This window comes from Theobroma cacao, chromosome 5 (assembly GCF_000208745.1).
Source record: "Theobroma cacao cultivar B97-61/B2 chromosome 5, Criollo_cocoa_genome_V2, whole genome shotgun sequence".
NCBI classification, from domain to species: Eukaryota; Viridiplantae; Streptophyta; class Magnoliopsida; order Malvales; family Malvaceae; genus Theobroma; species Theobroma cacao.
In genome coordinates, this window is record NC_030854.1 from 37647414 (window position 1) to 37780552 (window position 133139).

The window sequence follows — 133139 nt, forward strand, 5'->3', positions numbered from 1 at the left end:
TTCCCCCTACCCTTTCCAAAAAAAAAGAACCAAAAAAAAACGAATGATTAAACAAGAAAGATCACCACAATATTCTTTCAGACGAGATTCATTCAGACTGCTATAATACGACTCTTGAAGAACCTCACTTCCAATTATCTATCCATTTTTTCATCAAACCCTTATTCTACTAGATAACTACTTCTAGGACTTTTTAGATCAGTAAAAAAAGAAAAAAAAATGAGAACAGTCAAAACCAGAAAAGGCACAATGTAAAAGAACACAGAAATTACCTGTCATTCCATTCAGATTGAACCCTCTGAAAATGCTCAAAAACAGGCAATAAATCCCTCTGTCTAATTTCCACCTCATGAGCAGGGATCTTTTCTATTTCAATTTCTCCACCATTACACTCATCTAACCCCAAAGGACTCATTGTATAGAAAGATACCTAAGAAAATGCATATGAGATGTAAGTGAAACTGGTTATGAGCAAGTGTATCTCATGAAAATAAGATAAAAAAATACCCTAGGATTCTGCCAGATTGGTATCCTTCCAGAGCTTATCTGCACTTCTGCATTGGCAAGATACAAGTGAGACTGATCTTGGGGCTTTGACAGGTCCTTGTGCCCAGCTTCATTATCTTCAGAATCAGAAACATCTGCAATCATCTCTAATGCTTCTTTTCTTCCATGAGTCATTCCAGAAAGGCATTCCTCTCTTTCTGGCCAATCTGTTCTTCGGCATACATCCCAGGCTTGCATAGCTTCAACTTTCACCCGTAACTCCTCTTCTTGTACCTGAACAGCAGAACCTGGCCCAATTCTTGAAGCACTTTCACCTGCCTCTCCCCCAAATGAAGGCAGTAGCTTATGTTGAACAACATGACCAGAAGGAGTGTAAACTAATAGGTTCTCCAAAACATTTGCTTTTACTTGAGCTCGTTGTAAAACATTAGGTAAAGAGTTATGGAAAACAGCAGAAAAAGCACCAGATGGAAAGGAGGCCTTTCCAGTAGCAGAAGATGCAGCATTGGTAACAGTATTAAGCCATCCAGAGTTACCATTTTTTATTCTGCTAACAACAGAGAGGGTGACAGTTGGTGGTGCTGGTGAAGAAAAGGTTTGATAGTTTGTCATGAAAGATAGAGTGGACCACCAAGGGAGAGATACAGCTGGTGATAAGGTAGCCCCATCCACATGAGAATTATGAATCTGAAGAACATTCTCACCACCAAATGGGGAAAGAACAAAAATATGGCAAGTACCCCGAGATGAAACAATGGCAATCCACTGACTGTAAGCACTAAAACAGATATCTTGTATCACCTGCAAAAACAAAACAAAAATAGAAGAGAAATTATAGATAGATAAAGCATTACAATTTTTTGAAAAAAATAGGAGGTGTAGGATCATACAGCTGATGTCATGCCACGATGGAGCTTGTAAAGGTGCACATGTGAAGAGCTCCAATCATAATTTTGAGTGCCAGATCCATTCTTTACTGAGGATGGCATAATCCGAAAAATATTTATATTGTTCCCATGTATTGAGGCCGTAACCAGAAGAGTCCCACTGGGATCAAAACATAGGGCAGAAATTGGACTTGCATGAGCCCTGAACTGTGATACAACAGCTCTGGAAACAAAATCTTTGACAACAACCTGCAATGAATCGTATAAATAAGAAAATCTTAAAATTTCATGGTTAATAATTAATAGGTCAAAATTTTCATGCCTCTGATATTTAGTATTTGTAAGAACTAATCTCATCTGGTACCTCTCTGAGAAAGTTGAACTCAAACATGTGTTTGACATAAAAATTCAAGCATATACGCAAAGATAAGGACAATAGCCTTCTACATCAAGGTAGAATTAATGTGCAAAGATCATGTGTGTTACAATCAGGCATTTTAAAATAAGATTAAAGTTTGCTTCTCAGATACATCAAGAACTAACCGTCCCAGCAATATCAGTCTCTGGGGAATGTGATGCACCCCGACCAACTTTCCAGCCTGAATTTGAAGATACAGGAGAACCAGTACCATCAGGAATAAGATCTTGATAGTATTTCGACAAAGTTTTGTAGCCCATGTCACCCAGATTGATCAACCCAGCAGCTAACTGCTTACTAGATTCCATCGCATATCGAGCCACAAGACTCCCACTGCTGGGTGAAGTAGATGGGCTAACACCAGGAGAAGGAGTAAGGTTCTGTGGACTCAAGCGACCTGTATTTAACTGCAAAGGATTGTTGGAAGCATAAGCTAACCACCTGGGACCCACTGCCATGGGACCATATCCAATATTAATCCCACGCATTCCTTGGCCTCCTGCCTGAGGGACAGGATAGGTGAGGACACTAAATTTATTTTCAAGAGTGAGAGCATCGAGGCAGTATATCTGCAAACCAATAAAAGAAATGAGCACAGTTTCAGTTGTTTCACCCCATCTAAATAATTGGTCAAATAAAAGAAAAGAAAAATGTATCCAAACTAAACCATCCTTCAATCAACATCTTGATTAAACACAAGCAGTTCAGGGACAATCAAATCTGATTATATGAGTTTTACATTGAACTGGAGATTCCAAACATAATAAAAAGGAGGATAACAAATCCCTTAATTTGTCTGATCCTGCTTATGACCAGTGCAAAATACTAGTTGCAACTAAAACTAAGTTTGAGTAAAAAGAAAAAGAATTAGCTAAGTCTTACTTGTGTTGCAAGCCCCACAGCAACTATTCGAGGACTGCATCTAACCATATATACAGTTGACCGGAATCTCAGAACATGAACATAATTATGAGACCTTAGCGAATAGAATCGAACAGCAGTAGGAGAGATAAGAACATTTCCACTTTGAGGCTCATCAAAACCATCTCTAGCCAATCCATCTCTTCCACCAAGCATCAAACCTGAGCCCTTTGACTCATCACACGCAACAACCAGAAGTAAAGGATGTGATGCTCTAAATCCTTCACGGCCCTCAGACTTTATAGGGAGCGGCTGCATTTGCAAAAATGTAACTGGATCATCACGCCTTGAAACGAGTTCACTGACATTAGAGGCATCTTCGACATCAAGAACTTGAAAGCCATTGGAGTATCCAAGTAAGAGAACATGTTTAAAAGATGACGGACTGAGCTCGAGTCTGTCAAAGGAAGCCCAGAGGACCTGTTTTACAAAAGATTACAATATGATAGCAGATAGAGTGAGCAACAAGTTTCATTGCAAATGCATATACAAGTTACGCAAGCCACGAAAGAGGAGTGTAACAAAAAAACCATTGCCAGCAATGAGACCCAAATAAATTTATATATCTACATCTCACATTCACCCCCACCTTCTTATGATAAGAGGTAAACTAGTTCCCTCATCCTTATAAGGAGCTACTGCCATTAAAAGGTGAACAACTGATTAAAAACAAGCATGCAATACAACGGCATTCAGCAGTTGAGTTTCCAGTTTGGCAATTTTGACCTTAAAGGAACTCAAATCACAGCATTAAACTAGAATTAATAGAACAGAATGGCCTGTAATAGAAAAAGCGAACAAGAATCAAATGATTGGCACGAGGAAAATCTTATAATCAACAGTCTCTGTTACTCTGTCCAGAACTCGATATGGTTCACATACAAATAACTAAACTCTCAGAAGTCATCATTCCAAATTTATAACCTAATCTTTTTCACAAAGCTACAATTGTAAATAGGCCAAGAAAATGATCAATTATTTTTGTGCAAAATAATGGCATCAATGTCCTGAGCTTCTATTGTCATTTTGACCTTAAAAACATAACTCGCACATTATACAGACTAAGTATCTCGCTCCTTAACTCCCTAAGACATCATTTCCAACAAATATCATCTAAACATTGGTTTGGTTATTACAAAAAATACTCAAAATTTAAAAACTAAATCAGCCGGTTATATGATCAACTATCTTTCATTTGCCTTCCTTAAATAAAATATTTACGACTTCAATCATTTGAATAAAAACTCCAAAAATTAACATCATTTTCAACAAAAACAATGCATTGTCCATTCCGTAGCCACTAAAAGACAACAGATATACAAAAATTTAAGGAATAAAAAAAAACAGAGGTTCCTATGCACCTTTTAATTTTCTTTTTTTTTTAAATAAAATAAAACATCATTTTCAACAAAAGAACTTAAATTTCAGCAAATATTAACCAAAAAATTAAGTTAAAAAATAAAGTTCGTAAACAAGTTAACTTTTTTGCTCTACATTACAACATTCAGTTAACTAAGCCCTAATTCACTAGAAGAACTAATTTTTAGTTTAATCTAAATTAAAAAGGAAAAACCTATAAGATCACCACATTTGAATTTCTCTTGCTTCTTTCTGAGCAACCAAACAGAAGATAAAACCAAAAAAGTGCTTACTTTTTCAAAACAAAAAGAACCCTACAATCAACAATATTTTTTTTTAAAAAAATCAAAATTAATCAAGGCTGTAATTAAATAATCAACAACTAATAATCAACAATTAAAAATATTAAAAACAGAAAACCTGGTCTTTGTTGTGTTCGACGGAGTCTCCAGAAATAGAAGCGGCGACGGAGGCACTAGCTGACCGGACACCGGAAGAGGCTGTCTTTATGCAAGAAGATATGAATTTCAGAGAATTCGGCAAAAAATGACTGTTACTTTTGTTATTATTATTGATATTGGAGCCTTTGCTGTTTCCGTTGTTGCCGTTGCTCTTCATAGTCAAGATATAATCCCAGATTTAATTTCTTCTACCGGCCACCGGGGCGTTACCGGGAAAGGAAAAACGATCGGCAATAGCATAAGAGGAAACTAACAATACAGCGGCGTTCTACGGGTTCGGCGGTCACCGGCCACGAAAACTTCTGTTTTTTTTTTTTTTTGCTTTTGCGGTGGTTGGGTTTGACCTTTAACAGAGAGAAAACAATAGAGGAAGAGAAAAGACGGTTCTTTGCTTTGTAGTGTAAGCAAGAAATGGAGGAATTGCAGATGAGCCCTTTGTAGTTTTCAGATAGTTCAATTGGGTCCTTTCTGGTCAAATGGATTTGGTCGACAGGTTATCCGCTAATTTGAGTTGTTTTCATGGACTTTGAAGAGTTGAGATTGAGAAATTACACAATTCTCCTCTTATGGGATTATGGGAAACTTCTTTAGATTCCTAACCCAAAATTGGGTAAATGATTAACTGATTTTTGTAGTAACAAATCTTTTGTATTACTTATATCTTTAATTAATATGAATTTAATTATATCATCGAATAGTTACTTATTTTTACATACTGATCTAAATTCATCTTATAAAATATTTTAAATAAATAAAAATTAATTAATTATTAAATTTTCTCGACTAATTATGTGATTTTTTTTTTAATAATTTCAAGATATATATATTAAAGTTAATTTCATTTTTGAAAAAATATACAATCCAAAATCTCTTACCATCTATCAGGTAATTAAACCCAAATTTAAAATTAAATTCTCTATTTGATAAAGAATTCTTTTGTTTTGTTTTACTTTATAAATAATATACTGTTAATATATAATATTTACATATTATTATTTAATCACTATTATCTTATAATTGTATAAAACTTAACGAAGATAAAATTTAATTTACTGATAACGTAGATATGCACAAATTAAATGTTTATTTTAAAAGAAAGAATTTACCATCAAAGTTATCAACCAATTAACGGTGGATGCTTACTGACACACGTAAGTGAAGCCCCATTTTGTTGACATCGCAATAATGAGCACACCATGTCGAAATTATGAAACTCGTGGGGGGTAATCAATTTTAAAAAATTGCAGGAAACAGAAAGGACGAAAATGGAGAAAAGAAAAAAATTTGGGGGCGGAGAGGGGAAATAAAGAGAAGTAGAAGGGGGAGATCGGTTACGTTACGACAAGGGACGGGAATATCTTGAAGGGAGATGCCGAACCACAAAACCCGGGGGCAGATTTGCACCGTTGTCAACCGTAAACTCTCGTTTACATATTTGGAGAGAGAAAAATAAAAAAACAAAATTTAAAAAAAAAAAAAAAAAAAACTGGCAAACCGAACAGGACTCCGGCCTTGCAGCTCGAAGACATTAGGCTAACTTGACGTGTCAGCTTCGTTTCCTCCACGCCACCACGTTCATCTTACGTGTCATTTTGAACTTGTATTACAATTTTTGTTTTTTTTTTTGTATTTTTTCTTATTTTTATCATATATTTTTTTTAGGATTTTTGTTGTGTGGTTAGAATTTTGATTTTGAAGATGGTATATGCCTTTATACTTTGTATTTTTTTTAAATTAAAGTTTTTATGAAAAAGTTTAATTATTATTATTATTATTTTTAAAATAAAAAGTAATGAAATTTCAAGAATTTATGGTTTATACTTGTATTATGTAAAATTCATTCTATCTTTTTTCATTAAGAACTCAGTGACATTCTCTTCGTTCAATTGTATAAGATCTTCATTACATTAAATTTTTTACTTATAAAAAAAAGAGACTTATTTTAATTAAATCTACTTTAATATTTTGATGAGAAAGTCACCCGTTAATTAAGAGTTGAGTAAATTTTAATATTATTTATCACGAACTCATATTTTCGATCCCAAACATACGTATATTAAGTAAAAAAAATGTTTGAATTCATGATATATTAAATATTAAATAGTATACTGTTTTAGTAATAATATGTTAATTTCCATTATTTGGTGAAATGAAAAAAGGAGAATAAAAGGAAATAGAAAATAAAGATTGCTTAATCCAACATTTAATTTTATCTTCAATTCTTTTTTTTTTTTTGCTGTTTCTTTCCATTTTTTAACCAAAGTGTCTTTATGGACAATCCTTAATTTACTTAATATCAGCAACCGAAGCAATCCATTTTATAAATTTGGTCAAAGAAGACCCTTGATATGGTATACCATGTTTCTTATGGGGGATGTCTTCATGGTGTTTCTTTCTTTTCCACAACCTCAAATCATCTAAAAACTTAAACTGGTCCAAATTGAACATTCTATTTTGTTGCATTTAGCTTTAAGGTTCCTTCAACTTTCACTCCAAACCTGTTATATACATTACAAGCCAAGAGAAGGGATTGGGACATACCAGAAATCATTTGATTTTGGTACTGTTTCACATGAAATTTGGAAGAACTTCCATAGGAACCAATGCTTCCAAATGCCATGGAAAACAGTAGTATCAAATGCTTTTCACTTCGGTTAAGACTTCCGGCAAACCCTCAAACTCAAAGACCTATGGAACTATATGATTAACTTTCATCTCTGTTTTAAGAACCCAAAGCAATCTCCCTTAGTCGATTGATATTGTTTAGATGTTTCGTTGAGTTGTATTCTTGCGCATCCAAGAGTTCGTTCGAGTATGTTCTTTGGATGGACCGCCTGTGGGGTTCTTTAGCACAGTCTGCTGCTACATATTCATCACCCCTCAGCAGTATCACAACCTGCATCAAAAAAGACCTTGGTTAACTTGATGACATTTCATTTTGGATTTGGTCTTCCCCCCCAATCCAGATATAATGCCCATTCACCATTTCTACACACAAAGGTCCAAAAGGAGAAGTGGGGGATATTAGAAAGAATAAGAACGAAAAAGCAAAGGAAAAGTTCAAAGATATGGTTGGCCATTAATGAGTTAAGAACAGATAGAAAGCATGAGTCAAAGACCAATTCATTGCTTTGATGCTTTTTCTTGCTTCTGGGAGCAGAAAGTGATTTTAGCTTTTATGCACAAAAGTAGTAGTCATAAATGTTTGTAGGCCTAGTTGCTTGTGATTCAGATCTTCGTGATTCTATATTTGTTGAGCTTCAGAAGGGATGTCCTAAAGAAGAAAAAAGTTACTCCATTTCCGTTGAAGACGATTCAGAGGAATTAGAAGCAACCATAAAAGAACAGATGCTACAAGCAAGTGGAGGTGGATGAGTTTCCTCGGTGGTGTAAAGTGTAACAGGCACGTCCTACTCAGGGTTCCATGTACACAAATAGAAGACAAGGCCTGCTCATCTTCAAAAGGAACTTCAAGATTCAGTTAAGCAATTTAAATAGATGCTAACCCATCAATCAAATAGACCACTTTACCACCAGTTATAACCTCTTAATTCTCTCTGGTCCCACACCAACTTCGAGAATAATCCTAAATCAAGAGCACCTAAAGAAGAGGTTATTGTCCCTTACTTCTACAACAAGGTTTCATTCTTTTTAGCTGCTACTTAATGGTTCATTTTACTGCCGAGCAAGATATTGTTGAGAGAATGCTACCCTTGAACTTGGACAAACATGCAATTCATAAATGTCATTCAGCATTTTGTGATATCAATGATTCACCAGCATGAACAAGAATTAAAATCACAAAGTACCCAATGCTTTTCTAATGAAATGAGATGATGCACCTCTCAAAAGAGCAAAGTCAATATCAGATCAGAATTCACATTTTCATTTCCTAATCTCACTTTGTTTTCTCTAACTTCTGTTCAGTGTCCATTAACCAATAATGTGTCACTTGTCATATTTCTACAAGCGTATGCCATATTTATTACTCCAATTAATTAATTTCTTAACAGAGTGAACAGATATTTAACAACTTCTAAATCTAATACTAACCTGACTCATTTGAGGACGAAGAATAGGAGATTGCTCAATGCACAAAGAGGCAGTCAAAACCATGCGATCCACCTCCTCTGCATCATAATCATCACCTAGGGAAGGATCTACAAGCTCTTTAATATCATTCTCATCAAGTAGAGGCTTTGCCTACAGGAATTTGAAGGGTAAGTACAGATTGTTTTACTAGTATGATATAGTTGGAGTGATCAAATTCTTCACAAGGAAATGGTACCCATAGTACGACGCTTTGCTGTTGATCATCTAAAGCTCTTCGTCCTGTTATGAGCTCCAAAAGTAGAACTCCAAATGCATAGACATCAGTTTTCTCATCAACTATTCCGTGCATGAAGTATTCTGGAGCAAAGTAACTGCATCTCAAGAAACAAATGAGTCAGTATTATGACAAAAGTATTTATTAACACGATGACAGATACTTTAGGCTTACAAACCCGAAAGTTCCTTCAAATTTTGATACATTGTGGTGAGTCCATTGTTTTGGTAGCCACTTGGCAAGGCCAAAATCGCAAATCTGGATGACAAATCAGCTGACGCAATCAATAACTAGGACAAACAAAGAAAATGATAATACAAATGCAAAATGCCAGTTGACATTCATGACGATGGATGATTAGGAGCTTTACAAAATACCCGTCATAAAATTTCAAAAAACGGGACAGAAAGATCACTACCGTTGTTGGTAGATCCTGCTCATATATGTTGACAAAAATAAGATTGCACCATGTGAGGCACCAATCAGAAACAAAATAATGGAAATGATTTTCAGACAGAAAATGCAATGAAACTAATTCTCATACATGAATTGCTTTATCATTAGAAAGGAAAGCACAAAACTACAACAATGCATCCTTCTTGGCCGGAATTGAGTCAGAACACTTTATTTTCATAACTAAACAGGATGCGTAACATTCTAAATCTTTCACCATAATGCAGGCACCTGCTGAGCTCATAACTTATAAGGCTCACCTCGTGCTTAAGGCAGGTGTTTGGAATTATGACCCCTAGGCCAAAAAAAGGGCTAGTACTAGGTGATTAAATTGTCTTCTTTATGGCTTTGAAAAATTACAGAGTTCAGTACATAGAAATATTTATACTGACATTTTTTTTTCTGTATTGCAGTTGAAAGACTCTACACCTAACTGTAGCTTCTTGAAAATTAACATAGTGATTGTGTAAGTCTCTGCATGCAATGAAATTCATTCCTAAATGTCTTGGTTAAAGTTTGCATTTTTCTCATTTTGAGATGTTATCGATAATTACAGATTTTGTTGACATACTGATAAGTGAAGACTAAGACTCGGTAGAACTATGCATGGGGAGCATTATGTACATTTAAAGATCAGAGCTACTCTTTTTGATTTCTCCAAACTATCCATTCTTTCAAAATGGTAAGTTAATGGCAAGGTGAAGTCCAATCATGTTCTACCAAAATAAATTGAGCAAAGGTAAGAATAGTCATATAGATGGAGACCTTGGAATATGCATAGATCGTCCCATAAATTTATAGCACGTGGTTCACATCGCAAACCAATAGTTAAGTAGCCAGCTTACAGAATATTAGTTCTAGCACTCTACAAGGAAGGGCATTCGCTGCTTGTCTCCCCATGTCAGTTTCATGATTTCTTTCTATAATGAAATATACAGATGCGTGCTTGTGGTTCTGTACACTGGATTCTTGCAAATCTTACACAACCCATGGTTTTTAAACATCTCATTTGGTGTATCCTTTGAATTTTAAAACTTGAGAAGTACCTGAGGCTCAAAGTTCTCTGTAAGCAGAATATTATCAGCCTTGATATCTCTATGAATAATTCGCCTTTCACACGTCTCATGAAGATATGTGAGGCCATCTGCTGTACCCAAAGCAATCTTATATCTTTTATTCCAATCTAGCACACCTTTTGAACCTGGATAATGCAAGAGCATCACAAAGTTCTCATAAAGCTAAATTAATAAGGACTTGAGAAAAACAATGTAGATTAGTAACAAACCATGCAGAACTGATCCCAAACTTCCCAATGGAGATAACTGAAAAACAAGGTGCATTCCGCCATCAATGCCACACCCAATCAACGTAGCAGTGTTTGGATGGTTTACATGGGCTATAATGCCAAGCTCAGATAGGAAACCAGCTGTCCTCTCATCTGGTGTCCCTTTTATAAGCCGCTTTATTGCCACAAGCTTTCCATCTTTCAAACGACCCTTGTAGACTTCAGCATAACCACCTTTGCCAATTAAGTTCTCTACAAGAAATAGAACCACAGGTCTACATCACTAAATGAATGAGATTATATTTGAATGTAACAAAAGTTTCATTAAGCACCCTTATATGTAACTTCCTATTTCTTGTGGTTAATAATGGAAATATGGAATAATAGTTCTGCCAAATTCCAGAATATAAGTGGACCAAATATACAAACAGTTTCTGCAAGTATTCTAAGTCTTGAAATTAATTGCATACCTTGGCTAAAGTTGTCTGTTGCAGCTCGGAGCTCAGGTAGGCTGAAGTCCTCCAAAGAAGACTTAAAATTGTACAAATCTCTCAGCACAGGATTCTCTTTTGTGCTTCTGCTGTTCTTTCTTGATAGCTTTGGCACAGCAAGAGGAGTGAAGGCAGCTAAGTGCTTCCGTGATCTTCTTTTCCATAATTTGAAGAACTTTCTCCAGTTAGCAAGTGCTCCTCCATTTGTACAACGAATTTCTGCCTTGGGGCTGTCAACATAAGAAATTATGTTGGATTCCAAGCCTTCTAAGCAGGCTTCTAAAACCCCTTTAGGAGATGATCCATCTTTTTTCTCGTTTTCCTTGTTTAGGACCCTCAATTCTTCAATAAAATAAGAACCAAAGAGTGGTAAGAGCATGGACTACAGAAACACATGCATCAGACATGAAAGAGAGATGCCACAGAACAAATAGAGTTGGAGATAACTACCACAGGCTGATGCATAAGAAGAAATTATAGCCCCTTGTCTTCTATGTCTTGCTTGAACAACCTCATTTTCCGAGTTCTTCTCTGGCCTATCACCAGAATCCTTAGAGTTCTCGCTGGAACAAACCAATGGCCATAACAGATCAACAATCATTCAAAGCCAAATAAAAGCAGAAATCAGAATCCGTTCTTGTTTCAGCGTGAGTATTAGTAAGTTTGTTCTGGGGGAGACAATTATAAACTTAGAAGTGCTGAAAGATTTGATGACAGAAAACAAAATACAACCAAAATGAAAATCATCCATCAGACCTATGAAAGCAGACCAATGAAAACTTGAAAAGCTGAACATAGCTCTAAACAAGATTAATCCCAAACAAAAGAGAGGAGAGTAAAAAACATACCAAGATATAAAAACATTAACTCATAAAAGAAATGCATAAAAACCATTAAACGGAACATGAAAAGTAGGAAACATCATAAAGAAGCACAACAACCAAAAATTCTAGTCTATCATATATGGTATGTGTAGAAAATCCCCAAAGTTGATAAGCTGAAACTCAAAACTGCCAAAAATGGTTATGTGGAAACTAGAAATCACAACATTAAGTACCACCAGAACCAACAAATCCTACACAGTAGAACAGCACAAAGGCAAACAAAAAAAAGGAAGGAATGAAAGTAAAAAACTCTACAATTTTCATATCCTCTTTACTACTAATGCAAAATGGAACAAACCATTGGCTACCACTCAACAAACATTTGATGAAGAAAGAAGAAAAGCTTTCAATAAAACAAAGACATACCCAAATGAGGTAACATGAAGTAGAACAAAAACAACCAATTTGCTAACTTTCAATAAGATAACATGAAGGAGAACACAAAAAGACATACCCAAATAAAAATAACATAAAGGAGAACACCAAAAAACTCATTTGCTTGCAATCAATCATCACAAAAGTAAAACATCTTTACAAAAAAAATAAGACATAGCCAAATGGGATAAGATGAAGAAAGAACACATACATACCTCGAAGTAGCACCTTGATGGTCAATAACATCAGCCATGAACACTCTCAAAACAAGCAAATAAACCAAACCCAACAACAATGTGATAGATTGAAAGCAAAGCAAAGCAAGCAAGAGAAAGATAGAGACACCAAACAAAAGGAAAAAAGTTAGTAGAGGTTACTATGACATTAAAGCCCTGTTCTTTGGTGCATAAATTTTGACCCCCCAAAAAGATAAGACCATTTGTTTTTTGTGTTCTTTCCAAGACCCTGAAAAAGGCCATCTGAAACTTAAAATTTAGCTACATATGGAAAACTTTTCATTACGTCTTTGTCCAGAGGGAGTAAGATTTTTCACAAGAGAAACTTTTACATTAACTTTTTGTTTGTTTGTTTCTCTCTCTTTTATTATACGAGTCCGCAAGAATCGCTGGTCTGCTTTGTTGGGTCGGTGACATGTGTTTAAAGCTCTGCAGCGACTTCTGCTCCCAACCTTAAACGCTCAAATCTGCGTAAATAGACAGCTAGAAGGACAGAAAGTGAACCCTGTTTTTTTTTTTTCTTTGTTTCAAAAATCAAACCTTGGGTTCTTCACTTCTTTAATCAAATCTTCATGTTTTGGAATCAGGACTAGAAGTTTTTAGATGTCTTCGCGTTGCACCCCCATAATACAGAGACAGACAAACTTCTCAATCTTACGTTTTTGCATACATGATTATTTTGTACACAGCACGGTATCAAAAAACCAAAGAAATTAAACGGATTTAAATTTAATTTTATCTTATTTCATGCCTTAATCAAATCATAAATACCTATGGAAAAAAATTTGAACTCAATTTTCTAAATAATATTAGTTAGATGTTGCTATCATCATCCTCTGATGCTGACCACACTTCCTTAGCAGCATTGATGCCAAGTGAATGAGGCTTAAAAGATTAATGTACTTTTTACTATTTGATAATTAATCAATGTATATGTGACATATGCATTTACTTCTCTTTAGCAGGTGTGGGCATTTACTAATATGTTCATGTGCCATAAATTTAGCATTTGGAACACTCTGAATTGTACAATTAAAACCCAACGTTTCCCCTTTAATAATTGAGCTACCATTGTTGAAACATTTTGACATCTTTGATTTCCAAATTGCCCATCAATTTTTAAGTGAGGGAAATGTGAATTCATACATGCAAAAGATGATGATTCTTCTTTGCTCTTTCCCTTAAGAACAAGACAAAAGCAAGTAAAGATGACATTAATGAACATTTATGGTACTAACCTTTTCTCCTTTCCTTGTAGACTATGGAAAAGTTTGGAAAATATATACTCTTTTAATACCAAAACAAAATTATTTGCATGTGTAAGTTTTAATTGTTAATAAAAAATAAAACGGATAAAAATAAGATGAGATTTGGATGAAAATTTCGTTTCCGTCATATGTGGGTTAAATGAGTTTAACTCATTTAAGATATGAAATTATCGTATCTTTAATATATCTAACACAATTAAATTACGAAACTTAAACTTGTTTAATTTTATACTGTTATTGTGTTATATTAAAGAATCATGTTCAAAATTATTATATCTAACTATTAACTATTAGCTTTTTAGATTTACTATTTTACGAAAATGACATGCACGATATTTCAATGCTTTGAATTTGAGAAAATAATGGAATTTATGGCAAAATTATGTGTGTACTAGTTTAAGGCTAAGTTTAATGTATATCAATTATGAAGAAATAAGAACAATAAAGACACTTTAAATGCGAGCATGTGGCTAACATGGCTCTATGTACAAATGATGTGAACTATCATATCATAAACTGTATATTCATAAGCAAAATTTATAAGCAATAAAGATCAATAAAGTGTTAGTATTTGAATGATCATCTCTGCAATTACAAGGAAAATGGAAACCATGGTAACTATTCGGAGGCAGAGGACCCAAGCATTTTTGGGCCATTAAGAGCAATGCCTTTTTCCCATCAAGAGACCTAAATTTGAACCTCAAATAGGCTTGTGGCTTAAAGATTCTTGAAAGGAAAATTGAGCTGAATTAGACAAGGCCCAATTCACTCTTAAATTGGGCTGATATTCAGCCCAAGTTAGTCGAATTATCATTAATAATTTTTTAATGCAAATAAAATTATAATTATGTAATTAAAACCCAAATTTATTGTAATATTTATTTTTCAGGTTTCAAAAGAAATTATAAATTTTAGTTGTCCCTTGCTTCTTTGGTAAACTCATGGTATAAGCAATGACTAATGACTATATTATACCCAAAAATAAAATGATAGAAAAATGACTGTATATGATGTAACTGAAAGGTATAACTGGTTGACATTGGGATTTATTGGGTGGGAAGCATAAGAAGCAATTGGAACAAGTCAGTTATTTGACTTTAATAGTTAATTTGTTTGTTGGGGGGGAAAACTTGATTAACAATCAAAGGATATTTACATGATCTTCCAGTCTAATATAACAATTCATTAGTTCATATTCAGATTCCCATTTTTTTATCCAGGTTATAATGTCAAGTTCATATCTTGCTTGGATGTGGCCTCTTGGATTTAATCTCCATGCCATATTCTTTTATTTATTCTGACAACTTGGGAATTTGTATTAAAATAAAGATCATCAACCCATTTTTTCTTGAAGGTTGAGGGATTTGAATGTCTGAAACATCATTTTCAGTTATCCCTCATGTGACTTCATAATATGTCATACTCAAAGTTCCCATGATTTAAAAATCAGTTAATGAAAGCTCCAGTTTCTTTCCCTCCAATGATATTCACATATGATAAACCACATTCTAGGCTGGAGATCCTAGATGGTTTACAGCTTCTGCATTAAAGTCAAAATCCTGATCATTTCCACTCAGAACAAGCTCTAATGGGAAGCAATGCAACCCTTCTGCCAGAGTTTCAGGTCTCAAATGTCTTCCTTTTACTTCATTCTCCTTGGACTGAGTTTCTGCTTTCGTAATCCTAGCTCTTCAGTTGCTAGTTATCATGAAATCCCACACAGAAACTTGGCTGACTCCTTTTGTCCATTGAGTTTCAGAGTTCTCAGGAAAGTTTTCGATAGCTCTAAACTTGCATTTCTAGATGTTCCAACAAAGTGTGTAACCATCCTTCAAGGTATTCGTTTGGTTCGATCGAACTATCTTCGAATCACTGGAAACTTTTCTCCTCATCCGAATTCCTCAGAGGACTGTTGGGATGGGTATCAGAAGTTAGTTGATGAATCCATACCCGGTTTTAATATTCGTTCAACTTGTGGATATAATACCGGGTTGATATCAGAAAGTTGCAAGAACATCACTACTGGATATCAGTTTGAGGGCCTTATATCTGATTCCAAGTTGCAGGATATTAGGCTTCTTTGCAATCGTTCTTTGGATGATGATTCTTCATGCATACCATGTCAAGCTAGTTTATCAAGCATTTATCAGTCTTACTTTCATGGCACTGATATAGACAATGCTTCAGATTGTTCCGGGTACCCTTTCATATACGCTGGGGCTTTGGCTAATCAATACGGACCAACTGCTTCAGGTACTGCAAAGTGTTTGTTCTCACTTGATTTAACTTCAAGTAATGCAACCAGTCGGAATCAGAGAACTATTCTTTGTGCGGTTACTGTAGGTGCTGGTTTTGGCTTGTTCATGACAGCTGTGGTGGTTTGGTTTATTTGGAGAAGGAGAAAGAAATGGAAGAGAAGACAGAATAATGTTGCCCCAATCGAGACAGGTTCAGGTTTTGGAATAGAAACGATTAGTGGAGATAGCACTTTGGTTAAGTTCACATTCGAAGAAATCAAAAGGGCTACAAAGAATTTCTCGAGGGAGAATATTGTAGGGAAGGGAGGATACGGGAATGTTTATAAGGGTATACTAGAAGATGGATCGGAAGTTGCACTGAAAAGGTTCAAAAACTGCTCTGCTGCTGGAGATGCAACTTTTGCACATGAAGTGGAGGTTATTGCTAGTATTAGTCATGTCAATCTTGTTGCTTTCAGAGGCTATTGCACTGCAACGGTTCCTATGGAAGGTCACCAGAGAATAATTGTGTGCGATTTGGTGCATAATGGAAGCCTATATGACCATCTTTTTGGATCAGGGGTGAAGAAGCTTAGTTGGCCTATTCGTCAGAAAATCGCCATTGGAGTGGCACGCGGATTGGCCTACCTCCACTATGGAGCACAGCCTGTAATCATACATAGAGACGTTAAGGCTAGCAACATACTTTTGGATGATACATTTGAGCCACAACTGGCAGATTTTGGCCTTGCAAAGTTCATTCCCGACGGATTGTCTCATATGAGCACCAGGGCAGCAGGAACGCTAGGCTATGTTGCCCCAGAGTATGCTTTATATGGGCAACTAACTGAGAGAAGTGATGTTTATGGCTTTGGCGTTGTCCTGCTTGAGCTTTTAAGTGGGAAGAAAGCACTTATTTCCATTGATGATCATCACACTTTGCTTTTGACTGACTGGGCTTGGTCATTGGTAGAGGAAGGTAGAGTATTCGATGTTATTGATGAAAACATGCCTGAGTTAGGCCCTCCTGAAGTTATGGAGAGATATGTTCTGGTAGCAGTTCTTTCTTCTCATTCACAGTTATATGCTAGGCCAACAATGGACCAGATTGTGAGGATATTGGAATCTGATTTTCCACTCCACTCCATTCCAAAACTTCCCTTTTCTCTTCCAACAGATACAGATGATGGAGAAAAATCAGCCAACTTTAGTCAATTGGACAGCATGTCCAGCACCAGTGCTGAACAGCCATGTGACTGTAAGAGTGATCAGCCCATTCTAGATCATTGGGAAATTGAGAGAAGTTTCACATTTAAGACATGTAATGTAGATAATTTAACATTCTGAGGTTGCTTCTGCTTCTGGTATGTATGGTTTTGTTAGGCCATGCTTTCTGTTCAGTTCTTTACAAGATAAAACTATAGGTTCATTCTTTAATAAATTATAGATAGCCAAAGCTAGTGCTATAGGTATTGAATTCTTTAGGAGGCATAACAGTATTCATACTTTATTAAGAGCAACCATACCTGACCTGATCTTTTATCATATATCTTCAGACTTTTATGCACATTTTTATACTCCATTTAGTCATTTGCTTCTGTTATCTTCCCTCTAATATAATCATGATAAGGCAAATTCCATGTCTTCCATGTTGATTGTTGATCTTTTCTGCCTTGTCATTTTGTTTTGTATTTTTTCTTATTTGACCTTCTGCCAACAATATTATATGTTTTCCTAATTCAAAGCATAGAAATGGTCAGCTGGTCATGCCAAAATATATATCAGAAAACAAAAATGAATGGAAGTTACCTAAGGCCTTGAAGATGTCTTCTTTATCCTGAGGATTCATTCCTTTCATACTTGTCCTAGAAGTTGCTCCTGTACAGGTAGGTTGACCATGAACATATGCCAGGAAGCCTCTAACTTAACAAATCCGAGAGGACCAGATATGAAGGGACAACAACGGAAGGAACAATGTCCGTTCTGATATTATGTTGAATTTTTAAGACGGACAAGCGACTTAAACCAATTGTTGATCCTTACTACATTTATGTGCCCAAGAAACCCCAACTTAATAGATGTGAGATTTTTTCATCACCATATGAACAATATCAACTCAATTTTCTTTGTTATTTAACTGAGAACATTTCCTATCTATGATTTAGTCTGCTTCCGGATAAGGCCAAAGTTACCTCTTAAATATAGTAATCTAATTTTGTCATATTGTGGGATTTTTCCAAATCTCAACCTAAAAATTCACATGCACGGCATAGATATAAGTAGTATATTTTCTTAAACCAGGGAATCATTCCTATGTATAACTCAGCAAACAGTACATATTCAACTGCATAGTAACAAGAACTGGCCCCTCTTGAGAAACCATTAGATGATTCTGAGCCATCTGATTCTAATCAGATGGTTAAGAATATCTAAGTATTTTATTAGTTTGAGTAGAAATGATTACAGATAAAGGATTATTAATAGTCACATACTCACATGTTAAAGATTCTCTGCCGTTTAAAATTCAGTTAAGAATGATTCCAGCTCTCGGTTGCCGCCTGTTACTAACTGCCAAAACGGGCCACTGAAGCTAAGGCTGGATAAGGCTGAGCTGCTAAAGTTATTATATCTGAACAATTCCTGTGAAAAGCTAAGATTTAGGTTATGCTGTTCAATGTCTATAACTCCTTAGATTTACAATGTGCCTATCTCTATCCACTTTCTTCACGTTAGGAGCAGTCTTAACTTTTTTTGAGATCAGCATTTCAACTGCATATTGCCAAAGGATCTCAAATGAAACCCTTGTGAAAGCCTCTTGTCCATTGAACTTTGACATCCTCCGGAATTTGGTCAATGAAGACCCTGCAAGGACTGAATTTGGTAGCATTGCCACAAAGTGTCAAAACATTCTTGGAGGAATCCATTTGGTTCAATCTAAGTATCTCCAGACGAATGGGTATTTTGTTCCCCCTCCCATCACTTCTGAGGCATGCTGGGAGTCCTACCAGAAGTTAATAGGTGAGTTTGTGAATGATTTTGATATTGAAACTTCTTGTGGATACCATGCCGAATGGATTTCAAAAACCTGCATGAATGTAACATCTAGAGCACAGTTCGAGAGCCTAATTCCTGATACCAAATTGAACAAATTAAGATATTACTGTACTCAGTCTCTGGATAAAAGTTTTGCTTGTGGAATGTGTACTAGTAAGTTGTTCAGACTTAGGAAAGTATACCTTGATGACATTGATGACACAGCCGGGAATATCTCAGCTTGTTCATGGTATCCTAATATGTACACAGCTGCATTTGTCAATCAGTTTGGTCCAACTGATAGAGCCACTGCTAAGTGTTTGTTTTCCATGGAATTTAAACCAAAGAAATCCAGCAGCAGGCAACACCGAAGTATAATTGCAGGGGTTACAGTTGGTTCTCTTGTTGGTTTACTTGGGACCCTTGCTGTAATTTTATTCCTCCTGATGAGACGACGGAAGAAAAATAAAAAGGACAAGATCAATCCAGTTATGGAGAAGAATGACTCTGTCAAAGATGAGACTAGTTTGGTTTTTGGATTTGGACTATATAGCAAAAGCACTAGTTTAATAAAGTTCAAAATTGACGAAATAAAGAATGCGACAACGAATTTCTCCAGGAAAAATATTATTGGAATGGGAGGATATGGGAATGTTTATAAAGGGATATTACCAGATGGTTCTGAAGTTGCAATAAAAAGATTCAAGAATTGTTCTGTTGCTGGAGATGCAAACTTTGTACATGAAGTAGAAGTCATTGCAAGTGTAAAACATGTCAATCTCGTGGCTTTGAGAGGCTTCTGTACCGCGACAGTTCCTTTGGGAGGTCATCAGAGACTCATTGTTTGCGATTTGATGCAAAACGGAAGCCTCCATGATCATCTTTTCGGATCAGAAAAGAAGAAACTTAGTTGGCCTGTTCGTCAGAAGATTGCCCTCGGAACTGCAAGAGGTTTAGCGTACTTGCATCATGGTCTGCATCCTGCTATTATTCATAGGGACATCAAGGCTAGTAATATACTTCTAGATGAGACATTTGAGCCAAAAGTTGCAGATTTCGGCCTGGCGAAGATCAATTCAGAGGGAACGACACATTTAAGCACAAGGGTAGCTGGAACTCTAGGCTATGTTGCTCCGGAGTATGCCTTGTATGGCCAGTTAACCCAGAAAAGTGACGTTTACAGCTTTGGGGTGGTGCTTCTGGAGCTTTTGAGTGGCAAAAAGGCAAATTCAAGCAATGAGGGAAAGATTCTCCGGCTGACAGATTGGGCTTGGGAGCTTGTCCAAGAGGGGAAGGCATTAGATGTTATTGAACAAGGCATGCCAGAGATCAAATCGCCAGAAGCGATGGACCAGTATGTGTTCATTGCTGTCCTTTGCTGTCATCCGGTGTTACATGCTAGGCCAACAATGGATCAGATTGTGAAAATTTTTTAGACTGGTTTTGCGGCTCTCTCGGTTCCTGGGGCTTGCCTTGTTCCTTGTAAACATTGAGGTTTTCAGTGACTAACTAGCCCTTTGGTATGGAGAAAAATTTGGTGAATTAAATTGTACTAATAATTTCTTATTTCTTGTAGACAAAAGAATAGGTAAATTAGAGTTTTTTTTTTTTTGAAAAAGGAATAAAGAAGTTCTCTGTACAAAGAATCCCTTTTTTTTTTGTAATACCCCTTAAAAAAATTCTGCTAATTAATTTTGTTGTAAAAAAAATTAGTAATCACTAAGTTATAGTCTATATTAAATAAATATAAGTTTATTTTTTTTTATATTTACATATGTAACCTTGGGGTTTATTAATAAAGAGAGAATAGGAGAAAGATTGTACTTATAATTCTAAATGAAATTACTCAAAATTCTGCTTTGATATTTATATGAGTATTGGTAATTTTGGCCTAAATGTTTTGAATATTGCTTAATTCGACTGAAAAGATGTCAGTTACTTGTTAAGTGATTGTACTTACTTCTTTAATTCTTATTATTTTTGCATACTTCAACATGTATGCATGATTGAGAGTTAAACTTGTTTAGCTCGAGTTTTGGTTAGCAAGATTAACATCTACTCTTGGATAATTATAAGTTTTGAGGTAATTATCCAGTTTCAAGTTATTGTAAAGAAATGTTAGTTAGATGAAAATTTTGTAACTTTTAGAGAACTGTATATTATTATTATATTTGGAGATTTGATGTTTTGTAAAGTGTGAATTTCGAAAAGACTTCAAAGATATTATATTTAGTTTAATATGATATTGTTATCTTACATGCTTATGAGATTTGTCTCATTAGTATGTAACGTCTGTTATGTTTTAAATCTTTGATTTTGTTTTTGGTATATAATTGGTCAATCATATTTCCTTGTTTCTGTTATGTCACCATAGTTGGAACGGTTGTAATTGGCAGCTTCACTAATGTAGTAGTCCCTGATTTTTGGATGCCAAGGCTGCGTTTCCAGCTGCTCTGCATACATTATGATGATAATCACAAATTAAGACATTAGGATTTTAAATTTTAGATACCCTTTTTAGATGAGAGGAGTGATTATCAATCTGATAATAATGTCTTATGTTCATCAAAATACATCTCATGAGGTTGCTCAAATGCATGGAATTTAGATGCTTTGATTTGATTTTGAGAAGAGATAAGATTGGTGAAGGTGGCATATAATCTGTGGGCAATGGCCAAAAGTTGGGAAAAGAACCAAATCATCACCATTGTCAAAACTAGGTTCACCTGGACTCTTCTAGTGGGTCCAGATCCTCCAAAGCAAAATCTGTTGCAATTATTGCTTGCTGCTAATTGAGGACAAATCAACCTGTTTCATACAACAACTTACCATCTATGAACCTTTAACAATTATCTAATGAACCAAGTTAATAGCACTTTGACTCATATCTACGTCAGTAAACCTATCTCCCATTGATATTTATGGAAACTGGACAAATTGCTGCGTCTGACTCGGGCTAGAGATATTTTAGCTGGATTTTATCAGCATACCAAGTACAGTTTTCTAATTTGATCAGTTTATTGCTTTGCTATTGCTTTAGTTTTGCCAGACTGCTTTACTCTTTTAAAGTGCATGACACGGATGGTGAAGCATGCACAGCTGAAGCAAATGGACTTACCATGTTAAACTTCTCACTTTCTGGTATATGCAAATGCTATAATAAATGCATTCCAAAAACAGGAGTATAACCCCTTGATTTCCTGAAGGTTAAGTGCTCAGACATTTGATCTGGGGGGGCCATGAGGTGGCAGGAAAGAAGAGAAGAAAAGGTGCAGAAAATTGCAGGTAAGGGGGGGTTTAATGTGTTCCTTTGGTTTCATTCAGCTTCTTGCTTAATTCATTTCTTTGTTTGCATTTTTGGGCTTGTTGCAGGGTGAATATATCAACAGAAGAAAGGTATGGCCACCTCACAGGACATTGAGAATGGAAGTGCCAGCTTGTTGCAGCCATTTACCCAAAAAGAGGAAAATCAACAGAATTCGCACGGCAATGGAAGTCTGTTTATGGTTCTTCTCAGCACATTTGTTGCAGTTATGGGCTCTTTTGAGTTTGGCTCAAGTGTAAGTTTCTCTATTATCTTAGTGTTGGTCTGATTTTCTGTATGTGCAAGCAACAGGATTTCCGGTTATTGTTGTGACTGAAGAAACTTTTTGGTTTTGCAGATTGGATTCTCTTCGCCTACACAGCAAGCTATAATGGAGGAACTTGAAATGTCCTCTTCAGAGGTACCTGAACAGCTAATTAATGCATCACTTTGTATTTCTGTTGTTATCTGGCTGTGCAGAGGAACATATTGAAGTATAAGTTAATGCATGTTTTTTAATTGCAGTTTTCAGTCTTTGGATCCATCCTGACTATTGGTGCAATGGTTGGTGCAATCACTAGTGGGCGTGCCGCTGATCTGATTGGCTGAATAGAGGTATGAACAGATGGAGATAACCTGTTATATATCATCATGTGCATGAAGCAGCTTTCTATTCAAATATTTACCTTAAATTCTCTGCCTAAACTTGCTCTCTTCCCGTCAGACTATGAGGATGTCATCAATCATCTGCATCACTGGATGGCTCATAATCTACTTGGCTCTGGTTTGTGCTGTGTTCATTTCTCAAACAATTTTTGATATAATCTTACCTCATTAAAATGCTGATGAACTCCTTCCTTTTGCAGGGAACTCTATCTCTGAATTTTGGAAGATTTTTAGCAGGATTTGGCATTGGTGTTAACTCCTATGTGGTATGCTTTCAATTTTATTTCAAAAGTTTTGCTTATGAACATATAACTAATGATATTTTTTTGATATGCTGATAGAGATTTTGTAATTGCATCCTCTTGAACTCCCTGATTTTATAGGTGCCAATATTCATTGCTGAGATTACCCCAACACACCTAAGGGGGGCTCTATTAACATTACATCAGGTAACAAAATTGATTCAAACTCATTGGACTAGAATTATGCTCATCTGCACTTTCAGAAGCTATTCTTTCTTGACTTGATGATTTAATAACTTATAAAGCTATAACTTAGCTTATTGGTCCTCTGCTTACCTTCAATCTACTTTACAGGTTTCCCTTGCCACTGGTCTTTTGGTGGCATATGCAGTAGGTGCATTAGTTACATGGAGAACACTGGCTCTAACTGGTAAGTCAGTGTATCGACATTGTGTTCAGTGTATCAGTCTTGAAACTTATTTCATGAAGCTTACTTGAAGTTGGTTCTTGGTTGCAGGAATGATCCCATGTGCGGTTATGATTATCGGGCTTTTTTTCATCCCAGAATCCCCTAGATGGCTGGTAAGATCAATTTCTTAATAAATGATAGAACTTCAGAAATTTGTACATTCTTTTCTATTCAGAAGTTCATTGTTTCAAAATCATCATAAGTATTCTCCTCATACTACAAGTTTCAGAAGTAACTGATGAGAGAAGCTTTTGTAATTACTTAAAGCATGATAAATTCCGAAACTAGAGGTTTCAACCTATGGTTAATATTCAGTACAAAGATCATCAATTGGAGTTCCACATGAAGCTATGAAGATCAAAAGTATTAGGTAAAGTAACTATGTTCTGTGCAACAGGCAATGGTTGGCTACCAGAATGAGTTCCATGCTGCACTTCAGAAGCTTCATGGACATAATGCTGATGTTTCAGGAGAAGAGGCAGAAATTCAAGTACTTACTTCATTGCATTTTCCTTCTTACATCCTTTTTTTGCACAGCTTTACCCTTTTTTTGGGGATTAATTTTAAGGTAAATTTTGTTTTCACTTCATAGGATTCTTTGGCAATTCTTCAACATCTTCCAAAAGCCACTGCAAAGGATTTGTTTCGCAAAAGAAACTTACGTTTGGTCATTGTAAGTATCATTCTCTCCTTGAGATAATTTCCCACTATGAATCATTGTTTCACTTCTGTTAATCTATTTGCCTTCTTACTTGTATCCTCAACGAACGATAAGCAGATTGGTGTTGGACTGATGGTTTTCCAACAATTTTCTGGGTACAATGGAATTGTTTTCTATGCTGACCAAATTTTTACCTCTGCAGGTAAACCCCAAATTTATCATACATTTTGAGTCTTTTATTAGTTTTTTCTTCTGCCAGTGTGGCATGTTAATTTTTTATTTCAGGAGTTCCTCCAAATGTTGGAAGCATACTCTATGCTTGTCTGCAGGTTTTCATCTTTCACTCTCTTTCTCTCTGGTTTTTCTTCTTTTGATCAATTATCAACAAACATTGATGTTTCCCTTCAGATAATTATTCTTGCACTTGGTGCTGTCATAATTGATAAAGCTGGGAGAAGGCCTCTTCTAATGGTAGGCACTAGATTAGATCATCCATTATCAAAATTTCTTCATAAGATAAATAAAAAGATAGTTTAAGAATTCTCATACCATATCAAAATGTTTATTTCTCTCTTAGATTTCTGCAAGTGGAATGCTCCTTGGCAGTCTACTTACTGGTGCTTCCTTCTATTTGAAGGTAATTATCAAACTTATGAGCTTTTATGCAATACTATTTGTTTGATCAGCTTGTTATCACTAAACACATTGTATTTTCTTCAACAGGAACATCACATGGCTTCTGATCTCGCTCCAGTCTTCACAATAACTGGCATCATGGTAACCTAACAACATTCCTGAACCAGTTCAATTATTTTTGGCACAGTTTATCCTAGGCTGCAACAGAGTTCTGGAACCTGAAGCAAAGAAAAGAGTTCATACCCTTTAAACAAACACCAGAATTCAGAGCTATCACTAAATTCCATTAGAAACCATCTCTAGATTATCTGCACTATCTGGAAGAAACACTGCATACTGTCAAAAAGTTTGAAGGTTTACTTTGCTTACCTTTTCTTTGGCAAATTTTCAGGTTGACATGGGCTCATATTGTCTTGGATTGGGTGGAATTCCTTGGATTGTAATGTCTGAGGTAAAATTTGGATTTTTGATTAGCTTTCACTTACTGTAAAAACAGAAACAAACTGAGAAAATATAGATTTGATTGGGGCCTGATGGAAATTTTTGGTTCTGGCCCAGATATTCCCCATCCACATCAAAGGCATTGCAGGAAGCCTTGTAACATTGGTGAGCTGGGGCGGTTCATGGGTTGTATCCTACAGTTTTAACTTTCTCATGAGCTGGAGTCCACATGGTAAGTCCTCCATTGCTGCTACCTGGTTAAAACTTGAACCTGGATTGTGTTCTTTAACAGTTTACAATGTCTCCAAACAACTTTCTTGGGTTCTTCCATTTTTTCATATCTTTCCAAGATTAGGCCACATTATGAACCTCTGAAGATCAAATTCAACTGAATCTTGTTTCTTTTCCCGTTCCAGGTGCATTTTTTGTGTTCGCCACATTCTGTGCAGTAGCTATTGTGTTCATCTTCAAGTTGGTCCCAGAGACAAAGGGCCGTACCTTGGAAGAGATTCAGGCTTCCGTAGATTAGAGGACAGGAAAAATCCTGATGATAGCTACAGACTACAGGATAATAGTCTGTATAATGTCAAGAATTTTGATTAGAAAGTAGAACTTAGTTACAGATGTCTTTTCCTGGGGATCAATATGAAGTTCCAGCAAGATGAACATTTGATCAATTTTGCATGTTTTATATTCTGTATAAACATATGCCTATATAATTAATACTTAAAAGCTTGTTATTAATACTTTAATTAATATTATATCACAATGCATACTCATGATATTTTTACTAATTAAAAACTAATGACACATTATCACTTTCTTAATTAGAAATTATAGGTCCAAAGTCTATAATCCCCTCACTCCACTGTACCAAACAAAGATAAAGCAATGGATGCTATAAAGAATTTATAAATAATTATAGACATAGTTAGATAGGATATAGCAATTAAGAGAATTCATTAATGTCTTTATTACCAATTTCCCACCCCTCTCTCTCTCTCTCTCTCTCTTCTTTTCTTCTCCATGTTACAATGTTGATTCTGGGTTCTTATAGATGATTCTCTTAAGTCTTGGTTTGGCTTATTTTATTACTCTAGGATCCTTCTTCATTTTTGCGTCCATTGATGGTACCAGAATTGTGTTCTTGGCAAACCCTAATACCAGAGATTCAAGGACAAACATCGAAAGAAATACAACTTTTGTTCATTAATTTTATTTTATACGTTAAATTTCGATTTCATTCTTTTCATCTCAAGATTCAAATTCGTAATTTCAAAATAATAAATCTATTAAATCTTGGTGATAAAAAAAATTATATAAGCATAGTACGTACAATGTGACTCATCATATATATATATATATATAAAGTAATATGTAACATAATTCAATAGATCATGGACCACAACAATTATTTCCATGGAAATTTCTTGAACTTACTATTTTTTAACAGTATTGCATATCCAAAAAAGCTAAAACATTCTATATGCATTTCTGCCATCAATGTGAACTTCTAGAAAGGAAGTGACTTCATTTCATGGTTGCATTTCTGAAATTTTCCAGGAAAAGAAAATTTAAGTTTGTCAATTTCAAGTCAAGTAACAAAAGTAGATGGCCATTTTCCTTTTCTATTAATAAACCACTCTTTCCCTTGGGCAAAGACACAGAAATTTACCTCTGTCATCCACACAATGTACCGAAAGAAATGCATGGCTTTTCTTTATACACTTCTATGGTTGACAGAAATGGAAAGAAGACATCCTACCTAACCTAACCCTTTTGTTCAACATTTCCTTTTACTGCATGCGTACAGATAGAGCCGGCCTTTGGGTGAAGTCGTCCAAGCAAGGGTTTTAGGCCCCAATTTGGAGAGACTCTCAATTTGAAGAGGTTCCAAATTTAAGAAAAATTTATAATTTTATAATAATTATAATATAATTAATTATATTAAAAATATATAAAAATTAAAAAAAATATAAAAATAAATAATAAATAATAAAATTATTTGTTCTCTCACTTTTTTAATTATGTGCTTTATAAATCTCAATTTTCTATCACTTCTTTATTTTTAAAATGTTATTAATTTTCAACTATATTCTCTTATTTCCAATCAACTATCGGTCATATGTATTTAATTATCTCCAACATCTATTTTTTTCTCTCTTGTTTCTAGTCAAATCATTTAATGATTTCCAACAACTATTTTTTTCCTATACATAAAATCAATTATTTTTTTAGTTTTCTATATAGCTGTAATACCCATTACAAAAAAAAAGACTTTTTGAAAATAGAGTAAATATATTTTAGTTAGGGTCAGATTACGTTATCACAATTAAAAGAAAATTAATCTTACCTTATCATATTTTAACTTACGTTAGTTTATTTTATCGGACTCAAATGATAAGCAGTCAGAAGAGCTTAACACGAGAGACGAAGAAAGACAGACAAAAGAAAAAAATATTCAAGGGATTTCTGATAAAGGTATGTTTAGGGTTGTGTTTTCATAGTTTAGACACAAAAATCCTAAATAATTTATATTTTTTTAAATTTTATTTAAACATGGTACTTTTCTAATGACTTTCCGGTGGCATGGTAGGTACCAATGGAAAGAGCTTGAAAAGATCTTTCCAATGGTTATTGCAGCATCTCATTTGGTCTTATGGTTGGGAATATACGAATTTTTAAAGTTAATTAGATACATGGTTTTCAGCAGTTTTGACAACCCAACTTTGGGTCACTGGAACTCCATATTCCGGTAAAATTTTTGGTTGTTTCTTTAAGGGCTTTTGTAGTATGAAATGAGATATTTAATTTGGCGTCAATGGCTCGGTAGGGACTTCCTGTGTTAAAAGAATTAAAGCCTTAAAGTAGGTTCGTTGATACTGAAAACTCAAAAATTTGGGTATTTTGTGATGATTTCAAGAATTTTGGTTTTCGAAACTTAGGAATTTTGTATTCTTTTTAATCGAAACAATTTTAGTATTGTAGTATGATATGAATACTTCAAATTGCTATTGATTTTATCATTGGTAATAATTCAGGTTAAGAGTTATAAGAGTTCAAAATAAGTCAAATGATTATATAGATTCTAAAAATTCTAGAAAATAGAATTTTTTTAAAATTCAATTTTAATTAATTTGTGATAAATTCTGCTATAAACTTCATAAATATTGAATATGTGATTTCTGCTGTATTTTTTAATCTAAAGTACATATCTTTATATTTTATAAATTTATTTATCAAATTATTAAGATTTTATTAAAATATCAAAAATTAATGAAAAATTATAGATATGATATTTATGAATGAAATTAGTGTTATCTTGCTATCGGAAATTAAAAATCCTTGCTGATTTTATGATTTAAGTTTAAATTCTCAACTTTGTTTGAAATTCAAAAATATATATAATAATAAAATATTACCTTATTAATCGAAAATATTCCTAAATTGTAAATAGAGGTCGCTACACACCTTAAGTGCTTAGGATGGTCAACGGAAAGTCACCTTATAGGATTTTTTTGCAAATTCAATTCTGATTTTTGTATATATTTCTTGAAATATTAGGCTACTATGAGGATTTTCTGATTTGCTATTTAAAAGTGAAATTGACAAAATCAGGTAAGTGACTGATATCTCTTCGGTGTTTTCACATCCTAAAAATTAGCCTTAATGCGAATTTGAATTTCATATATTATGTATAATATGTTCTGTCATATAGTATGTAAAAATCGGGTTGAGCATGCAAAAAATATATATATATATATATCTATTATTTTCAAATATTGAATTTTAGAATGTGAAATTTTTGTAAAATATGATTTCTGATTTTGAAATATATATATATATATATATATATGATTTTTTTCTAATATATGCATACATGATTATCTTAGTGATTACATATGTAAATAGTTAATTTGAAATAAATATGCTTTTGATGTGTACGATATGTATTTTTTGAAACTGAATACTACCGTTTTGTGAATTTGGGTAATCTAAAAATATGTTTCTGTTTTGTCTCTTAGTATAGCTATGCTCTGACCCTGCCAATGGGGGTTAAATATTAGCCATGTCGACATGTATTTTGTGATTAGAGATTGATCTCCTCGTTTACAGAATAGTGGTATTTGTAATATCTGTTCAATGCAGTCAATGGTTGCTTTTGATAGATTTCTTACCTGTGCCATCGGGGTTAATTGTGAATTTATTTATGATTTATGCCACAGGGGTTAAGTGTGGTCGTGGCATGTTACAGGAGACCACTAAGATTTAAAATATTGGTGAAATATGTTTGTTCAGTTATCTGCAAGTAAGAATTTTAAAGTATATGATTCTGAATAAGATTACCCAATTTTTTGTTTTGATATTTATACTAATGATATTTTGACCTAAATGTTTTAAGTATGCTTAATTCAGTTGAAAGGATGTTAGTTACTTGTTGAGTAGTTGGACTCACTCCTTCTTTCAAAGTTTTTTTTTTTTCAGGTTGTGATTTGGTCAACTACGAGAAAATTTCGAGAAATGATGTTTAATCTAATAGCATTTAGATTATCTAAGTTTTATTTAAATATTATGAACATTGAACAATCTTAAATTAGTATTTAAACTTTTTCTTGACATGTTAGCTTTATGGTTTTAGAGACTAAATTCCGAATATTGTCAATTTTTGATCTTTTTAAATTCTACCGACAGATATAGCTTTATGAATCACTATATTCTTCAAGTATATTAATCTCTTTTAGTAATTGATATAAGATATATGTTTTAGAGCCTTGCATGTTTGTAGGATTATATCTTACAGGTATGCGGCGTCTGTCATGTCTCGGGTTTGGAGCGTGACAATAGTGGTAAAAAGTTGAAGTCATTACATGATAATAGTTTGAAAGAATACTGTCTTAATCTTGAATGTTCCTTAAAATATAATAACTATTTTGATATTGATGGTTTAGATTTATTTTCAGAGTTAAAAATTTTAAAAGAAATTATATAGGAAGAAAACAGTCCAATTGATTTACTTAATCATATAAGAAGACTTGATTCTTTTTCAAATGCATATATTGCTTTTAGAATAATATTAACAATTTCAGTAAGAGTTATTTCAGAAGAAAGAAGTTTTTCAAAACTAAAATTAATAAAATCTCATTTAAGACAGATTAAATAGATTGACTATATTATTAATTGAAAAAAAAATAATAAAAAAACTTGATTATAAAAATTTAATTAAAAATTTTACATCTCAAAAAGTTAAAAAAATAAAATTTTAATATTTTTTTTTAATTTTATTAAAAAGAATATTTAAATATTTTACCTTAAATTTTTAAATTTATTGAACCGTCTATGCATACATATGATAAAAACAATGAGTATCTAATTCCCATTAAATTAAGTAAGAAAATCCCTCGTGGTTTAATTTTATAATGTGCATGCAATGATTGACCGTCCGACACTGAAACTTTTTTGTGGATCCCAAACGATGTTCTGCCAATAATTTAATGATAGGAGACCCACCTTTTTGGAGCAGTTGGCCCGGCCATAGGCATAAATTATTTGTATCATATTAATAAATTATCAGTACGTGGAGCCCCTAAGAAAAAATCTGTCAAACAATTTTAGTCAATGTAAACAGAAACTTCTGTTTTGATTTAGAGAAACGAGCTATGGGGGCCAGAGGAATAAATTATTTGTATCATATTAATAAATTACCAGTAGGTGGAGTCCCTAAGAAAAAATCTGTCAAAAATTTTAGTCAATGTGAACAGAAACTTCTGTTGTGATTTAGAGAAACGAGCTATGGGGCAGCAAAGAAGAGAAGTAACTGAGTCTTTGCTTGTCAGACATGGACATGGAGACCTTGTTCACACTGAAGAAAATATTGGCGTTGTTGTTGGGGGTGGAGGGTCAGTGGCTGCTTCCAGTGTCACCACCATTCTTGCTCTTAGCACCTTTGTGGCAGCTTGCGTTGCCTTTGGTTTTGGATGTGCTGTAAGTGCTGCTTTCATTGAATGTTAACCAGTTAAAACTGTCCGTGACTCGCAAGGCTGAACTTTTTTCTTTGGTTTGCTTTGCAGATAGGATATTCATCACCTACTCAGTCCTCAATCATGGAAGATTTGGGACTTTCTATGGCAGACGTAACCACTAACCATATTTAGATTTTTGTCTGCTTTGCTGATGGGCAATTTTCATTGCTTGCCTGGACAAATGCTAAATACTAGAAGGGGTATTGATGTTAAGGCTTCAGAACCTGATTAGTGAAAGTTTTCACCAGGAAAAATTGTGAAACGTAGGCATTGCTGTCTAAAATTCTGAAAATAGAGAATCTGGTTCAGAGGCATCGTCTCCCTCCATGTTAGCGAGTAAAAAAGGCTACTGCAGAACTAAACAAGCCAATTGCCCCTCTGCTTAATTTATTGAAACTTTGGCATATGCATCTACTTTGTGTGAATCCTTGCTTCAATGTGGTTTTCCTCCCTTCTTTTCTGTAAATCTTGTGAACCTCATTAACAGTGGCATAGTTTCAACTCAAGAAGGCCTCTTTTGGTTACAGAGAGGATCTATGAAGCAACAAATTTACATGGAATGTTCTGCTTTGTGAATTTAATTGCAATTAGTAGTCCTTCAAGCGTTTCTGATTTCACAGTCAATACTCCGTTTTGCAGTTTTCACTTTTTGGTTCAATACTTAATATTGGAGCAATTCTAGGTGCAGTAATAAGTGGGAAGATTACAGATTTGCTTGGTCGCAAATTGGTAAGCTTTGCTAGGAATCTTTAAGCCAAACTGTTGAATATAAGTTGCTAGACTTCTACAAACTGTCTAACCCCATGTCTTGAATCAGACCATGTGGATTCTGAATATATTCTACATCAGCGGGTGGCTCGCCATAGCATTTACAAAGGTTTCAGCTCTTCTGCTCATTCTCTCATAAGGTTTCTTTCTTGACATGTTTGATTTACTTACCAAGACGGATCCAAACTTTCACTAGGCTACTGGAAATAGACTGTGTAACGTGATAGGCAAAGGTATCAGAAAAAGTTTGATTTTCTAAGCTGGAATAATCAGAGGATGTTCAATATTGTTTAAGCTGTTATTATCAGTTTTGTCATTTCTCGCTTCAAGTTCATGATTCACACAAAAATTATCATGTGTTTTCAAAAGGTTCCTTGGCTGCTGGACCTGGGAAGACTATCACTGGGATTCACAAATGGAATTTCGGGTTATCTGGTAACTTTTGTGAAGTTTTTCTTTATACAATTTCAGCCATGTCTTCTTGAATGTCTGAAGATGGATAATAGTATTAACATTTCAATCCAAAATAGGTGCCCATCTACATTGCAGAGATAACACCCAAGAACCTCAGGGGAAGATTTACAGCCATAGTACCGGTAAACTTTACCATTAATCAAAAATAGGCTGCATGCACTTTCTGCCTCATGGTTCTTATCCTATTTATATCTGCAGTTGATGACTTGTTGGGGCATGTCATCCATGTATGTGGTCGGTTCCTTTGTCAGTTGGCGCACCTTGGCTCTAATAGGTAACCTCTATTTCCTCTCATGCACAGAAAATTGGTTGTGCAATCCGAAGGTTGTAACAGTTCTGGAATAATGTTTATATTACAGCCATCATTCCTAGTATACTCCAACTCCCACTCCTCTCCTTCATTCCAGAATCTCCTCGATGGCTGGTGAGTCCAATTTGAGATTCTGTTACTAATCTCCACTTTGGTCTTCAGATACTGAGAATATCTGTGCAGGCAAACGTTGGTCGTGACAAAGAGCTTGAATCTGCTCTGTTGTGCCTCAGGGGAGAGAAAGCTTATATTTCTGATGAAGCAACTGACATCAAAGTAAACCCCCCCCGCCCCTTTTTTTTTTTCAAAAATTACAGTTTATTTTATCTGTTGCTTATTTTCCATTGATGTGATAAATAGCATTATGTGGACTCTCTTAAAAGTATCTCAGAGGAAGGAATTTTAGATGTATTTCAGAAGAAGTATGTCCGACCCTTGCTTGTAAGACATGTAACTGGATTGAAATTCACCATTTGCTCTATCTGTGTTATTATTTCCATTGAGAATCTGTTGCATTCCTTGTAGATTGTAGCCGGCATGGTGGCTCTGTTGAGTTTGGGAGGAGTCAATGCATTTACATATTATTCTGGTGTTATTTTTGTCTCAGCTGGTAAATTACCGGTCTTAACAATCTTCATACAACTTTAAGAACACTTGTGAAAATTTAACTATACCAAGTTTTAGTTTATGACGATTGACAGGTATATCCAGCATGATTGGACTCATTGCATTGGCTGCTGCTCAGGTTTTCTGCACCTTTAAGTCAATTTGGGCAGCAAATTTCTGAGTAATTCATATCTCAGAAACTAACTCATGTTTTGCTTTTTCTTTTTTGCAGACATTACTTGGCTTTCTAGGTACAATCTTTATTGATAAATCTGGAAGGCGACCACTTCTACTGGTTAGAAAAAGGATATATATTTTCCAATGGTCTGTAAGTCAATTGCTTGGTTGAACAAAATGATGATTGTGGATTTTGTTTGCAGGTTGCTTTAGCTGGATTGTGCTTCAGCAGCTTCCTCACAGGGTTATCGTTCTTGTTAAAGGTTAGAAAAATGGTACCTTAATTAGCACCCCTTCGATGTTTTTTGTGCATTTCACCATGTCCTGACATCACAGTTACAATGACCAATGAGCAGGAATATAATTGGTGGGGTGAAGGTACTCCTATTTTGGCACTCATTGGCATATTGGTAATGCAGATTTGTTCCCTGTCATTTTACTTTTCTATCTTTTTTTTTTACTTTTTACATTCTAAATGTTTGATTACGCTTTCAGATGTATAAGGGATCATTCGTAGTAGCCGTAGGGATACCATGGCTGTTAGTAGCAGAGGTCTGCAAACTGTTTTCTCCTTTGTTTACTCATTCATTCATCTCTTTTTCTGCAATATTCATCAAGAGTTTACAGAAGGAACTCATTATGCATATTCAACCATCTCGGGTTCTGTCACAGCTATTTCCAATAAATGTAAAAGGTTCAGCTGGAAGCATCTGTAATTTCATCAGTGGGATTACTGGTTGGGCTGTTGCATACTACTTTAACTTACTAACTAAATGGAGCTCAGCAGGTGCATGGGTGCCTTCTTTATCCACTGATTATCTTATATTTCTCAAGCTTTTTAACCTTAAACAATGACTGTTTTTGGGGCATTCTTTCAGGAACATTCTTTATATTTTCAGCCTTCTGCTGTGCAAATTTCATCCTAGCAGCAACAATGGTGCCGGAGACTAAAGGTCGAACACTGGAAGAAATACAAGCATCAATTACTCATTCTTCACAGTGAAGGATATTCTTGCAAGTTATTCCATATAATGTATATTCTAATAAGGGGAAACAATCTGTCAGAAAACTTGAGGCACCATCCCTTTTGTGGATCATAACTTTGTAGAAGATTATTCAATTTTCAGCCACAGGACACAATGGGGTAGGAATCCAAAATCTGAAAGTTGAAAATGCAATTAAATGAAAGAAATATCTGATCAGAGCAGGTGGCATTGAAGACTACTATGCAATCTGTCGCGTCATCTGCATGCCCTTGTCCAGATATTTTTTCCATTAGGATTTTGTCTCCAGAATTAAAAGGATACTGTACTGAATCATCTCTTGTTTTTTTCTCCCTTAAGCTTGTTCTAAGCCAAAGGACAATAATCAATAGGGATTAGCTTCTTTATGGCACAGAAGAGATCCTGGAGGCTTAAGTCAAAGCAACTAATAAATAAATTTTAGAGAGAAAAGAAGGTAGGAGGGAGGGGGAGAAGAACATTTTAATAAGGATTTATACTCCTAATTTATGAGTAAACATTACAAAGTCATCAAAAACCCAATAAGAGTCCTTTTTATCTTTGACGCTGGACCACAATGGTCATGGAGCAGAACATCTTTTCCTTGGTTAAATTCCAGTCACAGGATGACTTGGGTTCGGCCCTGGTCCCATATTGGTACATCAGTGACTGAATAACTAGCCAACAAATACAGTCTGAATGTGCGCCATCACCATTCACCAGTCATTATCTGCTTTGGTCACATGGGGTTCATGAGCAATGTGCATGCTTATTTCCTCTACTCCCTCACTTCAGGAATCAAGTAGTTATAGTGCTTTATAGACCCAAAAATGTTCCTTTATTTTTTGTTTAACTTTTTGTTTCGTGACATTATGGGTAGTTAGCCAAATGGGATACAAAGCAACCCAAATTTAATGTGAGTTCCTAATTATTCCCGTTCTTTTTTCTTCAAAGACAGGAATAGATGGGGGAAGAAGCGGCAACAGTGACACAATCTTTGCTTGGTAGACGAGGACATGGTGGTGGTGGTCAGCTGCAGACTGTTTCAAGTGTCACTACTACTCTTGTTCTTAGCACCTTTGTTGCAGCTTGCATTTCCTTTGGTTTTGGATGTGTTGTAAGTAGATTAATCACCATATTCTGTGGCAAGCAAAATGTACTTCTCAAACCTATTTTCCAGCTTCCATGCATCTCAATGTGAATTTTCCATGTGCTTGACAATCTATTCTACGAATTTGACCCAATTTTCTTGTTGAAATACCTAGATTATCTAATTAGCATCTGACTAATGAAAATCATTGCTTGAGCCTTCTGTTTACCCTTTCTTTTCTCATGAGTTCTTTCACAGATGGGATATTCATCACCTACTCAGTCTGCAATCATGGAGGACTTGGATCTCTCCATTGCAGAGGTAAGTATATTTGGTTGCGGATCATTCTTTTTTATTACCTATTTAGGGGTAAAGAGAAAAACTATTTTGAAGTTTTGACTACTCTCTTGCTATGCAGTTTTCACTTTTTGGTTCAATGTTAAATATTGGATCAATTCTAGGTGCATTAGTAAGTGGGAGGACAACAGATCTCCTTGGTCGTAAATGTGTAAGCTTCTAAATTCTACATTACTACTGAGCTTACCAAACATCTCTAAGCCATTTGTTGAGTTTTAGTTACAAAATCCTGTCTAATTTCCTCAATGTCTTGAAACAGACAATGTGGGTTTTGAACTTATTCTACATTATGGGATGGTTCGCTATAGCATTTGCAAGGTTTTAGCTTTTCTGTCTTTAATTCTCTGCCAACTTTTCCTTTATGTCATGGACTCCGTTCCTTTGCCTAGAAGATTACATCTTGGAGTCTTAACTGAATTAGTGCCTGTGGTTTTCCATAATCCAATAATGTTGGATTTTCATGTGTTGGAAAGGTTCCGTGGTTGCTTGATGCAGGAAGACTATTACTGGGATTCAGAAATGGAATTGCTGGTTATTTGGTAACTCTTGCAAAGATTTCATCTCGAATTTGATACTATTAATCATATGTCATTTAATAATGGTATTCAACTATTCATATTTCAATCTCAAACAGGTACCTTTATATGTTGCAGAGATAACACCCAAGAATCTTAGGGGAAGATTTTCAGGTCTAGTACAGGTAAACCTTACACTCAATTAAATTCAGGTAGCCAATTACTTTCTGCATCATATTCTTACTGCAGCCGATTCCACAGACAATGGGTGTAATAGGCCTTTCAATGATGTATATTATTGGTCCTTTCTTCAGTTGGCGTATCTTGGCTCTGATAGGTAACTTCTGATACTTTTCCATGTAAACTGTATTAGTATTGCAATCTGAAGTTTGCTCAACTTTGGAATGGTTTCACATTTAGGTATTATTCCAAGTCCACTACAACTCCCACTTCTATTTTTCATTCCAGAGTCTCCTAGATGGCTGGTGAGTCTGATTTTAAGGTTCTTTTTGCAATTTTATTCGAGATGAAGTGCTTTACCAAAAACTAAATGAATTCAACTTTTGATTGCTTTGTCTTGTTACTTGTGAGACATTAAGCCAGAAACATTTTCAAAAATGTCTTAATTAAACATTAGTTTAGATACTGGCACTTGATACTGTTTTGCAAAACAATGCAACAAAAATTTAGTTTTGCTCCCTAACTCTGATCCCTCACTGCCATGGAATTCTCCGTAGGCAAATGTTGGCCGAGAAAAGGAGTTTGAAAAAGCTCTGCTGTCCCTCAGGGGAGAGAAAGTCAATATTTTTGAGGAAGCAACCACTATCAAAGTAACACTCAACTTAGTTCTTCATAGCATACCTTTTCTTAAAGAAAATAGATAACATGTTGCTTGGAGGAAATAAATAAGAATGGCTTTTTCAGGATTATACGGAATCCCTGAAATGTTTCTCATGGGGAGGAATTTTAGATTTATTTCAGCGAAAATATGCTCATCCCCTAATTGTAAGCCTTGTAAAGCAGTTTCGAATTTTCTAATTTCTCTTTGTAAGTCTTCTTTGATTCATGATTCTCCTCACACTGCACATAGATTGGAATAGGGCTGATGGCACTGCAACACTCAGGAGGGGCCAATGCATATGCATATTACTCTGGTGTTATTTTTGTCTCAGCAGGTAAATTATGTACCCTAACAATGTCTGTATCACATTAAAATGAAAAAAATTTCAGCATTTAAGTTATTGTAATTCCTTTTTCTGACAGGTTTATCAAAATATATCGGGCTTAGTACATTGGCTGTTGTCGAGGTGCTATGCTGTTTTAAGTTAGCTTTGGATGTGAAGTGCATATCTCAGAAACTGAAGATTCCTATATTCATACATGTTTACAGATATTAATGAGCCTTCTTGGTACCAGCTTGATCGATAAGTTTGGAAGACGATCACTTCTACTGGTCAGAAAACTGAGAACTTCTAAATTCGGATAATGTTTCTGGCTAAACAGTTAGCTGATATGTATTATGTGACAGGTTTCTTCATGTGGATTATGCTTCGGCAGCTTCCTCACTGGAATATCATTCCTTTTATAGGTTTCTTTATAGAAGTCAAAAAAAAAAAAAAAACCTACATTCTTTTATCCATTCCGTGTCCTTTGTGCATGTAACAATGTACTGAAACTTCAGTTACCACAAGCAGGACTATAACTGGTGGGGTGAGCGAACCCCTATTTTGGCACTCATTAGCATATGGGTAAGTTGTATACTTTTGGCATTGCAAATTAGGAGATAAATAAAAACCAGTAAACTACTGCCCTTCTTTTTCTCTCTGGTTCAATTAGTTAGTCTGTACTTATAAGCTTCATATGCAAGAGATTGAGAGATAAATACTTAACTATTTGATTCTGCTTTCAGCTTTATATGGGGTCATACCAAGTAGGAATGGAAGGAATTCCATGGATTATAGTGGCAGAGGTTAATTTCCTATCACCTGTTTCAGAAATTCCCCCACAATCTAACATAACTATGTTTTACTGCACAATTCAACAGTGAAAGACATTGTTTTCAGATATTTCCCATAAACATAAAAGGTGCAGCTGGAAGCATTTCCAGTTTGATTGGGAATTTGTTTTCTTGGATTGTTTCATACAACTTTAACTTCTTATTTCAATGGAGCTCAGCAGGTAAGTTCAGTCTCTCCCCACCACTTTGTCAATGGTAACATTCTTTAGCTTTTGATCTAAGAAATGACTTCTCCAACTGCAATATGTTCTAGGCACATTCTTCATATTTTCAGCTATTTGTGGTCTGAATGCCATATTTGCCGCGACAATGGTACCGGAGACTAAGGGAAGAACACTAGAAGAAATACAAGCATCACTTACTAGCATATGAAGAAGTGTGTCAACAATGTATATGAATACTGGCACTTTGAATAAATTGCTTTAGTTATCACCTTAACAAAGGGTGTTTTTGTTATTATTTTATTATTATCAATTTTTTGTCCAAACTTATCATTTTTTTATATTTTACTTTTCATCTATTTACTCTCTAATTTTTATAAAAATTATTATAAAATAATATTTTCCTTTGCATTTCAACTCTTTTCTGAAACCCTTCTTCTCCAATGTAATGAAAGTGTGGGTACTGAAAAGTAGAGATGTTCCCATATCTCATGCATGAACCCCACAGTTTGGTAAACTGGGCCCATCATTTATTAATTAATTGACAGTCCACTTTCTATTAATGGTCTAAAGGTAACCACGTTTCAACTTTGGTTTTATTCAAATAGGACAAGGAAGAAATCCAAATGTCCTTTCATTTGAGACATTATCTAATCGTGGATATTTTTATGTTTCCAATTAATACATCAATGTATTTAAGTTTTCATCAGGTTTGTAATTAAATTTGTGGGATTGTTGATTGATCCCAAGCTCTAAAAATCTGAAACAGTAGCGGGCAAGAGGAAGAAGCAGGTAAAAATAGTTGGTTTTGGTTACCAAGAATCTTGAGTTATCATTTTAGTCACAAGGGGCCATGCAATGATCTGGAACCGGAAAGGGAATGCTGATAAAACAAGTGGATAAGATTTAATGGTAGATATACAAAAAAGGAAGGCTCATGGGACATGCCCCTTTGCTCTCCTTTCAAGACATGTTCCCATCAGCAAATACAAAGAACATTAGTACTTGATCCTCCTATTTGAACAATTAAGAACAGTGCTGATGGAAAATTCTTTTACTGTTAGTGATTCATTGTCAGATTAGACACAGGCCATCAGATCATTAAAAAGGTTGATTTGTTACTGAAACATTTGATTTTTACCAGGAAATCTGAAACAGGATCATGCAAAATCCATACAAATCAGTGAAGAGAGACCCAAGATGAACTCTAGATTCCTAGTATCTTAGAAACAAATGGGAAGTCGTTTTGCATCGTTTCCCTTTCCATTTGCAAAAGGGCAGCTTTGGCTTCTAAGATATGAGCATTACAGGGTGGGAGGGGCAATCAAGATTGAAAGATTGCTGAAGGGTTATCATGTTCTTGACTTTTCCATGCTAATATAATACTGAAATCCTTACACTTGATCGATAAGCAATTGCGGTCAATCTCGTCGGAACTGGCAAAATTGTACAATACAATTATTTAAAAAAAAAAGGGAAAGAAAATGGTAGCCGCAGAGAACTTGCTATGTGGAACTTGCAGATAGGACTATTCAATAAACAACTACATTAATTTCTGCATGCGAAAACAACACGTTTTTTTCTTAAAGAATTACTATAAAATCATTGTCTCTTGCTGTCAAGATTTCTCACCAAACTTCCTGCCCTTTTTCTTCATTCTGCTTTCCAAGGGGACAATAGATATGGAGGGAGAAGGCATAGAGGGGGGATCAGCAACTGAACCTTTGATTGTCAGTAGCTGCAATGGTGATGGTGTACCATCAAGAAAGTCCAGTGCTATAACAATATCTCTTGTTCTTGGCATCACTGTTGCAGCCTGTGCTTCTATTAATTGTGGGTACTCTGTAAGTATCCAATGGAGTGATCCACATATGATTCATCTCCCTCTCTCTCTCTCTCTTGCTCTCTCTTTCTCTTTCTATCTGCATATGCTTTTGGCTTGTAACATCAGGAATCTTCTTCTGTTTATGTATCTTGGATTCTGCTTTTGCTAGGGCCACAGCTCTGGCCAAAACTAGATGCATTGATCTTTTCCTAGTTTTTAATTCCTTGTCTTGACTGTAGCAGTTTGATCACTTCGTCTGATAGATTTGAACTCTAGGTTGTACTTTATGCAGACAATGTAAAACAATTTTTTTTTTCAGATCTTTCCAGGACAAACATGAATAAATTTGTACTTAGTGGCCACTTCAAATTCTCCTATTCTTTTACTAATTCCTAGCATATTATCAGCTGTATGATTAGGATTACTGTGTTGTTCTAGTTGTTGCATCTTGGAACCAATTGCTAATGTGATTATAACCGTTTATTTTTACTGCAAAAAACACTCGGCCACAAGGGGATAAAATTTCCAAGTCACATTTTCTTGTTAGAACCGTCTGAGGAAAGCAAGAGCGAAACCAGACTTTAGTTTGGTTGAATAGTTGGATCCTAGAGTCAACATCCATGATTCTTTTCTCTCTATCTTTGAGGCATTAACGATCATACTCATGATTATACTTATTTTACATGATTGCTTTGCATGGTGGATATTCATCACCTGCGGAATCTGGAATCATAGATGAGCTAGGTCTCTCTGTGGCAGAGGTAGGTGCCAGGCTAAAAAACATTAAGACATAATTAACTTGATGTTAATTTAATGTCAGAAAGGAGTTTCAACTTGCAGAGTTTTCCCTTCCTGCAAACAGTTGTTGTGTAGCTCACCACATTTTCGTGGGGATCATTGGGGAATCATAGATCATATTTGAAAAAATGCCTTTATATGGTTAAAGAAGAATGCACTGCACTGTTTTGGGATGTGCTTAAAGCCATTTTTTCTGAGGTTTTTTTGTTTACCTGACCCTCACTTTCCCTCTTTTGTCCCCATCACTTGTGCAGTATTCAGTTTTTGGTTCAATATTGACAATAGGAGAAATGGTAGGAGCAATAGCTAGTGGAAGAATATCAGATTTCTTTGGTCATAAAATTGTGAGTTTTCTCAATACATAAGCATCTATTCTACATCATTAAAGCTTTTATCAAGTTCTCAGCTAATGATTTTTGGTTGCTTTCATGAGGCAGACCTTCTGGATATTGAATAAATTCTACATCATGGGATGGCTAGCTATAGCGTTTTCCAAGGTCTTGTATCCTCACCTTTCCTCTTACTCCATTTTCTACAAGGCTTTCTTTTAATTAGTTATAACATCATTGGCTTGTTCTCACATCATAATCCTGAATGTTGCAATGATTTTTGACAGGAAGCTTGGTCACTGTATCTTGGAAGGCTTTCACTGGGATTTGGAACTGCAGTATTTAATTATGTGGTAATTGCTGTAAGACTTCATCTATCTATTAGATGCAGTTCACCATGTGATCGATAACGATGTCTTATTTAATGCCAAGTAGGGACCTGTTTATGTAGCAGACATAACTCCTAAGAATCTTAGGGGAGGATTTTCATCACTAGTTCAGGTAAATTTGAGCATTATAGGTATTGGACTTTTGTAAATTCTGGACTAAAAGGGTCTATGATTTAGTTTCCATTTTTACTTAATCTACAGGCAATCACAATTTGTAGCATTTCAGTCGCATATTTTGTTGGTTCTATTACCTATTGGCTCACCTTGGCTCTGATAGGTAGCATCTTTCAGTCTTTTCTTTCCATGCTGCTTTGCTGCATTGTAGTTTTACAACACACAAGGAATGCATTAATGATTTTCCGACCATTGCAATTTTGCAGGTGTCATTCCTTGTCTAATACCGGTCCTATGTTTGTTCTTTGTTCCGGAATCTCCTAGATGGCTGGTGAGTAGAATCTTCAGTTCCATGAGTTCTATCAGAATTGTGTTTGCTTTATTTTTTTCTGTCTTGAAATCTCACCTTAGTCTGAATCCTTTGAATCCTGTCTATTTTGATTGCTGCATAATCATATGGCCTGGTTCTGATCTTTTTCCGGTCATAGAAACAATACACAGTTAAAACAGTTGGTGTTGGCTTAACGAAATAGAAATGCCAACAGAATACACGTAAAGTACTCAATTATGGATGTGCATTCCCGCAGGCTAAGAATGGTCGAGACAATGAGTTCAAAACTTCTCTGCAGTGCCTTAGAGGAATGAGTGCTGATATTTCTCAAGAAGCAGCAGAAATCCAAGTAAATTTTGAATATAATATCCTTTAAAGAGTAGTCATTCCTTGGACTAAATCTGGAAGCCTGAACTTTTTTGACCTTCAACTAAGAGTGCAATTTTGATCTGTTAAAAAATCTTGCAGGATTATACCCAAAACTTGCAACGCAGCTCTGAAGATAAAATTCTGGATGTGTTCAGTTCAAAATATGCTCATTCAGTTATTGTGAGTCACATTCGTTGATTCATAGTTTCTCTCTTGCCTGTAAATGACATGCTTGATCCAAAGATATAATGAGATTTTCGCCACAGGTAGGAGTTGGCTTGATGCTACTACAACAACTTGGAGGATACAAAGGATTTGCATATTATGCTAACAGCATTTTTGATTTAGCTGGTAAATTATAGTAAAAAAAATGCTCCAAATAACTTAAAAACTGCATGGTTGTGAAGGGACTGACAATTTGTTTGACAGGGTTTCCAAGCACTATAGGAATTATAGCAGTAGCTGTAACTCAGGTGGCAATCTATTTGAATGGTAATATTAATTCAGAATTCATCATGGGGTGCTTCTCTGATACCGTACATATCCTTATGCAGATTGTCATGAACATTCTCGGTATACTTTTAATTGATTCATCTGGGAGACGGCCTCTTCTAATGGTTAGAACATAGAATAATCAAATGACCTTTATCTCAACTAAATTGAGAAACTAGTACTGAAATCCAAATATTTTTGCAGGTTTCTGTTGTTGGAACATTCTTTGGGTGCTTCCTTACAGGAGTGTCATTCCTCTTGCAGGTTTCTCGAAAACAAAACATAAAATTTTAACTGCACCATCAAGAAATTTTCTTTTCCACATCTTAATTTCCCTTTATCTTCTATTTCCTGAAAGATATGAAATGTCATGAGCAGGATCTTCATTCGTTGGAGAAAATCACTCCATTTATAGCGCTTATTGGCATCCTGGTAATTCAAATTACACTAACACTCTCTGTGTTCGTTTCCTCAAAAATGTTTTACTGTTGATTACATCTGTATCGAACATTTTCGTCCATTTTCTTCTTATTTAACAATTGAGAAACAAATCAGATGCTTTTAACTCTGGCATGAAAATTGTTGTGAAAAATTCAACGAAAAACTATCTTGTGTCTCCTTTTCTGATAGTAGTACAGAATTTGTGTCAGGATCATACTGGTTCAGGTTCTTTCATGCACTGTAGATCAATAAAGTTCCAATCCAAATTGCCCATGACTTCCATATTTATTTATTTGTCACATTTTGAGCTGAGGTTTATTATCTGATATATAAGCTTTATTTGTATATTTCTGCATTCAGATGTACATGGGATTTTATTCATTAGGCATGTCTGGAATTCCATGAATTATAATGTCAGAGGTTAGTCGACAACTTCTGTCTTGATTTCTTCATTCATTTAGCGCATAGCTAATAGCAACAAATGGGTTTTTTTCCCCAGATATTTCCTGTTAATATAAAGGGCTCAGCTGGAAGCCTTTGCAACCTGGTGAACTGGTTTTGTTCTTGGGTTGTTTCTTATACATTCAACTTCTTACTCGAATGGAGCTCTGCTGGTGATCCCTAATGCCTTTCTTTCCCTCATTCTTCTCTCTGTCACTCCTTCCACTGGTGTTATCATACTAAACTACTTATCATTACACTATTCCAGGAACATTCTTCATATTTTCAGGCATTTCTGGGCTAGCCATCATATTCATTTTAAAGCTGGTGCCAGAGACCAAGGGACGAACACTAGAAGAAATTCAAGCATCAATGACTCGCGGTGCACGATAAGAAATACAGGCATACTGACAAATACAATCATGGTGGGGGATTCAACTGCATTGATCAAGACATATTCCAGCATTGATATATTCTTTAGGCTCAGCAGGATGCTTGCTTTTGACCTTGTTTTAGTTTGCATTGGCCTTTAAGGTTTTTCCCATGAGTACATCAAATGAAGTTAAGATCATGAAGTAATATCAAACTTCATCTTTCAAGCCAATCTGCCTAGTTTTCAGGCTTGGCAAAAAACATGGTAAAAGCTTGATGGACAGCAAGCCAGGCCTGGACCTGAAAATCAGACCGGGAAAAGCTAAAGATTAGTCAACGACTCACAACTTTCATGCAGCTTAACTGACCACTTTTAGAAAATGGAAAATACAGTTGAAATCTCACTTTGTCACGAATAACTGCCCAAATGATGTCTATTAGAATATGAAACAAGAAAATCAAGAAATTGACTTTGAGTAACAATGTCACTTTCAGTAAGGTTTTATTCGTTCCATTTGTAATATGTAAAAGAATTATTGATATATAAATTTAAAAATATAATGAAATTCAGTAATTAATGATATTTTATATTAATAAAATTAATCTATTGAGCATTCATAAGAATATGATAAAATTATTAAATTTGTATAACGTTTTTTTTTATAATAAAACGATATAAAAGAAAACTTAAAATATATGAATAAAAAAATATTTTATTATTTTATTTGTCACAATTGTAATATGTAAAAGAGTTATTGACATATAAACTCGAAGATACGATGAAGCCCATTGAGCAGTCGTCAGAGTATGATAATATTATTAATTTTTTATAAATTTTTTAACAGTAAAACGGTATCAAAAAAAACTTGGAACATATGGAGAAATAAAGAAAAATTGCTGTTCTTTTATAAACATTAAAAGTAAGCCCCTACGTTGCACATACCCGTCCAGCTTATACCCTCAGCTTACTTACCAAACATATCACAACTCCCTCCTCTAAAATCAACGTGACAAAATTCAAAAGTATTGTTGGAAGCTTTATTCAAACTTCACAACTTTTCTTAAAGCCTTCACGTGGTTAAGTGTGAAAATTTTTTTGGGATTTTTTTTATATATAATATAAATTTATAATTCTTATTCTTTTAATGAATCATATTTTTTTTATTTTTTTTGACATTAAATTTTATTTTAAAATTTTTTGTATTACAAATACAGTTTATGGATGGTATAATTTTTATTTATAAAAATAAAAAACATTAAAGTTAAAAACAATTTTCATTATTGAAGTTTTGAAAAAACAATTTAGCAATTTCTTTTTTATTATTTTTAGAAAAATAAATAAATAAATATATATATATATATATATATATTTGGGGAAGGAATCTAAAATTAGAAACATTAAAAATATAATAAAATAAAAATAAGACCACCAACACATTGAAAAGAGAAAAGGTTGGGGGTTAGTGGTCCGAAAATTGAAGCCAACTGATGACCACCCACCCTTGGCCATTCTTGTCAAGTGAAGAGCAGATGATGATGAGGACCTGGAAATGCACTTCTTCTCCTTCTTCTGTTTTGCAATTGCGTCTCCTTCTACTTGGTAACTCCCATTCTTTCTCTTCTCTTCCTTTCTTCTCCTTTTCTGTTTCTCCTCCTCTTTTCTTTTCTTCTTTCCAATCCCCTTTTTTCTCTACCTCTTCCTCCTGTTTCAAGAAATCCAGGTATGGGTTTCACAGGATTGATGATGCCTTGGATTTGTTCAATCACATGCTTCGCACCCGTCCCATCCCTTCTATTGCTGAATTTACCCAATTAGTTAGTGCCATTGTTAGAATGAAGCATTATGAAACTGCTATTTCTCTGTTTGGACAAATGGAATTAATTGGAATCAGACATGATGTTTATAGTTTCAGCATCTTGCTTAATTGTTTTTGTCGCTTGCATCGAACGGATTTTGGGTTTTCGCTTCTGGGAAAAATGTTGAAGCTGGGTATTCAACCAACTACCGTTACATTTACCACCCTCGCCAATGGGTTGTGTATTGAAGGTAAAATAGCTGAAGCAGTGGTGTTGTTTGATGACATTGTCAGGAATGGCTACCAAACTAATTTGATTACTTATAGTACGATAATTAATGGTCTTTGTAAAGCAGGATACACTAGTGCGGCTAGTAGATTGCTAAGGAAGATGGAACAAAATAACTGCCTAATCGACATAGTGATATACAACACAATCATTGACAGTCTTTGTAAGGACAAGCTTGTACCTGAGGCTTTAAACCTTTTCTCTGAAATGACAGGTAAAGGCATTCTGCCAAATGTTGTGACTTATAGTTCCTTAATTCATGCTATGTGTAATTCAGGTCAGTGGAAGGAAGTTACTAGATTATTGACTGAAATGGTTGCTAACAATTGCAAATTAGATGTTGTCTCTTATAATATTTTGGTTGATGCATTTTGCAAAGAAGGGAGGGTTTCAGAGGCTTGTGACATTGTTGAAGGAATGATTCAACAAATTGTTGACCCCAATACTATTACATATAATACATTGATGGATGGATATTGCTTGCAAGGCAAAATGGATGAGGCTAGAAAAGTTTTTAATTTGATGATTACTAAGGGTTGCGTACCTGATATTTATGGTTACAACATCTTGATCAATGGATGTTGTAAAGATCAAAAAATAGATGAGGCCATGGCTCTCTTTCACGAAATGTCTCGAAATGGATTAGTACCTGACACTGTTACGTACAATGCTCTTATTAATGGCATGTGCCAACTAGGTAGACTTTCAGCTGCACGACAACTTTTTGAAGAAATGAGTGCTTGTGGCCTAGTTCCAGATGCGATCACTTACTCTACTTTGTTACATGGCTTATGCAAGCATGGTCATGTTGATGAGGCGTTGGACAGTTTTCATATCATCCAGAACAGTGGGATAGAACCTTATATAGTCCACTATAATATCTTAATCGATGGCTTATTTCAAGTTGGGCAACTTAATTTTGCAAGGAAATTGTTTTGTGCACTACCAGTCAAAGGTTTACGGCCAGATGTTTACACTTGTAATATCATGATCAAAGGACTTTGTAAAGAAGGGCTACTAAAGGAAGCGTATGAATTATTTAGGAAAATGGAATTGAATGGCTGCTTGCAAAATAGTTGTTCTTACAATACAATAATCAAAGGATTTTTTCAAAACAACAATGTGTCAAGGGCAATGCAAATTTTACATGAGATGGTTGATAAAGGATTTTCTGCAGATTCTTCCACAGCGACAATGCTACTGGATCTATTATGTAGAGATGGAGGAGACCAATCTATTTTTGAGCTGCTTTGTAGAAACTGCGCAGATGATCAAAATGTCAACATGATATGACTTGTTATCCATCAATCTTTGTTTATTAAATTCTATTCTAAAAGCTTTTGTATGCTGCAAAGAATTCAAGTAACCATAATTAAGTTTTGTCATTTGTTTTGGTGTTGTTACTAGGTTGTGGTGGTTTGCAATTCTCATTTGCAGAAAATATAAAGAGTGGCCCTTCTATGCCTAGTGCTAATTGTTTCATGGTCTTTAAACTATTTCAGATGCCGTGAACAATGGTAGATTCATACGAGGTTATTTCCAATATTTGTCGTGAAAAATTCAAGGAAAAAGCATCTTGTGTCTCCTTTTCTGATAATAGTGCAAAACTTATGTCAGGAGCACACTGGTTCAGGTTTTCACATGTACCGTAGATCAATAAAGTTCAAATCACATCTAAAATTTCTCGACTTCCATCAACCATATTGATTCCTTTGTCACATTTTTAGCTTGAGTTCTATTATCTGATACAAAAGGTTTATTTGTATATTTCTGCAATCAGATGTAGAGGGATTTTATTCATTAGGCATGTCTGGAATTCCATGGATTATAATGTCAGAGGCTAGTCAACAACTTCTGTCTTGATTTCGTCATTCATTTAATGTATAGCTAATAGACGGTCTTTTCTTTTCCCAGATATTTCCTGTAAATATAAAGGGCTCAGCTGGAAGCCTTTGCAACCTGGTGAACTGGTTTTGTTCTTGGGTTGTTTCTTACACTTTCAACTTCTTACTCCAACGGAGCTCTGCTGGTGATGCCTAATGCCACTCTTTCCCTGATTATTCTCTCTGTGTCATTACTTCCACTGGGGTTATCATACTAAACCATTAATCATTACACTATTCCTGGAACATTCTTCATATTTTCAAGCATTTCTGGGCTAGCCATCAGATTCATTGCAAAGCTAGTGCCGGAGACAAAGGGGCGAACACTAGAAGAAATTCAAGCATCAATGACTCACAGTGTATGATAAGAAATACAGGCAGACTGACAAATTTAATCATGGTGGGGGATTCAACTGCATTGATCAAGACATATTCCAGCATTCATCTATGCCTTAGGCTCAGCAGGATGCTTGTTCTTGACCTTGTTTAATTTGCATCTACCGTTATGGTTTTTTCATGAGTACATCAAATGAAGATAAGATCAAATAGAAGAAAATCCATCTTTCAGGCCAATCTGCTTTGCTTTCAGGCTTGGCAAAAAACAAGTTAAAGCTTGAGGGACAGCAAGACGGGCCTGGTCCAAAAAATCAGGCTGGGAAACTAAAGATTAAAGTCAACTTCTCACAGATTTCACGCAGCTCAACTTTCCACTTCTAGGAAAATGGAATTACAGTTGAAGTCTCACTTGTCGCAAATTATCGTTCAAATGTTTCAAGACATGATGTTTTTCTTAGATTTTGGTGGAAAGGCATGACCCCTTTTGGTACTTTCTTCCTGTCTTATGAACTAAAAAATTCAACCCCTTAACCACCTCCAGGACCTGAAGAACTCCATTGACAAATCAGGGATTAGCTTGGTAACAATATCTATCTCGCAGCTGGAAGAAATTAAGGTGGCTAGATTTCTTGTTTCTTCTAATTAAAAAAATTAAGATTTTGGGTATTATCCATAATCTTCATTATTAAAAATAAAGTGAAAATTAGATTTTGCCATTTTGGGTTTGGATTAAAGAAAGGATTGTTGATCCATCAACAAGATTTGTTATAGTGCTTTAACTCATTCACAAAGATTAGGGTTGTTGGAGTATCTAATCCAACATTATCTGGATTTTTTAACAATAATTTCTCCAATAATGTACTCAACTCTATTGAAGGGGTGGGTCCCATCTTTCATTATCATAAATGCCACCCTACATGCCTACATTTTCTGTTTGCTTTTATCAAACCAAACTATAAAGTCAAAGTTGCTTCCACAAGCAACAGGCAACAAATTCAATATTTAATCAGTAGGGAACAAGAATTAAATAAAGAAAAAAAAAGGTCTAATAGTAGCTTCTTGCCTAAAAGTTGGGTTTAAAATATTAGCATGTTTTTGTTATGAGACAAATAAAGAATGGATGCTGCATTAGCAATAATTGATGGCTTATTTGACTTGTAATCATATGCATATCTATATGTACCAAACAAAAATCATATGCATATATATGATTAATGTATATCTTGTTTTCTTCTCAAATACAAAAAAAAAAAAAAACACATGAAATTCAAAATAAAATGTATTTCAAATTATTCAAAATATAGTATTTTTCACTTGTTATAAAAATAGATATCATGCACAGCCAATTTCACATGTTCGATTCAAAATGTCTTATGTAAAATCTCAAGATATCAAAGATAAATTTACATATATTGAGCAAAATCATAATCAGAATTCAACAAAAAAATTCATACATTAAAAAAAATATTATTCCAAAATTAGAACAATGATATCATATATAATTATATACATTTTCATGCTCAACATTATTTAATAAATTGAGAGAAAATATGATAAATACTACATGACAATAAAATTCACATTAAGATTGATTTTCATAAAATGAAAACATCAAATAGATATCAAGTTATTTACCTAATTTGCTAAAACCAAAAATCTAAGATCAAACATTAAAATCTTTTTGAAGCTTGAAAAAATAAAACTTCAACTTTGAGATGATGATGATGCTAACACTTGAGAAATTAGAAAATCACGTTAATAACGTGTTGTGAAATATAACTTAAAAAAATATTTATGAGATAAAAGTATTAATAAAGTAAAAAAAATTAATTAAAATATATGTATTTACAAATGAAGTAAGAAATCTATTTATAGGCTAATAACCCTTATGAAAATAGAATTTACAAGATAAATATAATGTTATGGGATTTGATTTAGATTGGTTAAACCTAAATTTTAATCAAATCTAATCAAATTACACTCCTATGTTTGTCTTGCTAGACTACTTGATCCGTGTCAGCCACTTGGCCTGGTCTGAACTCTTGGATTGTGAAATAATAGATATTCACACATATATTTAAATTTGATATATTAAAAAAAATAAAAAATTTAAAAAAATCGAATAGCTGCACATTTTTTATTTTTTTAAAGAAAACTTATCTTTCACGAAATAAACCGAACATAAATAAATAAAAAGCATTAGGTTAAGTCATTTATCTAAACATAGAAATTAAATGATACCTAACAAATTGACAAAAGAAAAATAGTACGTGGGCCATTTTCTTAACAATAGTGCTAATCATACACGTTTTCCATGGAAGACAAGTCTAATTCTTCTTTAAGTTGGTTTGTTTTCAAGCACTTTTCTATATGTATAGTCTGATGCAAAATAGGAAAATGGAGAGGGAAAGCATGGAGGAAGGGCTGTTAACAGGGTATCAACCAAATGAACCAAACCCTTCTAGCAATGGAACCGGCAACCTTGCCATGCCATTGCCACCATCGACAGCTTCCTCGCTCAGGCCTGTTCTTGTCTTCAGCACGTTTGTTGCTGTCTGTGGCTCTTTCTGTTATGGCTGTGCTGTAAGTTCTTCTTCTTCTTCATTCTGTAAGGTTTTTTTCCTTTGTCCAAAAAGAAGAGTAGCATCAGTTTGATGAAGTATTCTAAATTTGGAAATGTTTTAAGCTATGTTTTCAGTTTTATTTTTCATTTGGAAATTGAAAACCATTGAAACATTTACATTACAGAAAGAAAGTTTAAAGTCAAACCTTTTACGTATTATATATATATATGTATTATATTATTATGAGCCAAATATATGAACATTCAATGTCAAAGAGAAAGTGCTAAGAAGAAGCAATTTCATAATTTAGACCATGTTATGGCTTTACTCTATCAACTACTTAAAAAAATGTGAATTAACTACTTTGCTGGATAATACATATATTTTAGTTATTGAAATGTACACTTTGTTAGTATTAACGGATTTGATTTTTAGACTATGAACTATATATATATTTTTTTGAAAATTAAGATTATGAACTATATATAGACACTATATATTGCATTTAGGACTCCTTTTTGATATATCAGATCGGTCTTTATGATTAGGTTTCATTTTGCCTTGAACTTAAAGATATGTATCTACCCAAAATTCCACACTCAGTTGTAAGTGACAAGACTATGATTTAAGACTTAGATGTAACCATTTTGATTATGAATTTTATCACTTATAGTTTGAGTTGAAGTAATAATTGGAATGTTAGCTGTAAGAAAAATTAAAATGTGACAGAAGGGTTTGGTGTACGATCCAATAATTTGGATAGCCAGAGCATGGAAAACGAATCCCAAGAACGGGTTCTTGTCTTTTCCAACAAGTTTTTGATAGAATCTAGCAGTCAAAACAAACTTTGTTCCAACTTCTTACTGTAAAAGATGATGTTCGGGTAGTTGTTGGGTTACAATGAAACAACATTTGAGCAAGGCCAACCACATATAACCTGTTCACAAGCTCAAAAAGATGAAGAATCGAAAATAACTTTGATTATATTTGGTAACAATGATCGAATTGATATAAAAAAATAATCATGCTTTCTTGACACCAGCTTGGTTATTCATCACCGGCAGAGTCTGGGATCATGGAAGATTTGGGCCTCTCTGTGGCAGCAGTTAGTACACCCCCAATCTTTTCTTTCTGTCTTTTTTTTCTTTGGAAAGGGCAAACTCATGTATCAAGCTTCAACTTACTTAAAACGCAAGAAAGCTTAAGCTCAAGTTCAGTTTCTAATCTTTGTTAACAATTGGATGTGCTGCAAAAAAATATTCATGATGGCAATATCATCAATGTGCAGTACTCCGTTTTTGGTTCAATCATGACAGTTGGAGGAATGGTGGGTGCAATTTTAAGTGGGAAGCTAGCAGATCTTATTGGTCGTAGACGTGTAAGTGTTTTTATTTTTGGAGATATCATAAGATTTCAACTTGAAGTGAATGCATAATGGTTCATTCCTCTGTGTTGATGCTTTGAGACAGACAATGTGGTTCTCTGAAGTATTCTGCACTGCCGGTTGGCTTGCAATAGCATTTGGACAGGTTAGCTTCCACTTTGAATTCTTTCCCTCCCAAAGCTATGCTCCATTTGATCGTAGAGTTTCTTGCAAAAATCTCCTGCTACATCCATTAGTGAGGCACTAAGGTCTTGCTTATGAAACTTCTGGGTTCTGTAGTTCTATGTTTGCTTATTTGTAAGACGATCTTAAATAGTAAATGTTCAATTCTTGTTGGAAGAATGCTTTGTGGCTGGACATTGGGAGGCTGTTAATCGGATTTGGAGTTGCGATGCTTTGTTATGTGGTAATTGTACTGAGTTCAATCATACGTACATGCAGTTTGTAATTTACTTACACAATTAGATGTCTGATGATACCTGAACTTTCCACAACAAGCAGGTACCTGTTTACATAGCAGAAATAACACCTAAAAGTCTCCGGGGTTCATTTGCATCAACAAATCAAGTAATACTAAACCTTTATTAACAATATGCTGTTTCAACATATCACTTATGGATCTGGGTTTTCGCAAGCATGCAGTTGATGACTACTTCTGGTTTTGCAATTGTATTTTTCACTGGGACCTTCATTTCATGGCGTGTCCTGGCTATGATCAGTATATCCTTATGCCCTTCTGTTTTTCTATTAACTTAAGCCAAAGGTAGTGTTAGTGTAGTTCTGTTTCTAACAAATTCTGTTTTCTTCAGGTGCTGTTCCCTGTGTAGCACAGATAATAGGCTTGTTTTTCATTCCAGAGTCCCCTAGATGGCTGGTTAGTCTGACTCAATTGTGTGGCCAATCCTAGGATGCTTTTTAAGTCCATAACATGTCAGAGCCCTGATCTAAAAGAAATAATGCACTTCATTCTTCATTTTTCTTTGAGTTGATGCAAAGTAATGCCCAAAAGATGACCATTTCTACAGGCAAAATTTGGTCGAGAAAAAGAGTTTGAAGCTGCTTTGAAGCGACTTAGAGGAGAGGATGCGGATATATCTGAAGAAGCAGCTGACATCAGAGTAGCCTTTCAGCTTCATATCTTTTTTTTAATTCTTCTTTTCATTTTCTGCCATAAAACCAAGTAACGACTTAGTTTTCTCATGATAACAAGAAATGTTATGTGCTTCCATTCTCTTGTAGGATTATATGGAAACTCTCCAGCAACACACAGAAGCTAGGTTCCTGGAATTGTTCCAGAGGAGATATGCTAATTCACTCATTGTGAGCTCAGAATAGCAATAGATTAATAAACTGCAATCACCTTTTGTGATTTGCCTGATCATTCTATAATATATGATTTCTTGGAATTGGCAGGTTGGAGTTGGCCTAATGCTATTGCAACAACTCGGAGGAAACAGTGCAATGGTATTTTATGCTGGCAGCATATTTGTAGAAGCTGGTAACTTTAGTCCTTCTATGTTGGTTCCTATAATTATTTCAGTAGCAGTGAATTTCTTGTAAGCAATAAAATTTTAATGGTATTAGAAAAAAGTGACAACGGAAATTCTTTGCAACAGGTTTATCTGCTACCATTGGCCTTCAAGTTGTAGCTATTTTACAGGTAACTTCCTCTTCCAACTTTTAGTGAATGTCAAATTTTGCTTCAAGCATTTTTGAGACACATCAACAAGCTTTTCTTGCAGATTCCAGTAGCTATTTTAGGTTTATTTTTGATGGATAGATCTGGTAGACGACCACTTCTAATGGTTAGTGTTGTAAAGAATTCATTCTAAGGTAGTGAAACTGTTGAACAACAAGTCAGAAATGTAGTATTCCAATTTAAGCAGGTATCTGCAAGTGGAGCGTGCTTCTCCTGCTTCCTTATAGGACTGTCATTCTGCTTTAAGGTATAACAAGTTAAGTTTAGATATTTTCTTCAAACGATTGTTTTTTCTTTTCTAAATGTTTATAGTTTCTCTTTCTAAAAACGTTTCTTTTCTTTTATATCAGGAACTCCCCCACCTGAAGGCACTTACTCCCATTCTAGCACTTACTGGCTTTTTGGTACTTCAGTCTAACCAAAAGATGTTTGTTTCCCTGTATATTCTTCAAACTTTGGCCAAACTATATATAAATTGATCCATACTGCAAACTCAGGTCGTTGCTACAGCTTACACAATAGGCTTGGGAGGAATACCATGGATTATAATGTCTGAGGTATGTAACATTTCAGGATCGAATGCCTGCATCCTTGCTAACAGTTATTACTTACATGAATTTAACATATCAAGGTTGCCCAATAGCTGGAGACAAGACATCCATTTGACTAAAACATGTCCATAATCTTTGTCAGATATTCCCTATAAATGTCAAAGCTCAAGCTGGAAGCCTGGTGACTTTAGTCAATTGGTCCGTTTCTTGGATTATTACCTACACTTTCAATTTCATGATGGAATGGAGCTCGGCAGGTCATCCCTCTCTCCCTCTCTAACAGATCAGTAACCAAGACGACATGACTACTGAACTAAAATGTATTGGCAAACATCATCATTGCAGGAACATTCTTCTTTTTCTCTGTAGTTGGGGGCTTAACTGTTCTATTCGCTGCCAAGTTGGTTCCAGAGACGAAGGGAAGAACACTTGAGGAAATACAAGCATCACTTACTCCTTTTCTGTAATAAGCATGAATTCACCAATATCTAAAAACAATATACATATGGGAAATATACACATAATAAGCTCTATTATTGGGGCCGTTAATAGGCCTCCGAAACCTGACCCCAACAGTTTTAGTAAAAAATCCATGCAATTCACTACTGGAAGAAACAGTATGACCTCACGGCTATATCGTCTGATATTAATTGTCATGATTCACAGCTTTACATTTTTGTCTCATAAGTTGAAGGTGGTATAAACTCTTATATTTTTAATATCACTCTACTATATAGTCGATGTGAGATTCATGGCTCTCTTTTCTAAAATCATGACATCTTCTTTTATTCCCTGTTGGGAGTTTCTCTTCGGCATGAAACTTTGTAACTTGTTGGGAGTATTATTTTAACTATGTAAGATTTGTGTCTACGCAAAGACCGTGACACTATGCGTTTGTTTCACAAGAAAGATATGTACGGAAGGACATTTGAGCAGCCCTCTAAGGATTATGGTGGAGTTATGCCAGATATGATGTTGTGGGTTTTATTGATTATACTTAAAAGGTTAGGAATTTTGCTTTTTGTTTTGTTTTGCGTTACAAAGTCTCTCACTCTTGATCTTAAGAAATTTCATGTTTCTCTGCAAGTCTTATTGGGACTTTGCTTTTTGTTATTCTCCTTTGTGAGAAATTATGAGCAATAATATTCTTGCCTTTAAAAAAGAAAAAAAAAAAAAAACAAGGAAGGATATTTGAGCGGGCCTCTGTTTAGCAGCAGAGATTAGTCTGGTATGAATCATTGAATAACCTGTTAAATGGCTCCTTCTGTTGACTGGAAACAGAAATGTATTTAAGGGGTAAATACTGAGATATGGGAAGGTTTCTGTTCTTTCAAATTACCATATATCTCATGAAACATGGGATTCTTGGTTCCCCATGTGAACTGGTGGTTAAAATTAATTTTCTTGGGTGTACAGCTTTAGCAGATGAATTGTCCTCTGCCCCCAAATAAAGAGAAGAAAGAACTTCAGCAGATGAATTAATCTACCTTTACTAAAGCTAGTAAACTGGCAGTAGATGGGGTCTGTCACATTCTATTTTGTTGTATCAGCATAGTACTCCAACATGATAATTCATTTTGATTCAGTAAAGCAATATTAAGTTGCAAATTGGAATAAGCAAAATGTGCCTTCACATGTCATGAGACGATGTTTCACTGGCCTAATACCCTTTACAAATAAAACCAACCTCCCCCCACACAACAAGAGCAAACAACAAAAAACTCTCCATGGCAATAATCAGACCTGGTCTTCAACAATCTGCCCAAAAGGCCCTACCAGGCTCGGCCAACCTAGCAAACTTGCTTCCAACAGGCAACGTCTTCGTGCTCCAAACCCTTATAATTTCATTCTCCAACAATGGAAACTGTGAAATGACTCACATGTACATGACCTTAGCACTAGGTGCCATTTTACTTTGTTTACTTACTTGCTTCTTATCTTCCTTCACTGACAGCTTCGTGGGCGAAGATGGCAAGCTTTACTACCTGCACAGCAAAAGAAAATGAGTTCATGATCAAAGAAAATGAGTTCATGTTCAAAGAAATGATAAAAGCTTTACTAAATGCGATATGCCAACTAGGGAGACTTTCGACTGCATGATAAATTTTTACAGAAATGAGTTCTCGTGGCCTGGTTCCAGACGTAATTACTTACTCACTTTGTTACATGGCTTATGCAAGCATGGTCATGTTCATGAGACATTGGACATTTTTCGTGTTATCCACAACAATGGTATAGAGCCGTACACAGTCCACTATAATATCTTAATTGATGGCTTGTTTCAAGTTGGGCAACTTAATGTTGCAAGGAAATTATGTTGTGCACTACCGGTCAAAGGGTTGCATCCCAGTGTTTACACTTGGAGTATCATGATCAAAGGACTTTGTAAAGAAGGGTTGCCAAATGAAGCATATGAATTATTTAAGAAAATGGACCTGAATGGCTGCTTGCAAGATAGTTGTTCTTACAATGTAATGATCAAAGGATTTTTTCAAAACAATGATGTGTCAAGGGCAATGCAAATTTTACATGAAATTGTTGATAAAGGATTTTCTGCAGATTCTTCAACTGCAAGAATGCTACTGGATATATTGTGTAGAGATGGAGGAGATCAATCTATTTTCGAGCTGCTTGGTAGAAACTGTGAAGATGATCAAAATCTCAACATGAAATGACTTGTTATGCATCAATCTTTGTTTATTAAATTCTATTCTCAAAGTTTTTGTATGCTACAAAGAATTCAAGTAACCATAATTAAGTTTTGTCATTTGTTTTGGTGTTGTTACTAGGTTGTGGTGATTTGCTATTCTTGTTTGCTGGAAATATAAAGAGGAGCCCTTTTACACCTAGTGCTAATTGTTTCATGATCTTTAAACTAATTCATATGAGGTAATTTCCAGTATTTATTGATTTCAAATTTTATGGACCAAGTTTCAGTGTCAGTGTATTGTTTCCTCACCTCTCTATGGGATTGGATTTGCAGTTAATGCATGCAGTTAGTTCTTAAGTGAAAACTACACTAATCTCCTGAGTTTCAGAAAGCTTTTCATGTGAGTTAAATCTATAATTGGGTTGGTTGTGCCTTGTAAGTGCATTTATATCATACTTTTCTTTATGTGCCCCTTGCATTGTAATGGATATTGTCTAGTAACTACCTTCACTACGAATTTTACAAATTTTTAGAAGTGATAGTTTGCATTATGACAAGACAAATGGTCCAGGATTGCCTACCCATTAGATTCTCTTGTACAAATTATATTTTCTTCCTAAAATGTAAGTGGGAAATGATTAATAAATTTAAGTGAATCTGTGGAAATGATTTCATGAAGTTTACAAAGGATACAAAGGATTTGCATGTTATGTTAACAGTATTTTTGATACAGCTAGTAAATTGCAGTAAAAAAAAAATGCTCCAAATAACTTAAAAACTGCATTGTTGTAAAGGACTGACAATTTGTTTGACAGGGTATCCAAGCACTGTACATATCCGTATTGCAGATTGTCATGAACATTCTCGGAATAATTTTAATCGATTCATCTGGGAGACTTGCCTGATCATTCTTTATATACATAGTTTCTTGGAAGTGGCAGGTTGGAGTTGGCCTGATGCTATTGCAACAACTCAGGAAAGAGTGCAATGGCATATTATGCTAGCAGTATATTTGTAGAAGCTGGTAAATTTAGTTCTTCTATGTTGGTTCCTATAATCATATCAGTAGGAGTGACTTTCTTGAAACCAACACAATAAAATTTTAGTGGTATTAGAAAAAGTGACAATAGAAATTCTTGTTTGCAACAGGTTTATCAGGTACCACTGGCCTTCAAGTTGCAGCTATTGTACAGGTACCTTCCTCTTCCAACTTTTAGTGAATGTCAAATTTTGCTTCCTGCATATCTGAGCCACTTCAATATATATATAGAAGTATATTTTGCAGATTCCAGTAGCTATTGTAGGTTTACTTTTGATGGATAGATCTGGCAGACGACCGCTTCTACTGGTTAGCGTTGTAAAGAATTCAATCTAAGACAGTGAAATTGTTGAACCATAAGTTTAGACAATAGTATTCCAATTTATGCAGTTTCTCTTTCTGAAAACTTGTTTTTATATCAGGAACTCTGAAGGTCCTGACTCCCATTCTAGCAATTACCGGATTTTTGGTACTTCAGTCTAACCAAAAGATGTTTGTTTCCCCTTATATTCTTCTAACTTTGGGCAAACTATGCATATGTTGATCCACATGCAAACCCAGGTCGCTGCGACAGCTTACACAAGAGGCTTGGGAGGAATACCATGGCTTGCCCATTGTTTGCAGAAGCCTTTTGATTTGCTTCAGTTGAGATTTTTTTAAATTTAGCATTATATAGAAGACAATGTATCAGTAGTAGTGGGAGTAGTTGATCATTTTCTGAACACTGCTTGTATATATTTCCTATTGAGGAGAATATGTTGTGCCATTGTGTTATGGTTTCAGAGAGCTTTCTTCCTCTGCAACTTAGCTTTGTTTATGCGTGTGTGAGAGTGCAGCTGCATCCCTAATTTCCATCACAATTTCAGTGGATCCGAGGAAGTTCAATTTTAGTGGATCAAAGGAAGTTCAGTGTGTTGTTTCTTCTCACATAGAAAGCCCTTTCATTGGGGCCATTAATAGGCTTGTAAAACCCAACCCCGATTTGTTTAGTCAAAAGCCCATGTCTCTTTCGTTGGGCAATTAACAACGGGAAGAAACAGTGTCCAGGCAAATGGACTGATTTGGATCAGGTCATCTCTGGTTCGGATTGTTTTGAATTCAAGTCATTCCGGATTTGGATCGTTTCGAATTTAAATCAATTCATATTCTGGTTATGGTTAGAATATAATTGATTGTTAAATTTTACATTTTTAATATAAAATTTGGATTCTTATCACTTTTTGAATTAAATCAGCCTTGAATTTAAATCATTTCAAGTTGGTCATCATAATTATTATCCACTCACGAACAAATGTACCACAAAAAACAGGAATTTATCACAGGGATGACAATGTAACAGTAAAGCTGAGAAGGCAAATTGAATGAAATGCAGGTAGTCTGCTGTTCCTGAAAAGGGTTAATTCAGCCCTTCGAATTCTCTTTAACCTGAACATACCTTTGAATTATTTCTCTTATTATTATTCAATGAAGTTAATAACTTGTGCTGTTACAATGCACTGAAAATGATGGCTTTCTATCTACTTTTGGTGGAATTCAACGTTTCAGGCTCATTAGCCAATTACATCCCATTTGAGGAATTCCTAGTCTCTCTCTCCTCTTCTATATGTACAGTTCTCTCCCTCATCTAATCTCTTTTCTTGATGAACAGTTCTCACATATAATCCAAATTCATCTTTGCTGTACCACTTTTAAGTGAAACGTGTAAGGCCATTGATACCAATATAAAAATCCAAACACAAAGAATCACTAACTAACATCTGGTATTTTCCATTTTCGAGGTTAATGATTGATTGGATTCATGTTATAACTTTTTTACCATATTAAGATATTCATGTTATAGCTTGAACAAATCCCGGTTTTATTGGGTTTTTGAGGAGATTTAAGGAAAGATACAGAGTGATCCAGCTTGAAAAGAGATAGGAAACTGATAGGAATCGTGGAGGATTTTGTTGTAAAGATAAAGACAACAGGGTACATATTTGTCTGCATCCATATTGAATGAAAGGTTCTAACAATCCATCAATTTCAAGTGGGACCCTGAGACCAAGTTTCCTACTCTTGCCATTTCTTCTAACTGAAAATCATTTTCTTGTCCTTTTGTTCTTTACTTCCAATCTGACTGCCTTTGCTCTTTTGCTTAATCTTCAACACAGTTTTCTTGCTTGATTCTCTCTTGAAGAGATGAGTAGAGAAGGAATGGAAGAAGGAGGGCTTTCTTGTTCTTTGATAGTCAAGGAAAAGCCTCAGGATGGTGTTGGTGATTGTTCTGGTGCAGGGCAGGGTGAAACTAGGATTTCTTCTTCTGCAACAACCACGGTTGTTCTCAGCACCTTTGTTGCTGTCTGTGGATCTTATGTGTTTGGGACTGCTGTCAGTATATTCTTTTCACCAATAAAATGTTCTGATTTACCTTATAACATGCAAAGTAAATCCTGCTTGACAACTTAGACTAGAATTGCATCTGCAAATCTAGTTTTCTAATTGACCTATGGTAATGTTGTCATTTCTCTTACAAAAAAAAGAACTAAAATTCCCGGATTGTTTTCCAGATTGGATATTCATCACCTGCTCAGACAGGAATCGTAGATGACCTGGGTCTTTCTGTAGCACAGGTAAAGCATAAATAGAACTGTTTCGTTTGTGGCAGTTGCTCTTTAAGTTTGCGGGTGAAACAGCATCATTTTTTCAGTATTTATGGCCTTAAAATTTTGTTTCCTCATGCCTGGTGCCAACTTCTGGAACCAAGCAGCAGGATCATGATTGGTCAAATGTACAACATGCCATGAATCATCAAGTGACATGTTTTTTTCATGGATTTTGTACTTATTTCAACTGAATGACCTAGCATAATCTAGATTTATCCTGAAGACTATGTGAATTGGACATTAGAACTAATTCTCTTTTCAAATGAAAACTTGATATGCAATAGAATTAATCTGAACATGGCATCCATCAGACTGGTTCCTATTTATCTCAGACATTTCTGTTTGATTTTTCTCTTTTCCTGCTTTGATCATTGCAGTATTCTCTTTTCGGTTCGATATTGACAATTGGAGCAATGATAGGTGCAGTGATGAGCGGGAGAATAGCGGATTACATTGGTCGAAAATGTGTAAGGTTTTCAAGAACCTTTACTTTCTCCATATGTTTACTTCTAATAATCTCAAATAGGTTTTCATGTTTCTGACTTCCCTCAATGTTGGTTAATCTTTCGAGGCAGACAATGGGTTTCTCCGAGGTATTCTGCATAGTAGGATGGCTTGCGATACTATTCTCAAAGGTGTTGATGATATTGGATTCTAGCAGCATAAAATTTTTTCCTTCTGCATTGTTGCTAACATTCTTTTTAGACAAAACAGTAGTGCTAAACATCATCTACTTGTCAAAAAGGCTGCTTGGTGGCTTGACCTAGGACGGCTGCTGGTTGGATATGGGATGGGCCTCCTTTCATTCGTGGTAAGTTTTTGAACAGATTGCAATTGTATGTACTTGAGCAGCCATTCACATGTTTAAACGAAAACTATATTTTTGTTGTTACTCTAAATTGTATGTTGCTAAACATGAGTGCATACACCCCGTTTATACTCTTGTGTCGCAGCTTTGCTACTACATTCCTGCCTTGAGCAGTTTGTTAATGAATCCATTTTACTTGGCTGAGCAAACAAATATTTGTTCTTATTCACTCTAGGTTCCTGTGTATATTGCTGAAGTTACACCTAAGAACATTCGAGGAGGATTTACATCAGTCCATCAGGTAAAATGCTGAAGCATCAGGAGTTGAATTCAATATGTTCTTTGTGCTTTGATGTACCTAATGGAAATGGATTCTGCAGCTGATGATCTGTTGTGGTGTGTCAATAACGTATCTCATAGGCGCTTTTGCCTCCTGGCGGACTTTGGCTCTGATCGGTAATTGTCAGATTTTTTGGGGTGTTACATCTGTATACAAAAAGGATTTCTCTAACAGTGCCTCTCTACGATCTGATTTCAGGAACAATTCCATGTCTTATGCAGCTTCTGGGCCTCTTCTTCATCCCTGAGTCGCCTAGATGGCTGGTAAACTTCTGTGCTTTAGGAAAATGCTTAATATGGTACTCATATTAGAGAATTATGTGGTATTTATTTGGTCATGTGACACATTTTGATTGACCCGTTGACACATCATTAAATTTTTTTAACTGAATTAGACTTTGAGGTACATTGATACATGGAATAAAAGTTTAGTATCACATTAAACATTTTTTTAGAATAAGTACTATATTAGACATTTTTCTAAAATACAAGACTAAGTGACCTTATTGCTTTAGGAAAATGATATAAAAACTCAGAAATATGTTGTGCATTCTATTAAATGATTACTTCTTCTGAATGATGCCTCAAAGTAAATCCAAGCATTCATTAACACTGAAGTAGTGAATACAACTATCTTGCAGGCAAAGATAGGCAAATGGAAAGAGTGTGAGGCTGCCCTACAGCGCTTAAGGGGGGACAATGCAGATATTTCTGATGAAGCAAGTGAGATTAGAGTAAGTCATTAACTTTTAGGTGCATGCAAGTTTCAGTTTCAGTTCTTTGGATTTTCAGAACCTCCAGGGCTCTGCCCCATACCTGAATGTTTTGACTTGAAACACGAAAGAAACGGTTTGTTTTTGCAGGATTACACAGAACAACTTCAACAGCTTTCTGAAGCTAGCATTTTTGACTTGTTCCAGAGGAAATATGCTTGGTCTCTCATGGTAAGAATGGAAAGTCAATCCTGGGTGTGCCATTGTTAGTTGTCATGAATTGTTCTTTTAATGCATAACTGAACTGGTTAAGGTTGGAGTTGGCCTGATGGTTCTTCAACAATTTGGAGGAGTGAATGGAATTGCATTTTATGCTAGTGCTATTTTTATATCGGCTGGTATGTGAAATCACTTACGCTACAAAACAATTTAGAAGAGAAAAAGAGGAAGTCCATAGATGACAAATACTTTATCTTTAATCCTTTTATGACAGGATTCTCTGGTAGTGTTGGAATGATAGCAATGGTTGTTGTTCAGGTCAGTGACTTGGATTATGAATCAGTGTTTAAATTTTGATTAATGATTTTCTTGATGATTTTGAAATAATCTTCTACAGATTCCATTGACAGCATTGGCAGTAGTATTGATGGATAAATCCGGAAGAAGACCACTTCTATTGGTAGCAAAGCCTGGAGAAACTCTTCAAAAAATTTTGATCTATTTGGATGTAGAAATGTTCCTTCCTGCTGAAATCTATTAATTTCTACAGGTATCTGCAGCTGGAACATGTTTGGGTTGCTTCCTGGTTGGGTTGTCATTTTTCTTGCAGGTTCAAAGAAGAAACTTACTGATCTCAAATTTCAAAATGTTTTGTGTGTTATATATCCTTTCTTGAAATATCAAACTCATCACATGCAGGACCTTCAACAATGGAAGGAGGGCACTCCTATTTTATCACTTGTTGGTGTACTGGTAAAGCCAAATCAGTTTGTTAGGCACTTGCTCTTTTCATTTTGACATATATGGAATTACCTCAAACTTCAGCCCCATCACCTCCCAACCATCCCCTTCTTAGCTGCTCTTTTTCTAGTTTTCTTTTCATGAGTGAGATAATCTCTATGTTGATATGTTTGTCGCTACAAAAATGTAGGTGTACACAGGATCATTTTCGTTAGGTATGGGAGGAATACCTTGGGTTATAATGTCTGAGGTAGGCTTGCCCTGCTTGTGTGAAACTCTGCAGCCTTCAATATCCATATGAATTGGTTGCCAAACATGAAAGAAAGAAAAGAACTTTAAGCTTTACTAAAAAGAAGAATTCCTATTTCAGATATTTCCCATAAACATGAAGGGTTCAGCTGGAAGCCTCGTGACATTGGTTAGCTGGTTAGGTTCTTGGATTATTTCCTTTGCATTTAACTTCCTCTTGAAATGGAGCTCAGCAGGTAAAAAGGGTTGCATCTGATTTTGTCCCTCTCTTCAATACAACAAATCCTGTCATATTTTTAACCCTTTTCCTTCTTGTGCTGTGTTCTTTCCTCCTTCCAGGAACATTCTTCATATTTGCTAGCATATGTGGGTTAACTGTTCTGTTTGTAGCAAAGCTGGTACCAGAGACCAAGGGACGCACACTAGAAGAAATACAAGCATCAATAAATCCAGTTTCCTTGGAAAGATAACTATGGCTTCTCCATTATGTCATTAATCAATCAGTCACTGAGCAATTCATGTACAATTTAAAAGTTCTAAAATCAATGCCTGACCAGAAACTTATGCTACCAATGCCATGTTTGAATTCATGAATTGATGGTTACTTGCAGTCTTGCATAATGAATTATCTCAGTGAAGATTTTATGCCATATTTTGGTTGGGTACAAGGAAAAGTGGCATTATTGGAATTCGGAAATGTAGTTTCTCATTAAGAATTTGATGAATGCCAAGACAAAAATAGGATAACTAAAAAATTATTGGACCTAAAAGGGATGGAGGCCCACGGCATAATAGAAGATAATCTTAAAGGGAAATTAAGAATCCCTTGGTTGAAAGGGTCCATGGTCATAACACTTATTTGTTGAAATGCTTGATTTTTTGGTATGTAACAACCCTGTCCTGGATTTTTTTCCATTTTCATGCTGTGTTTGTTTCCCAAGAAAGATATGTATTAATGTATAACAGGGAAGGACATTTGAGGCAGTCCTCTGTTTAGCAGCAGAGAAGATTTTTATAAACAATTCCAGGTTTATTGTGGCAGTTCAATTTATAGTGCAGCAAACTGAACACTGATACTGACAGAGAATGGTGAACACCAAGCATGAAAAGATGGTTATTGAGCCATGCATTTTCTATTCTAAGACATAATTCAGGATGCAGAAACAACTGGAAAAATTAAGGAAAATGTGCGAGTCATATTTCAGAATTTGAATCCTTTTAAGTTTGACATATCTCCATCAACGTGATTTTGTTGATGAGAACATGCATTGATGATTTGTTTTCCATTTCACCTGATTATTGGATCCGATTCTTCTCCTTTAGCAGTCTTTTCGGTTTCCAATTGAAAACCAAGGGAATAGAGTTCTATTCCTTCTTGTTCATGAAAATGGGGGAATAAAGTTAGATCTTTTGAGCGGCCACAATCCTTGGTGATAACTCAGAATCAATAACTTGTTGGCCACTGTTGAACAGACATGGAAGCAGCTTCAAATAATTGCAGACTATGATCAAGAAACTATCAGGGAATGGAACTTATGATCATCTGGAATTATCAAGCTAGATGTTGGTTTTCTATTGCCAGGAAGGTACTCTTATCAAATTTCATGTTTGGTATGAATCGTTGAGTAGCCTACTAAATGACCCCTTTCTGTTGACTGGAAACAGAAATGCATTTAAGGGGCAAATACTGAGATATGGGAAGGTTTCTGTTCTTATCAAGTTACTATATATCTCACAAAACATAGGATTCAGGGCTACTCTCCCTTGTAGTGTTCTTCTAGCTGTTTGGCTGGGCATCCCACCCCTCCTCCTCAAGAAAAGAAAAAGAACTTATTTCAAAGGTGAAACAGTATTTTATTCCCTCCTTGTTAACTGGTGGTCGGAATTAATTTTGCAACCAATAAAGCTAGTAAACTTGAGTGATTTCAAGGAACCGAATGGGGTCTGTCACACCTTTCTTCTGTTAAATCAAAGTATCTAGTACTCTCCAACACGAAAATTCAGCAACACCAAGAATACCTTGCTTTTCAGTTTGATTCTCTCAAGCAATATGAAGTTGAAAATTGGAATAAGCACATGTCAGTTGATGATGTTGCTTATTGCAAATGAATTAGGTCACTAGAAAGAATCCTCACGCTTTATTTTTTATGCCCAACCAAACTCTTTCACAGGCCTAATTCCCTTTATAAATAAAACCCACCTCCCATTATATCATATCCCACAAAAACAAGCAAATTAACAACAAAAGCTCTCTCCATGGTATTACCCAAAGTTAATCTTGCACAATCTGCCCACAAGGCCCTGCCAGGCTCGGCCAACCTAGCAAACCTGCTTCCAACAGGCACCGTCTTCGCCTTCCAAGCCATTGTACCTTCCTTCTCCAACAATGGAAGATGCGAAGCGGCTCACAAGTACATGACCTTGGGTGTCATCATACTGTGTTCCCTTGCTTGCTTCTTATCTTCCTTCACTGACAGCTTCGTGGGCGAAGATGGCAAGCTTTACTACGGTATTGCCACTTACAATGGACTTTACGTTTTCAACGATGATAACGATGATGCTCTCGACTTGGAGAAAGATTCCGCCAACGAAATGTTGAAGAAGTACAGACTCACTGCCAAAGACTTCGTTCATGCCTGTTGCTCCTTGACTTTGTTCTTAGTCATCGCATGCAGCAGCTTCGACGTTCAACGTTGTTACTTTCCTAATCCGGGGCCTAACGGTGATGCACTGATGACAAACTTGCCATTAGCAGCTGGGATTTTGGCTAGTGGGTTGTTCATGCTTTTCCCAACCAAACGAAGAGGGATTGGGTACGCTGACAGGCTTGAATCTGACCATGGCGATAAAAAGGAAGAGAAAGAGTCCCTGAAGAAAGGTGACAAGGAGCTACTGCCTCGCAGCAAAACTACACCTAACTAATTAATATATGATTCATACTTAAAGGTTGCTTGGGTTTGATCAGCTCAGATAATTCAGTAAGAATCGATGGACAATAAGTTGAACTTAATTGCCTAATATTCTCTTCTCCTCACGTGTGAATTGTAATTAATTATGAACAGATTCTGATGAAAAGCAATACTATTTCATAGCTAGGGTTTGAAGGGAAATGATTAAAAGATTAGTTTGGTACTTTCATGAATTGGAAAAGGAAAACTCTATTTATTCGTAAAATATTTTATATTTGAAATAAATTTTTCCTCTTGTAAATAAGTATAAGTCTTCAAAATATTTTTTGAAAATATTTAACATCAAAACAAGCAAACCCTAAACTATTAAAATTAGTTAATCCAAGTCCAGGCAGGTTTGAACTTATCAAGCTTTTCTTTTTTTAAAGTCAAGTCTAAGTCTAATTCATTCGAGTCATTAATTATTATTTTTAAATATATTATAAAGTTGATATTAAATAAATTTATTAATCAAATAAATTAAATAAATCGATCAAGCTCAAGCACAAAAACCTATATCTAAACTCAACTTGTGACAAGCTGAGCTCGTAGGTCTAAATAGATTGCTCGACACATGCGAGTTTGGGTAGGTTACTCAACTCGTAGACACTTCTAATTTACGATATGCAATCAAATTAGAATAAATTTCATCCATAATGGAAAAGAAGAGAATTTTTTTTTAAAAAAGTGGATCTCAAATTAAAATGCTAATTGGAGAATTGAGCTTGTTGCCGAACGTGATCGTTCAAAGGGAATCACGTTCTCACTCACAAAGAACGATTTTGCTGCCCACCATTACCAATAGACAATATCCAATAATTATTAGAATAATAATCTTTAATAAATATATATTTGTCGTCACATGTTTTTTTATATGAATACTTGTTTTTTATTTATTTTTAAATAATCATGCATAAATATAAATATTAATTTTTTAAAAATTTATCATGAAAATTTAGATATTTTCATCTCATTTAATGATCACGATTGCTTCTTAATTTAAATTCCAATCTTATCTTATATTATATTATTACATATAATTATAAACATATTTATATATCTTTCTATTCGTCAATTAAAAATTCTTTTAACTTCTGTATTTTTTTTATATATATTACAAATAACGTAAACAATAAACTAGTATTGTATTTTATATTTGGATCATAAGGCCATTAACTAGAACAAATTAAAGAGTGGGAATTAATTTTCTTCCAAACCCAACAAAATTTGATTAATTATGGCCAAATTGAGGGCAAAAAAGAAAAATGGCATGGGGTTTTTCCATAAATTCTTTCTCTTACATATATATATATATATATATATATATATATATTATAATTAGTTGAAAAATGAGAGATAAAGACCAGTCAAATCTCTCTGAAATAAAGGGTTTTTGCATATCCCCTTGNCTTACTATATATATATATATATATATATATATATATATTATAATTAGTTGAAAAATGAGAGATAAAGACCAGTCAAATCTCTCTGAAATAAAGGGTTTTTGCATATCCCCTTGGCCTCACAGTGAGATTGGGGAATCATAAAATATGTGTCTTATTTAGTTCAAAATTAGATAAATAAATTTTAAAGTTAGTCTACAAAGAAATAGTCCTTTATCCCCTCTTACTCTTTCAATATTTTTCCTCTTCAAGAATATGGGAATTAACTTTTAAATCCCATAATACAACCACACAAAACTAAATATAACAAATTCTTTTTTTTCTATAATATTCTTTATGACATTGTTCTAATTGGAAAAGAATATATACATACTATAGTAGTTTTTGTTTTCACATAATATTTAAAAAAAATTAAATTATTTAGAAAATTTTAAATAATATTCTTTTATAATATTTAACTAAGTCATATTTTTATTTTGAGTCAAAATAAAACTTTATAACTAATTATTAACTTAATTAAAATATCACTTATCATTATATATCATGTGAAACTAATGTGACATCATGACATGCTGTAACAAATAATGATATAGCATAATAACATGGTCATGTAATATATTTTACCTTCTACATTAAAGTCACATGAATGTAAAATGACAAGTGATAATTTGATTAATTGTAATTAATCATAAGAGTTATTATCCAGAATAAAATATAAGTTTTAATTGAACGTAATAAAAAAATAAAAACTTATTTGTAAATTTTTAAGAACTTATTCAAGAATTATTTCTCTTTGTTTTTATTTGAAATGGAATTGAAGAGAGATAAAAGGATATGTCAGTATATAGTAAACTAAATTTGAATTTGATAGCCATCACAAAACTTTTTTCTAACGTGCATGAAAAAGACTTTACTTTGACCTATATATCTAAAAATTTAATTTTTGATACTGAAAATAAATACTACGGAAAGAGAAATTTTGTATTTTGAATAATAAATATCATAAGAAATCAATGGTATATATAATTTTTAATAATTATAAAAAATTAAGTTAATACTATCATAATCGTTGCAAAATTAATTTAATTTATAATCCACACAATTTCAATAATTATATTATCAGGCAAAAATGGGAGATATAGAAAGGGACTTGGAAAAGGAGAGACGGCCAAATAATTATCCAAGTGTATTTGCTTTTCCCATGCGCATGCCTAGTCGCCTTCCACATGGTCAACGTCTCCCTCTAAGATAAGATGTGGGTGGTGCTCTGCTCTCTCCTCTTACTGAAGATAAAGAGGGTGCCTCCCCTTGACCAAAACTTTATTGTATGTAGAAGAAGAAGAAGAAGAAGAAGAAGAAGAATTGAACACCAAAATCAATTAATTAATTCATCCATGGCTTCCACATACCATACCGCCACTGGTTTTATCGGTTGATGGACACCATTCAAGCTGACCATTCATCATCTTCAAAGCACACTTTCATGGAAACTTGGCATTGGGTTGTTTGAGTCAACCTGCCTTTCTATGAAAGCATAGGATTAAGACAACCTGATAAATTAATTACAGTGATTTACATATATATATATATAGTTCATAACTTTAGGTATTATTATTTGTTTAAAAATGTTAATCGAAATAGTATTAATTATCCTAAATTTCATTCGTAATTTGATTTTCTTCTTTCGATTTTTATATATGTACTTTACGTAAAATTATTTAATTTAAATTATCGAAGTGAAATTTTAATATAAATATTATAAATAGATAACAATTTAGTGATTGAAAACTCTTTTATAGAATGAATCGATTATTTTTAAACCACATAATAGACTACATAATAACTATTTTTCTCAAATTTTTTTTTATGGTTTGCATATTCAAGGAATATCCATAACCCAAAGCACAAAAATCCAATCAGCTTGACCCTACCTGCAAAAAAAATTTTGCCAAAGGTTTAGGGGACAAATTTGTAAGTATTTCAGTTTTTCCACAAGGCCTTGGGTCAATTTCCAGAAAACTTGCTCACTAGTGCCAAAAATATCATGAAGCTAAGAACAATTGATTGTTCTAATTATTATTAAACATGATAGAGGACTACCCTTTCAAATGGCAGGCTCTTAGAACCCAAAATATCATTGTCAATGGAAAACTTTTTCTTGCTGTTGGGTATGCATTACATGTAAAGAGGATGTCCACAAGTATTTTTTTTTTCTTGAAATGAAAATGAAATATTATTTATATTATTAAATTAATATATATTATATATAAATCGGAAAATATTTTCACTGTCCCATTTTCTCTTTTTTTTTTCTTTCAAGGGAAAAGTTATAATATTAAGCTGGAATCTTGGAAACCATTTTTTTCATTTTTTTTGTATAAAAAATTATTATCCATACATTCAACATAATATATATAGGAAATTAAATTTCATTGTCAACATACACCAATTGATAATCAAAATTAACTAAAATATGCCATGAAATTATGCCAATATTTCTTTTATTTTTGTTTTTATGTTTTCTTTCATAAACTGAAAGGTTTTAGGTATTTCAATCAAGTTATAAAATATCAGTAAACTGTTGACAGTATATCTCTCTTGTTAATTAGTTAAGTCAAAGATAAAAGGATAAGAATTCATCAAAACCTCATCCACTTTTTTCAAAAATTTCAAAAATCTGAATTATCCGAATATTTATAAAAAAATATAAATAATCTAAATTGACTTATTTCGATCAATTTAGTAATTTATTTTGTATTTAAATATATATATATATATATATATATAATCGATCCGAATTAATCGATTTCAATGTACTTATCCATTAATATATATATATATCCAATTTTTTAAACTAAAAAATTACTAGCAACCACATATTTATTGCCTGCTGCCAAGTGCCTCATTCCATTAATTGCAAATGCCAAATTCCAACCTAACCCTTTTTTTTTCTTTCCCCTTCATTACAGATAGATAAACAGATAAAAACTAAAATCTTGTTCTTTTTTTTTTTAAAAGAAAATCCCAAGAAAAGGGTATATAGTGGAAGAAATTAATTAACAAAAGGCCAAAAAGAAAGAGAAGGAAAATATGGGTCAGATCTTAAGCGAAGGGTAAGGTCATGATTCGTGGGACCCGGCACCGTTTGCTCTATCATTACAGCTCACATTTCACGTTGGCACTCTCTTCACCATACCACACACACCTCCCCTCTCCTTTCCTTCTCTTTCCCTATCTTTGGCGTGAGGATATTATTAATACCCACATCCCCTTTCTCTTCTCTTTAGTTTCTTCATCATCAAAGAACTCTAACCCAATCCCCTCCATGACCCTTCTCTTCCTCTCTCTGTTTCCTTGTTCATCTACACCTCGCTCTTCCTTTTTGCATTGAAAATGATCATGCCTTATGACTATTCACGTTTCATGATGAAGGTCTTTTGTAGGAAGAGTGTTCATCATCGCTTTGTTTTAGGTTTGTCGTCGTCATCGTCGGGTGCTAATGTTTCTCCTCCTCCTCCTCCTCCTTCCAAATGTGGGTTAGGGTTGATAGCCAATGATACACCTAGGGTTCCGAATGTCATTGAGTCGTCGTCAGTCGTTAGGCCTGTGAGTACACCAACGAAAAAGAAAGACCCTGGTGGGATAGGGTTTATAGATGACATCGGCGGGGGTGTTGATGGTCTCATGTCGTGTACGGAGAGTTTGGGGTTTGAGAGTTGTGATGAAAGAAGGGTCGATGATGATGATGATGATGATAATGGTGGTGATAAGAAGGATGGTGATCAACGTGTGGAGGTTTGTGATGGGAAGAGATCAGTGATGATGACGAGGGATGCATGGAGGAGGAGGAGGAGGAGTGAGGAGAAGAGGGAGAGGCAGAATAAGAAGTTTCCACCGCCACTTTCTTCTTTGAACCAAAACGGTCAGCCTTGTTTTTATCTGAAGCCTGTGAGGACAAATGGGAGGCTGGAGTTAACCGAGGTTAGGATAGAAAGGCCTGAGATTTTACGTGCTGTTAGGCAAAATGGTCGCTTGAGATTGCATCTTGTTAGCAGTGATGTTTGTTCTAGAATCAATGAAGAAGAAGAAGAAGAGACAAAGCAAGAAGAACAAGAACAAGAATTGCATTTGCAGGAAGAAGAAGAAGAAGTAAAATTACAAGAAGAAGAGACGAAAGTTGAAGAATTATGGAAGTATAGAGTGAACGGGGAAGGTTTCAGGAGATGTCATGAGCTGGTTATGACCCATCATCACCATCATGACTATCATCATCATCATAGCTTGCATGTGTGGAGGCAGCCATGTGTGACAACAAGGTGAACAAAAGAAGTTTTTCAATTTTACTTGGGGGATGTGAAAAAGAAGAGACGGGTCATGTTTCTGTGTGCTTCTTTTTGGGGAATATCAATGTTTCCGTAATTTGTTGGATTAACAAAGTTGAGCAGAGAATACAGAAGGTAGAGGTTGATGTGTCTCCAGGAAATTTGAAGGTGAAAGATGGGTAATCTCCAGGCGTCAGCAGATAGAAAAAAAAAAGAAAAAAGAACAAGAAAGAAATGAGAAAATGAGTTCAAAATCTTAATTTGCCAAATTTAGAAATGTCAGTTGCTCCAAATTTTGACACCTTTTTTTCCCATTTATCTTTGATTTTTCCAATAGAATTGTCAAATACCAAAAATACCCGGATTTCCTTTCCCTTTTTTCTCTTTTTTTTTTTTTTTTGTACTCATGGGGTACATTTTTCATGTGTACATATATTAACATAAGCTTGTTTCTGTATACAAAGTTTGGGAAATAAAAATTGCAATAGATGTTTTACATGTGTATCCAGATTTTCCTTGCTCTTCTTTTGGTGGAAGGATTCTATGTTTCAGCCTTGGGGGGGGACATTGGTCGGTTTGATTGGTCTGAGAAGACCTTGGACATGCTTCCCTCAATGAGATTACATAAGCTTGACCTACTCTTTAAATAATGGATGTGATGAATCAGTCAACTTTATGATAAAAAGGAATGGATAGCGACTCTTTGTGAAGCGACATTGAACAAGAAATGGGAAGGGTAAGGCCAGAGGCAATCATTGCTTAAAAGACGCACAAAAGTGTAAAACTGGCACTCAAAGGCATATGAAAATTTGCATTCAAGAGTCAACCATGGAGGAAAAAAGCAGTGGTTTGATTCTCAAACTGAATTCAAAATGGTTAGATTCTCACACTGAATTACAAATGCTCAAGTCCACCTGCTAATATCAAACATATACAATGGACAGAGACATAAGGTAAGCATATAATATCTGAATTTTCAGCATATGAGAAGAATTTCCTGCTCTCCTAAGACTTCAGTCCCTTTGTTATTGATGGATTTCTAAGAGATTTCAAGACAAGCTTGCCACTCACTTTGCTTTGGAGACTTTTCTTCTGGCAAGTTGTACCAATAACATTCATGCAGCAATGTTAATTGAAAAACAGGATTCAACTATATATGGCTTGTAAAAGATCATTATTTGAAAAACAAGATACGAAACTAAAAGGATGCAACAAAACTGTACCATTTGAGACAGCGGCAGCAAGTGAATAGCTTGGTGCTGAAAGAATGTCTTGAATCACATGTCCGACACAGACCAAAGATATGCTTCCCTTTCGGTAGCCCGTTTCTCATTTAATTTTGTGAACATTTTCTTCTCAAAACCTACAAGAAGCATAGTCGCAGATGATTAGCATTTTCAATCTAATACTAGAAATACACATTTTGAACAAAATAAAACTTAATTTCGAATGAGAATGCGCTTAAAGACCAAGAATATTTCAAACAATAGAAATGAATTTACCATTACTACGATCAACTCCATCCCAGTGTCTTCCTGGTCTTATACCATATCGATTTGGTGCAGCATCTAACTTTCTTACAATCCAACTATGTGCAGGAATGTCCTGAGGAATTATAAACCCTGATTCCTTCATTTTCTCAGCATCCCCTAGGTCTCTAAGAACTGGCACAGAATGCTTTTTCTGCAACATGTGAAAACAAATATGTCAACTGAGTGTCAAACTACCTGAAATCTCATTAACATCAAACGAGTAGTTAATTACCTTGACCAAATGCGCCATAGGATCACCCCATCTTATTCTATCCTTCAACATATTGTCAAGCTCAGGGTCATCCCTGTAAGTAGAAGTTGTAAATATAAAATTGCTATATGCAGCAAAACTAGTGAAAAAACATCTCAATCAAGCAGAAGATATGAACATACAAATGCTCTACATAGGAAGTTGAAGAAAGAAATCAATAACTTGTAATGTTCTACCCATGAAAGTGGATAGTTCTTTTTAAACTCTCCCCGCTTTTTCCCCAACTTAATTCATATTTCCGGTCTAAGAGGCAAAAAATTAATTCTCTTTGTCTTCTGGCTTCTTTTCATCTGATATATCCCTTAATCATAACAATTGCACCTTGTATATAGAACCAAAAGAAAAAACTCTATGACCTTTCCCTACTGTAGACTATTTAAGTAACAACAGAGGAAAGGAGGCACCCTAAAATCCCAAATAGCAACAACATTGATAGTGATAGTGATAAAAAAACCGGTCTTAGCATGCAAAAAAAAAAATTCAGCACCCCGTAGTTATCCTGTGTAATGCACTACCAGGACTCCGCTGCGAGGCACTGTGCTCATGTTACAGAATCATTTCCCCCTCAAGCATAAGAGATATACAACAGCAAATTATTAAAAGTTTATATCAATGAAGAAGGTTCAAATGGGGAAATATGCAATGCTATCTACTGCTCATTTCCTAACATGAAATCTCAATTCAAGCCAAAGAACTACAACTCAAAACATTGTTTAGTATCAATTATTTTACCTGTTTCGAGCAAATGGCTTATCCTTCTCGCGTTCTAATTCTTGCAGCCTAGCTTCAGTTTCCCGCTTTTGGGCTAAGCCTTTGCCCCACTCCAATTCTTTCTCCTGATAAAGTACATAATAGCTGACTATTAATTCTAGTCCTCTAAGAATAAAGTAAATAATGAAGTTCATGTTATTGTGGATATGCAGCGTTACAATTGGCTACAACAATCATGATGAAGAAAAAGAAAGGTAATTATGAACTCTACAGGTAAGGTAATTATGAACTCTACAGGTAACGTTTCTGCATTATACCTTGGGCTTATCCTCCCCTTTTCGTTTTGACTTCAGGAACTCTTCCTTTGATATACGCTCCCCTGCACACATTGACAAAGGGATGGTGTCAGACAGATGAAAGCATACATGTGTTTTCAACTTAGGTATCACTTAAAATGCCTTTTCCTTTACCTTTTGTCTTATCACGATATACAGGTTCAGCTCCTCGTCCACTTATAGATGGATCCATCTCCTTAAACCTGAAAAACACAAATTATGTCAGAAAAACCAGAGGCTAAAGAAATTAAACGCAATGCAAAAAACAAACTGACTAAAAGGATCACTAATGATTAAAAGTCACGAGGTCTTTCATCTGGCTAGTAAACAACTCTCCTTAGTTTGCAAGCAATACTATATTACACCCCTCTTTCAGTTCATCACCAGAGGTATTTCACCGTTCTTATCTTGGAATAACCCATAAGTCCCCTAAAACAGGTTATTAAAGGAGCACTGCAACACATCAATGATGTCAGTCAGGTCTCAATGCCACATGCAATAATTACTATCAACAAAAAGAAGCAGCAGCTTCTGCAGTTTGCTCTAAAAACAAAATTGGCTAAAGTCTGCAATTGAACTCAAGGGCAGTCATGCATTGGTGAGTACCTATAGCATAAGCCATTTGTATGAACATTTCAATGATGGAAATGTAGCATACCAACAGAGAGAATTTCAGAAAAATGAATTATATCTAGATACTTAAACAGAATAGGTACCTTAACCAGTCATCCTTCTTGGTTTTAGAAATTTCTTCCCGGATTTCACTGCCAGAAATTAATCCAGTTTTTGGTTGCTCCTTCAAGGAAGCTGGACCAGTTGATTCCTTCCTATGTTTCCTTGGAGGGGAGAGATCTGAATCATTAACAACCTCTGATGTTTGAGGACGAGATCGTCTTGGTGGGGACATATCCGGCTCAGGTGATGGTGTATGGTGGCGTCTCGACCTTTTCCGTAGAGGCAACAGATCAGTATCTTTTCTCGTTGGCTTCATTCTGCGTTCTGGTGAAGGTGAGTCATTTCTAGCCCTCCGTTTCCGGGGTGGTGACAAATCAGTATCTGATTGGTTCAGTACAGGTTCTGGTGAAGGTGTGTCATTCCGAACCCTCCGTTTCCTCGGCGGAGATAAGTCAGAACCTTCTTTCGCAGCCTTAACTAGAGGTTCTGGTAAGTCAGTCCGAGATGGCCTCCTACGAGGAGGTGATAAATCAGCATCTTCTCTTGCTGATGGTGTGTCATTCTGAACCCTACTTCTCCTTGGTGGTGATAAATCAGATTTCAAGCCAGGGGATCGTGGTTGTCTCAGAGGTGATAAATCCTCAATTTCTCTTTCAGAGTTTGAATGCCTAAGCCCAGGTTCCGGAGAAGGCGTGTCATTTCGAGCCCTCTGCCTACGAGGAGGGGAAACATCAGAATTAGGATCCAAAGTATTGGTGCGTTTAGGAGAAAGCGAAACCCAACCACTACCATCCTCAGCAATTGAGTTTAACCCCCTCGTCAACCTAATCTGCTCCAGCTTTTTCATTCTTTTTACTTCTATATCTTCATCCACTAATGGCTTCTCATCTAGAAAACAACAAAAGTACACAACCAATAACTAATCATCATTAATTCAAAACCCAAGGAGAGAAACAAAGAGAGAGAAAATTTTAAACTAACCGGGTGAATCATTGCCATCATTGTCTTCTTCGAGGTTAACAGGTTTTTGCCAGACTGGATCTTCATCAACAACGAAAACGCCTGAGGACTCCGGTTTGGCTTTCGCCTTCTTCTTCTTCCTTTTCTTCTTCTGTTCCTCTTCCTCGTTTTTCGACTCGTATCGCTTTAGATATTCCTTCAGTGAACTAGAAGTTGCCATTGGCTTCCCTGCCCAAATTCAGTACAATTATTAGTACTACTGAAATTACGCTATAGTTTCGAGCATTCTTCATTGAGGCAAAAGATCAAACACTTTTCAAGATAAAAACTTTGGGGAAAATAGACAGCAAAGAAACAAGGCCAAAGTAAACCAATTTAAATTCGAAAGGAATTAATGTGAGGACCAAATGAAATTCAAATAAATTTTTAGTAAATTTGACACTGGTATCGATTAATAGAAATCAACGAAGAATACAAAATAGGGATTGCTCGAGAGAAAGAGAGTACCAAAGCTGTAAGGGTTTGGGGATTTGAAGAGCCGACAAATCTCTCAGTTCTCTGTTATCTCTTTTGCTTCCACCGGGAAAATTCAATTTTCTCACGAACCAAACAAGGAAGAGAAAATTGAACGAAGACAAAGCGAATCAGCAGAAGAGGCTGTGGCAGCACGCGTTTGATCAACTTTGCCTGTAAGAATTCTTTTCATTTTTATTAATATTTTTGTTAATTGTTTTTTCATTTTTGTAAGCTTTTTTCAAGGAGAACGGTCTAAAGGAGGATTTCTTTTTAAAAATATTATTTATTTATCTTTTGAAATATAATTTTTTTAATTATTTATTTATTTTATAAAATGTAACAAAGATAGTATAAACTAAAGTGCATGGTATCATATTCGTAATAAATCAAACGGTATTTTTTTTATAATCAAGATATAATATAGTTTTATTAATATTATATTATATTATATGTATTTAATATCATATAATATTAATAATTAAGATAAAATATCTCATCCTTAAATTTTAATTTAAATCTCAAACTTTTATCAGATACATAGATCCCGTTAATCAATTATTAATATTTTTATTAATTTAATGACACAATAATATTAAAAAAATAATTATATTTTTTATTAATTTTAAAAATTATTAGTATATAATTTTTATTAATTTTTTTAAAAAATAAGAGAATGGGAGCACCAATAGTTGCTTTTTAAAAAAAAAAATTATATAATAATAAAATTTTAAATTAATAAAAAATATTTTAATTATTTATTTGTTAATAATGTTCATACATTTGGAACAGAGTGTTTATTTCAAATGTTAATAGTTTTATTTGAAATTTCAACAAGAGGGATAATTTACCTAATAGTTATTTCTTAACAGACCTTTAATACATATATTAAGGATGCCAAAATTGTATTTTGAGTTAATTTGAGCACTTAAATTTTTGCAAATGTAGAGTCCTCTCTAGTAGTTAACAAACCTATACATGAGTGAGGAAGAACAAACAAAACGAAACTTTACAGATCACTCTTCTAGCTTTGTAAGCTTGTACACGAATTAAACTGCAAAAACCCAATGCCCCAAATTTGGCTGTTGGCTGTTGCTGATGATGATGATGATGATGTAGCTAGTCAGGCTTGGTGTACTCCAGCAGCATATGGGGGGATCGATAGATACTAACTAGTGTCCAATAGAGGACCTCTTCCACCTCAAGCTCGCCCTCAGCTCTTGCTGCATATATATCTTCACATATTGCCAGCAACCTGAGTGAACCAACACCAATATGTCAGCTTGTTTCAACGTCAATGTTGGAACAGAATTAAAAGCCCCAGGGCTTTTGTCAGTGTCAAGCTTCAGCGGCATTGTTTTTGTTTCAGACATGAACTTGCATGTATTACCTGTCACAAGAGGGGAGGTTCTCAAATTGTATTCTCATTCTCAGATCAGAGCATTGTAGCCTGATGAAACGGCCAACAGCTAACACAAAGGTTATGTACAGACCCCATATGCTGAATTTGCTTAGTGTGTCCCCGATGATTCCCTCTGACCAAACAAACATATGTAGAAGGGGAATCAATTGACGTAAAAAGGAGAAAAGATAGTGCAACGTTATGATCACTCTTTTGGAACTTACGTGGTGTTTCTTCAGATACAATGATGGCCATTGGTCCTGCAAACTCACCACAGCCTGTTCCATCCGAGGCACCAAGATCATAAAAAGACCACCATTCTGGATTCCCACGGTTGAGAACCAGATCCCCACTTATCAGATCTACCTGTAAAATGTACTTTGTTTAACGTTGTCTCCACAGACGAATAGCATAGCATATGAATCTAACTGACAAGATTTGCAAAACAAGGTATTGAAAATGACATACCGCCTGTTCGAGAAACCGAACATCACCAGAGCCAGTAACCCGGAAGTATCTTGGATAGATGTTAAACATCCTAAAACTATTGGCAGTACCATTAAGAACTCGCATCACTTCTGCTGATTGAGGAAGATCCTGATCTGCAACAAGCAATTCATGTTTCACGACCTCCTTCCCTCTAGGTCTATCTCTTGTGAATTGCCAGGAGAAAACAATGTTCATGCTCCACCCTAGAGATTTGATGTATCTGGCCTGCACCACTGGGGGAACAAGCCACAGGTTGCTTGCATCAGGTTGGCAGCATATGAGTTGAATGTCCACTTCATTGTAATTATCTAAGTAACCTTGAGGATCAAGATCAATATGCCGTTTTACTTCATTCCATGAGATCTTTTCGCACAAAGTGGTCTCAAACAAGGTAAGCCTTCCACTATTTGTCTTTATATCAATCCGAACACTGGCTTCTCTAATGGGGTTTGCAATATTTGTAGGGTTACCGCTACTGTACATCTGTCAAAACACAACCCCGGCCCCCCAACAATATATAGTTCAGTGGGTGATGCTGGGGAGTTTTTCCAGCAAATCTAGAATTTGCTTCAGAACTTCAAAAGCTAGAATTGACTTTGAGAATTCTTACCAGAATAGGGGCCCATATCACACATATCAGTATGAAGAACAAGCATATGCCATTGCAAAACTTGGTCATTTTTGTCTGCCTTTGCCCTTGTTGGTGTTTAGCTCTATTTAGATCTGCATCACATTTGACAAGAAACAAGCTTCCATGGATATCCTCCAACTAGAGAGAAAGTAAATATTAGATCCAAAAGTAATGAAGCTTGCAAGTTTTGTGAAGGAAAAACAACTGGATTTCAGGAAAAGGAACTTGTAAGTATGAGTGTGCTTCATGTATGTAGCAGAAAGTTGCTAGGTGGTCTGGACTTACCTTCAACCAATCATACATGGTCAACGATGTAGTTGTGCAAGACCAATCAAGTACACATCGAAGTTCATAAAGGAATGGCAGAGCACGATAAATTCGGAAACCCAAGAAGTTAGTCTGAGAAATGCTACTTGTTAAAAATTGCCTATACAAATTGCTTTCATGTGGAATCCCAAAGCGAATTTGTATGGCCTGCAGAGCCAGGGAGATCAACTTCATGAGGTAAATAGCGCGGAGCGCAAACTTTCTAGCATGTTTGTCTGAAGGCTCCATGTGCCAAGCATAGTTTGTGATAGAGTATGTGAAGAGGACAAGAGTGAAAAGATAGAAGATAACTTTCCCAGTGGCAAATGAGCAGAGGTAAATGATGCGATCGAGCACGATCAAGAAAAAAATAACCTGCAATGTGGAAACAAATCTCTAAACTTTTAAATCATCAACTTACAGAAGGTTTAAAATGGAGAATTCTGGTATGATACAGAAGCATGTTTCACATACAGACTAAAGGGAAAGAGGGGTGCATTCCCATATGTTAATATCAAATGTTCATGCAGTTGATCGAACTGAGTGATACAAGCACCAGAAAAGAGTTCATTTTAAGCAATACATGATGTTTTCTGGATAGACATTTCTGTGTCATGTGATCATTTTTATAATTTAGATTCACAGTTACAAGACCACAACAAAAGTACATAGAATGCTGTCATCATAGAATCCTAGACCTTATCCAGGAAATCAGATGCATGGTGATAGCTCCCACTTTTTTAATACTTACACATTCAACTGCTATGTAAAGTAGCAGGTCTTTAACTCTAGAAAATGGCTTAAAAAGGAACTTCAATTATAAAATTTTGATGAATGTGTCAAGAGAAAGAGGAATACCATTAAGATAAAGACAAACTCCTTTGGAAATTGATCTTCATACTGATATACTTCAAGGAACTCACTGTTATTTTTTATAACTGATTGGTAGAAAATTGCCACCAAGAAGAAAACAACCAAATCTGCACAAAAGACATAGGCATACAGATCTACATCTTTCTTACCTCCACCAATTACAGAAAGTATCATGTAAGGGAACCCTATTTCTTTAAAAATACCAGCATGGTAAGCCTCTAGAATCTCACTGGTTACATCAGCTGCTGGAGTTAGTGACCTTTGCCATTGTGGAAAGGAAGATTTCCTTGAAGGGGAGGCATATAACACCTCAAAAACAGCCAGAGCTACATTTACATTTTCTGGACTTCGTTCAATGCTTTGAACTCGAACTCTACTTGCCGGATAATTATTGAGGTTCTCCCTGCATCTTCTATCATGCATGATCTTCAGCAACTTGTTCATTTTTGATTCAATTGTCTCTGGTTGAATGCATTCCTCAGGTGGTAAGTTGACTCGCATAGATAGCTGCACAAAGTAAGGAGGAGTTTCTGCTCCCTGCGTTAGAGATTTCCAGTACCTGTAAGGGTTTCTAATCAACACTTCCATCACATTTCTTATAGGTAAAAGCAGTCCCTTTATTCTCTCAATGAAACCAAAATTGTATGCAGCCATTTCCTGGTAATCATTGTTTTTAGTAAAGCTGAACTCTGTTGCTACTGCCCATTCACCATCGCTGGCAGTTATGGCAGACTGTAAGAGAGTAAACAAATACACTAAAAAAAGAGGCCAGTGGCTGATCACAAAAGATGACATGATCTTGAGTGCAGGAAATCCCAACTCCTGAAGCAGTCTGGCTTCGAAAATCATCCCGCAATGTTGTATGATGATTTGATATAAGTATTGAAGCAAAATACACACCTCGGTGTAAATTAGAATAATAACCCAGAACATGTTGCTTGGACCAGTGTTTACACAGAGAGCATATAAGAAGAGAGCCGCAAGATAAACCATAGAAAGCAAGCTAAAATTCCATAGGAAAATCAGAATAAAGCAACAGTAACAAACAACATCATTATTTGATCTCATTTGGTCCCAAATATAGTGGAGTATGATCCTGATTTGTAGGCATGCAACATTAGACATGTTCCTCTCACTATCAGATTGTATGGAATGTGATTGTTCAATATGTTCACTGCCAAAATCCTGATTCTCTATCTCGTAATATACCTCATCATCTGAAGAATGCTCAGCTAAATCTGGTTTTCCATGTTCAATGTTCAGGAAGTTCACAAGATTCATGACTGCTATACTACCAAGAGATTGCACATGTGAAACCCCATCACCTATCAGTTGAACTGCTGATATTAGTGGATTTCTCTTGGATTTGGATATTCCCTGAGGTCTTACATCAGAATTGAAGAACATGTTATCGTTAGTTGTGTCCTTCAGTTCAGTGATCTCAAAAAGCGAATCTGTTGACTGCTTTCTGGAGTCCACTGCAGACAGAACTCCAGTTCTTTCACTTCTAGGAGATTCATTTGTATCATGAGTAAATACCAAATCAAGGTTTAGAGTACGATCCTTTTTCTTGAAACCGGTATCCCTTTTGTCAGGGGTAGTCTGAGCCGGATTGAGATTTACAGAAGGGTTCCTTTGTCTATTATCTTTGCCTTTAGGAAAGGTGTTACCACAATTAGTGGTGCTCATGCTGTGAAGTTGGATCTGCAAGTTGAGCATCTCTGATTTGATCTTTTCCACTTGTGAATTGCGTGTGCGCTTCGGCTCCTCAGATTTACGTATGTGTCGCAACTGTGCAGTCTTCCATGCAGCCCTCTTCTCCTGCTCACTCACTAAAGCACCAATCTGTTCGGCTTCAAGATAATTTGACACATAATCAAACTCCAAGGATGAAAACATGTATGACTGAAGTGCAACCAGCATAAATATTACAATCTCAACAAGTGCAAATCTGGATGGTATTTGAAATCCATACTTATACAAGCCAATCACTTTGCTTATGTGATCTACCATTTCACATTTCCCTTCACAAAAATCACCCACAAGAGGAGACTGATATGCAAGAGAGAGGACAATTAGAGCAAAGTTGTAAATCCGCAAGAATTTGAAGATGCTATTCTTCTTCTTTAGTATCTGAAGCCTTATTCGGAAGAAAACTAGAGCAAATCCAAGGTATCCAAGGTGAAGAATATCATACTCTAGGGTTCCCGTGATCAAAATCAAAGCAAGCACAAGATCCAGTAAATGACAATAACTGTAAAGCCTCAGGTAGTCAAGAAATGTCCACAAGACTTTTGTTTCAAATGAGAGATCACTCAGACCAGATGCATGTTTAGAATGAGACATCATTTGCTTATATGTCTGAAACTCTGAGAGACTGGACAAGCGATCAGCACGAAGTTTGAGACAAGAAAACATGAAAACCGCATAATAGCTGATAAGCATTCTGGGATCGTCTACTATGATTCCTGCAAAAAGTTTCATGAATGGTGGAGTCAATATATGGCAAAAGAAGCCATGCCAGTACATACAAACCCATGATGCTAAATAGTATGACCATTGAAGGTAACAAATTATAAGATAACCATGGTTGACTCCTAACCATAAGCAGAAATTGCTTTATCTCATATAAAAGATTACTTCTGCTAGTATGTAAACTCTAATTAGGCCTTTGGAGCAATGCAATTACTCATTTTATATATACAAGATAAATAACTATCCTCTCTTATGATGCTTGAAACAGAAATTAAAACCACTATCAACTTGCTTGTGTTGAGGTTTAAAGCAGTTTATATATAAATGAAGTAGCTTTGCCTACTAACCCACTATGCAGAGCATTTCATAGGAGAGATACCTAGCCAGCAATTTTTGCAGTAGTCAAAGTGAAGATCAGAGCTTCTCCAACAGTCATTGCAAAGCACTTCAGCCTTAGCCGGAGAAAGATGCTTCCAAGAAGTCAGATTCAACCAAATCGCCAAGTACTCGAGGGTGAAAACAGAAGCAAACAAGAAAACAAACATTGGCCATACTTTACGTATGAACTGCCGATTTAAAAGAACACAAGCAGCAAGTGATGCAATATAAAGCAAAGAAATAGCATTCAGCACAGCAAAGCTGGCAAGAAGCAAAGCAATCATGTTAATCTCAAGGCCAAAGATACTAAACATATTCTCTATCCAGAACTTCAAATATATTTTCAGGCTAGCCTTCTGCATTGCCAGCCTCTCCTTTCTCAAGACATGAATTTGCCTTCTATTCCACTTATGGTTATCTTTGGAACTTTCCTGTAAGCACCTGTTTGATTGGTTTTTGCTTTTATAGCCTCCTATGGGATCCATACCTTGAGAAAAGCTGGTTTTAAGAGATGGCCATGAATGGCTTCTTGCTTTATACTTTTTTCCTAATAGTGGATTGGCATCTAAACCTTTTCTTTCTCCGGTAAAAATGGTGGCTTTGTTTGGAGCTATTTCTGATGACATAAACAAAGCACAAGGGTCCTTCCACCATTCTCCATTTTCAAAGTTGCGGGGCATCTTTTCCAACCAACGAGAGACATTGTACTGCATAATACATGCAACAATAACCAGCACTTTTCCTCTCAAGCCTGATTCTACACCCAAGAAACCAGGTTTGTACACCTGCAAGCCCAGGAAAAATGAAACAGAAGAGTGCTTTTGACCAGGGAACATCTCAGCCCTGTAACCCCACATCTGGAAAGGATACTCAAACATCACAAGCAATGCTGAGTAAACCAGAAAGAGCTGCGAAGGGATGTGAGAAGCTTTTGGTGCAATTGAACAAATGACTAATCCGAAAAGGTAGGAAAACCCAAATGCACTAATTGGAGACAAAGATGCATAAACTATGGCAAGATATAGTATCTTTTCACTGTGCCAAATTAGAAGACGCTTGAGAAAAGTAAAAGCTCCAGTTTCTGGCACATCATCCCTTAGTTTGAAGTATTTGCTCTGCCTCCTCTCATAACTGTATAGTTGCATCACAATTAACACAGCTAAGGACTCCCAAATGTTTTTCAACATTGAAGCCTCTGGGTTATAACCAAAGGCAGAAGAAAGATCAACCATCCTGGACAACCATTGCCGAAGCCAAGGGAACACACATAACCCATATATGAACAAAAACACTGCAACAGCATAAATTTTCAGGGGTAGCCAAAGGTGCTTTACTGTCTTCCCTGCAAGTTGTCTTCCAGTCATCCACAGTAAAAGGAAGAACAGGTAACCAGATGAAGAATAGTTAGGTGTTACTAAGTAAACTGTGAGAAGGATTGTGAGAAGGACAATGTAAGTTCCACATGATCGATACAGTGATAGAAACTTCTCACCAATTGCATTCAGATATGATCCTATTATTCTTTCTGTAAGATCAAACAAAAATGCAACCAATAAGATCCTTAATAATTTTATTCCAGTTATTATGATCAAAACAGAAATATGTAACTTGCTGTGTATGTGTGTGAAGGAGATTCAAGGCACTTATATTCATGGCAGAGAGAAGATCAAAGCATGCATTGTCAGATATCTTCAACCTTGGATGAGTAATACCATGAGAAAAATTAGTTTCCTGGCTCTCCCCTGAGGCTCTAGTATAAACTGACAAAATAACAGATTTGAGCAAACCAGCTCTCAAGATGCTAAACCCAATTGGAGGCCAAGGAGTGTGTTGAACGATTGCTGAAAACGAGAGCAACATTTCAAACCCGTGATTATGAATGGCAGAAAAGCATGCAAGCACAGCTATCTTCAGTAAGTCCCCAGAATTAGCATGAGTAAAGGAACCTACAGCATATCATCATCAAATATTGATATGTATTAATAAATTATCCCTATGTACCCATCATTGACCATAAACATTAAAATTATAAAGGAAATCTATGAATTTAAGTATTTCTCCAAAAGAAACAACTTGCTTGTACACATAAATAGATAAGGAAAGAGCCTAATACACCTACCTAGTTGTGAGAGAATTCTTACAGCAATTGAGTCTTTCTTCTCCATGGCAGTGGAGAGCAGATTAAGCTGAAGAGCATATAATAGTGTGAAATGTGCCTCACATAAAAGAAGTAGGCATTGCCTTATTTTCCTTCCAACAGTGTGGCTTAATAGAAATATCAAGAAAAAAGCCACTGAAATATAAAGCAGAAAGGTCATAGTTAGTATAACTATATTCTTTTCTAATAAAATTGCAGAGTGAGAAAATATGGTGACTCAACTTACTATATAAGGCATGAATGAGGCCAGGTTTTAATGCAATAAGAAACAATAGCAACAGTGCGAGAGCACGAGAAGTTTTGCGCAGTCCCCATACTATTGTAGCTACAATCAGTACATTTGTTTCTTCTCTCTCTGAAATGGAAGAACCAATGTGAAACTATTGTTGGGAACATTCATAAGAAGCAGATGCAAGAAGAGGATTTAACCTTGTGCTGAAAACTAAAACAAGAAGCATAATAACAAGCAACAGTGAAGAATAATTTAGTAGCGAAAGATGTAATAAGAGGGTTAAGAAATTATAGCTACCAGGTAACATTGGCAGGTAAACATGGCAGCTGACATTTTAAGCTAATATAAGCAAAGAGTTCAACCGTTTGATAGTCCAAGAAAAGGAGACTTGAAATGGAAGAAAGATCTAGGATGCATTTTATTTCATAGAAAGATGTCAAAGACAGACATTTTCACCTTAATTAAAACAGATTATGCCATGCTTTAAGTAAAAGAATCCTAGGTAGGAATCAATAGACTTTGTGGTTTCCTCACCATCTAAAGTGGAATCATCACTTGAAGATGGCCCATCCCTGTCAGACAAGTACAGGACAACAGAATTGTTCACAAGATTACTCAAAGCAACAAGAACCCCTAGGATAAATTGTGCCAGTAGATAAAATCCTGGGATAGGATAGTGCCATAAGCCAATAGTTTCCCAAATCTCCATGTCCTGCAATCATTTTTTCCCAAACACCTTATGTCAAAGATTATATGATTATATCAAATGCAGTCAGAGAATACAAGCAAGAATACTACCTGCCACTCTTCCTTATTAAGAACAGTGAAAGCTATGTTGAAGATGTATGTGCTAACAGCCCACAAGAGAATGAAAACAAGGAGCAAGCCATTTAACCGGTGCAAGTGATACATGGAGGGGAAGACATATAGAACATAGCCAACATATGCTAGAAGTCCAAATGCACAGAGACTTGCAAAGTGGAAACTCCAAAAAGACAGAGCAAGCAAGGAAATCTGCCATATTCAACATTGAATACTCTTAAGAACACATAATCCAAATTCTGCTGGTACATTTTGCAACTACAAGCAAGACAAAAACAACCTCCACAAAGTTACTAAACTCTGTCCAAATGAATTCTATATAGAAGAAATTACAAAAAGGTTTGAAACAACTCTATGATCTGTCACACTCTCTAAATACATTTACAGGCAAACATTACTAATGACCCTGTTATCCACTGATGTCTTCTATAGCTGGTAATGGTTGAAACAAAAACAGTTCTCATGGGACTCACCCCTACATACAGGAAGATAATACATAAATGAGGAAAGTTCTATAAGAGAAAAGAAATATTGCAGTACAGTACTTACTGGAAAACCATAAGTAAAGAAGTTAATGCCAAATGTCCGTAAGATTGGTCTTCTCAACAAAATATTAGTGTGCCTAACCCCAGATCTGCAAAGCATTAGCCAGAGAGAGAGTTAAAACTACGCATTTTAGTGTATTTCATGAGATGCACAGAAGTTTTGGTTAACCAATCAAATGTTATGTAATGGTAAATATCAAAACAACTTTCTTATGGTTCTGGATATCATGCTGAATATCAAACTCATGAATACAAGGTGTGCATGGTTTGACATTTTTTTGTTTCTGAAAACTTCAAAACCAAAACCAACCACAATGTGTTTAACAAATCAAACCAAACTGGTAAGTTAGTCTAGATTGGATAACCACCCGCTTCAAATACCTTGATTCACGAATAAAAAACGAATGCTTTGAAGGAAGAAGTTGCTCAGTCAAGCTGCTTGCTCTTGTGGACATGATGAAATCCATTTCTATAAGATCACATCTAATCCAAGATAGCTGCCAAATTAAATAGAGAATTACAGAAATGAATAACTTATATCTACAGTTAAGAAAATGACAATCAAGGTCATAGATCAATAATGAAACACAATGGACACAATAGCTCCGAAGTTCAGCACCAAGTTATACTCACAATGATGTAAAAGAGTAGAAGAGAAAGACCAGAACAAACTTCTGACCACTCTGACTTGGCAGATATCTTATAGAGTCCAATGAAATCAGCTAGCCACTGAAAGATCCCAGAAAACTCCATGGGAAGTTGGTATACATAAAGCAAGATGATGTTCAAGCCCGCATACAACAGAAGATACCTCCAAGACCTTGCAAACCAGACAGCAAAAGGTTACTAAGTGAACCAGATAACATTAAGTATATAATCTGATCAGCCAACTATAGGAGTTATAACATACTTACCTGAAAAGCCCAAGAAAATTGCTTGTTAAAGACCAATCAACAAGTCCAATACTACTACAGATGAAAAATGGTAAAGAAGCCCAAGAGGGATGACTAATTCCCACAACAAGCTGTACAGCAGGTAACAATAAGCAGCATAAAACCCTGAGATGGGAACCTTTCAGGAAAAGAAACAAGAAAGAGAACTTCAAGTCAAAATCTAAGGCATATGTAATTATATATAGGAATGGGAGACATCAAGCTGTAACTCAACAACATCAAATTACTCCAAACATGGTTGAAGAACTCAAGTGATATAAGATAAAAAAGCAAGTAAACTTCGAATGTTTTGACTAACTCAAACCAAACAATACCTATCAACTTTCTTAATGAGAAAACTGGATTGAACTAAAATTCAAGATTTACTTAAGACAATCATACACTAAAATTAACCATATTAGTAAAGCGTTCATTACACAATGGACCATCCAAGAAGAAAGCATTAAGTTTTGATCCTTTCAATATCAAACAAGAGGGCTTCTGGTACAAAATCCTTAGGTTTAGTTCCAAGGTCTAGCACTTGCTTCAGATGATTTTCTATGAACAAATTGATGATCTATTAAACTAGTATGCATATATACCAATTACCAACCAAACTGCATTTGTTTTCATATTTTTCTTTTTGAAAGAAAGGAAGGGTAAATCCAAAAGTGTATGAATTCATAAACAGAAAACAAAAAGGAAGTAATAAGAGAATTAGTAAGATGGTAATACGAATGGTGTACCTATATGTAAGATAAAGGAATATAGATGCCCCCAAAAAGAAACTCTCTTTGGATCCATGCCATATCTACTACCATAGATTTCATATAAAGCAACAAAAGCTGCTAGTACTTGTACTACCAAGAAATATGTTACAGATGGAAAGGTCCAAGACTGATCTCTGCAAAATCATCCCATTTTAATGTGTAAATTATAGAGAAAACGGAACAGAAAGTATACTTCATGCATTAGATTTTACCTTAGGAAACCGATTAGCCTTGCCCATTGAGCATCAGAAATGCTCCACTGGTCTTCTTTCATGACCCAAACAATGTGAAATATGGCGTGTGATAGAACAGTTAGCAAGGAAAAGATAAGGGTATACCATGATAATGGAGATTGCCTTTGGAACCGAAAACCTATCACACAACAAAAATACTTAGAAATTCTAGTCTTAGAGATTGAAAATGATTCTGAATCAGAGGGGGGCAAAGATTGTACAAATGAAAAACACTGCTGTGCTTCACGCTAAAAATCCTTCTGAACAACTATCTGTGCTCTTTTGTTAGTCATTTATGACATGAATCAAAATGTACTGAAGAACTAATCAAATTATTAAAGTACTCTAATCAAGAATAGGACTCGAAATTTCTTTCTTATGAACTATTCCAACCGTTGACAATATTGAAATGGAAAACGTCAAAAATCAAGATGAAGAGAGAATGTATGGCAAACAGAAAGACAAGTTGAAGTATTGACAATTGCCAAGGTTAACCATGGTTGCTTTTAGAAATTGAAAGGAACACAGTTACTTCCAGAAATGAATTCCTGATTAAGCCCGATATACAAATAAATACTAACAACTCAGGCTTTGTATCTCTCGCCTCACATGCAAGCAGAAGCCCTCCTTCCCCACAAACAATAGGATTTAAGTAGTCTCAGAAAAGGAAGAAATAAACCTTCGTGCTGCAAACTTTTGCAGACAAAATTGTCATGATTAACAATAGAAGACAGAAATAAACTGCTAGACTGCTTACCAATTTTTGGAGCTGCATACTGAATGAAGAGAAAGGCTAACAGATCAACCAGAGATATCAAACTCCAATTTAGCAAAGCAGCTGCCACAAGAAAATGAACACAGTTCACAGTTTTTATCTTTTGTTTTTGTTTATTTACTGCTCAAACATTTGGCTGGGTTTCTCTTAGCTAATCCTTTTCACTTACAGATGGAAACATTTTGCTGCTTTCATTATCTTAAAAATGGAATTGTCAATAAGAAAAACAAACCCACATTAAATTTCTCTGACAAGAATGAAAAAATTGCTATGAGAACTCGAGTGGTGCATGCATGCAAACCTGTCAAAAGAAGCAGAGGCAATACAAATCCACTGAGGAACTTCCCCATACTAACCCCTCGTTTGAACCACAAATATTATCCTCACTGCAGTTTCACCATAGCTGAAATCCGGAACTCAGCAGTGCAAATATTGAATCTATTGACACCCAAAAGCTTCATTGAGTAGATATAAGATAACCCATTTTCACAAAACATCTCTCAAACACCAAATAAACCAATGCAGAAGCAAGAATCTTCAACAGAATAGGACTTTTCTCTTTCGTATTTTTCCCTCTGGCGTAGATGGGGTCTCTTTCCAGAATTCAGAACTTTACTTAAACCAAAACTGGATTTTGATTAATTGATCTCAGATTCAGCCTGCCTAACCATGTTTCTCGCTTTACATAACAAGGTGAAAATTTTGTTTGCACTTTGCACATTTCTAATTTGTTGGTCTTATGTTTCCAAAATACTAGGTAACAGAATTCCTGCTCCTCGTACATATTATATGGGTACTTTTGGGATGACAAATATTTTAATGTACTTTTTCAGTTTCCTTGTTTAGTGGTACTATGATTTGTAAGGACCCACAAAATCAATGTCACATGAGGTGGATTTGGAAGTACCCTTTTGCCCTCCATCCATTTAAATGGACCAGTGGAAGCTGTCTCTCCTTAACTTTGTGGTCTTTCCACCTATCAGCATGGCATTGGCGGAGAAGTGATGTCAACTCACAGCAAAAGGAAAAGCTGATGGGTATTGGTTAGACTTACTATTCGTGTTAACGTGTTATAAAAATATCAGATACGATTAAATATGAAATATATTAAGATTAAATATAAATATGATATATTTAATATTTATATTTTAAAATTAAAATATATATATGTATATATTTAATACACGTATAACATAATACGATACGATAAACACGTTTATTAAACGTATTAATATGCGACACGACACGATTAATAACATGTTTAATATGATTAACATATTTACCACGATTAAATAAAAATATTTATAATTAAATATAATTTTATTATTTAAATTTAAAATCTATAATTATAAAAATAATTATAACAAAACAAAAATTATAATAATATCAAATAATCATCAAAAGCTAAAAATTAGGATTGAGCATGTATAATTACATTATACTCTTTATAAAATTAAAAAAAAACTTATTAAAATAATTATTTAAAATTATTTATATAAGATTAAAAAAAATTTTAACTATTAATTTTTAAAAAGTTAATAAATATGTCACGTATACACGTTTAAACGCGATAACACGATTAAATACGATAACAAGATTAAGTAAACATGTTTAAATGTGTTTTAAATGTGTTTGAAACGTGTTTGTTGTGTCTAATATGTTAAGATATGAAAATTTTTGTATCTTAATGTGTCATATATAATTAAACATGAAATATGTTAAGATTAAACTTAAAATTTATTTAATCTATATTTTCTTGTATCGTGTTAACGTGTTATATTTAAAATTGTCAAATTTAATATTGACATATTTCCTTAGCATTGGTGTGAAAAGTAAAAACTGCTTTGAGCCACCAATATTTTTTTGGTCAAAGGTGTATGAATTCTTGCTCTAAGAAAGGGGAAATTTTCTCATTGTTTTTTCCACACATGGATGATATAAACCACAAGTCAAAATGGAAAAAGCTTTCTCTCTTTGCTTTTACGGGCAAAAGACTCCTTCCCCTTCTTTCTTCCTTTCCTTGAGGCCCGCCGTGCCAGCCTAGGTGGCCAACAGGGAAACAGGTTTGACATGTCAAAATTGATAGTACAGCAATAGGATATGCATCTCCATCCTGATCCAATCTTTGTCAGAGCTGTAAGATTCAAGCAAATCCTTAAAACAGTTGTTGCCAGCCAAGTTCTAGTTAAATTGATCCCAAAATTAAAAGAAAAAGGTATAAAAAGCACAATTAATTTCCCCTCATTTTTCAATTTATTTGAACCTTGGGTATGCAATAGGAAAATGCATACAACAGTTTAACTCTGAACCCATTACAGAGTTGAATCAAGAAAAACCAAAAGGGTCTAGAAAATTGCCAAGAAATAAATTGTAAAATAGCAATAACATTAGTAAGTATTTTCTTTTCCCATCACAAAGAAGTTTGAAGCTTGAAATTTGGCATGGATGTCATCAACTGTTCAAACAAGTCGGTGAATACTTTTGGAATTCCACTCATTAACACGTTTTGATGAAACTATGAAAAGACTAATTAATTGATGTATATGTCTTTTATTGTATTCGTGTTGTGAATATGATGATCACTTCAAAATTTAATATGCATGTGATTGCATTCAATCCTTGTCTGCTTAACAAATCTAAATCTACATTATATTTTTTGGGTTTGGATCTAAATCTATATAGCTATCTTGAAATTGGGTCTTAAATATATAAAGAGAAATATAGAATAAAAAGTTCGTAAATGGAGGAAAGTGCCAATAAAACTAAGAAATACATTTGATGAAAAGGGTAAAGAAATCCCAAGTTCCCCGTAGAACTGTTGAAATGTGAAAACAAAGAAAGACGAATGGAATCTTATTCCCATAATTTAAGATAAAGAAAGAGATTTCTTGGAGAAAAGCTCACCAAGCAAAGCACGATAAATAGGAGGAACATTAAAGCCTTTTTTACTCTATCCAACATTCTTTGAGTTTCTACCCAATCCCAAATTCCCACCTTTGCCAACTTCAAGAAATCGAGTTTACTATACCAAAACCTTTGTTGTTTATACCAGAAAAAACCCACCAAGAAAGGAAAGAAAGAAATGCAAGAGAATAACCTTAACCACCATAACTGCAGGCTGTTACCCAAACGCATAATCCTGGTCCGGCATGGTGAATCCGATGGCAACTTAGACACCTCGGCCTACTCGACAACCCCGGACCACAAGATCTCCTTAACCGAACAAGGCCGTGCCCAAGCCCGCCAGGCAGGCTCCCATCTCCGGGACCTCATCTCCGGCCACGGGTCTTGCTCTGATTGGCGGGTCTACTTCTACGTCTCTCCTTACGAGCGCACCCTATCCACGCTACGGGAGATCGGGAAATCGTTTTCCAAGAAAAGGGTGATTGGGGTAAGGGAAGAGTGTAGGATTAGAGAACAGGACTTTGGGAATTTTCAGGTGGAGGGAAGGATGAAAGTTATAAAGGAGACGAGGGAAAAGTTTGGAAGGTTCTTTTATAGGTTCCCTGAAGGTGAATCTGCTGCTGATGTTTTTGATCGTGTTTCCAGTAAGTTTCTTCCATCCCTGAGTTTTTCAAATGTAAAGTTTGCATTTTGATTAAAGGGTGGTTAGGAAATTGAGTTTCTTTTGAGAAACAAATGGTGATTTGGAAATGGGAAATTGAATGGTTTTTGAATTGTTGTTAAAAGTTCAAACTTTTGAAGAAGTTTTCTGATTTTTTAGCTGTTTTTCGCTGTCTTTTTTATCCTTCTTTTGTTTAAGTTGAATTTCTGAGTTAATACAAGCAATTTAGTTGCAGAGAAGTAGGATGCTTTTTGTTTCTTTAGTTAGTCTGTCAGCTAGTTAATAAGTTTGTTAGTTGATTTGAATTGGTTCATGGGCATTTAGCAAATTGATGCTGAAAGAAAAAGGAAGTAGTAGTGGTAATTTATAGTAGTTTAGTAAGTTGATACTGACATTGAAAGTTCTTTCATTGATTGTGAAAGCTAGAAGAAAGGAAAAATAAGACTGTTAAAATCAATGTAGGAAGAAGATCTCAAAATAAAGTGTCTTTTTGTTTTTTTTCTTGGCTACATCTCTCTGCTTTGAATCTTTGAGAGAAAAGATTTCTTTTATTGCTTCCTTGACTATGTATGAGCATACATTGCTTTGATATATGTATATTTTTCTAATCTTAACAAATTGAAGCTAGGGAACAAGCTGAGACAGTTTTTTTTTTTTACTTTATGGGTGATTTTGATTCTTTTTAAGATGGTTGTGCATGCCTCTTAAGAGTAACTCTTCTGAAATTGTTTGCCTCCCCTTTGGTTAGGGAGGGGGCTTGATTTTTGTCATTGCATCCGTGTAGAATTTGAATGAATTAAGAATAATTATGTTTAATGGCTTTGAAAGTCTTCAATTAAGGAAAGTAGGATTGAACCAGATGTGACTCTGAATTTTCAAGGGGATTTTATCTATTGGAAACACACCTGTGGGTCTAAATTATGGTTTGTACAATGTTAAAATGAGACGAAGGGATGGATTCTTTAATCTTAGCAAATGCTTCTGTTATGTAGTACTTAGGGTGGGATTGATGGAAGAAAAATTGAAAAAAGATGTTGAATTTTGCAGGTTTTCTTGAATCTCTATGGAGAGACATAGACTTGAACAGGCTTCACAATGATCCTTCTCATGACTTGAATCTCATAATAATCTCACACGGGCTAGCCGCACGGGTGTTTTTGATGAAGTGGTTCAAGTGGACGGTTAAGCAATTCGAGCTCTTGAATAATCTAGGCAATTGTGAGATTCGAGTTATGGAATTGGGACATGGTGGAGAATATAGCTTAGCAATCCATCACACCGATGAAGAGTTGCTAGAATGGGGACTCTCCCCAGAAATGATCGAAGACCAGAAATGGCGAATCCACTCCGACAAGGCTAGTTGGAATGATCATTGTAGCTACTATCTGAACTCATTTTTTGACCACCAATTAGACTCAGATGAAGATGTCACAAAGGTTGATATTGACTCAGATGATGATAGCAGAAAAAATTGATGTAGATACTGATTCTTTGAATTCGAAAGTTCTGTGATATAATAATATCTATTCCCAAAGTTCATCTGTAATTATCCTGCCGTCTTTTTCTAATTTCAAGTTTATAATTTGCAATTCATTTACAAAGAAAAAGACTGTAACTTAAGAGATTGAAAAAAGAACCAAAGAAGGATGCAAAGAGGAGCAAGTCGATGCTACAGTGAGGATAATTTGCAGTTTCTTCAGGTGAAAGACCTCAATCCTAAATCATCAATAAGCTTATTCATCAGCAACATAGGAGCAAACAGTCATACCTCTAAAATGGAAGCGATTTCCTTTTCTGTTAGCAAAGAAAATTCATCCAAATCTTTCTTTCTTTCAGCAATGAGTTTAATAGGAGCATCAGCAGTCCACAAACAGTAGAGACTGTTAATCATCCTAGCATAAAAGCAGTCACCTCAAGCCACAGATTGTGCTGAAGGGTGTGTTGCACTGGCCTGTGACAACTGCATCAAAGCTGAAGTTTAGTGCAGTTCAATAGTGCATTACTTCTCAATGCAAATACAACATGATTTGCATTCAACTGTGGTTTTGGCTCTTGCTGCCGGCCTTGTGAAAAAGGATTATGGATTAGGAATGTTTCTCAAGCAAACCATAAGGAAACATCTATAATCAATGGAAGAAACTGAACCAACTTGAAAAGATTTATTATGCTTTGTTTTCACTTCTGTACAAGTTACAAAATAACACCTATCTTAGTATTTGTTAAGATTAATAGGTTATCTTGGCGATCTCCCTAGCCAACAATATAGAATGAACAAAGCAGAAGGCAAATGAGCTAAACCCCAAACTGCTGCTACAAGTTCATATATATGAATTCTCATCGAGCTTAGATACCCGGCTTTAAAATCGATTTCAAAGGTTTTGGCTCATCTATTTCTTGGTCAAATGAACCCATTTTTTCTGTTCCTTTCTTCTTTCTACTTTTCTTCCTGCTTGCTGCCATCTCCTCTACCTTGTCATTTATGCTGACCATTTTCTTTGGAGCTTGAGCTCGAGTTGCAGCTTCCTCTTCATTTTCCTTTTCCTTGGATGGTTCGGAGGAAACGCTAGCATGACCGCCCATTTCTTGAGCAGGCATTTTATGATCATGGGCTGGATCTGGCTCTACTTTGTCCTGCAAATTTGCATCTTCGAATGGTATTTCTTGAGCAACTTTTTTATGATCATGGGCTGGATCTGGCTCTACTTTGTCCAGCAAACTTGCATCTTCAAATGGTATTTCTTGAGCAACTTTTTTATGATCATGGGCTGGATCTGGCTCTACTTTGTCCTGCAAACTTGCAACTTCAAATGGTGTTTCCTGAGCTGAAGCCTGATGAGAACTTTGGCCTAACGTTACACTTCTCATGGCGTATGTTGCTAGACATTCAATGATGAAGTCGTAGAGCCTGTGGCAAAGGCCAAGAAAGCTTTGAACCATTTTTGTGGGATATTTCATTAAGGAAATATAATTCTTTTAGAATGTGATCTGCAAATGGGAATGGAGGGGAATGTTAATTCTGATGAATGGTGAGGAATACTTTTCTTGGAAGTAAGGAGAAATACTTTCCTTTCCTTTAAGGACTTACTTTGTTCTAAACCCGAAGTTTTTGTCTACCTTATTGCTTCTATACAAAGCATCAGAGGCTAGCAAGAATATCAGAAAGGAATTGTTTAACAAGTTAAGATTACTAATAAGGACAAAGCCATTATTGATGCAATATGAATACAGGAATATAATTCTGAATCTGCACTAGTTCTTCCTCTTCCCCCGAGGTGGGAAGATGGGCATTTGATGATTTGTCGATAAGAACTCCATAAGAACAACAAGGATTGCTTGAGAGGAGGAATTTGAAAGATATGACATTAAGCTGTAAACTGCCAGTCATTATTACTCTTTAAAGAATTCACTTCAAAAATTGAGTCGATCAAAATGAATAGAATACATGTATTATACAGATTGCATAACTTACAATACGACCAGCAAACAAAATTGGGTAAGAGTAAATTAATTATTCGTCATCAGCATGGCAAATATTGGTCTGCAGTCAATAATAGCTGGCTCACACTTTGATTCGCCCACAAAGACGCCAGTAAGCTCCAGGATGAAAGAGAGACTTCTCAAATACCCAGATATCACGAACAAGGACCTGGCGAAACACAAAGAAGCAAGAATTCCATGCAACACTTATGCAGAGGAGACCACACTTAAAAAACGAGTAGTGATACATGAATACACCAATGCAAGTGAAAAGTATATCATCTAAGTAAAGACATGACTCTGTGAATGCCTTTCGATCCACAGTTGTTTCTGTTATGTTCATTTTGTTTATATAATATAACCTTTCGAGTTGGTTAATTGCAGAATCTTCAAGTATCTGACCAATCTAAATTAACCCTCAAGAGATTCCTAACCACTTAGACTCTTAAAATCCTTCTATCTAATAGTTAGAATATTGCAACAAATTAAATCAATCAAAAGGAGATGGACTATAAAGAGAGGAAAGAATCAAGAATCTATGTCATGCTAATATTACTAACAATCAATACCTCCTTAGTTCTATCTCCAGCAACAACAGCACCTTTTGAATCATATGCTTCAAATTTCTGCCAAAACAACAGAGACATTATCCAGGTCAACCAATGACCATACTTATATCTATTAGAGGAAATTAAGAAGCTGTCTTCTACAATTGTTGCTGCGCATCAATAATAAAGGAAAAATTTTAGCCAAGAAACAACAAAATATAAAATTGTCAGTCATGTTAGGTATAGCTGCAATCTTGCTTGAGCAGACTGTGCTATGCTTTAAATAGGTTCATCAATATGTATAAACGTGTAATGTGCCACCATACAAAGATTTAGAGGAAGTTAAAGTAGAGTCAGTTTACCTGCTTAGACAGAAACTCAAGAGTAAGTTGTATGAAAGCTTTATTTATGTCATTCTTATCAACACCAATCTGTAATATACAATCATCAGACGGCAGGCCATTAGTTAAAATAAAACAAAGGTGCTGTCAATTAATTAAGATCAGGGTTTCATATCTGTACGTTTCCACTCTTTTCACAGACGCATCTTTATGATACAAAAAGCATAGGAAATCCACCATATTACAATCGCATTCCACAGGTTATATAATATAAAATGCATTCATAAACAAACGAAGCCATTTCCAACCACAATGCATACATAAATTATTAAAGAAAAGTATCAACTACTACTGCAATGTTAAGGGTTCATGGCAATTGAAAATAATCAAACCGAAACGCCATATAACATTTCTTCCTACCAAACACACATTGCAAGCATGGTTCAGCAGCCTTTGTCTGATCATCCTGATCTGAGTTTTTCTATTTAGTTCATAGAAAAGTAAGACTTCAAATACAACATGGGGAAGATCAACACCTAAACAAATGATAAGTTGGATGCTAACCAGTCGAGCTCGCAAAGTTCGTATTTTAACAATAGGTTCAACCATCTCCCAGTAAACCTGACTCCAGACAGATTCCCTTTTCTTAATTTCATTCTTGAGTGCCTATTAGAAGTCAAAGAATGTATCAAGAACGATAAGTATAAATTAATACATGCAATAGAATTAAACATAAAAATCTTAGAGAAGCAAAAGCATGACAGCATGTAAAGGAATAAAAACTTACAGAGAACATATTCTCTGTAACTACTTTTCGTAATGTTGTTTTGTCACCATTCGCCATTAGAGTGTTTATCTGTGAGAAGTGAAAAGTATTTCAGCATGGAGAGAAAGAACAGCAGTGGAAGTTTATAAGCAATACCACAAGAAAATATAAAATAAAGCAAATTGGCATATAGATTGCAGAACACCTTAGGTCGGTGCAACAACCCCCACCCCTTCTCTTTCTCAGGCAATGATAACCACAAACCTAGGTGATGAACCTATTGCACAAATTTATAGTATTAGCATTATGCATACCTCCTTGAATAGTTCAACGGCCTCCTTATAGAACTGGTTTTTTGAGTATCCAGATCTCCTTAACTTGGCAATGGCATAGGCACTTTTGAGCTGCAAACAAGAATCTGGAATGTGACTTATTAGATAATGATACAGTGGATCTCTCTAAGTCCATATCTGCATTCCTACATTGCAATTTGCACATGATTCACATTACCATTATTCTGTACTTAGGATATTAAAAGAAAGAGGAAGAAGGGAGATCTTTGGGAAAAACAATAGTATAAAGCATGCAAGATGGCCAGCTATTGTCACAAAAAGGATGGTCATCATGGCATCATAAAGCAAGGGTGTTTAAGACTATCCACTTGAGTTAGAACTTAGAACAGACTGTATAAAGCATGCAAGATGATTACCTCCGACTTGATATCATCCTTTGTTCTTCTCCAACCGCTTCTTGTGAAATATCTAATACACAAGAGATCAGAAGACAGCTGAGGGAATAAGTATATTCATGATCTATTTTAGGAAGTGAGTTCAATTGGCAAGGCACTACAAGAACATAAGTCTAATGAGAATGAACCATGTGATTTTTACAATTCTACTACAAATTTTGCATCTTGAAGTTGGACTAATTCGCCCTCCTTTGATAGAAATTTTGCTTTTTCACTTTCACAGAATCGCATTACACATCCATGTCGGTAAGAGACATGGTGACCAGAACATTTTTGAACTTTCAGTTGACCATAATAAATTGGCTTTCTTGAAAGCTATTAAACTGGTTCTCAGAAAAGCTATGTATTGAAATGACAGCCTCGCAATTCAATTTTACGCATTTCCTTTTATCTGCATCTTCACATTAATTCTCAAAAAGAAGCTTGACCATAAGGTTCAACAAAATAGACAGTTGACCTTAAAAATAGTGCTATGGGCACTTTTGGAAAAATTCTTTTTAAACTAAGTTTGATGCTTTTGACTTAGTTAAAAACCTAAATAGCAATACCTGTAGGCTTTAATAACAACTTTACAGAAATCAGACTAACCTCTTCCAAAATGAGATTGGTTCGCCAGGTGCATAAGGTTCATAGACAAATCCAGGGCTGGTCATAGACACTTTAAGAGCTCCCTGCATTAAAAAGACATGAGCATAGGTTTAATTTACTGTGAACATCATAAATCATAGAATAATAAAAACCATTATAAATTCATCTATGGTCCAACTAAGAACAAATAAAAAACATATATGCCTATGAGATGTATGATAATAATGCACCATAAAGGAAATGTCCACCAGTACCAATCTAAATAGAAAGGTAGAAATTAGAGTACGGCCAGTTCAGAAGGTGCCACTGACCATTTGCCGTGCTTGTGCAGGGGCTTTTGCTTGTGTGCTTACAGACTTTTTGTCATTCAAAAAGATCAAGAATTCAGCAGCCTAAAATCAGATCGGAAAAAGGCACCAATTAACTGCCTTCGCAATCTAAAATCAGGAGCTCCAACACAAAAAAGAATAAACTGACTTTGCATTTCATACTACGGAATGTTACCATGGTAGAACGAAGTGTCATAGCGCTTCTACAAGTCCATGGAAGAGCATTAGTATCTGTCTTATATAGACAAGAAGATGCGCCGTGGCTGTAGAATTGAGGAACTGAGAACAATGAAAGCGAGTTAAATTTTTTATCAAAAGAAGCCCTTTTCTTTGTGACAAATAAAATAGCTGATGAAATAAACTAAGCTTATGGTATTCCATAGAAATTGACAAAAAAAATTTGTCTAACCATTTGAACTTCCTGTGATATAGCTTCTAGAACTCCTGAGTCTGAAAAAGCAAAAAATCAATGCTTTAATACCAAAAAAATGGGAATAAGGAAAAAAAATACCCTTTAATTGAAAAAGGGATTCTTCTATATTCTATCCAATGTCCCCCCGTCTTCCTTCATTTTCCCCAGTAACCAAACAGAGCATTGTATAATAAGTTCTCAAGAAATGTAAGACGAACCCAAATACCTAAAACACAAATAGATTTCCCTTATTTCAATAAAGCTAAAGAAAAATCAAAACAACTTCGAAAATTGAAGATTTTTCTTTCAATTTTTGAAGCACCCAAGGTGGTAAATTCCAAGAAGAAAAAAAGAACTTACAGAAAAGAAGAAGATTCTCGAAGCTCAAAGGTTTGATAAAGAGAACGAATCGTGTTGAATCTTCGTAAAAGAGCCATCCTTTTCATAAAAATCGAACTTCAAATTCTCAATAGTTTTAATTTGATGCTGCTGATTCGAGAGAGAGAGAGAGGTTTTGTTTGAAATTCTTCAAGGGTTTAAGGAGAAAGTATGTGGTACTACGCGGATGTATCAAGATCAATGCAGCATAACCATTTTGGGCTCAATGGGCCTGGTGCTGTTAACTATAAAGCAATAATAACCTAATAAATTTATAAATTACGGTAATTTAATTATTCACGATTACTCAATAATATTTCTTAAAATATAAATTAAGTTTCAATTTCTTGATTGGATCTATGTTAATCCATACTCTTAACTGTAAATAAATTTCATTTTCAATCAAAATTTATTATAAATTAAAATTTCTTAAAATTTCATGAATACATAATATTTTTCTCAAATTTATATAACAAAACTTGTGTTATGATTATTTCTTTTTTTCCTAATTACATTGACACTACTTTACAAAAATAATACTCATAAGATTTTATTGTGAGGCATGGAAAAAGAAATTAATAGAACATAATCAACAAATCAAAAAAATGGAAAATTCCGTTCTAATGCCGTGCTGAAGGTTCATCAGCTGCACCAGTGGGTGAACCAGGTACAAATGGAACAAATCCCCTTCCACCAAAAACTGGTCTCATGAATCTGTCATCAAATTTTCTCCACAGGTAGTGGACAGTCCATGTAGGGTGAGTCATTAGCAACCTCAAACTACTTCTCTTGGGGACTGCTGGTGGTGGTTGATTCTCTGCCAAGTCACTTGGTTCACCATTCTCAATGAACAGGATTCTTAAGTCTTCCAGGCTAGGGATATCAGTAGCGTCTGAGATGTTGGGTTTTGCATGTCTTAGCAGCACTGCTTCGATCAAAGGCTTGGTTATGGAACCAAAGACCTGTTGGAGAATGGGAAAATCCCCATATTAGTGTTCCTGGCAGGACGAGTTCAACATGTTGCAGAAAAACAGGATGTTAAACTAATAACTTACCACTGTACTAAACAGGACTACAATTATGGTAGAGGTGATCATTAGAGCTGAATCGTGTGTCGATAAATCCTCAGAGTTCGAAAACTGCATTTGAGTATGTTAATATCAACAAAGAAAGCAGCAAATTAAGCTGATAAACTAAAATTAGGAGTATGACAACTCACCTGGTTATAAGACAGTGCAATGGTAACTGCACCTCTCATGAGGCCTGCCCACCACATTATAAACTGAGAATTCAAAGAGTTAGCAAAGTTTTGGAACAGGAACTGTTTGACAATGGCTAAAAATGCTTGGATGGTTGCAATTATCACCTGTTGTCTAAACTCAATCTTTGTACTGTCTCGTTTCCGGATACAGTTTGTGAAATTTGCCAGAGGGTATACAAATGCTGCCCTTCCAACCAACACCAATGCAAACATCGTTGAGCTGACAGCAACAGAAGTTCCTGCACTGAATCCAGAATATATGATGCAAGTTAGAATCATAAGATATTCTAGCTGCTTACTCAAGCAAATTCCATATTTAGCAACTGAGTATTTGATCAAATGATACATCAAAAAGAGAAAATTACCTTGCACTGCTGGCTTTCCATTTGTCAATGTCCAACGCATCCATGCCAACATAAAGGAATATAAATATTTCTGCAATGAATGAAATTGTTGCAAATGCATGCCTGAAATCATCAACCAGTATGAGGAATGAGGATTAAAGCATCTCATAGGAAATCCATCAAACTTGTTCAACCTCTATCTATAGCACATATTAGAACCATTGGCCAGAGGACAATATTAAGTTGCAGCAACTAATAACTTGTCAGAATATCAGTTTTAAGGTGAGAGATCATCTTAAATTGAAGTCGAACAAGTTCTTTAAACCCATCCAAATGCAATGTCTACGAATTACTTAACATATTCATGGACTGAATAGAAATTTTAAGACTATTCGGGTACATAAATGTAAGTGCATATGCGCTTATGCACACATCTTTAGACCAACAGGTCAGGTTAGATAGAATTTGCAGCAAAACCTCTGATATTGTGACGCATTCTCAAATTTATGTTCTCTGACTTGTTACCAAACTATTAAAACCAACCAATTTACTAGGACAATTTAGAAGTCTTCCATACTGATTAACTAACAAGATTTGGTGACAGTTATGCTCAAAGATGCATCTTCAAATATCAGGGAAGAAAAGAAAGAGAGAATGCTCTTACTTTGTTGTTACCCTCGAGCTTTCAGTAACATTATGCCATGTGTAGTGTGACATGACAATGCCACAGAAGAAAATTGTCAAAATCCCACTGAGACTCAGTAGCTGCAAGAAGAAAATAAGTTTATTCCTTTAAGAAATCCACTGCCAAGTCATGATTTGCAGAGATAACCCATCTGTAATGCTAGATTTGAATCCAAATCTTAGACATGCTTTTCGGTGGCAATTTCATTGTGATTTTTTCTTTCTAAAAAAGAAAAAGAAAAGGAAATGGAATCAATAGATGACTTTCAGATTCTCTTATTTGTACCTCAGCCAACATATATGACAAATAAGCCATGATCATCATAAGTGCAACTTCCCGGTCTGTTGAATGCCTATATTTTAAGAACAGAGGGAATTATCTCATTGGTCTAGAACAACTTTTAGTAACATTAGCTTCAACAAATGGCTGAAACAGGATACTCCTTCATACCTTCCAAAGTAAAGCGTTTTTATGATAAAAGCACTTAAAAGACCCGCCTGAAACATCAGAATGAAAGCATGTTAGCATATATTGAAGCCTTATCAAGCCCCCTCAAAGTACTGACTTCAAATTTAGCAAGAAATAAGATAAACTTGTGAGGCTGATTTGGCTATCTGACTCTGGCTAATGCTCAAAGTCCTAACCAGGGAAATTTTGGACTTTGAATGATGCATTTTTGCACAAATAAACACCAGATCGCTTGTTAATGTCATCTATCTGAATAACAGTAAAGGAAGAAACTTGTTCTTGAGTGGAAGAAACAAGAAAATTCAAGAGATGGACTTAGCCTAGATCTGTGACTGTAAGAAAAAGAAAAAACTTGCTCTAGCTTTTGATAATCTAGTATGCAATTCCTCAATCATCTTCTACCTTGCCATCATCTCATCCTCAAAGCATCTGAAAACCCCATCCTCATAAGACGTATAGAAAATTAAAGGAAGAAAGCAAGCATATTCATTGAAAAATCTTTCAGTAATTTAAGCAACCAAACTTGATGACTTACTACTATACCAAGAATGGTACTGGTGAAGAAAAGGTAAAGAAAGGTTCCCAACAGTTTCAATGATATTGTGGCATCAATGTTGCTGAAATCAATTGACTGGACTGAATTGAAAAGCACAATAGAAGTAGCATCATTCACTACTCCCTCCCCAAACACAACACTGTAGAGGAAGGGTGTTTCATCTTGACTGAGAACCTTTAACAACAAGAAACAATTTATAGATTAGTGTCATAGCAAATTTATGTTTAGGCGAACAGTAGAACTTTATCAAACATACCTGCAATGTGCACACAGAATCAGTTGCTGACAAGATGGCACCAACAGCTGCATTAGGAAACTGAAACTGTCAGTACAGGAGAATCAACACGCAGCCGGCAGCATATCAAAGGAAGGATTGTGAATTATTATATCACTTATATCACCTAAGTAATCTTGAGTACTCAGGGATGTCACACCGATTCTCTTGAACAGCAAAATGGCACCTGCAAAGTTTCCAAGAAAATATCAGATAACATAATTAGTAAGCTATTTATCTGTGTATGTATCAACTTTGATGAATTCCAGGATTAACAATCAAAATTTCCTGGTAACTAGTAAAGAGACCAGTAGACCTTACCTAGTGATATGAGGCAGAATGAAATTACTGTGCCAAATATTCCAAACATCAATATTATTGTGAAATTCTTGAAAAACTGCTTTTTCTTGACCTGGAATCTGCAGCCAGATTTTCAAAAATTCAGAGACCAAGAACTGATTCCAATATTCATTTATGGGACTTTATTTTCCCTAGAAAAACTTATTGACACAAACATATTAACCACAAAAAATCTGGATCCCATCTCCCAGGTTCAATTAACATAAACCCCAATTGGAAAATAACTTGTTTTGCAGCAAAGATATCACATTCGATCCAATTTTAGCTTCAACCCATTGGTTTCAACCAATCAAAGTCACAATAAATGATTGAAATGATCAGAGAAGACCATACCCGGCATTGAAAATTATTGGAGGAAGCAAGTAAAGGAAGAACAAGTCCTCACTAAACACTAGAATCTGCGAACTAGTTCCTTTACTCACTAACAACACCACAGCTCCAGCACACAAACCCTACATCCAAACCACACAAAGTCAATCACAATTCTACCAAAACAATCACCATTTAAGCTAGAATAAGAACAACTTCACATACCACAAGAAGTGCTGTGATAGATTCATTAGCCCACCGATTCTCTTCTAGTAGATGTCCTATGATGATACAAGCACAGAGAAGTGAAAAGAAGACAGTAAGTGCAATGATGGTGCTAGTACTAAGAAAATCTGTTGAATTCTGGACTGCTGAAAGATGTGGCATAGGATCAAAGGTGGACATGTTCGAGGGTCTGTAGATGAAATTTACATTCACAAAAGTTGGTTTTTCGATAGATTGGAATAAAGGGTATTTGACTTATAAAAAGGAAGTTCAGATGAGGTCTGCAGTGATGGCGAAGATCAAGGATTCATTTGAGTTCTTCCAGATAGTTTTGTCGGGTCTTTTGAAAGCTACAGATGGAGGGAAGACTGGTAGGTACTGTGGGGAATTCGTCCAGTGTGCTACCCGCATGCTTTTTATGATTTACAATCTTCCAGATGGCACAATAAACATCAGCCACGTGGAATTGAACTAACTGCCATGCATTTTCATTAATATTTAATGTAGTGAAAGTAACATTATGTCTTCACTCTTCTTGTAATTCTCTCCAAAGTTTAGGAAAGGAATGATTTGATATTTAACTAATTTAATTAAGATATAATGAAAAAAAGTCTTTTTAAGTTATTTAAAAAAATTAAAAAAAAATTATTTTTTTATTACTTTAAATTAAATTTTTATATTTTATTTTAAATTAAATTAATCATTATAATTAATAGTTAATTAATTATCTTTAATTAAAATATTAATTGTTATTTTATACACATATGATCTTAATGTGAAAAGTGAAAATGTTTCATAATCATATTATGATGATACATCTATATATCATATCTTTATTTATTATAATATGTCATATACAACATTAGCATTGCGTAATATAAAATAATAAAAAATATTTTAATTAATAATAATTAATTAACTATTAGTTATAAAAATTTATTAAATTTTAAAACAAAAACAAAAAAAATTAATTCAATGTAATAAAAAAATTATTTAAAATTTTTGAATAAATTTTTTTAAAATATTATATTCAAAAGTTCAAATGTTGGTTTTTTTTTTTTAGGTATGGCAAAAGTTCAAAAGTCCAAAAGTGGACTAACCCCTTGAATTTGTGGCATCACGTCAAGAATTCACTGGTGCAAACAAGGTGAATAAGTTGAGTTCACCTGCAGGAGATCGGATCGATACTCCCAAAGGGTGCGCTTGGTTGATACGGCCGTTAGTTGGCGCCCTTGTGAAGGGATATTTTGTTTCTTGTTTTGTAAAAATCTAAAATGCTTGAGACCAAGAAACAAGAGAATGAAAGACTAAATTAAAGCAATATTACATGCATGCATGTTAGCCAGCTAATTGTGGATTAATCATTGGCCACAAAATTAAAGCCTAAAAGTCAAGCCTCCTTTTGCAATGATTAAATCCTTGTTTTTCTTTTATTCTTTTTTTTATTTGTATTTAATGACAATTAAATCATAGTTAATTGCCCTTAAATGGATAATGGTTGCATGATCAACCATCCTAGAGATCATGGACAATGAGATCTCCTATATACCTTAATTAAGCTCATAATATGACTTTCAATACTATATAAATACAACGGGACATATAGTTTTATAATATTTATGAAAGATTTTAATTAAAATTTTACTATTAGAAAATAAATTTTACAAAATGTATTCACAATATAATGTTACGAATTTGTGCAGTCCTATGTTGAAAGCAATCAGTTAATTGAAATTGTGTATCAAAAAATTTCAAGTGAAGGAATCAATCGTGATGAATTGGTAGCTTTTGCAAAGCTAGCACTTAGTTGCACCGAGGAAAATCCAGAAGACCGGCCAACGATAACTGATGTTGCAAAACAGCTAAGGCAACTTCATAAAGCTTTTCCATGTATTCCTTAGATACATTGATTGATGTTTAGCTTAATAGCTGAATAACTTCATAGAGAAAACCACGATGAATTTTCAGCAGCTACTGCAGCAATACTTGTTTTCAATCTGTTGTAGGACAAAAAGTCATGCAATTACTGTAGAGAAAGGAATAAACTGCTGCAGATTTTCATTGCATCAAATTTGGTTCAATTTGGAAGGTGATTTCTCTGAGTAATTGGATCTTGATTTACTATTCAAACTTGCCAGGTGCAATTCTCTTCTTCCCGTCCTGTTTTCATTTTTGCTTTTCGGCTAGTTACTTCACCTTTATCAGTGCAATACATCTTCTTATATTTGTTTGGACTCGTGTTCTTATATTAACTAACCTTGATTATTCAATCCAATTAAAAACTCGTGTTCATATATCCATTCCATTGGATTCAGTAAAATTCCAGGTGGATGATTGTCGTAGTTTACATGCTCAATGGCTATAGTGAGGCTTTCATATCTCTACTGTAATGTATATTAATTAATTTAATAATTTTTTTATATTTTTTAAATCTCAAGGGTAGGTCAATTTATAACATTGTACAAATATGCATCTATTAATTTTAGGGAATGACTGATGAGTAAAGTATCTTCCATTAAAATATAACTATTTATAATATATTTGAATTTGATTAAAAAATAAAAAAATTAAATATGAGAATTTGATTATTTATATTTATAAAACACTTAAATTTGAATTTAAAATAAAGAAATTAAAAATAATATTTATGAATGCTATGAATAAAAATTAAATTAATAAATTAATAAATTAAAATTCAAAATTATATTTATAATCATTAATAAATTTTAGTAAGTATTATATGAATGATTAGTAATTATATACTAGCATATAATAATGGCAAATTAGGGTTGAAAAGAAATAAAATTAAAAATCCTTAAATAATAATAATAGCATTGAAAATAATCTACAAAAGTCAAATTCACTCTTAAGTCTCAACCTCCTTAGAAATTTAAAAATAGATAAAAACAAAAAATAAAACTTAAATAATTAATTAACCAAAATCTTTTAAATGGACTTTTTCTTTAAAAAAAAAAGGATTATACTTTTTATTCCTTCTTTTTGTTCTCTTCCTCAGTAGTTTCAAGGATTTTAACATCTTCTTCCTCAATCTCCTCTTCCTCGGCAATTTCTTCATCAATTGCCTCCTCCTCAACAGTTTCAAGGGTTTTAGCATCTTCTTCCTCAATCTTCTCTTCCTTGGCAGTTTTAAGGGCTTCTATCAAGCTCTCCAAGCAAGCCTTTGGATCTCTCCCCACTCTGCCATGTAGCAAATGCTCATAAACATCTGGAGTCATATTTACTTCTTCCAACAAGTTTCCAATTTTTTCAAAGAGAGGATGTCAGTCAAGTTTCAAATAATTCTTTGCCAACACCTTAAATCCTCCAAGAGTGCAATAAGATAATTCGATATGCATATCCATTCTTCCCTTTCGAATCAAAACTGGATCAAGTTTGTCTACATGATTGGTCGTAAACACAATAATCTTTTCTCCATCACAAGCAGACCAAATTCCATCGATAAAATTTTAAAATCCTGATAATGTAACTTTACTTTTACTTTTATGTTCATAATCAGAATTAGAATCATTTTTCTTATTTTTGCGTTTTTACGTAATATCAAGTGAACAATTTATATCCGCAACAACAAAAATACCCTTCCGTGATGAGTTAATCAAAAAAGTTTTTAAATAGGCATTATCCTTAAACGTGGTTAACTCAAGATCATATATATCGTAACCCAAAAGATTAGACATGACCAAAATCAAAGTAGACTTACCAGTTCCTGGAAGACCATATAACAGATAACCGCGTTTCCAAGCCTTGCCAATCTTAATGGAGGACCATATAACAGATAACCGCGTTTCCAAGCCTTGCCAATCTTAGAGTAATATTCTTTTCCTTGACTGAATGCTATAAGATCATTGATTATCTCTTTTTTCTTTTCAGGATCCATAGCAAAAGAATCGAAACTTGCAAGATGTTCCAACAATGTGTAATCCCAACCATTGTCAGAATTCATATAAAGCTTTCGTTGCCTCCTCTTTTTCTTTATGACCTTACCTTCTTGCAAAACATAATTTAAGTATCGCTCCATTACAATAACCCGATCTTTAGGATGAAACACAAGAGTGTAATAATTCTTATCATCAGGAGCTCGACTATATATTATTTCCTTATTAGGGAAATATTTTCCTTTATACCACGTAACCTTGATGCCTTCAAATTCATCTTCAATATCCTCATAGTGGTCTGAGGAAAATAAAAGAGATGCCTTTCTCTTGTAAGATCCTGCTTTCAACCTGGTTGCTCGTGTAGCAGATTTGGAGCTAAGGTAGTACTCAATAGCGATATATGCATCGCCACGATGGTAACGGCCAGAAGTGAACTCGTCAAATGTGATGCGAATGCTATGAAAGAAATAGTTCTTCAATCTCTCTTACCAAAACTCAATGCGTTCTGTCAAATAATCAGGAACCAATTCCAAAATCATTCCTCAAAAAGACATTTGGCTGGTGAGAACATCAGCCACTATTCCTTGCCCAAATATCATATTGTCTAAGGATTTTCTTTCTATTACTGCTAAGAAGAGAGGAGAAAGCTTTTTAAAAGAGAAAAACTAAAGAAGATAGTAGACAATTGACATAACCTTTATGAGTCGAAGCTATATATATTGAAAGGTTTCTTGTACAAGTTTCACTCCACTTCGGTTTCCTAGTTCTTGTTGAATTTTGTTTCAGCTTTCTATTTGAATTTTTTTTTTATATAAACACAATTAATTCTCCTTGATTCAAGTTTGACCCCATTTAGAATATCCTAGCTCCGGTTGGATTTTTTTTTTTATATAGTGAATTCATTCTCTTTATTTTCTTCTTTTATGAAGTGAATTGATTCTTCATGCCTCAAAAAAAGAATGGGAAAAAATGCAAATTAAAAAAAAAATCAAAGGAAAAGGTATGTAGCACGAGTATGCTATGAACATCTACTGGTAAAAGGTGATCTTTACAGCTACGGAGTTTGAGTGCTTGAGCTGGAAGGATGCCTGTAGATATGTGACAACCATCAGGGCAGGAGAACCTTGTCACTTGGGCGAGGCCAATTCTGAGAGACAAAGACCGGTTGTGAGAGCTTGCTGATCCAAGGCTTGGAGGGAAGTCCCCGAAGGAAGATTAATTTTGTACCGGTTTGCACAACTGCAGCTGCTTGTGTTGCTCCTGAGGCAAGTCCAAGGCCTACAACGGGTGAGGTGGTTCAGTCATTAAAAATGGTGCAGCGTGTTACAGAATATAAGGATTCAATGTTAACCATTTCCAACAACTGGCCCAACCAGAGACAGTCCTCCACTGCTTCTGAGTCTAATGAGACATCGTCAATGTTCTCTTCGGATCCTCACTCTGGTCTAAGTGCCTTTGACAATGACAACTTCTTGCGAATAGCAGTTTCCTCTGAAGATCTTCATGAAGGATGATGAACACTTTGAAGAGAGAGATAATCAACTGGAAGCCTTCCTTCAGTTGGAAGCTCATCACAACCCAACACACCAGTGAGAAATTTTCTCAAAAGGAAGTGGTAAATTTGAAATAAGATTTTCAAAGGTGTCATAGATCTTGTAATTTGGATAGATGGGGATGGATGCTTCTTGTTGTCCCAATTGTTGCTAAGTTTTCCCCCATGCAGTGGTTGATGAAATTTTGTACATATGCCCTGTAGCTTGTTCAATTGCATTAACATTCGATTTCGAGGGTTTATATTAAACTTTTTTTTATGGTTTCAAAAAACAAATTCTGCATGGATTGGGCTGTAATTCTTTTCTGTAATGACAAGAACAACCCACTCATTGATTTGGAGCCTAATAAATAATTCCAATGCTTGATTTAAATTTAAGTACTCTTAATTACCTCTAAGACTTGGAATAACTTTGATTGTAGAGGAATAGAATAAGACTTTGTTAATCTATCTTGTTTTTGAATCAATTAATTACCAAATAATTAAGGAAGCTACCTAGCCTTAGTGATGGAAACTTCCTGTGACCCAAGTTTATATCATGACTTTGCATTTTATCTCAAGTATAAAACTACTGGTTGGATATTTGTCCGTTGACCTGGAAGACTTGTATATGTGCAGGCAAAGAAAACTGCTGCAGGTTTTCATTGCATCAAATTTGGTTCAATTTGGAAGATTGTTTCTCTGGGTAATTGGATCTTGTGCTTCCTTTATATCTTGATTCAATATTCAAACTTGCCAGGTGCATTTCTCTTTTTCCTTTCATGTTTTTGTTTTTGCTTTTCAGCAATTTACTACACTTTTATCAGTTCAATCTATCTTTTTCTTTTATGGATAAATATTTCAAACTCTTTGATTTCCATCTACATATTCAGGATCCAAGGTCTTTACTACTGCAGCATCAGTGATCTGTTTGCTTTTGATTAGTTTGATTGTTATGCATCAAACTGAAACATAATTTTTTTTCTTCAGAAAGCAGCAAAAGAAAATAAAATTGAAATGAGAGGTTATCCCATATGGAAAGGAAATATGTATTTACATTGCAATTTGTTAATTTCATTGTTTATTTTCAATCAATTTTTTTTTTACCTTTACATGATTTTGTACATACTTGTTTACTATCATGTTTGTATAATTAATATAAAGTTCCACTCTTAGTCAAGATGATTGCATGTTTGAAAGTGAAGAGACATGAAGATGAAGATGAAGATGGTCAGACATTTTTCTCAAAAAATGTAGGGTTTCTATTAGAGGAGCTTATTGCCTTTTGTGATGGCAAATCTAATCCTATTCGTCATTTCTCTGCAAAAGAGCTTCTGAGAGCAACAAACTACTATGATGCACACCAGATTTTTGTGCAAGATACTGGTTATAAATTGTACAAAGGCTCTCTAACGGACCGTCCAATTTTTGTGAAGAAGTATGACTCTAGCTGGAGTTCTCTTACGGTAAACCCGTACAAAGATATTGCCATCGGATCACAAATGAGTGTTCACAAGAATGTTTTAAAAGTTATAGGTTGCTGCTTGGAGACCGAAACACCAACTATAGTATATGAATTTGCTGGCACAAAGAGACTCTCCACATTTATCTCTGCTACTAATGTTCAGCCTTTACCATGGAAATGCAAGTTGAAAATTGCAATAGGTTTAGCAAATGCAGTTGCGTATCTCCACACTGCATTTTCTAGACCAGTTATCCATCGAGGTATTAAATGCTTAAAAATCATATTGGATGAGAACAATGTCCCCAAACTCATTGACTTTGGACTATGTATATCTATTCCTGAAGGGCAATCACACGTAAATAGGGCTATCATAGGAACAACAGGGTGGTGGGTTCCACCTGAATATTGGGCTAGAGGTTATATAACAGAGAAGGTTGATGTTTATCAGTTTGGATTGTTTCTATTTGAGCTTTTAAGTGGACAGGGGCTAGCTTACTTACCAATGGATGATACACTAGATATTGGGGAGCTCTCTTTTGAAAAGTTCATTGATGCTGTTGATTGGAGAATAAAATATGAAGGAATTGATCAGGAGCAGTTGTTGAATTTTGCAACACTTATCAATAGATGCACCTCTTATGATGAAGAAAAGAGGCCAACGATGATTGAGGTTGGCAGAGAACTCAAGCAAATTGATCAGTCTTTTACATCACCTTGTTAGCCTAGCCCCATTTGGCTGTACTCTTTCTCAATGGTAGCTGAAAAAAATCCTATAATAAGTAACTTTGTATTTGTTTGATTGGCCACTACTAAATGTCCTACACAATTTTTTATTATCCTGTGAATACATTTTAGCAGAAGTTGTCTCCTGCAGATGTGTATTCCTCTGTTAATTTGATTAATTGTTAAAGTTTTGTGTAGTGTGATGCTTCATTTGTTCATTGAAAATGTAAGTTTTTCATTTAATCCAAAATTAAACAAGAATAAAAGTGAACAATTTGTTATTGCAAGTATACCACACTGCTAGGCCTCTTACTTTGCATTTATTGAGGGATTTCAAAGAACAATTTGTCCATTTTGATGATCTTTTATCTTTGTACAAATGCATTAATGGAGGAAACATGTTATTTCCCCATTTGCTTTAACCTTGCAGCAAAGCTGCTCCTTTATTTTTTTTTTTCATAGCATCTTGATTTTATATTTCTTTTGACATGTTTTTCAGCACTCAATGGCAAAGTAAACCATCAGGAGCAACAACCCAGAGTAAACAATCGAGTGATAGGCATATCAAAAATTGCTTGGGGACAAGGAAACTTCCTGTGACCCAAGTTTATGTCATGACTTTGCATTTTATCTCAAGTATAAAACTACTGGTGGGGTATTTATCTGTTGACCTGGAAGACTTGTATATGTGCAAGCAACAAGTAACGAAAGGGCGGATTATTATGCTAAAATGGGGGTGTATAGAACAAATGATTGTGTGGATATGACAGTGTGTATGGAGGGACACCCTCACTTGTGTTTTGAGGGTATGGTATTATGATTCTGCTTCCTCGGGGGATAATCTATTATACATTGTCTGTGTTTTCCAATGCTAGAGGGAGTTTAGACCTTATCCTGTTGTCAACTGGGAGCAGCGAAGAGTGCATAGAGATGTAAGAGGGGAAAACAGCCCAGCAGGTTATCTTTGCTTCTCTTACTTGTTCTGCATTTTGAGAGACGCTATGCTAGACATCTGGTCTGGCTCTTTTCGATGTGTAATGTTTGTTTTCTTTTGTTAACATGGCCTCCATGATTAGGGAGTTTTTGTTGCAGGGGATGTATAGTTCACAGGCTATTGATATCGGTTGTGTTTCTGTAAGCCAGTCAATCGACAGTTTTCTAACTGTTAAACCTCAGCTGAATACAGTCTTTTTTGTACGTAAAAGAGTTCTTCTTTCTGCAATGAATCAAAGTTAATTTTCAGAAAAAAAAAGGGTTTTCATTGCATCAAATTTGGTTCAATTTGGAAGATTATTTCTCCGAGTTATTGGATCTTGTGCTTCCTCCCTCTCCCTCCCAGATGCATGTTTTTATTTTTGTTCTTTCAGCTACTTATAATTTCACTTGTATCAGTTCATTACATCTCATGTTCATATATGCTAACCTTGATTAACTCAATCCAATTTAACACTGATTTTTTTCTTTTTGGAATGGCTGTTGTACTGTATATTAATATAAAGTTGCACTCTTAGGCAAGATGTTTGCATGTTTGAAAGTGAAGAGGCATGAAGATGGAGTTGATCAGACATTTTTACCAAAAAAAAAATGGAGGGCGTTTATTAGAGGAGATTATCGCCTTATGTAATGGCAAATCTAAGCCTATCCGTCATTTTTCTGCAAACGAGCTTTTGAGAGCAGCAAACTATTATGATACACATTAGATTTTTGTGAAAGATTGTGGCTATAAATTGTACAAAGGCTCTCTAAAAGACCTTTCAGTTTTTGTGAAGAAGTAAGAGACTGACTCTATGTTAGGATAGTCTTGAATTGTGATTTAATTAAGATTGTTTAATTCTAATTAAACTAATATACCTTATTAAATAGTCTTTAAATCTAGTTAAACTAGAATAACAATTCCTAATTCTATTAGGATAAGATTCCTAATTATATTAGGATCAGGTTATTGTATTTGATACTATAAAGGGACCCTATGGGTTAAAGAATAATAATCACCTAGATTTAGAGAGAGTGATTTTGGTGTACGTGGGATAGGGGTTATGAGTTTGAGACTGTTTCTTGTAAATATCCTGATTTTTTCTCTTAGTGGATTTTTCTCTGTTATTGTGCCCGTGGGACGTAGGTCATCAAAGACCGAACCACGTAAATTCTTGTGTTCTTGTGGGTGTGCTTGATTTCTTCCTTTCTTTATTCTATTGATTGGATAAGATCTTGGATAACTCTTTAAAGATAATTTCACAATTTTCACAACAAATTGGTATCAGAGCTTCAAGGTCTTTGGTCAATCTGAATCTCGCTATGACAACTTCGTAGACCAAGTATGAGATTGAAAAGTTTAATGGAAGAAACGATTTCAGTTTGTGGCGTGTTAAGATGCGCGCATGGCTAGTGCAACAAGGACTGTTGAAGGCACTAAAGGGAAAAGAACATCTTCCCTCGAATTTATCTGATAGTGAGAAAGATGACTTTATGGAAAAAGCACATAGTGCTATTCTCCTTGCTTTGTCTGATGAGGTGCTAAGAGAAGTCACGGATGAAGAATCGGCTGCTGCAGTGTGGTTTAAACTCGAAGGTATTTATATGACCAAGTCCTTGACGAATCGGCTTTATATGAAGCAACGATTGTATACTCTCAAAATGAGTGAAGGTACGTCCGTTAATACCCATATTGATGAATTTAATAGAGTTATACTTGATTTAAAGAATATCGATGTTAAAATTGAGGATGAAGACTTAGCCATAATTCTTTTATGTTATTTGCCTCCATCGTATGAAAATTTCGTGGATACTATGCTTTGCGGCCGAGACACTCTCACTTTCGAGGATATAAGGGCATCTTTAAATTTCAAGGAATTAAAGAAGAAAGTTGGTGGTATTCGGAATGAAAATCAAGCAGAAGGTTTGGTTGTAAATAGAGGTAGAGGTAAAGAGAAAGGCTTAGACAGAAAAGGTAAATCTAGAGCAAAAGGGAAAACTTGCTGGAATTGTGGTCAGAAAGGGCATTTTCGTCAAGACTGTATCAAATTCAAGGATGATGAAAAGTTTAATAAGTCTGAGAATACTGCAAACGTGGTTGGAGATGACTTTGATACTTTTGAGGAAACTGATAATGTTCTTGCAATTACTAATTGTAACCTGATGGATACATGGATCTTGGATTCGGCTTGTTGCTTTCATATATGTCCTAGGCGTGATTGGTTTACAACTTATCAATCTGTTAATATGGGCACTGTACAATTAGGAGATGATTTCTCTCTCTCAGTTGTTGGAATTGGCACAATTAGAATCAAGATGTTTGATGGTATGGTAAGAACACTTGAGGTAAAACATGTCCCTGACATGAAAAAGAATTTAATATCCTTGAGTTTGTTAGATAAGAAGGGCTACAAATATAGTGGCCAAGATGGTGTCTTGAATGTATCTAAAGGAGCCTTAACTATCATGAAGGGCAAGTTATCCGGTGACCTTTATTGTCTAGTGGGAAACACGGTCATTGAAACTGTTTCTGTGGTCTCATCTAATGATCCTGAAGATGATGTAACACGTTTATGGAATATGAGATTTGGTCATATGAGCGAGAGAGGGATTAGAAAACTAAGTAAGCATAGTTTGCTGTGTGGTCAAAAGAGTGGAAAGCTAGATTTCTGTGAGCAACGTAGAGTGAAATTTAGCACTAAAACTCATCAAACCAGGGGTACAGTAAACTACATCTATTTAGATTTGTGGGATCCTTCTCCGGTGGTATCAAAAGGTGGATCATTATACATGTGGATCTTTATTGATGATTTTTCAAGAAAGGTGTGGACGTATCTTCTAAAGGCTATGAGTGAAGTGTTAACCACCTTTTTGCATTGGAAGGTATTGATCGAGAAGCAGACTAAGAAAAGGATCGAGAGCTTTCGAACAAACAAAGGTTTGAAATTTTGCAAAGGTGAGTTTGGTCTATTCTACAAGAATGAGAAAATCGTTAGACATCGCACTGTCGACAAAACACCATATCAAAACGATATTGTAGAATTGATGAAGAAAACACTTTTGGAGAGAGCAAAATACGTGTTCTCAAATGTTGGCCTAACCAAAGTATTTTGGACAGAAGCTATCAACAAGGCTTGTTACTTGGTAAATCGGTCTCCATCAACTGCAATTGAATTTAAGACTCCCAAGGAAGTTTGGTCTGGTAAGCCTGCTGATTATTTTATATTGAGAGTATTTGGTTGTCCTGTTCATGTTCATGTGAGTGATGGTAAACTTGAGTTGAGGGCGACAGAGTGCATATTCCTAGGCTATGCATATGGGGTGAAGGGTTATTGGTTGTGGTGTACTGATTGTAAGTTCCCCAAGTTTATGGTGAGTCGGGATGTTACCTTTGACAAGTCTGCATTACTTTGTGGGATAAAGTCTAGAATTGCAAACACATCAGACCAAGAAGTTGGCAAGCAGGTGGAGCTTGAAATCAATGCTCTTGTGACAGTGCGAGATGATAGTGAAATCCAGAAAGAATTGCAAGAGGTACAAGAATTGGTATCTCAACGAAGCATTACTTGTATTGATGGTGATTTTGATTCTTATGTTTTATTTGTGGAAGTAGAGATTGAAGAGCCTTACTTTTATCATGAGAAAATTATATATGTCGAGTCTTCTAAGAAGATTGAGTCTCTACACTGGGATCAAACATGGGAGCTTGTGAAAACACCTAAAGTTACTATTGAAGTTGGCTTAGTGTGTGAAGGAGGTGCAAACATTAGTCGTAATGTGGTTGGCTTCTCCAAATCAGATTTTGCTGGTGATCTAGATAGTAGAAGATCTCAAACGGGGTATGTGTTCACTCTCTCAGGATCTGCAATCAGTTGGAAAGCAGTTCTTCAATCAACCTTTGCTTTGTCTACAACTGAAGCTGAATATATGGCTGTGACCGAGGCAGTGAAGGAGGCTTTGTGGCTTAAAGGCTTGGTTAGTGATCTTGGTTTTGAACAAACACAAACAGTTGTGTTTTGTGATAGTCAAAGTGCTATACATTTGACTAAAAATCAGATGTTTCATGAGAGAACCAAACACATCCAAGTCAAGTGTAACTTCGTTCGAGAGATTATTTCTAAAGGTGAGATTGTAGTAAAGAAAATAGCTACAGATGAAAATCCGGCAGATATGCTAACTAAGTCAGTTTCTGGGATAAAGTTCAAGCATTGCTTGGACTTGATCGGTGTTCGTAGTGCTTGAGGCCCATTGGGGCAGTGGCGGTGTCGACAGAGATTGGTTCGTAAGGTGGAGCTTGGTGAATTCAAGCCTAAGGTGGAGATTTGTTAGGATAGTCTTGAATTGTGATTTAATTAGGATTGTTTAATTCTAATTAAATTAGTATACCTTACAAAATAGTTCTTAAATCTAGTTAGATTAGAATAACAATTTCTAATTCTATTAGGATAAGATTCCTAATTATATTAGTATAAGGTTATTGTATTTGATACTAAAAAATGGACCCTATGGGGTTAAAGAATAATAATCACCTAGATTTAGAGAGAGTGATTTAGGGGTACGTGGGATAAGGGTTATGAGGTTGAGACTGTTTCTTGTAATCTCCTGATTTTTCTCTTAGTGGATTTTTTTCTGTTACTGTGCCCGTGGACGTAGGTCATCAAAAGACCGAACCACGTAAATTCTTGTGTTCTTGTGGGTGTGCTTGATTTCTTTCTTTCTTTATTCTATTGATTGGGTTAGATCTTGGGCAATTCTTTAGAGATAATTTCGTAATTTCCCAACACTCTAGATGGAGTTCTCCTGCAGCCAACCCTTAAAAAGATACTAGTGAATACTCTACTCGTCAGTCATTCCCTAAAATTAATGGATGCATATTTGATATTAAGCAAATCTCTGGTTATCAATTTATTAATCATTAGAATGATATTGCAGGTTCAGGTTCAAGTGGAAATGGTGCAATCATACACTTATAAACCTGAACCAGAAAGCTCTAGTGTTGCACATCCCAATAAACTGTTCCTATTGGCTAGTGGAGCTCAATATGTTTTGATGTACCAACTGACATAACAAAGACAGTACATTTTGGTGAACCAATTGGCAAAAAACAAAAGAATGTTTCACCCCAGTTCTGAAGGTGCTGCTTTTGTTTTGATCTATACTTGTTGGTAGCATAGGAGCCCCATATATGAACTACAAACTAAATGTTAGTTGGTCTACAGCCATGCACTAGAAACAATTTAAACAACATGGAGATTAAAGGTTAAAAGTTAAATTATGAGAAACCCCTCTACCTACTGTTAGAGAAGCTTGTTCATTGACTTTTAATTAGCCCAATGATTGGTGTTCTATGATCTTTTCATTAAAGAATGTATCTGTCTTACAAGTTTTTCAACTAGCAACCAGCATCCAAGAATTAATATAAAGATTTACGCCTTCAAAAAAAAAAAAGCCAACATCCAAGAATATATGATATCTAACATATCCAACCTCTATTTTCTGAAGAAACAAGAATCCAATTTATAGAAAACTATTCCACCATTAGAAGAAGCACAATATTCTCCTCACTCTATTCCAGAGGTGAATGTTTTTTGTTCCCTACATGAAATTTCTCAAAAAAAAAAAAAAAAGCCAACATCCAAGAATGTATGATATCGAACACATCCATCTTCTGTTTTCTGAAGAAACAAGAATCCAATTTATAGAAAACTATTCCACCGTTAGAAGAAGCACAAGATTCTCCTCACACTATTTCAGATGTGAATGATTTTTGTTCCCCTGCACATGAAATATCTCAGAAAAAGAAAAAAAAAAGCCAACATCCAAGAATGTATGATATCTAACATATCCATCCTCTGTTTTTTGAAGCAACAAGAATCCAATTTATAGAAAACTATGAGGTGAACGTTTTTGGTTCCCCTATAGTTGAAATTTCTTTAAAAGAAAAAGGAAAGAAAAACACAAGAAGCAGGCAAGAGCAGCTTACATTTTTTTCTTTCTTTTGCCATATCCTTGGCCTCCATTTTACATTTCCTGGTGGCTTCATCCTTCTTGCACAGCTCTGCGGTGTGTCTATTTGGATAGCTATCCTCTCTTCTCGTGAAATCAGAGAAGTTACGGCTACAAGTCTTCACGACAGTATCGTTGTCCTTTGTTCTCTTACTCTTAGGGTCACCTCTCTCATTCGTACTTGTCGGTTCTTTCTTCCATTTCTTCTTAGATTGCATTGAAGAAGCACCTTTGGATGATGCTGATTTGGATGGGAAGCTTTTCTTGCCTTCTGACCCTGCCATGTCAATCTTGGAGTTTAATAGGTGGAATCTTGAGAGAGAGAATTGTTGACGTATAACATGTCAATTCAGGGCCAGTATGATCTTTAACAAATTAATAATACATATTGGTATGTATATATCATTTAAGATAACAAGAAAATATGAGAACGACGCCGTGCCAAAAGACTAACTGGATTTACATATGTTTACATGCAAACAATCCATCTACTGCTCTTGGAAGTACCCCTTTCTTCTATTTATCAGATTCCAAGATGTTTGGTCCCTGAAAATGAGGTAAGTATCATCACCCATGAAATTCGATTTAATTCATAACTTTAATTAACTGGACCACATTCATGCATTCATCATATCATCTCTGTACTGTATGTCTTCCCTGCCCCTGTCCGGCACCAATACAAAAGGAAAGACAATCAAAGAGATAGAGTTAAATCTATCCACAACTAAATAAACGAGCAATCAAAAATGTCTAGACAATGAATCCAAGCATTTGACTGGTAAGTTAGTGCATAATCTCTCTCAGAGTTTGAATTCCCTTTCTTCGAATTCCAAAAAAAAAAATTAAAACAATGTGTTACATTAACACTATCTACTAGAATTTACTAACAACCATAGAAAAATTAGTAACTTAAAACTATCGAGTTTAAAGGTCCTTTAGCCTAATGCTTTGAAGGGATGTCCAAAACACTTCTCACCATTTAAGTTCTTTATTGATTATCAACAAAGTAATCAATGATATTAAACAACATTTGAAACCAAATACTCCAAACAAATCAACGATACAAAATTCTTAACCGCGGTATTTAATTAGCCAATATATAATTCTTAAAATACACTTTTTTCCTTAATCATGGTTTTTGTCCTGCTTAGTTTTTTCATGATAAAGTTTATAATGAGGCTTTAAAGTCATGTAATAGAGGCCGTTGTAATGAAAGGGTCTGTTAAGAGGTCTTATAGGTATGTAATTGGTCTTAAAAATTAATGAAATTCACCTTTTCTTCTTTAAAAAAAAAATAATAATATAGCTTACCTGTCCGTACACAATGATTGTTCCATTGGTTGCATTGACAGCATCTGCTTCAAAAGAAAAAGAAATACATATAAAACAGTTGATCAAACCATGAAATTGCAGAAATCAATCAATAAACAGGTTTCCCGTACTCAGATACAGTAGGTAGAACAAGAAACTCGTACATATGATCAGCTTGCATAGATTTGTCATAAAACACCTTACCAAAGCTAAACGTAAAGCCTTCTTCCTTATCATCCTATCATATATAAACTCGAATCACTAAACTGAATTCTCTTCAAGTTTTTATCATTTATTTTTGAAAGTTTTTATAAAACAAAAGGTAATACAAACTCGAATCACTAAACTGCTGCACCAGTTGCCTCTGTTGCCGTCTTGACTGCTAGTTTAACTAATCCCTGCTACCTAAAGACGCTGTCACAACCCAGTTGTTAAATGCATGAAATTTTGTATAAGCATTTTGCTCTCACCGCCTGCAATTTAGATTCCCCATCCCGTTTAATATCCATCTCAGAGCTGACTGTCTTATCCAAACCATTTCCATACTCCCGTTTAGAACTTTACCCCCGATCAGTTTTATTCTTTTTTTTTTTTGCAAAAAAAAAAAGGAATTCCATTGAAAGCAGAGGGAACAGTGTTCATCATCTAGGTTGTTAGAAGAGAATTTTGGCCAGAAGAACTAATTGATTCACTCTCTTTGGCCGATGAGTTTTATTCTGATGCTATACTGGTGCAAAATATTTGATTCACTCTCTTTTAACATTTTTGGCCGGTGTCTTGTGGAGCTTATAGTTTTTGTTGGTTCAATTCAATGCATAGCTTACCATTGCTGCTTGGATGGGAATTTGTACCTTCATTTGCTAATATTCTACATCATTCCACTACATAATTTCAACCGCTGTCGATGGGAATATTACTCGCTGGATGTATGGTTCCAGAGATGAGCATAATGCTCCAGGTCACTGGTATACTACAATGCTTTATAGTTCGCACCACCCTTGCCTTAAGAGCCGAGTGTATAGTTTTGATAGCAATCTTTTGTTATATTGAATAATTTTTATTAGATTGAACCATGTAGAATTAATTCACTTTATAAAAGAAAATCCAATCAGAACTAGGATATTCCAAATGGATTCAAACTTGAATCAAGGAGAAGTAACTCACTTTTTAAGAGCAAATCCATTCAAAAAATTGAGACAAACTTCAACAACAACTAGAAACCCGAATTGGAGTGAAACTAGTTACAAGAAAGCTTTCAGTATATATAGCTTCTGACTCTTAAAGGTTATGTCACTTGTCTGCTATCTTCTTTAGTTTTTCTCTTTGAAAAGCTTTCTCCTCTCTTCTTAATAGCAGTAATAGAAAGAAAATTCTTAGGCAAGGTGATAATGGGACGAGGAATAGTGGGTGATATTATCACTAGCCTAATCCTTTTCTACGGGTTGATTTCGCAATTGGTTCCTGATTGTTTCACAGAATGCATTGAGCTTTGGCAAGAGAGATTGAAGAACTATTTCTTTCCTAGCATTCGTATCATATTCAACGAATTCAATTCTAGCCTTTGCTATCGTAGCATTGCATAGATTGCTATAGAGTACTACCTCAGTTCTAAATCTGTTGCAAGAGTTACCAAACTGAAAGCAGAATCTTTAAAGAGAAAGGGGCCTCTTCTATTTTCTTCAGACGATTACGAGGACGTTGAGGATGAGTTTGAAGGAGTCAAGGTTACATGGTATAAGGGGAAACATTCTCCTGAGAAGAAGATAATATATAAGCACCCTCCTGATGATAAAAATTATTACACTCTCATCTTTCATCCCAAATATCGAGACATTATCATGGAGCGATATTTGAACTATATTTTGCAAGAGGGTAAAGCCATAAAAAAAAAAGAGGAGGCGCTTTACATGAATGATGGTGACGATGTGCTTTGGGATTATACATGGTTGGAACACCCTGCAAGCTTTGATTCTTTTGCGATTGATTCTGAGAAAAAAAAGGAGATAATTAATGATCTTATTGCATTTAGTCAAGGAAAAGAATATTATTCAAAGATTGGCAAAGCTTGAAAACGTGGTTATCTCTTGTATGGTCCTCCAGGAATTAGTAAGTCTATCTTGATTTTAGCACTGTCTAATCTTTTGGGTTACAATATATATGATCTTGAGTTGACTACAATTAAGGACAATGCCTAATTAAAGAGTCTTTTGATTAATTCATCACGTAAAGAGTATTTTTGTGATCGAGGATATAGATTGTTCACTTAATATTGCGGGAAAACGTAAAATTAAAAAAGAAGATTCTGATTCTGATTATAATGATGAATATAAAAGTAAAAATAAAGTTACATCATCAGAATTTTTAAATTTTGTCGATGGAATTTGGTCTGCTTGTAGTGGAAAAAGGATTATTGTGTTTACGACCAATCATGTTGACAAACTTGATCCAGCTTTGATCCGAAGGGGAAGAATGGATATGCATATCGAATTATCTTATTGCACTTTAGGAGGGTTTAAGGTGTTGGCAAAGAATTATTTGAACCTTGACTCACATTCTCTCTTTGAAAAAATTGGAAACTTGTTGGAAGAAGTAAATATGACTCCAGCAGAAGTTTCTGAGCATTTGATATGCGGCAGAGTGGGAAGAGATCCAAAGGCCTGCTTGGAAAGCTTGATAGAAGCCCTTGAAACTGCCAAGGAAAAGAAGATCAATGAGGAGGAAAAAGATGCTAAAGAAAAAGGAGGAATAAAAAGCATAATGCCTGCAAGGAAGAGACGACCAATGAGGAGGAAAAAGATGCTAAAGCAAAAGGAGGAATAAAAAAGGTCCAGTTAATAGATTTTGGTTAATTAATTATTTCAGATTTTGTTTTTTTGCTTTTATTTACTTTTAAATTTCTACCAAGGTTGAGACTTAAGAGCCAACCTGAACTTTGTAGTTAATTTTCAATTCTATTATTATTCTATAAGGATTGTTAATTTTGTTTCTTTTATACCCTGGTTTGCCATTATTATATTATTATATGCTAGTACATAATTACTTATAATTAATATAGTACTTCCTAAAATTTATTAATGATTATAAATATGATTTTAAATTTTAACTTATTAATTTAATTTTTATCAATAATATTCATAAATATTTTTTTTAATTTCTTTATTTCGAATTCCAATTTAAGTTTTTTTATAAATATTAATAATCAAATTTTCATATTTTTTTTAATTTTTAATCGAATTCAAGTAAGTAATGAATAGTTAATTTTAATCGAAAATATTCTACTCATCATCATTCCCTAAAATTAATGGAAGCATATTTGTGCAGTGTTGTAAATTGACCTACCCTTGAGATGTAAAAATATAAAAAAAAAAATATTGAATTAATTAATATAACATTACAGCGGAGATATGAAAGCCTCACTATAGCTATTGAGCATGTAAACTACAACAATCATCCACCTGGAATTTTATTGAATCCAATGGAATGGATATATGAACACCAGTTTTAAATTGAATTGAATAATCAAAGTTAGTGAATGTAAGAACATGAGTCCAAAGAAATATAAGACGTATATATTAAACTGATAGAAGTGAAGTAAATAGCTGAAATACATGGAGAAGCTTTATGAAGTTGCCTTAGCTGTTTTGCAACATCAGTTATCGTTGGATGGTCTTCTGGATTTTCCTTGGTGCAACTAGGTACTATGTTTGCAAAAGCTACCAATTCATCACGATTGATTCCTTCACTTGAAATATTTTGATCCACAATTTCAATTAACCGATTGCTTTCAACATAGGACTGCACAAATTCTTCTACAATGGCATCCTCTGCAGCATAATATTGAGAAGCATTGTTTGTTCCAGTCAAAAGCTCAAACAAGAGTCTGCCAAAACTATAAACATCAGCTTTTTCATTTATTTTTGAACCTTCCCAAACTTCTACCGCCATATACCCTGTTATCCCTGAGATAGCATCTTCTACATGGGATTTGCCCTCTGGAATATGGCTATGGAGAACGAGAACTCACTAAGCTTAGCAACATAATTTGAATCCAATACTATTAATATCAGTGAAAGACCTCGGTGAATAATGGGTCTGGATAGAGCAGTATGGAGATATGCAACTGCAGTAGCTACATCCATTGCGATTCTTATTCTAGATTTCCATGTTAATGGCTCAGGCTGCCCCTCATGAACTTCACATATACATTTCTCGACCAAATTCATAAACAAGAACTGTGTTTTGAGTCTCTAAGCAGCATCCAATGAGTTTTCGAACATTCTTGTGAACAAGAAATGAACATGCCGGGAAATCTCTTGTTCAACATTGCAACCATCTGTTGCTTTGCTCTGCTCCTCAGAAGAGAAAGTGCGAATAGGAGTACATTTACCATTACACGAGGCAATGTGTGTAATCAATGCCAAACTCTTAAACACAAATTTTAAAAATCGAATGAAGCTGATTGATATTGAGCTTTGAATTTAAGATCTTTGTTTCTAAATTTAATTTATGTATCAGCAATTTAATAATTGTAAGCAATCAGATTTATATCAAGTCTATGCCTTCAACTAGAACAAGCTAAACAACTAAACTGAGCCTTTGATGAAGCCCGGAAGATTGCCAATTTGAGTTTATTTTCTATTTGTGATGGACCAGGGGCCTTAAGAATGCAATGAATTATTTCTCAATTTGAGTTACTTTATTTTCTTGGTTGAATATCTGCAAATGTTCTGCATAATGAACCTTGCCATATCCTTCTTTCAACCAGATGAGAGTTCCAACAAGGGAATCTAGAATTTTATTACCATAACAGTCTTCTCTAGCTGCTTCAGCTGAAATTGTTATCTCTAAATCAAACAGATTTAAGAGAACTAGTAAACTAATGAATTTTGATAGTAAAATGCTAAAATCACAACCATACTTTTGTTTGACTTAATTTACATTTCCCTAGTGGAGCAACTCACTGACTTTCTTAAAACAGCATAATCTTACAGGCAGGTCAAGGTTCATAAATAATGGCTTAGAGGCTGGGGACCTATGCATACAAATACAACTACAGCTTTCAAGATTTTTTCAGCTACTGAGTAATAATATAGCTACATGGGGCTAGGCTAACAAGGTGATGGAAAAGACTGATCAATTCGCCTGAGTTCTTTGGCAACCTCAATCATTGTTGGCCTCTGTTCTTCATCATAAGAGGTGCATCTAAGGATAAGTGTTGCAAAATCCTGCAACTGCTTCATATCAATTCCTTCATTTTTTATTCTACTGTCGACACCATTAACGAGCATTTCAACATGCTTCTGATCACTACAACGCGTCGCAGTATACAAAACTGTCTGGTATCCACTTAAAAGCTCAATTAGAAGCAATCCAAACTGAAATACATCAACCTTCTCTGTTATATAACCTCTAACACAATATTCAGGTGCAACATCCAATGTTCTCCGTGTAAGGGGATCCTCTATGTCTGATTTCCCTTCAGGAATAGATACACTCAGTCCAAAGTCGATGAGTTTGGGAACATTGTTCTGATCCAAAATGATGTTTGAGCAATTAATATCTCGATGGATAACTGGTCTAGAAAATGCATTGTGGAGATATGCAATTGCATTTGCTATACCTATTGCAATTTTCAACCTGCATTTCCATCGTAGTGGCTCAACATTAGTGGTAGAAATACACGTGGAAAGGATTTTTGTGCCAGCAAATTCATATACTGTAGTTGGTATTTCGGTCTCCAAGCAGCATCCTGTAACCTTTAAAACATTCTTGTGAACACTCATTTGTGATCCAATAGCAATATCTTTGTAAGCATTGTCTTCAGAACCCCATAAATAGCCGTACTTCTTAACAAAAATCAGACGGTCATTTAGAGAGCCTTTGTACAACTGAACCAAAATCTTCCACAAAAATCTGGCGTGGATCATAGTTGTTTGTTGCTATCAGAAGCTCTTTTGCAGAGAAATGGCGGATAGGATTAGATTTGCCATTACAGAAGGTAATAAGCTCTTCTAATAAACGCCCTCCATTTTTTATGAAAAATGTCTGATTATCTTCATATCTCTTCACATTGAAACATGCAAACATCTTGCCTAAAAGTAGAACTTTATATCAATTATACAAACAGGATGGTAAAAGAGATATGTAACTGAGAATTTTCAAAAACAAATCAAGATAAAAGGAAGCACAAGATCCAAGAAGTCAGTCTTGCAAATTGAACCAAATTTGATGCAAGGAAAACCTGTAGCAGTTTTTGTTGCCTGCACATATACAAACATGAAGGGAAAGGGGAGCTATAGAGGGGATATAAGGTTTACATGTGAATGTGAGAAAAGGGAGCTCTCATGGCTGTCCAAGAGCTATTGGCAGTAGCCATGATTGATGTAATTTCACACTTGGCTTATCAACAAAAATGTAAAAGTTGGGTCACAGGAAATACCCATCACACTTGGCTTGTCTTCAGTAAATGCATGACTTTTGGTCTCACAACAGATGTGAAAACAAGAAAATGAAACTACATGACTTTTGTTTGAATGAAACATACTAACAAGAAAATGTGTTCAAGAAGATTACGCTTAGTTGATTGTCTCTGGTCTTTATCTAGTGATGTTGACTTGAATATGGAAGAGCCGTAATTTCATGTTTATAGCAACATTTCACCAGAAGAAGATGCATGAGGAAAAGGTTATACAGTATATAACTTTTCATGAGAAAGCAGAAGAAGAAAGAATGCTTCCTTTTATATATTAAAACTATTAAAACCGTGAACCACTCTTTTGAACCATACATGCAGTGTATGAACATCCTATGTGAAGATTTTGCTTGAGTTGCCATTGCAAGATATATTTTGTCTGAGTTAATTTTCTTATAATTCACTATTCTTTGCAAGACTTGTTCCAAGCTTCAAAAGATTCTTGATAAGGCTATTTAAGAATCTAGAGACTTAATTCAAAAGGTTAGTATCATAAAATACAGAGTACTTAGATTAGATCAGCTTAAATATATAGAAACGGAGGAGTTCTTCTTTCAGGAAAAAGAAATCAGTGTTAAATTGGATTGGGGCATGAAATGGTACCTGCAGAAATATTAGAAACCTCTATGGGGGCATGAACCGGTATCTGTAAATGCTCAACTCGAAACTCAAGTCTAGAAATTGCAGAAGAATTGGAGGGAGGAAACTTGCAGGGTGCAGCAGATATAGATACAAGTCATTCCAGGATATCAGCAGAACTTCTCCATATATGAGAAGAAGTGCAATGCTTTGATTGAAATTGTCAAAGTCATACACGTGAGAGTTGAGACTTCCAATAAAAAAACAGGCACAGATTTGAAGGCTTCTGTCTACAAACATTACCTAACTCTTAGACACAAATTTTAAAAAATTGATTTTAGAACTTTCTGTTCAAAATTCTATTCCAGGTCGCAAAATCAGATAGCAAAAGCGTTGACTCACCACCTTCGACTAGTGTTTTAACACACTAGTATTATCTGGTATATAGTGTTCACCTTCAGGAACAGATACAGCTAGCTGGTATATGGTGTATTGACTTGTTTCTCAATTTGAGTCACTTTATATTCTTGGTTGAGTATCTGCACTTGTTCTGCATAATGAACCTTCATTCAATCAAATAAGAATTCCAACAAAGGAATCTAAAATTTTATTACCATGAAGGTTTCTCTAGTTGCTCCAGTTGAAATTTGTGTCTCTATTCAAACAGATTTTGAAGAATTTGTAAACTAATGAATTTTGATACTTAAAATCCTAAAATCACAACCATACATTTGTTTGACTTAATTTACATTCCCCAGTGGAGCAACCCACTCACTTTCTTAAAACAACAGAATCTTACTGGCAGGCTGAGTTTCATAAATCTGCTTTGAGTCTAGAGAGCCATGACTACAAATACAACTACAGCTTCCAAGATTCTTTCAACCAAATGGGAATAGCTTAGGAAGGTGATGGAAAACGCTGATCAATTCGCCTGAGTTCTTTGGCAACCTCAATCATTGTTGGCCTCTCTTCTTCTTCATAAGAGATGCATCTACGGCTAAGTGTTGCAAAATCCAGCAGCTGCACCTGATCAATTCTTTCATTTTTTATTCTACTATCAATAAAATTACTGAGCTTTCCAAAACAAAGCTTCCCAATATCCGTTATATCATGCTTCATCATAAAGTAAGCTGCCTTCTGTCCACTTAAAAGCTCAAATAGAAGAATTCCAAACTGATAAACATCAGCCTTCTCTGTTAAATAACCTCTACCACCATATTCAGGTGCAAGATACCCCATTCTCCCTACAATAACATCCGCCTCTACATGTGATTCTCCTTCAGGAATAGATATACATAAGCCAAAATCAATGAGTTTGGGAACATTGTTCTGATCCAGTATGATACTTGAGCATTTGATATCTCGATGGATAACTGGTCTAGAAAATGCAGTGTGGAGATATGCAACTGCACTTGCTATACCTATTGCTATTTTCAACCTGCATTTCCATGGTAGTGGCTCATCATTAGTAGCAGAGATACATGTGGAGAGGATTTTTGTGCCAGCAAATTCATATACTGTAATTGGTAATTCGGTCTCCAAGCAGCATCCTATAACCTTTAAAACATTCTTGTGAACACTCATTTGTGATCCAATGGCAATATCTTTGGGTGCTAAATCACCCCAAAGACGGCAGTTGTCATACTTCTTTACAAAAATTGGACGGTCCTTTAGAGAGCCTTTATACAATCGATAACCAGCATCGTGCACAATAATCTGGCGTGCATCGTAGTAGTTAGTTGCTCTCAGAAGCTCGTTTGTAGAGAAATGACGGATAGGATTAGATCTGCCATTACAGAAGGCAATAAGCTCCTCTAATAAAGCCCCTCCATTTTTTGTGAAAAACTTCTGATTATCTTCATGTCTCTTCACTTTCAAACATGCCAACATCTTGCCTAAGAGTGGAACTTTATATTAATTATACAAACAGAATATTGAGCAAAAAAAAAATTATACGAACAGGATAGTAAAGAAAAAGAAAATTGATTAAAAAAATATTTCCTTCTCTATATGGGATAACCTATTATTTCAGTTTTATTTTCTTTTGTTACTTCCAAAAAGAAAAAAAAAAAAACTATGTTTCAGTTTGATGCATAGCAATCAAGGTAATAAAAAACTAACAGATCACTGACGCTGCAGTAGTAAGGACCCTGGACCCTGAATATGTTGTTGGAAACAAGAGATTTTGAAACATGAGTATTATATTTGGATTGAGTTAATCAATGTTAGTTAATATAAGAACATGAGTCCAACAAAAAAAAAAAGATGCATTGAACTGATAAAAGAGAAATAAGTAGCTGAATAACAAAAACGAAACCATGAGGAGGAAGAAGAAAAGTGCACCTGGGAAGTTTGAATAATAAATCAAGATAAAGGAAGCACAAGATTATCTAAGAACTCAGTCTTGCAAATTGAACCAGACTTAATGCAATGAAAAGCTGAGCAGTTTTTGTTGCCTGCACATATACAAGTCTTTTAGGTCAACAGACAAATATCCAACAGTAGTCTTAGACTTGAGATAAAATACTGAGTGGTGACGTTGTAATACCCCTCACAAAGTATTTATTATAAAAAAAAAATAAATTAAAATTATTAATTATAGTTTTATAAAGATAATAAGTAGATATTATTTTAGTATTTTATTTATTTACAATTATGACCTTGGGTGTCTTAATAATTAGAAAATAGAAGAAGGGTCTTTAAGTAAAAGAAGAAGTTTAATTAAGTCAGTTTTATTATCACGTTTAAGTTAGTGGAGTTGGGTAGTTTACAAGTTTTAAAAGAACAGACAGGAACTCACGTCAGTTTTTTCATCAGACTTAAACAATAGGCAGTCAGAAGAGCTTGATATCAGGGAAGAAGAAAGACAGAGGAGAGGGAAAGAGATTGCTGATTAAGGTATGATTAGGGTTATATTTTCATAGTTTGAGAACAAAAGCTCTAAATTATTTTATGTTTCCTTAATTTTGTTTCAATTTTGGTACTATTTCGATGAC

General features: G+C 35.0%; 20 protein-coding genes and 5 pseudogenes across 27 annotated transcripts in view; 14 read left to right on the forward strand and 11 right to left on the reverse strand.

Moving 5' to 3' along the window:
* The window catches only part of LOC18600331 (autophagy-related protein 18h), a 6351-nt gene extending 1425 nt beyond the window's left edge, over positions 1-4926 (reverse strand). The window contains exons 1-6 of the mRNA XM_018121869.1: positions 4513-4926; positions 2695-3153; positions 1938-2381; positions 1398-1643; positions 508-1308; positions 273-430 (exon numbers count right to left, since the gene is read on the reverse strand). Of these exons, the coding sequence (XP_017977358.1) occupies positions 273-430; positions 508-1308; positions 1398-1643; positions 1938-2381; positions 2695-3153; positions 4513-4710 (2306 nt within the window). The 5' untranslated portion in view covers positions 4711-4926. The remainder of the gene's footprint in view (positions 1-272; positions 431-507; positions 1309-1397; positions 1644-1937; positions 2382-2694; positions 3154-4512) is intronic.
* On the reverse strand, positions 6974-13081 carry LOC108662325 (receptor-like cytosolic serine/threonine-protein kinase RBK2). 2 transcript variants are annotated; one of them, XM_018122276.1, is made up of 9 exons: positions 12580-13081; positions 11560-11672; positions 11089-11451; positions 10619-10870; positions 10380-10534; positions 9059-9138; positions 8842-8977; positions 8607-8756; positions 6974-7449 (listed from the first exon to the last, which is right to left on the reverse strand). In XM_018122276.1, exons 1-9 carry the CDS (start codon positions 12612-12614, stop codon positions 7276-7278), a joined length of 1458 nt encoding a protein of 485 aa, XP_017977765.1. In that variant the 5' UTR covers positions 12615-13081; the 3' UTR covers positions 6974-7275. The 2 variants fall into 2 exon arrangements, with proteins under 2 accessions (XP_017977765.1, XP_017977764.1); XM_018122275.1 differs by having other exon boundaries at positions 12584-13080.
* On the forward strand, positions 15504-17456 carry LOC18600332 (probable LRR receptor-like serine/threonine-protein kinase RKF3). Its single transcript, XM_007030702.2, has one exon. The coding sequence runs from the start codon at positions 15504-15506 to the stop codon at positions 17454-17456; it is 1953 nt and encodes a 650-aa protein (XP_007030764.2).
* Positions 18760-20602, forward strand: LOC18600334 (probable LRR receptor-like serine/threonine-protein kinase RKF3). Its single transcript, XM_018121155.1, has one exon. It carries the CDS (start codon positions 18809-18811, stop codon positions 20576-20578), a length of 1770 nt encoding a protein of 589 aa, XP_017976644.1. The 5' UTR covers positions 18760-18808; the 3' UTR covers positions 20579-20602.
* On the forward strand, positions 22535-26213 carry LOC18600335 (sugar transporter ERD6-like 8). Its single transcript, XM_018121158.1, is given in 18 exon segments — positions 22535-22702; positions 22805-22867; positions 22972-23061; positions 23171-23230; positions 23313-23378; positions 23496-23561; positions 23709-23784; positions 23872-23936; positions 24221-24313; positions 24416-24496; positions 24602-24686; positions 24770-24813; positions 24893-24955; positions 25062-25121; positions 25208-25261; positions 25512-25571; positions 25679-25793; positions 25978-26213. Coding segments are annotated over 18 exon segments (1416 nt in total). The 5' UTR covers positions 22535-22540; the 3' UTR covers positions 26091-26213.
* On the forward strand, positions 31137-39355 carry LOC18600336. Its single transcript, XM_007030709.2, is given in 37 exon segments — positions 31137-31543; positions 31630-31692; positions 32221-32310; positions 32399-32458; positions 32719-32784; positions 32880-32945; positions 33022-33097; positions 33183-33247; positions 33317-33409; positions 33494-33574; positions 33659-33743; positions 33835-33878; positions 33972-34034; positions 34120-34179; positions 34273-34326; positions 34412-34468; positions 34589-34703; positions 34795-34915; positions 35612-35678; positions 35882-36034; positions 36266-36328; positions 36426-36515; positions 36624-36679; positions 36834-36903; positions 36999-37064; positions 37141-37216; positions 37300-37364; positions 37617-37709; positions 37804-37884; positions 37970-38054; positions 38143-38186; positions 38270-38332; positions 38408-38467; positions 38574-38627; positions 38789-38848; positions 38943-39057; positions 39150-39355. Coding segments are annotated over 37 exon segments (2931 nt in total). The 5' UTR covers positions 31137-31351; the 3' UTR covers positions 39269-39355.
* LOC18600338 lies at positions 41566-45295 on the forward strand (annotated as a pseudogene).
* On the forward strand, positions 46394-48510 carry LOC18600339 (putative pentatricopeptide repeat-containing protein At1g12700, mitochondrial). 3 transcript variants are annotated; one of them, XM_018121153.1, is made up of 2 exons: positions 46394-47005; positions 47108-48510. In XM_018121153.1, the coding sequence occupies exons 1-2, from the start codon at positions 46447-46449 to the stop codon at positions 48334-48336; spliced, it is 1788 nt and encodes a 595-aa protein (XP_017976642.1). In that variant the 5' UTR covers positions 46394-46446; the 3' UTR covers positions 48337-48510. The 3 variants fall into 3 exon arrangements, with proteins under 3 accessions (XP_017976642.1, XP_017976643.1, XP_017976641.1); XM_018121154.1 differs by having other exon boundaries at positions 47111-48510; XM_018121152.1 differs by having other exon boundaries at positions 46394-48510.
* On the forward strand, positions 51572-56362 carry LOC18600341 (sugar transporter ERD6-like 5). 2 transcript variants are annotated; one of them, XM_007030716.2, is made up of 18 exons: positions 51572-51845; positions 52869-52931; positions 53115-53204; positions 53296-53355; positions 53551-53616; positions 53712-53777; positions 53853-53928; positions 54020-54084; positions 54236-54328; positions 54450-54530; positions 54624-54708; positions 54827-54870; positions 54953-55015; positions 55097-55156; positions 55260-55313; positions 55407-55466; positions 55603-55717; positions 55806-56362. In XM_007030716.2, exons 1-18 carry the CDS (start codon positions 51633-51635, stop codon positions 55925-55927), a joined length of 1476 nt encoding a protein of 491 aa, XP_007030778.2. In that variant the 5' UTR covers positions 51572-51632; the 3' UTR covers positions 55928-56362. The 2 variants fall into 2 exon arrangements, with proteins under 2 accessions (XP_007030778.2, XP_017976646.1); XM_018121157.1 differs by lacking the exon at positions 54953-55015.
* On the forward strand, positions 57530-58135 carry LOC18600342 (putative pentatricopeptide repeat-containing protein At1g12700, mitochondrial). The gene has a single exon (XM_018121093.1). It carries the CDS (start codon positions 57530-57532, stop codon positions 58133-58135), a length of 606 nt encoding a protein of 201 aa, XP_017976582.1.
* On the forward strand, positions 61236-65515 carry LOC18600343 (sugar transporter ERD6-like 5). The gene is made up of 18 exons (XM_007030718.2): positions 61236-61519; positions 61699-61761; positions 62172-62261; positions 62370-62429; positions 62540-62605; positions 62838-62903; positions 62983-63058; positions 63141-63205; positions 63583-63675; positions 63805-63885; positions 63968-64052; positions 64148-64191; positions 64271-64333; positions 64424-64483; positions 64573-64626; positions 64805-64864; positions 64985-65099; positions 65203-65515. Exons 1-18 carry the CDS (start codon positions 61331-61333, stop codon positions 65331-65333), a joined length of 1461 nt encoding a protein of 486 aa, XP_007030780.2. The 5' UTR covers positions 61236-61330; the 3' UTR covers positions 65334-65515.
* LOC18600344 lies at positions 67085-67973 on the forward strand. The gene has a single exon (XM_007030719.2). It carries the CDS (start codon positions 67120-67122, stop codon positions 67783-67785), a length of 666 nt encoding a protein of 221 aa, XP_007030781.1. The 5' UTR covers positions 67085-67119; the 3' UTR covers positions 67786-67973.
* LOC18600345 (protein FANTASTIC FOUR 1) lies at positions 72421-74037 on the forward strand. Its single transcript, XM_007030720.2, has one exon. The coding sequence runs from the start codon at positions 72611-72613 to the stop codon at positions 73535-73537; it is 927 nt and encodes a 308-aa protein (XP_007030782.2). The 5' UTR covers positions 72421-72610; the 3' UTR covers positions 73538-74037.
* LOC18600346 (BUD13 homolog) lies at positions 74369-78800 on the reverse strand. Of its 3 annotated transcripts, none has more exons than XR_001927844.1 (10): positions 78531-78800; positions 78045-78251; positions 77105-77951; positions 76524-76591; positions 76371-76432; positions 76075-76178; positions 75304-75376; positions 75042-75222; positions 74763-74902; positions 74369-74631 (listed from the first exon to the last, which is right to left on the reverse strand). XR_001927844.1 is itself a non-coding variant. In XM_007030721.2 (9 exons), the coding sequence occupies exons 2-9, from the start codon at positions 78241-78243 to the stop codon at positions 74817-74819; spliced, it is 1620 nt and encodes a 539-aa protein (XP_007030783.2). In that variant the 5' UTR covers positions 78244-78251; positions 78531-78800; the 3' UTR covers positions 74369-74816. The 3 variants fall into 3 exon arrangements, 1 of the variants encoding a protein (XP_007030783.2); XR_001927845.1 differs by having other exon boundaries at positions 78045-78246; positions 78531-78766; XM_007030721.2 differs by having other exon boundaries at positions 74369-74902.
* LOC18600347 (piezo-type mechanosensitive ion channel homolog) lies at positions 79451-91907 on the reverse strand. The gene is made up of 21 exons (XM_018121094.1): positions 91859-91907; positions 91540-91620; positions 90762-90921; positions 90526-90683; positions 89762-89918; positions 89481-89667; positions 89229-89344; positions 88852-88936; positions 88287-88494; positions 88015-88131; positions 87475-87603; positions 87210-87383; positions 86803-87036; positions 85092-86615; positions 82223-84705; positions 81344-81739; positions 81038-81196; positions 80407-80910; positions 80163-80304; positions 79927-80071; positions 79451-79791 (listed from the first exon to the last, which is right to left on the reverse strand). Exons 1-21 carry the CDS (start codon positions 91905-91907, stop codon positions 79656-79658), a joined length of 7344 nt encoding a protein of 2447 aa, XP_017976583.1. The 3' UTR covers positions 79451-79655.
* Positions 94365-96715, forward strand: LOC18600348 (phosphoglycerate mutase-like protein AT74). The gene is made up of 2 exons (XM_007030724.2): positions 94365-95105; positions 96170-96715. The coding sequence occupies exons 1-2, from the start codon at positions 94640-94642 to the stop codon at positions 96595-96597; spliced, it is 894 nt and encodes a 297-aa protein (XP_007030786.1). The 5' UTR covers positions 94365-94639; the 3' UTR covers positions 96598-96715.
* Positions 97260-98274, reverse strand: LOC18600349. The gene has a single exon (XM_007030726.2). It carries the CDS (start codon positions 98075-98077, stop codon positions 97466-97468), a length of 612 nt encoding a protein of 203 aa, XP_007030788.1. The 5' UTR covers positions 98078-98274; the 3' UTR covers positions 97260-97465.
* Positions 98485-102873, reverse strand: LOC18600350 (39S ribosomal protein L45, mitochondrial). The gene is made up of 12 exons (XM_007030727.2): positions 102692-102873; positions 102329-102369; positions 102095-102198; positions 101902-101982; positions 101591-101673; positions 100964-101015; positions 100569-100658; positions 100276-100344; positions 100053-100154; positions 99510-99578; positions 99169-99225; positions 98485-98768 (listed from the first exon to the last, which is right to left on the reverse strand). The coding sequence occupies exons 1-12, from the start codon at positions 102775-102777 to the stop codon at positions 98682-98684; spliced, it is 921 nt and encodes a 306-aa protein (XP_007030789.2). The 5' UTR covers positions 102778-102873; the 3' UTR covers positions 98485-98681.
* Positions 103234-107580, reverse strand: LOC18600351 (sodium/hydrogen exchanger 1). Its single transcript, XM_018121156.1, has 14 exons — positions 107192-107580; positions 106991-107109; positions 106619-106716; positions 106425-106484; positions 106280-106326; positions 106003-106197; positions 105450-105496; positions 105285-105351; positions 104979-105079; positions 104336-104437; positions 104076-104214; positions 103929-103991; positions 103765-103848; positions 103234-103671 (listed from the first exon to the last, which is right to left on the reverse strand). Exons 1-14 carry the CDS (start codon positions 107369-107371, stop codon positions 103330-103332), a joined length of 1644 nt encoding a protein of 547 aa, XP_017976645.1. The 5' UTR covers positions 107372-107580; the 3' UTR covers positions 103234-103329.
* Positions 110179-111683, reverse strand: LOC18600352 (annotated as a pseudogene).
* LOC18600354 (non-functional pseudokinase ZED1) lies at positions 113231-115063 on the forward strand. Of its 2 annotated transcripts, none has more exons than XM_018120820.1 (2): positions 113231-113375; positions 113792-115063. In XM_018120820.1, the coding sequence occupies exon 2, from the start codon at positions 113797-113799 to the stop codon at positions 114799-114801; it is 1005 nt and encodes a 334-aa protein (XP_017976309.1). In that variant the 5' UTR covers positions 113231-113375; positions 113792-113796; the 3' UTR covers positions 114802-115063. The 2 variants fall into 2 exon arrangements, with proteins under 2 accessions (XP_017976309.1, XP_017976310.1); XM_018120821.1 differs by having other exon boundaries at positions 113797-115063.
* Positions 123997-125912, forward strand: LOC108662047 (annotated as a pseudogene).
* Positions 126618-127840, reverse strand: LOC108662048 (annotated as a pseudogene).
* On the reverse strand, positions 127922-130248 carry LOC18600357 (annotated as a pseudogene).
* On the reverse strand, positions 130712-132650 carry LOC18600358 (non-functional pseudokinase ZED1). Its single transcript, XM_007030736.2, has 2 exons — positions 132487-132650; positions 130712-132038 (listed from the first exon to the last, which is right to left on the reverse strand). Exon 2 carries the CDS (start codon positions 132031-132033, stop codon positions 131041-131043), a length of 993 nt encoding a protein of 330 aa, XP_007030798.2. The 5' UTR covers positions 132034-132038; positions 132487-132650; the 3' UTR covers positions 130712-131040.

Coding starts and splice junctions, on each gene's coding strand:
- LOC108662325 (XM_018122275.1), bottom strand. CDS start 12,621: ATGGCTGATGTTATTGACCATCAAGGTGCTACTTCGAG. Junction 10,871..11,088: donor AACAGACAACTTTAGCCAAG/GTATGCAATTAA, acceptor TATTTCTTGTAG/AGAACTTAATTGGCAAAGGT. Junction 9,139..10,379: donor CAGAGAACTTTGAGCCTCAG/GTACTTCTCAAG, acceptor TTTGTCATCCAG/ATTTGCGATTTTGGCCTTGC.
- LOC18600332 (XM_007030702.2), top strand. CDS start 15,504: ATGTCTTCCTTTTACTTCATTCTCCTTGGACTGAGTTTCTGCTTTCGT.
- LOC18600334 (XM_018121155.1), top strand. CDS start 18,809: ATGTGCCTATCTCTATCCACTTTCTTCACGTTAGGAGCAGTCTTAACT.
- LOC18600339 (XM_018121152.1), top strand. CDS start 46,447: ATGACCACCCACCCTTGGCCATTCTTGTCAAGTGAAGAGCAGATGATG.
- LOC18600341 (XM_007030716.2), top strand. CDS start 51,633: ATGTATAGTCTGATGCAAAATAGGAAAATGGAGAGGGAAAGCATGGAG. Junction 53,929..54,019: donor GCGTGTCCTGGCTATGATCA/GTATATCCTTAT, acceptor TGTTTTCTTCAG/GTGCTGTTCCCTGTGTAGCA. Junction 55,314..55,406: donor TAGCACTTACTGGCTTTTTG/GTACTTCAGTCT, acceptor CTGCAAACTCAG/GTCGTTGCTACAGCTTACAC.
- LOC18600342 (XM_018121093.1), top strand. CDS start 57,530: ATGCCAACTAGGGAGACTTTCGACTGCATGATAAATTTTTACAGAAAT.
- LOC18600343 (XM_007030718.2), top strand. CDS start 61,331: ATGAGTAGAGAAGGAATGGAAGAAGGAGGGCTTTCTTGTTCTTTGATA. Junction 62,262..62,369: donor ATTACATTGGTCGAAAATGT/GTAAGGTTTTCA, acceptor CTTTCGAGGCAG/ACAATGGGTTTCTCCGAGGT. Junction 64,334..64,423: donor GAAGAAGACCACTTCTATTG/GTAGCAAAGCCT, acceptor TAATTTCTACAG/GTATCTGCAGCTGGAACATG.
- LOC18600344 (XM_007030719.2), top strand. CDS start 67,120: ATGGTATTACCCAAAGTTAATCTTGCACAATCTGCCCACAAGGCCCTG.
- LOC18600345 (XM_007030720.2), top strand. CDS start 72,611: ATGATCATGCCTTATGACTATTCACGTTTCATGATGAAGGTCTTTTGT.
- LOC18600346 (XM_007030721.2), bottom strand. CDS start 78,243: ATGGCAACTTCTAGTTCACTGAAGGAATATCTAAAGCGATACGAGTCG. Junction 76,179..76,370: donor AAGGGGAGGATAAGCCCAAG/GTATAATGCAGA, acceptor GTACTTTATCAG/GAGAAAGAATTGGAGTGGGG. Junction 75,377..76,074: donor AAGCCATTTGCTCGAAACAG/GTAAAATAATTG, acceptor TTCTACTTACAG/GGATGACCCTGAGCTTGACA.
- LOC18600347 (XM_018121094.1), bottom strand. CDS start 91,907: ATGGGGAAGTTCCTCAGTGGATTTGTATTGCCTCTGCTTCTTTTGACA. Junction 89,668..89,761: donor AATTTTCTTGGGCTTTTCAG/GTAAGTATGTTA, acceptor CTGGTTTGCAAG/GTCTTGGAGGTATCTTCTGT. Junction 81,740..82,222: donor AGTTTGTCTTTATCTTAATG/GTATTCCTCTTT, acceptor TCCACATTGCAG/GTTATTTTTTTCTTGATCGT.
- LOC18600348 (XM_007030724.2), top strand. CDS start 94,640: ATGCAAGAGAATAACCTTAACCACCATAACTGCAGGCTGTTACCCAAA. Junction 95,106..96,169: donor TGTTTTTGATCGTGTTTCCA/GTAAGTTTCTTC, acceptor TGAATTTTGCAG/GTTTTCTTGAATCTCTATGG.
- LOC18600349 (XM_007030726.2), bottom strand. CDS start 98,077: ATGAAATATCCCACAAAAATGGTTCAAAGCTTTCTTGGCCTTTGCCAC.
- LOC18600350 (XM_007030727.2), bottom strand. CDS start 102,777: ATGAAAAGGATGGCTCTTTTACGAAGATTCAACACGATTCGTTCTCTT. Junction 101,983..102,094: donor TGACACTTCGTTCTACCATG/GTAACATTCCGT, acceptor ATCTGATTTTAG/GCTGCTGAATTCTTGATCTT. Junction 100,155..100,275: donor TTACAGAGAATATGTTCTCT/GTAAGTTTTTAT, acceptor GACTTCTAATAG/GCACTCAAGAATGAAATTAA.
- LOC18600351 (XM_018121156.1), bottom strand. CDS start 107,371: ATGTCCACCTTTGATCCTATGCCACATCTTTCAGCAGTCCAGAATTCA. Junction 106,717..106,990: donor CCAATAATTTTCAATGCCGG/GTATGGTCTTCT, acceptor ATCTGGCTGCAG/ATTCCAGGTCAAGAAAAAGC. Junction 103,992..104,075: donor AGATTGAGTTTAGACAACAG/GTGATAATTGCA, acceptor TTGAATTCTCAG/TTTATAATGTGGTGGGCAGG.
- LOC18600354 (XM_018120820.1), top strand. CDS start 113,797: ATGATTGCATGTTTGAAAGTGAAGAGACATGAAGATGAAGATGAAGAT.
- LOC18600358 (XM_007030736.2), bottom strand. CDS start 132,033: ATGTTGGCATGTTTGAAAGTGAAGAGACATGAAGATAATCAGAAGTTT.